Source organism: Scylla paramamosain, chromosome 3 (genome assembly GCF_035594125.1).
Source record: "Scylla paramamosain isolate STU-SP2022 chromosome 3, ASM3559412v1, whole genome shotgun sequence".
In the NCBI taxonomy this organism is placed as follows: domain Eukaryota; kingdom Metazoa; phylum Arthropoda; class Malacostraca; order Decapoda; family Portunidae; genus Scylla; species Scylla paramamosain.
Genome location: NC_087153.1, coordinates 20,051,895 through 20,196,073, shown reverse-complemented (window position 1 = coordinate 20,196,073; position 144,179 = coordinate 20,051,895). Strand labels below are relative to the sequence as shown.

Genomic DNA, 144,179 nt, shown 5'->3' with positions numbered 1-144,179 from the left:
TTTTTGAGTCTGTTACGTACATCATCTTAAAGATGCATGTAAAACACCCTGTATGAGGAAACGAAAGGACATTACGAGAAACGTGCATTATCAAAGTTTTGAGTCTCTTAGGTACCAAACACTAAACCGCCTGAATGAAAATTAAATATATTCTATATCTCTTAATAGAGAAACAGAACATCACCAAAAACATGTTTTTGAGTGTTTTTTTTTTCCTTTTTATGTACCAAAACGTCAAAATACATACGAAGCATCCTATATGGGGAAATGGAAAGACGTTTGGAGAAACAAGTTTTATTTGTGTTTCTGAGCTTCCTAAGTAAGCTTCCTAAGTACCAAAACGCTAAAAAGGATGAATAGCAGCCTATATAGAGAAAAAGAACAACATTATCTAAAATCTTTATTTTGAGCGTTTTTCACATTATGTAGCAAAACATCTTAATGCGGGCAGATCCCTATATGAAGAAGTAAAACGATATTACAGGAAACGTGTCTTTTGAGTGTTTACTTGAGTGTTAGGAATCAAAATCCTAAAAAGCATTGAAAGAACCCTATTTGGCAATATAAAATAACATTACCAAGAAAGTGTCTTTAGAGTGTTTTTCACCTTCTTACATCCGAAATCGATGAAAAGCATGCAAAACAACCTTTACGGAGAAACAAATTAACATTACCAAAAACTTGTATTTTGATTGTTTTTGTGCTTGTTAAGTATAAAAGTGCCAAATTACACGCAAAGCATCCTACATGGAAAAAAAAAAAAAACATTACGAGAAAAGCGTATTATCAGAGATTTTGAGCTTTTTAGGTACCCAGACTCAAAAACACATGATTAGAACTTTATATGGAAAAATAACTCTACCGAAAACTTTTACTTAAACTTTTTTTTTATATTGTTAAGTACCAAAAGACAAAATGCATTGGAAGCCCCCTTTATCGGGAAACGAAACGACATTATCATCAACGTGTTTTTTGAGTGTTTTTCAACGTGTTAGACACCAAAACACTGAAAAGTATGGAAAGCGCTCCATAAAGGAATACAAAATAATATTACTAAAAACCGGTTTTAAAGGTTCTTATGTACAGAAACGCTAAAACTCAAGCAAAACACCCTTTATAGAGAAGCGAAATAAATATTTCGTTGTTAAATTACATTCAGGACAGTTAGGGAATATCCCTTGCAGAAGAATAAGATCGCAGAAGAATGATCCTAAATGGATGACTGAGGTTAAAACATTACATAGGGCGAAAGAGAAGTATATATGAGATTAAAGACAGGGGAAGTGCCATAATATAATGAATTAGAAAAGTCAGGAGTTTAACAAGGAAAGCTAAAAATAGTTATGAATTAAAGGTAGCCAGCCAAGCGAAGATGGACCCCAAGGGATTTTATCATGCATATAAGACGAAGAATAGAGAAACAATAGTTCCTTAAAGACAGCAGAATGGGACCTGCTTAGTTGTTGGGAGGAGATTAGTAAAATTGTGAACGAGTATTTTTTAAATGTCTTTGCCCAGGAAAACTTGCAGGATTTGCCGAATAGTGACAAGATATTTAGAGTAGAAGAAAATGAGAAGCTGACAGATATTACCATAACTAAAGAGATAGTGGAACAGGAGATAGATAAGCTGAAAAGTTCAAGTCACCAGGACCAGATGAAATATATTCCACAGTATTTAAGAATTGGAAAAAGGTTATAAGTAATCTGGATAATGTCATGGCCAAGCGGCAGGCGACAGAGTGTTGTAATAAACGGCTCTAAATCCGAGTGGGGTCAAGTAATTAGTGGGGTGACAAAGGGATTATTAGTATTTGGGCCGATGTTGTTTGTAATATATGTCAATGACTTGGATAGTGGAATTAGTAGTGTTGTTAGTAAATTTGCGGATGACACGAGAGTATGTAGATTAATTAGGTCAGAATCGCATACCATCGCATTGCAGGCAGATTTGGATAGGATGAACGAATGGACAGACAGATGGCAAATGCAGTTTAATATCAACAAATGCAAAGCACTTAGCGTAAGTAGAAGAAACCCACACAGTAGTTACACAATGAACAACCAAATTCTGGCAGGTTCAGGGTTAGAAAAAGATTTGAGATTTAAAGTTAGCTCTGAACTCCGTCTAAGAAAGCAATGCAAAGAGGCCAGAAACAAAGCAAATAGTGTATTATGATTCATTTTCAGGATCTAAAAGTAAAATTCCCGAAGTAATATTAAAGTTACATTTAACGCTGGTCAGACTTCATCTAGACTACGCAGTCCTATTCTGGTCACCACATCACAGGAAGGATAAAGGTCTTTTAGAATCACTTCAAAGGAGAATGACTAAAAGGATACAGGGGATGAGGAGTATTCCTTACGAAGCGAGATTCAAGCTGTTAAATTTACATTCTTTTAGAGAGACGTAGGTTAAGAGTGGATCTGATAGAAGTCTTTAAGTGGTATATGGGTAGGGGAACATAAGGAGAATTCTTAGAATCTGTAACCATGATAGAACAAGAAAAATAGAACATCAAGTTTTCAGGCTTGAGCCTGAAAATTGATGTTCAAAAAGGAAACAGGAAGGAATTGGTTTTCAAATACAGTAGTAGATGATTGGAACGGACTTAGTAATCAAGCTGTTAGTGCTGAGGCATTTGGCAACTGTAAGAGAAAATTACACATTTATAGATGGGGATGATAGTGGAAATACGTAGGCATACTTCATACAAGTACTGCCACGTGTAGGCCTGATGCCTTCTTGCATATTTACTTATTTCTTATGTTCTTATGTTCTTATTACCAAAAGCGTGTATTTTCAGTGTTTTTCAGCTATTCCGTGAAAAATAAAATGCCAAAATGCATGCAAAGCACCCTAAATGACGAAAAAAAGGGACATTACGAGAAACGTGCATTATAAGTGTTTAAGAGATTCTTAGATTCCAAAACCTTGAAACTCATGAATAACACTCTTAATTGAGAAACAGAACAACCTTACCAAATGCGTGTATTTTGAGTGTTTTTCACATTCTTGGTTACCAAAACCCCAAATTGCATACGAAACTAGCTTTATGTGGAGAGAAAAAAAAATAGACATTTCCCGAAAAGTGTCTTTTGAGTGTTTTTGAGCATGTTAGGCACCAAAACAGTAAATAATATGGAAGTCACTCTATATGGGAATCCAAAACAAAATCACTTAACACTTGATATTTCAGTGTTTTACGTAGAAACACGCTAAAACGGATGCAAACAAACCAATATGAAGAAATTGCCAAAAAGGTATATTTTAAGTGTTTTTGAGCCGGTTACCTACAAAAAAACGCGAAAATGGATGCAAAGCACTCTATATTGGGAAACAAAAGGACATTACGAGAAACCTATATAATGAGTGTTTTATAGTTTTACAACAACCACAAGGCAAAAGTTTCTTAGATACCAAAATGCTGAAACTCATGAATAACACTTTTGATTGAGATACAACAACCTTACCAAATGCGTGTATTTTGAGTGTTTTTCACATTCTTAGTCACCAAAACACGAAATTGCATGCGAAACTAGGTTTATGTGAGGAAAAAATTATATTGCCAGAAAATGTCTTTTGAGTGTTTATGAGCGTGTTAGGCAATAAAGTACTTAAAAGAAGGGCAATCACATTACATGTGAATAAAACAAACTTTTACCAAGAACTTGCCGTTAAATATTTTTGAGCTCCTTACATACCAAAACGCTAAAACGAATGCAAAAAATCCTTTATGGAGAAACACAATAACATTAAAAAAAAACATGCATTTTGAGTGTTTTTGATCATGTTACCTATAAAAACGCTTAAATACATGCAAAGAATCCTATGTTTGGGAAACGAAAGGACATTACGAGAAACGTGTATTATAAGTGTTTTTTTAGTTACTTAAGTACCAAAAAGCTAAAACCCACAAATAACACTCTTTATGAAGAAACAAAAAAATAAATAAATAAAAATAAAAATAAATAAATGAAATAAAAGAAAATAATTTTTTTTTTTTTTTTTTTTTTGTTATTCATCTTCATAGGTACCGAGATGCCAAAATTCTGTTAAAATTCAGGGAAATTATGTGGATAAAAGAACATTATCGTAAAAGTTAATTTTAGTTTTTTTTTTTTCGGACTCTTATGTACCAAACCCTAAAGTGCATGCAAAGCCATCTATATGAGGAAATTAAACGACTTTACAAGAAAACTGTCTTTTGAGTGTTTTTCAGCATGTTAGGCACCAAACCGATAAATAATATGGAAGTCACTCAATATGGGAATCCAAAACAAAATTATTGAAAACGTGTCTTCTCAGTGTTTTACGTAAAAAAACGCTAAAACGGATGGATGCAAACAGACCGATATGAAGAAATAGAATATTACCAAAAAGGTATATTTTAAGTATTTTTGAGCTTGTAACCAACAAAAAAAAAAAACGCGAAAATGGATGCAAAGCACTCTATATTGGGAAATAAAAAGACATTACGAGAAACGTGTATAATCAGTATTTTATAGTTTCACAAGAACCACGATGCAAAAAACGCAAAAACTAGTGTATATGGAGAAGGTTCATAGATACCAAAATGCTGAAACTCCTGAATAACACTCTTAATTAAGAAACAGAATAACATTACTAAATGCGTGTATTTTGAGTGTTTTTTCACATTCTTAATTACTAGAACCCTAAATTGCATGGGAAAAAAAATATTACCAGAAAAGTGTCTTTTGAGGGTTTTTGAGAGAGTTAGGCAATAAAGCACTAAAAAGGAGAGCAATCACATTACATGGGAATAAAACCAACTTTTATCAACAACTTGCCTTTAAGTGTTTTTTAACTCCTTATATACCAAAACGCTAAAAGACATGCAAAACACCCTTTATGGAGAAACAGATTAACATTACCAAAAACATGTATTTTGAGTGTTTTTGATCATGTTACCTCTAAAAACGCTTAAATACATGCAAAGAATCTTATGTTTGGGAAACGAAAGGACATTTCGAGAAACGTGTATTATGAGTGTTTTTAAGTTCTTTAAGTACCAAAAAGCTAAAACCCACAAATAACACTCTTTATAAAGAAAAAAAATTAAAGAAAAAATAGGATTTTTTTTATTCATCTTCATAGGTACCGAGATGCCAAAATTCTGCCAAAATTCAGGGAAATTATGTGAAAAAAGAACATTATGAAAAAAGTTTTTAGCTTTTTTTCGGACTGTTATGTACCAAACCCTAAAGGCACCAAAACCATAAATAATATGGAAGTCACTCAATGTGAGAATCCATCACAAAATTACTGAAAAAGTGTCTTTTCAGTGTTTTACTTAGAAAAACGCTAAAACGGATGCAAACCAACGAATATGGAGAAATAGAATATTACCAAAAAGGTATATTTTAAGTGTTTTTGAGCTTCTTACCTTCAAAAAACGCGAAAATGGATGGAAAGCACTCTATATTGGAATACAAAAGGACATTACGAGAAACGTGTATCATGAGTGTTTTATAGTTTCACAACAACCACAAGGCAAAAATAGCAAAAACTCGGTGTATATGGAGAAGTTTCTTAGATACCAAAATGCTCAAACTCAGAAATAACACTCTTAATTAAGAATACAGAACAACCTTACCAAATGCATGTATTTTGAGTGCTTTTCACATTCTTCGTTACCAAAACCAAAAATTGCATCCGAAACTAGCTTTATGTGGGAAAAAAATTACAATACAAGAAAAGTGTCTTTTGAGTGTTTTTGAGCGTGATAGGCACTAAAGCACTAAAAAGGAAGGCAATCACATTATATGGGATTAAACCAACTTTTACCAAGAACATGCCTTTACGTGTTTTTGAGCTTCTTACATACCAAAACGCTAAAACGCATGCAAAACACCCTTTATGGAGAAACAGAATAACATTACCAGAAACATGTATTTTGAATATTTTTTATCATGTTACCTATAAAAACGCCTAAATACATGCAAAGAACCCTATGTTTGGAAAATAAAAGGGCATTACGAAAATCGTGTATTATTAGTGTTTTTAAGTTCCTTAAGTACCAAAAAGCTAAAACCCACAAATAACTCTTTAAAGAGAGAAAATTTTTTTTTTCTTTGTTATTCATCTTCATAGGTACCGAGATGCCAAAATTCTGGGAAAATTCAGGGCTATTATATGATAAAACAAAAATTATCAAAAAAGTTAATTTTAGTTTTTTTTTTCGGACTGTTATGTACCAAACCCTAAAGTGCATCCATCCTATATGAGGAAATTAAACGACCTTACCAGAAATCTGTTTTTTGAGATTTTTTCAGCATGTTAGGCACCAAAACGATAAATAATAAGGAACTCACTCTATATGAGAATCCAAAACAAAATTGCTGAAAACGTGTTTTTTCTTTGTTTTACGTAGAAAAACGCTAAAACGGATACAAACCTACCAATATCAAGAAATAGAAAAACATTACCAAAAAGGTATATTTTGAGAGTTTTTCAGCTTGTTACCTATAAAAAAACGCGAAAATTGATGCAAAGCACTCTATATTAGAAAACAAAAGGACTTTGCAAGAAAAGTGTTTAATGAGTTCTTTTTTTATAGTTCAAAAGAACCAAAAGGGAAAAAACACAAAAACTCGTGTATATGGAGAAGGTTCCAAGATACCAAAATGCTCAAACTCATGAATAACACGCTTAATTGAGAAACAGAACAACCTTACTAAATGCGTGTATTTTGAGTGCTTTTCACATTCTTAATTACCAAAATCCCAAATTGCATGCGAAACCACCTTTATGTGAGAAAAAAAATTACATTACCAGAAAAGTGTCTTTTAAGTGTTTTTGAGCGTGATAGGCAATAAAGCACTAAAAAGCAGGGTAATCATATTACATTGGAATAACACCAGTTTATACCAAAAACTTGCCTTTAAGTGTTTTTGAGCTCTTTATATACCAAACAGCTAAAACGCATGCAAAACAAACTTTATGGAGAAACAGAATAACATTACCAAAAACATGTATTTTGAGTGTTTTTGATCATTTTATCTATAAAAACGCTTAAATACATGCATAGAACATTATGTTTGGGAAACAAAAGGACATTACGAGAAACGTGTATTATGAGTGTTTTTCCTTAAGTACCAAAAGCTAAAACCCACAAATAACACTATTTAGAAAATAAAAAATTAAAAAATTAAAAAAATAGGAATTTTATTTATTTATTTATTTTTTTTTTTTTTTATTATTCATATTCATAGGTACCGAGATGCCAAAATTCTGTGAAAATTCAGGGCAATCATATGATAAAAGAATATTATCAAAAAAGTTAATTTCAGCTTTTTTTTCGGACTGTTATGTACCAAACCCTAAATTGCATGCAAAGACAAAATTAAACGACCTTACCAGAAATATGTGTATTGAGTGTTTTTTTTTAGCATGTTAGGCACAAAAACGATAAATAATAAGGAACTCATTCTATATGGAAATCCAAAAAAAAGTTGCAAAGCAACCAATATCAAGAAATAGAAAAACGTTACTAAAAAGGTATATTTTGAGTGTTTTTTAGCTTGTTACCTACAAAAAACGCGAAAATTTATGCAAAGCACTCTATATTGGTAAACAAAAGGACATTGCAAGAAAAGTGTATAATGAGTGTTTTATAGTTCAAAACAACCACAAGGCAAAAAACGAAAAATCTCGTCTATATGGAGAGGTTTCCTAGTTACAAAAATGCTAAAACTCATGTATAACACTCCTAATTGAGAAACAGAACAACCTTAATAAATGCGTGTATTTTGAGTGCTTTTCACATTCTTAGTTAACAAAACCCCAAATTGCATGCGAAAATAGATTTGTGGGAAAAAAAAAAGACTACCAGAAAAGTGTCTTTGGAGTGTTTTTGAGCGTGATAGAAAATAAAGCACTAAAAAGGAGGGCAATCACATTACATTGGAGGAAAACGAATTTTTGCCAAGAACTTGCTTTTAAGTGTTTTTGAGCTGCTTATATACCAAAACACTAAAACGCATGCAAAACACTTTATGGTGAAACAGAATAACATTACCAAAAACAGGTGTTTTAAGTGTTTTTGATCATGTTACCAATAAAAAAAGCTTAAATAAATGCAAAGAACACTCTTTTTGAGAAACGAAAAGAGATTACGAGAAACGTGTATTATGAGTGTTTTTAAGTTCATTAATTACCAAAAAGATAAAAGCCACAAATAACACTCTTTATTAAGAAACTATGAATAAATAAAAAAAATAAAATATTTTTTTCTTTCTTATTCATCTTCACAGGAACCGAAATGCCAAAATTCTACAAGCCAAAAAACGCAAAAACTCGTGTATATAGAGAAGTTTCTTACATTCCAAAATGCTGAAACTCTGGAACAACACTCTTCATATAGAAACAGAACAATCTTACTAAATGCGTGTATTTTGAGTGCTTTTCACATCCTTAGTTACCAAAACCCCAAATTGCATGCGAAACCAGCTTTATATGGGGAAAAAATGACATTACCAGAAAAATGTCTTTTGAGTGTTTTTGAGCGTGTTAGGCAATAAAGCACTAAAAAGCAAGGCAATCACATTACATTGGAATAAAACAAATTTTTAACAAGAACTTGCCTTTAAGTGTATTTGAGCTCCTTATATACCAAAACTCTAAAATGCATGCAAAATACACTTTATGGTGAAACAGAATAACAGTACCAAAAACATGTATTTTGAGTGTTTTTGATTATGTTAACAATAAAAACGCTTAAATACATGCAAAGAACCGTATTTTTGGGAAATGAAAGGACATTACGAGAAACGTGTATTATGAGTGTTTTTAAGTTCATTAAGTACGAAAAAGCTAAAAGCCTCAAATTACATTCTTTATTGAGAAAAAAAAAATAAATAAATAAAAAAATACGATTTTTTTTTCATTCTTATTCATCTTCACAGGTAACGATGTGCCAAAATTCGGGCAAAGTTCAGGAAATTATATGAAATAAGAACATTATCAAAAAAGTTAAATTTAGCTTTTTTTTCGGACTGTTATGTATCAAACCCCTAAAGTGCATGCAAAGCCACCTATATGGGGAAATTAAACGTCTTTGCCAGAAAACTGTCTTATGAGTGTTTTTCAGCATGTTAGGAACCAACACGATAAAACCCAAGGAAGTCAATCTATATGGGAATCCAAAAACAAAATTACTGAAAAGGTGTCTTTTCTATGTTTTACGTAGAAAACGCTAAAACGGATGCAAACCAACCAAAATGAAGAAATAGAATAACATTACCAAAAAGGTATATTTTGAGTGTTTTTGAAATTGTTACCTACAAAAAACGCGAAAATGGATGGAAAGCACTCTATATTGGGAAACAAAAGGCACCAAAAAGCATGTTAGGCACCAAAACGATATATAATATGAAAGTCACTCTATAAAATTAAAATAAAATTAAAACAAAATTACTGGAAACGTGTGTTTTAAAAGATTTACGTAGAAAAACGCTAAAACGGATGCAAACCAACCAATATGAAGAAATAGAATAACATTACCAAAAAAGTATATTTTGTGTGATTTTGAGCTTGTTACATAAAAAGAAACGCGAAAATGGATGCAAAGCACTCTATATAAGGAAAAAAAAGGACATAAAAAACGTGTATAATGAGTGTTTTATAGTTTCACCAGAATCACAAGGCAAAAAACACAAAAACTCGACTGTATGCAGAAGTTTCTAAGATACCAAAATACTGAAACTCATGAATAACACTCTTAATGAAGAAACATAACAACCTTACTAAATGCGTGTATTTTGAGTGTTCTTTACATTCTTAGTTACCAAAACCCCAAATTCCATGCGAAACTAGCTTTATGTGAGAAAAAAAAATGACATTACCAGAAAAGTGTCTTTGAGTGTTTTTGAGCGTGTTAGGCAATAAAGCACTAAAAAGCAGGGCAATCACATTACATGGGAATAAAACCAATTTTTACGAAGAACTTGCCTTTTAGGGTTTTTGACACGCATTTAGTAAGGTTGCTCTGTTTCTCAATTAAGAGTTTTATTCATGAGTTTCAGCATATACACGAGTTTTTGCGTTTTTTGCCTTGTGTTTTTTTTTTTTTTTTTTTTGAACTATAAAACATTCATTATACACTTTTCTCGCAATGTCCCTTTCTTTCCCAATATAGAGTGCTTTGTATCCATTTTCGCGTTTTTTTGTAACAAGCTCAAAAACACTCAAAATATACATTTTTGGTAATGTTTTTCTGCTTCTAGATATTGGTTGGTTTGTATCAGTTTTAGCGTTTTTTTCTACGTAAAACACTGAGAAGACACGTTTTCAGTAATTTTCTTTTGGATTCCCACATAGAGTGAGTTCCTTATTATTCATCGTTTTGGTGCCTAACATGCTGAAAAACACTTAAAAGACAGATTTCTGGTAAGGTCTTTAATTTCCTCATATGGGAGGCTTTTCATGTCTTTTCAGTGTTTTTGAGCGTGTTACACAATAAAGCACTAAATGCCAGGGCAATCACATTACATGGGAATAAAACCAAATTTTACCAAGAATTTGCCGTTAAGTGTTTTTGACCTTACATATCAAAACGCTAAAACGCATGCAAAATACATTTTATAGAGAAACAGAATAACATTACCAAATACATGTATTTTGAGTGTTTTTGATCATGTTATCTAAAAAAAACGCTTAAATACATGCAAAGAGCCTTATATTTGGGAAACGAAAGAACATTACGAGAAACGTGTATTATGAGTGATTTTTAAGTTCCTTCAGTACCAAAAAAGCTAAAACCCACAAATAACACTCTTTAGAGAAAAAAAATGATAAATAAAAAAATTTAAAAATGGGATTTTTTTTTTTTTTTTTTTTTGTTATTCATCTTCATAGGTACCGAGATGCCAAAATTCTGCCAAAATTCAGGGAATTTATGTGGAAAAAAGAACATTATCATAAAAGTTAATTATACCTTTTTATTTCGGATTGTTATGTACCAAACCCTAAAGTGCATGCAAAGCCACCTATATAGGGAAGTTAAACGACTTTACCAGAAACCTGTCTTTTCAGTGTTTTTCAGCATGTTAGGCACCAAAACGATAAATGATATGGAAGTCAGTCAATATGTGAATCCAAAAGAAAATTACTGAAAACGTGTCTTTTCAGTGTTTTACGTAGAAAAACGCTAAAGCGGATACAAACCATCCTATATGAAGAAATAGAATAACATTACCAAAAAGAAATATTTTGAGTGTTTTTGAGCTTGTTACCTACAAAAAATGCAAAAATGGATGTAAAACAAAAATGGATGTAAAGGACATTACGAGAAACGTGTATAATTAGTGTTTTATAGTTTTAAAAGAACCACAAGGCAATAAACGCAAAAACTCGTGTATATAGAGAAATTTCTTACATACCAAAATGAATAAATGCATGAATAACACTTTTAATCGATAAACAGAACTACCTTACCAAATTGTGTATTTTGAGTGTTTTTCACATTCTTAGTTACGAAAATGCCAAATTACATGCGAAACTATCTTCATGCGGGAAAAAAAAATGACATTAGAAAAATGTCTTTTGATTGTTTTTCAGCGTGATATGCAACAAAACACTAAAAAGCAGAACGATCACATTACATGGGAATAAAACCAACTTTTACGAAGAATTTGCCTTTAAGTATTTTTTAACCCCTTATATACCCAACCGCTAAAACGCATGCAAAACAAACTTTATGGAGAAACAGAATAACATTACCAAAAACATGTATTTTGAGTGTTTTTGATCATGTTATCTATAAAAACGCTTAAGTACATGCAAAGAACATTATGTTTGGGAAACAAAAGGACATTACGAGAAACGTGTATTATGAGTGTTTTTTTTTTTTTAAGTTCCTTAAGTACCAAAAAGCTGAAACCCACAAATAACACTCTTTATTTAGAAAATAAAAAAAAATAAAATAAATAAAAAATATGATTTTTTTTTTTTGTTATTCATCTTCATAGGTACCGAGATGCTAAAATTCTGGGAAAATTCAGGGCAATTATGTGATAAAAGAATATTATCAAAAAAGTTAATTTCAGCTCTTTTTTTTTCGGACTGTTATGTACCAAACCCTAAAGAGCATGGAAAGCCTCCAATATGAGGAAATTAAACGACCTTACCAGAAATCTGTGTTTTGAGTGTTTTTAGCATGTTAGGCACCAAAACGATAAATAATAAGGAATTCACTCTATATGGGAATCCAAAACAAAGTTACTGAAAACGTGTCTTCTCAGTGTTTTACGTAGAAAAACGTTTAAACAGATGGAAACCAACCAATATCAAGAAATATAAAAACGTTACCAAAAAGGTATATTTTGAGTGTTTTTGAGCTTTTTACCTACAAAAAAACTTGAAAATTGATGCAAAGCACTCTATATTGGGAAACAAAAGGACATTGCAAGAAAAGTGTATAATGAGTGTTTTATAGTTCAAAAGAACCACAAAGCAAAAAACGCAAAAAACTCGTGTATATGGAGAAATTTCCTAGATACCAAAATGCTGAAACTCATGAATAACACTCTTAATTGAGAAACAGAACAACCTTACTAAATGCGTGTATTTTGAGTGCTTTTCACATTCTTAGTTACCAAAACCCCAAATTGCATGCGAAACCACCTTTATGTGAGAAAAAAATGACATTACCAGAAAAGTGTCTTTTAAGTGTTTTTAAGCATGATAGGCAATAAAGCACTAAAAAGCAGGGAATCATATTACATTGGAATAACACCAATTTATACCAAAAACTTGCCTTTAAGTGTTTTTGAGCTCCTTATATACAAAACTGCTAAAACGCATGGAAAACACACTTTATGGAGAAAAAGAATAACATTACCAAAAACATGTATTTTCAGTGTTTTTCATCATGTTATCTATAAAAACGCTTAAATACATGCAAAGAACATTATGTTTGGGAAACAAAAGGACATAACGAGAAACGTGTATTATGAGTGTTTTTTAAGTTCCTTAAGTACCAAAAAGCTAAAACCCACAAATAACACTCTTTATTTAGAAAATATAAAAAAAAAAAAAATTAAAAATTAAAAAATAGGAATTTTCTTTTTTTTTTTTTTTTGTTATTCATCTTCATAGGTACCGAGATGCCAAAATTCTGGGGAAATTCAGGGCAATCATATGATAAAACAATATTATCAAAAAAGTTAATTTCAGCTTTTTTTCGGACTGTTATGTACCAAACCCTAAAGTGCATGCAAAGCCTCCTATATGAGGAAATTAAACGACCTTACCAGAAATCTGTTTTGAGTGTTTTTTAGCATGTTAGGCACCAAAACGATAAATAATAAGGAACTCACTCTATATGGGAATCTAAAACAAATTTACTGAAAACGTGTCTTCTCAGTGTTTTACATAGAAAAACGCTAAAACGGATGCAAAGCAACCAATATCAAGAAATAGAAAAACGTTACTAAAAAGCTATATTTTGAGTGTTTTTGAGCTTGTTACCTACAAAAAAACGCAAAAATTGATACAAAGCACTCTATATTTTAAAACAAAAGGACATTGCAAGAAAAGTGTATAATGAGTGTTTTATAGTTCAAAAGAACCACAAAGCAAAAAACGCAAAATCTCGTGTATATGGAGAGGTTTCCTAGATACCAAAATGCTAAAACTCATGTATAACACTCTTAATTGAGAAACAGAAAAACCTTACTAAATGCGTGTATTTTGAGTGCTTTTAACATTCTTAGTTACCAAAACCCCAAATTGCATGCGAAAATAGATTTGTGGGAAAAAAAAAATGATTTACCAGAAAAGTGTCTTTTGAGTGTTTTTGAGCGTGTTAGGCAATAAAGCACTAAAAACCAGGGCAAACACATTACACTGGAATAAAACCAATTTTTAACAAGAACTTGCCTTTAAGTGTTTTTGAGTTCCTTATATACCAAAACACTAAAACGCATGCAAAATACACTTCATGGTGAAACAGAAGAACATTACCAAAAACAAGTATTTTGAGTGTTTTTGATCATGTTACTAATGAAAACGCTTAAATACATGCAAAGAACACTATTTTTTGGGAAACGAAAGGACATTATGAGAAACGTGTATTATGAGTGTTTTTAAGTTCATTATGTACCAAAAAAGCTAAAACCCACAAATAACACTCTTTATAGAGAATAAAAAAAAGAAAAGAAAATATAATCTTTTTTTTTTTTTTTTTTATTTATCTTCATAGGTACTAGGATGCTTCTCCATAAAGGAGTTTTTTTTTTCATGCGTTTTAGCGTTTTGGTTTGTAAGGAGGTCAAAAACACTTCAAGGCAAGTTCTTGGTAAAAGTTGATTTTATTCCCATGTAATGTGATTGCCCTGTTTTTTTTCTGATTTATTGCCTAACACGCTCAAAAACACTCAAAAGACACTTCTAGTAATGTCATTTTTTTTCCAACATAGTTTCGCGTGCTATTTGGGGTTTTGCTAAGAATGTGAAAAACACTCAAAATATACGCATTTGGTAAGGTTGTTCTGTTTCTCAATTAATATTGTTATTCATGAGTTTCAGCATTTTGGTATCTCAGAAACTTGTTTATATACACGAGTTTTTGCGTTTTTTGCCTTGTGGTTCTTGTGAACCACAAGTTCTTTTCCTCAAAAATAATGGCACTCATTATACACCTTTCTCGTAATGTCTTTTTGTTTCCCAATAGGGAGTGCTTTGCATCTATTTTCGCGTTTTTTTGTAGGTAACAAGCTCAAAAACACTCAAAATATACCTTTTTGGTAATGTTATTTTATTTCTTCTTATTGGTTGGTTTGCATCCGTTTTAGCATTTTTCTACGTAAAACACCGAAAAGACACTTTTTCAGTAATTTTGTTTTAGATTCCCATATAGAGTGACTTGCATGTTATTTACCGTTAGGGTGCCTAACAAGCTGAAAAACACTCATAAGACAGTTTTCTGGCAAAGACGTTTAATTTCCCGATATAGGTGGCTTTGCATGCACTTTTAGGCATCTTGGTACCTATGAAGATAAATAAAGAAAAATAAAAAAACCTATTTTTTAATTTTTTATTTATTTATTTATTTTTTCTCAATAAAGAGCGTTATTTGTGGGATTTACCTTTTTGGTACTTAAGGAACTTAAAAACACTCATAATACACGTTTCTCGTAATGTCCTTTCGTTTCCCAAACATAAGGTTCTTTGCATGTATTTAAGCGTTTTTATAGATAACATGATCAAAAACACTCAAAATACAAGGTTTTGGTAATGTTATTCTGTTTCTCCATAAAGTGTGTTTTGCATGCGTTTTAGCAGTTTTGTATATAAGGAGCTCAAAAACACTTAAAGGCAAGTTCTTGGTAAAAAATGGTTTTATTCCAATGTAATGTGATTGTCCTGCTTTTGAGTGCTTTATTACCTATCACGTTGAAAAACACTCAAAAGACACTTTTCTGGTAAAGTCATTTTTTTTTCCCCACAAAGCTATTTTCGCATGTAATTTGGGGTTTTTGGTAACTAAGAATGTGAAAAGCACTCAAAATACACACATTTAGTAAGGTTGTTCTGTTTTTCAATTAAGAGTGTTATTCATGAGTTTCAGCATTTTGGTATCTAAGAAATCTCTCCATATACACGAGTTTTTGCGTTGTTTGCTTTGTGGTTCTTTTGAACTATAAAACACTCATTATACACTTTTCTTGCAATGTCCTTTTGTTTCCCAATATAGAGTGCTTTGCATCAAGATTTCGCGTTTTTGTAGGTAAAAAGCTCAAAAACACTCAAAATATACCTTTTTGGTAACGTTTTTCTATTTCTTGATATTGGTTGGTTTGCATCCGTTTTAACGTTTTTCTACGTAAAACACTGAGAAGACACGTTTTCAGTAACTTTGTTTTGGATTCCCATATAGAGTGAGTTCCTTATTATTTATCGTTTTGGTGCCTAACATGCTAAAAAACACACAAAACACAGGTTTCTGGTAAGGTCGTTTAATTTCCTCATATTGGAGGCTTTGCATGCACTTTAGGGTTTGGTACATAACAGTCCGAAAAAAAAAAGCTTAAATTAACTTTCCATATAGACGAGTTTTTGCGTTGTTTGCTTTGTGGTTCTTTTGAACTATAAAACACTCATTATACACTTTTCTTGCAATGTCCTTTTGTTTCCCAATATAGAGTGCTTTGCATCAATTTTCGCGTTTTTGTAGGTAAAAAGCTCAAAAACACTCAAAATATACCTTTTTGGTAACGTTTTTCTATTTCTTAATATTGGTTGGTTTGCATCCGTTTTAACGTTTTTCTACGTAAAACACTGAGAAGACACGTTTTCAGTAACTTTATTTTGGATTCCCATATAGAGTGAGTTCCTTATTATATATCGTTTTGGTGCCTAACATGCTTAAAAACACACAAAACACAGATTTCTGGTAAGGTCGTTTAATTTCCTCATATTGGAGGCTTTGCATGCACTTTAGCGTTTAGTACTTAACAGTCCGAAAAAAAAAAAAAGCTGAAATTAACTTTTTTGATAATATTCTCTTATCACATAATTGCCCTGAATTTTCCCAGAATTTTGGCATCTCGGTACCTATGAAGATGAATAACAAAAAAAAAAATCCTATTTATTTTATCTTTTTATTTCTTATTGTCTAAATAAAGAGTGTTATTTGTGGGTTTTAGCTTTTTGGTACTTAAGGAACTTATAAAAACACTCATAATACACGTTTCTCGTAATGTCCTTTTGTTTCCCAAACATAATGTTCTTTGCATGTACTTAAGCGTTTTTATAGATCACATGATCAAAAACACTCAAAATACATGTTTTTGGTAATGTTATTCTGTTTCTCCATAAAGTTTGTTTTGCATGCGTTTTAGCGGTTTGGTATACAAGGGGTTAAAAAATACTTAAAGGCAAGTTCTTCGTAAAAGTGATGAAATTATTCCTTTGAAAGTATTGATGGCTGATCTCTTTCTATAGGTGAGGGTTAGTGTTCTCTACTGTACCAAATACTGAACTATCTTTTTTACTATTTCTCCATCTGTATCCTACCCAGTAATGGTAATAGACTGAGGAACTCCCCACCTTTGTTAATTTTTACTAAGTATTGTCCTAGTGGTAATCAGCTGCAGCATTGATTTGTTTAGGAGTTGGATATCTGAGAATGAGTGGTTATTGGCACCAAGTGCAGCTCAGTTGTGGGTAACTCCAGTTGTTGGGAACATTCCATGGTACACAGATGGTGGGATAGTCTTGCCTTGGACTCTTGCAAATGTGTACTATGTCCCAGTGAGTTTTTTTTTTTTTTTGACATGAATCCCAAGTTTATTTAGGCATTTCAGGGACTTATTGTGGGTGATGGAGATCTCCACAGCACTCTTCTCTTGGTTGGTGGGTAGCTGTTGAAAAATTCATATAAATAGAGATGTCAGATGTAGGTAAAATAGAGAAATGTTGATTTGATTGTGAACTAAATCCCACAACTTATATTATCTTTGATAAGAAAGGTTTCGTTTAGACCATGAAAATTGGATAAATGAAGCTGAGCATTATTTTACTGCAACAAGAAGGCACACAAAGTGAAGGAGATCGCATACTTGACTTTAGTTTGTTGTTCCTTTGATGGGGAACTTGTATCATTGTTAAAAGCTTAAAACCTGTAAAATAGCATGGATCCATCTGAATCTTTATTCAGTCAAAAGTTTATATGATGTGTAGACTATTCAAGCTTGCCAGCCTGGAGCCTGGAGCCTGCTTGTTGTAGAGTTGTCCTATGTTCTGTAGATTTGCTTGATATTATAAACAATTATGATAAAATTTTTGTAAACAATTTTGTTCTTTATTTCTTTCAGTATCAGATTCAGTATTTTCTCCATCTTATGGCAGCATATATTTTCAACACAGAGTGAGGGCAGTGTCATTCCTCCTGTCCACTACCCCAACTTCTACTCCCAACACTACCACAACAATGAGCGGTCTGGTGTGGTGGCTGAGGATTCTTTTGAAGAGGACAATGCTTCTGCTTCATCTGAGCAGGTCAGAAGGTGGATAGCAGCAGTACTAGTAGCAGACTGGTGTTACCTTGATGCTACTGCTACATTGCATTATTTGCATAGTTTTTTCAGTTATCATGGACTTTGTGTAATATGTATAAAAGTATATGAAGCTCAAGAAACTTGTTGATAAGGTTTATGTTCAGCATACAAATTGTAGGATGCAAAGACAAGGATTGAAATATCATTGCCACAATTCCTGACAAAGCATTTGGTGCCACAGAATATTCAGCAATGTAATGTTTGTTTGGCAAACAAACCAGTTTCCCTGAATGATAGCTTTATTTCTGCAGGTTAATACAGTCTCTCTATGGGGGAGAGTTTGGAGACAAAGCCAAGCATATATATATATATATATATATATATATATATATATATATATATATATATATATATATATATATATATATATATATATATATATATATATATATATATATATATATATATATATATATATATATATATATATGTGGTTTGTGAGCCAAGCATACTGATCATTACACTATCATGTGTAGTTTTAATATGTAATTTAGATCAAGGACAGTGCAGTGATAGAGGAAAAATTATTCACTAGATTTTTTCAGAGAAGTTTTATGACATAAAGGATTAAATGAACGATCAGTATATATATTGGCTCACTAGCTGCATCTCTTTAACACAGAAAGCTTTCACTAATTATCTCGGCCCAATTCATTAAGTGCATCGCTGTTGTGGGAGGGAAGATATGCAGTGTTTCCCTGCCATCTGTGGGAGTTACATTCCAGAGCCTCCTGCAAATAATTAAAATCTGTGAATATGGGAAACCATTCTTATAAGGATCAGAACTACCTATATTTATAGTTTAAACCTTAAACTATGCATCTCACATTTACTAAGCAATTCACTTTAAGACAATAAAAAACAGTTATTATATGTATAGTACATGATATTTTAATTAAAATACAGTGCACTATATAATAAAAGGGGAATAAGTTGATATGTACAATAAACCCTTGATATAATGAACTTCTATTTACCAAATTTCAGGTATAACAACCTATTTAAGGCTGCTGTCTCCTACCTCTCTCTCTCTCTCTCTCTCTCTCTCTCTCTCTCTCTCTCTCTCTCTCTCTCTCTATACACATATATAGCAAATTTTCATCTCAAGTGACCCACTCTCCCCCCATATGTGTTCGTTATATCTTGGGTTACTGTAATTTATAACTGAAAGAATAATTTGGGCTCTTTGGACTGAAAGACTGAGCTGGTGGTGACACCTGGCAACTCTGAAAACTCCCCATTAGTTAGGTTAGGTTAGGGAAAACTCTGCAAATATGCAAAACCATGAATATGTGAGGGAACGCTGATATATGCTTTCTCTTATTTGTTGTAGATGTATTCCATTCTATTGGCATAGAACGATAGGAAAATGGCATCAAGGAAGTAGGGATGCCACCAAACTTTATGAGACTAGACATAACCTTGCACATAGAATTGCTGAACATAAAGGTATTTCTCCTTGAACTAATAATCAACCAGCTGTTCCATCATTTTCAGCAATAAGTCCCCATTCACATGAACATGATCATCCCTTTTTGTGACAAAGTTTTTAGAATACTACACAAGACAGAGTCCAATATGGATACAAAATTATTAGAGGCAATATATATTAAACACATAAATCCAGTACTGAATAATAACTTAACATCAAGTCAATCACATATTGTAAGATAATGTTTCGGAGGCCCGTTCCAATACCATTATCATAGTGTTAGGAACCCAACTTTTTCAGTCCCTCTCTCATTGCCATACAGGCAAGATGTGTGTGGATACTTATTGTTTTCTGTCAATCCAGTTTATAATCTTGGTGCTTGTAGTGTTTTGTTTTTTGTGTGTAGTGTCATATGATGTGAATTTTATACAACTTTTACATAGTATTTTATTGTTTTTTCTAGCTTGAAGCTGCCTGCAGAAATAGGCAAAACAGCAACTGACGAAAGAATAAAGTTGAAGGAAACTGGAGTTTCCCTGCAAAACAAGCTATCAAGAAGACCTATACAATGTGTGTGTATATATATATATATATATATATATATATATATATATATATATATATATATATATATATATATATATATATATATATATATATATATATATATATATATATATATATATATATATATATATATATATATATATATATATCCTTGTCTTCATAATGCTCTTCATTGGCACTTGAAGCATGCATCACACTTTTGTATGATTGATCGTATAATTTTTCCTGAGTGGCCCAATCACCCACACTATCACATTCACTATCCAAGTCCTTCCTTCAGCCTTGACACATGCACTGTAATGATGGAACAGTATTTTTCTGTATGTCACAACTAGATAAGTGTAATCAACTAGGTTAACACACACACACATACAGGTATTTTTGAGGGCTTCAAGGAAGAGGATCTCAATGTAACTCATACAAATACATGAATGTGGATAACTAAAGAAGAAAATGTGAAAATACAAGAAGCTTAACAGCGATGATAAAGGCATGGAAGGAAGAAACAGAAGTGGGTGGCGACAATGTAAAAAAGATATCCAATGATATAATAGAGATGGAAAGGGAAAAAGAAAACAAAGAACTGAGAAGAGGTGACAAAAATAGTGGACTTAAATAAGAAATACTGTGAAGAGATTAAGAAACTCAAGAAAGAGAATGAAGAATTAAAGAAAACTTTGCAAGAGAGGTTAGGGTTGGAGGAGTGAGAGTTAGTTACAGAGGAAGTCAAAGGTTGGAAAGAGAGAGAACAGCAAAAGGTGGACATGGAGGACATAACAAGGCAACAGCAACAGAAACAACAAGGATATGGAAAAGCAAGTGATTAAAATAATAAAGGAAAAAAGTAATCTTGTGAGAGACACAGTACAGAGAAAGATGTGTATGGTGGTATTTGGGGTCAAGGAAAAGAACCTACCCATGAAAACAGCTAGAGAGAAAGAAGTGAAAAGAACTAAGGAAATTATAGCAGAAGTGGCAGAGGAAGGAGAGGGGAGAGTCGAACAAATTGAAGAGGTTTACAGGATCGGAAAGTATGACAAAAATAGAACAAAGCCAATGTAAAACAAGAATCATGTCACAAACAGCAGCAGAACATGTCTTGCAAAGAACAGGAAAATTGGCAAAAGCAAAAGGATTGAAGGAAATATGGATAAAAAGAGACATGAACGAAGAATAGAGAAGTAAACTAAAAGTCAAAAAATTAATAGAGAACACAGGAAAGTTGTGGACATGAAAGTGAGGAAATGGTGGCACAAAGATGCCACACAAGACCACCAAACAGAAGTTTAAAGATTATGTATACTAATGTAGATGGTTTGGTGTCCAGCCTACTGGAACTTGAAGACTATTTAAAGAACAATAAACCAGATGTGGTATGTTTAACAGGAACCAAACTAGAAGAGGAAATAAAGTTGGGATTTGCAAAGGAAGGATACAGTACATGGAAGAGGGACAGAAAAGGAAAGGGAAGAGAAGTGATGATATTGGTAAGAAAAGGATATTGTTGTTGAGGAAGTGGAATATGGTGATGGAATGGTAGAAACAATGAGTGTTGTGATTAAGATCAAAAGATGTGAAAAAAGGAAAATCATTGTGAAATACATACCACCAAAAACTAATGCATGGTAGACTAATAAATTCAAAAGTATGCAACTAGAAACAAAAAAATAGTATGGAGGAAATGATAAGGAAAGGTAACAAAGTACTCTTAGTAGGTGACTTCAACACTAAAAGAATTAACTGAGAGGAGATGGAAGTAACAGAAAATGTTGGGTCATGGAGTGAAGAACTTATGCAAACCATGATGATGAATACAACGAGACAGTGGGTGAATGAGCCTATAAGATGTAGAAGAGAAGAAGAACCATCACAGCTGGATTTAATGTTTATGAAAACCCCAGAAAGTAGACCAAGTATACATTGTCTGAGTTCAATGGGAAGAAGTGATCATGTGACAATAGAGATACTACTACAGGAGGAAACAGTGTTGCACAGGAAAGAACAATACAGAAATTGGAGACAGAACTATGCTAAGGCAAACTTTGCAGAGCTTAGTAAGTTTTATTGAAAAATTAAATGGAAAGAGCAATTTGAAGGTAAAGTAGTGCAAGAAAAATATGAGATATTTTTGAGCAAGTATAGAGAGAGGATGCAACAGTTTGTACGGTTATAAAATGAAAATTGGGAAACAAGAACGGTATAATGGCAGGTGTGTAGAAGCAAATAAGAAAAAGGACAGGACATGGAAGAAAATGGCTATGGCCTGTTTTAAGACTATACAAGTGGAAATACCCTGGTCTGAGGCAATTTTCTCTCTCTCTCTCTCTCTCTCTCTCTCTCTCTCTCTCTCTCTCTCTCTCTCTCTCTCTCTCTCTCTCTCTCTCTCTCTCTCTCTCTCTCTCTCTCTCTCTCTCTCTCTCTCTCTCTCTCTCTCTCAAACAAAAAATAAAAAAGGTGGAGAAACAAGGGGAAAGGGAGATGAATGAACAGAAGGTAGCCAAAATCAAATTTGTACATTTGTGTGTGTTTGCATTTGTTTCTTATTTGTATTTTCACAGATTGACCCAAATCTAAATTACCATTTTTAATGAGAGAGAGAGAGAGAGAGAGAGAGAGAGAGAGAGAGAGAGAGAGAGAGAGAGAGAGAGAGAGAGAGAGAGAGAGAGAGAGAGAGAGAGAGAGAGAGAGAGAGAGAGAGAGAGAGAGAGAGAGAGAGAGAGAAATCACAAATACCTACTAACCTGGAAAGTGGAGTCCTTGATGATAAATTGGCTGGGATCAGCAGGGTGAACTGTGGCAGAAGTTTGGTGCATGGCAAATATGGCTTCAGGATGAGTAAATGGAGAGGCAGGAGGGAGTGATGGTTGTGGGGGAGATGATGAGTGAGCAGAAGGTGAGAAGGATGAGGAGAAAAAAGGTGATGGTGCAGAGAATGATGAGGAATGGACTAATGGGGAAGGGGAAATGTGAGATAATTTTGAGGACTCAAAGGCAGTAATAACAGGTGGTGTAGTGCTGAGGTGAGTATGGTCTGAGGCATGGCCAGGAGCTGCTGTATGACCAGATTTCTGAATTTCCAGTCAAAGTGTCTGGCTAAGAGTTGGAGATCTGGCAGAGAAGCTGTGGCCAGAGGAAGGAGGCTTGGCTGCTGCACCAGACCCATAGACCACATCTTTGGAGTGGCTTTGGCCTTGAGGTGCAGCCAGGTAGCTGTAGCTCACCACCTGCCAGAGAAAAGCTTTTTTAACCTCACTGCCTGCCAGGGAAGAGCTTTTTTAATTTCCATTTTAATCTTACATGATTAAGGTCATATGATTAATAGTTATACCATCTTCTGTATATCTAGCCTGGAGGTTGAGATGTGATGGAATGATTCCAAATGTGAATGTATACCATATTAAATCCTTGTCTCTACTTTCCTCCAAATGAGATCCATGGGCCTTGTAAAAAAAAGTTGGGAGTCCAATCTTTTAAAACTAGTAACTCTAATATTAGAGATTTGAGAGACAGAATGAAGCATAATTAAAGCTTTGATAAGCATTTATAAATCTGTACATTCTTTCAATTTTTTTTCACCATTTTTGAATGGCATATTGGAGTGATTTGAGTCAGAAATAACAATTTTGAACACTTTTGTTTCTATTTGTTGGTAATGTGTAATACCACTGATGAGAGACAAACTTTGTGCTTGGAAGGAAAGAACTGACACCCTTTCTCTATAAATTCTGCTTCACTGCATGCCACAAGTTTTATAATTTATATCAGAACTATTTCTAGACTAACCACTTCATAAGCATAATCATTTTGTCATCACAGTTTTCACTATGCTGCCTTATCACCATTGTGCTACAGTGATCTCAGATGCTTCTGATTTCATAATGAAAGTTAGGGTTCACTTTAAAACCAGTTGACAACTGATAGTCTAAATTCCAATCCAAGAAATGAATTTTGTATCATCAATGAATGAAAGTGCTTGATTGTTCTACAAGTTTGGTGAGGATTGAGGTTGCTGGTTAGTTCTGGGGAGTAGATTAGTAAAATTCTGAAGAAGTATTTTTTAACTGTCTTCACCCAGGAAAACATGCAGGAAATGCTGGATAGTGAAATTTTTAGAGCAGAAGAGAATGAGAAGCTGAAAGATATTACCATAATTAAGGAGATAGTGGAACAGGTGATAGATAGGCTAAGAAAGTTCAAGACACCAAGACCAGATGAAATATATCCCAGAGTAGTTGGGTTTAGGAAGGGGGATAAAAACCCAGGGAGGAGGTAGGATTCTTTTAATCTCTAACGTTTCAGCTGAATAGCCATCCTCAGAGAGACTGATTTACATGAGTGAAAACACATTATTTATAACAACAAACAAAATTTTCTCATATGACATTCGTACAGAGTATTGCCATCCTGGCGTGTACCTCACCTAATTTTATTTTCCTAGTCAGGTGGCATTATTCGCCTACGTGACGAGCCTTTACTGGGGATTTTCCTTGTACCTGACCTGAGGGCCAATCTGGCGGAATTACCCGCCCACCTGATAAAACCTTCTCTGTGGTTAATGACTTCCCTAGTTGTTATGAGGGCTGCCTCTATAGCTTTTCTCATTCTTTTCTTCAATCCAACTTTAATTTCTTTAGCCTCTTCCCATTTTGGTAGGTGATTACATTTTTCTATGTTCAATACAAGGGAGTTTGATGTGTTGTGTTTTAAAACATCTTTCCTATGCTCTGCTATTCTTGTTTTAAGTCCCCTGCCTGTTTCTCCTATGTACTGCTTTGTACAACCTTTGCATGGTATGCTGTACACTACGCTGTTATTATTAACAAGTCCGGTCTCTTTAGTCCTCGTTAGCTCACCAATTTTCTCTCCCGCTAATGTTGCTATTTTTAATCCTGTTCTAGACAAATATTTATTAATTATGGAAGCCTTGTCCGAATTTGGTACACATGTATAACTCTCTCTTTTGCTGGTTGTACAGAGATCTTTATTCTCTTTGTTTTCAGTTGTTATTTTCTTTGCCTTATTCTTAAGCCTAACAAGGAGCCCTTCAGGATAACCCAGCTTTTTGAAAGTTGATATGATATATCATATTTCTTGCTCTAGGAAGTTGTTGCTGCAAATTCTGAACGCTCTTAAGTAAAAACCAATAATCACATCAGATTTGACTCTCATGCTGTGGGCTGAAAGGTAGTGAATGAAATCGTCCTTATTGGACATTCATTCACTTGTTAATAATAACAGCGTAGTGTACAGCATACCATGCAAAGGTTGTACAAAGCAGTACATAGGAGAAACAGGCAGGGGACTTAAAACAAGAATAGCAGAGCATAGGAAAGATGTTTTAAAATGCAACACATCAAACTCCCTTGTATTGCACATAGAAAAATGTAAACACCTACCAAAATGGGAAGAGGCTAAGAAATTAAAGTTGGATTGAAGAAAAGAATAAGAAAAGCTATAGAGGCAGCCCTCATAACAACTAGGGGAGTCATTAACCACAGAGAAGGTTTTATCAGGTGGGCGGGTAATTCCGCCAGATTGGCCCTCAGGTCAGGTACAAGGAAAATCCCCAGTAAAGGCTCGTCACGTAGGCGGATAATGCCACCTGACTAGGAAAATAAAATTAGGTGAGGTACACGCCAGGATGGCAATACTCTGTACGAATGTCAAATGAGAAAATTTTGTATGTTGTTATAAATAGTGTGTTTTCACTCATGTAAATCAGTCTCTCTGAGGATGGCTATTCAGCCAAAATGTTAGAGATTAAAAGAATCCTAACTCCTCCCTGGGTTTTTATCCCCCTTCCTAAACCCAACTACTTGTCAACATGAACAGTTCATATCCCAGAGTACTTAAGGAATGCAAAGAAGTTATTAGTGAACTGTTAGTTTCTGCCTTTAGGAAATCACTTGAGATACCGGTAATGTGGAGGCAAGTTTAAGCTTTAAGAAAGGAGATTTAAGCTTAACTTCTGTTGTAGATAAAATAATGAAGTCTGTAATAGTAAAGAACATTAGGGAACATTTAGACAAACATAACTTGATAAATTGGTCACAGCATAGCTTCACAAAGGGGAAGTCTTACCTGACAAACTTGTCAAGATTTTACTGTAAAGTTTACATGGCAGGAGATAATGCTGATAGTTATGACATCCTATATCTGGACTTCAGTGAAGTGTTTGACAAGGTACCCCATCAGAGGCTCCTGAGAAAGGTTAGGGCACACGGAATAGATGGGAAGGTGTTAGGGTGGATAAGGTTGTGGCTAAGTGACAGGCGACAGAGTCGTAATAAACAGCTCTAAATCGGAGTGGGATTAAGTAATTAGTGGGGTGCCACAGGGATCAGTATAAGGGCCATTGATGTTTTTAATATACATCAGTGACTTGGATAGTGGAATTAGTTGTGACGTTAGTAAATTTGAGGATGACACGAAGATAGGTAGATTAATTAGATTAGAATTGGATGCCATTCCCTTGCAGGCAGATTTGGATAGGATGAACGAATGGACAGACAGATGGCAAATGCAGTTTAATATAAAAAAATGTAAAGTACTTAGCATAAGTAGAGGAAATCCACACAGAAGGTACACAATAAACAATGAACCTCTGGTAGGTTTAGGGTACAAAAAAGATTTAGAATTTATAGTTAGCTCTAAATTCCATATAAGAAAGCAATGCATAGAGGCCAGAAACAGGGCAAATAGGATATTAGGATTTATTTTTAAGAGTGTTAAAAGTAGAAGTCCCGAAGTAATATTAAAGTTATATTTGGTGCTGGTCAGACCTCATCTATATTATGCTGTGCAGTTCTGGTCCCCCATATTACAGGAAGTATATAGGTCTTTTAGAATCAATACAAAGGAGAATGGCTAAAAGGATACAAGGAGTGAGGAGTATTCCTTACAAAGAGAGATTGAAGCTGTTAAATTTACATTAAGAGAGATGTAGGTTAAGAGGGGACCTGATAGAAGTCTTTAAATGCTATAAGGGTTACAACACAGGGGATGTAAGCAAAATTCTTAGGATTAGTAACCAGGATAGAACAACAAATAACAGTTTTAAGCTTGAAAAATTTAGTTTAAAAAAGAGATAGGAAGGAATCAGTTCTCAAATAGAGTGGTAGATGAATGGAACGGACTCAGTAATCAGGTTGTTGGTGCTGGGTCATTAGGAAGCTTTAAGAGAAAATTAGAGATTTATGGATGGGGATTGATAGGTGGAAATAGGTAAGTATATTTCATACAGGAACTGCCACATGTATGCCTGATGGTTTCTTGCAGCTTCCATTTTTTATGTTCTTATATTCTTATGAGTATGTATCTTGAACCTGAGATATTATGCTTGTCTTATTATCACAGGGATATTGATCATAGAAAAGAAACACTCATCTTTTGTACTTACATTTTTTTTTTTTTTTTTTTGTGAATGTGAAAGAAAATGCCCTGACAGAATTAATTTTTCTTTTTAAGGAACATAATGAAAAAAGTTATATTTGCAATTGTCATGTTTGGGTTAACTATAATTAGCCTTAGTTTGTGTTGGCTACACACACTGGATCATGTGTGTTGCTGCTGTGATTATTAATGAGTGTAATTTCCAGAAATGTGATTTCAGTACTCTCCTAGCAAGTCAGTTAAACACACATGATTTATTCAAAGCAAAAGACTATTCAGTGTGTTTGAAGACTACTTGATATTGATAATAAAACCCATCTTAATGCTTACTTTCAGGTTTTTTTTCTGATTTTATTTTCAGACAAGGATATGTTCACATTGTTGTTGTTGTTGAGGAGAAACTGTTGTTCTTAGTGAGCTATGAAAGCCCTGACCCATTCATAGCTATGAATGTTCCATGGTTCTTAGTTGCGAATGATTTTGCTTTAAAAAATTACCAGCACTAAGATGTTCATAGCCCACTAAGATAAATCTTAGAAACATCTGGGAATGTGGCTTCTGGCTCCTCAGGGGTATGTTGTTGTCCGTCATAATAATGAAAGGCTTATGTGTTGTGTAAAAGTAAAATTAAGATAGCAGCCTGTTATTTATGGATAGCAAGCAGGCTGGAGGGAGGGAGAGTGTGAAGTGTGTGGGTGTCGTGGTGGGGAAGTGTCTCAGTGTGACACGTGAATCACTGCACGAGCTGTCATTGGCTGACTCTTCTCGTGCTGCTGTGGCGAGGGAGTTATTCTCTCTGGCCCCAGCAACTGATAGCTATCACTCAAGCGTGACAAAAAGGTTCTGTGGATAATTTCACTTGGATGGATTTTGACCCTAATGTGGGGTCCATTCTGATGTCTGCACTCTCTCTCGTCACGTTAGGAAGGTTGGGGATGACAATGCAATAAAATAGTAATTTTGACCACAAGGGCACTTAGATCACTCTGGCTCTGGGAACCTCATATAATATCTGATGCAATATGATCATAGGATAGTGCAATTAATTTTTTTTTTCCCCCTTCCCCCCTTTTTTCTTTTTTCTTTTTTTTTTTACCTAGGAGGGACACTGGCCATGGGCAACAAAAATCCAATAAAAAAAAAGCCCACTGTGATGCTAGTTCCAGAAAAGGGTCCAAACCGGTAGTCAAAAATTAAAGGATAAGTGTCTTGAAACCTCCTCCCTCTTGAAGGAATTCAAGTCATAAGAAGGTGGAAATACAGAAGCAGGTAGGAAGTTCCAGAATTTACCAGAGAAAGGGATGAATGATTGAGAATACCAGTTAACTCTTGCATTAGAGAGGTGGACAGAATAGGGGTGAGAGAATGAAGAAAGTCTTATGCAGCAAGGCTGCAGGAGGAGGAGAGGCATGCAGTTAGCAAGATCAGAAGAGCAGCTAGCTTGAAAACTGCAGTAGAAGATAGCTAGAGATGCAATATTGCAGCGATGAACAGAGGCTGAAGACAGTCAGCTGGAAGAGAGGAGTTGATGACACGAAAAGCTTTTGATTCCACCCTGTCTAGAAGAGCAGTAATAGTAGAACCTCCCAGACGTGTGAAGCATACTCCATACATGCACGGATAAGGCCCTTGTACAGAGTTAGCAGTGTGGGGGTGGGTGAGAAAAACTGGCAGAGATGTCTCAGAACACCTAACTTCATAGAAGCTGTTTTTAGCTAGAGATGAGATGTGAAGTTTCCAGTTCAGATTATAAGTAAAGGACAGACCGAGGATGTTCAGTGTAGAAGAGGGACAGTTGAGTGTCACTGAAGAAGAGGGGATAGTTGTCTGGAAGGTTGTGTCGAGTTGATGGATGGAGGAATTGAGTTTTGAGACAATAAACAATACCAAGTTTGCTCTGCCCCAATCAGAAATTTTAGAAAGATCAGAACTCAGGTGTTCTGTGGCTTCCCTGCGTGAAATGTTTACTTCTTGAAGGGTTGGATGTCTATAAAAAGATGTGGAGAAGTGCTGGATGGTATCATCAGTGTAGGAGTGGATAGGACAAGAAGTTTGGTTTAGAAGGTCATTGATGAATAATAAGAAGAGAGTGGGTGCCAGGACAGAATCCTGAGGAACACCACTGTTAATAGATTTAGGAAAAAACAGTGACCATCTACCACAGCAGCAACAGAATGGTCAGAAAGGAAACTTGAGATGAAGTTACAGAGAGAAGGACACAAGCCATAGGAAGGTAGTTTGGAAATCAAAGCTTTGTGCCACACTCTATCAAAAGCTTTTGATATATCCAAGGCAACAGCAAAAGGTTCACCAAAATCTCTAAAAGAGATGACTGAGACTCAGTAAGGAAACCCAGAAGATCACCAGTAGAGCGGCCTTGACAGAACCCATACGGTGATCAGATAGAAGGTTGTGAAGTGACAGATGTTTAAGAATCTTCCTCTTGAGGAAGATTGATTCAAAAACTTTAGATAGGCAGGAAATTAAAGCAATAGGACGGTAGTTTGAGGGATTAGAACAGTCTTCCTTTTTAGGAACAGGCTGAATGTAGGCAAACTTCCAGCAAGAAGGAAAGGTAGATGTTGACAGAGTTGAAAGAGTTTGACTAGGCAAGGTGCAAGCACGGAGGCACAGTTTTGGAGAACAATAGGAGGGATCCCATCAGGCAACCTTTCAAATCAATAATTAATTAGAAAGTTATTATAATATCTGTACCACTATTTCTTACCATAGATAGTATACATTTAGTTCAGATAATACTCCATTCTTGGCATCACACTTATTGAAACATCACACAACATCTCTATAATGGTCAGAAACAAGTCCATGTAGCCATGCACGGTGTGCACTGTGTTGTGTATTTACCTAGGTGTAATTTACAGGGCCCGAGCTACACTCAAGTGGTCCCATCTCCATACCTATACATGTCTAATTTTTCCTTTAGTTTGTGTACACTTGTTGCCAAAACTATACATATCTTCTTTTAGTCCATTCCAAACTTCAGTGTGTCTTTGTGGAAAACTATTCTTTGTGTTGTTCAGACATCTTCTTTTCCCTACTTATGTGAGTGTCCCATTCTACTGTCATGACTGCTTGTCTCTTTTAGTAATGGTTTTGTCATTACCAACTTCCATTTTGTTTGCCAACTTGTAGATAGTTATCAAATCTCTTTCTCTCCTTTGTTCCAGTATTGGTAAGTATATTTTTTCTAATCTTTCTTCATAACTTAATTCCTCAAATTCTGCCACCATTTTTGTTCCTATTGTTTGTATTCTTCCTAGCTTGTTTACATGCTTCTTACATAGAGACTACACAACTGCTGCATATTCCAATCTAGGTCTTATTATCATAGGGATTATTTTTCTCATCTTACTTTTGTTCATGAGGTGAGAAGCTGTACTATGTTTCATAGTAATCTGTAAATGTTCCTCATATTCTACCTATATGCTTCTCTGGTTGGAAGTTATCTGGCTTTACTACTCCTAGATCCTTTTCTTCCTGGATCCTTTTAATATATTTGTTTTCTACCTTGTATGTCCAATGTGGTCTTCTATTCACTTCTGCACATCTCCATCATATGACATTTGCTTACATCGAATTTAACTTCCCATTTTTTGCTCCATTCACAAATTTTATTGGTCATTTTGTAGATATTCACAGTCTTTGCAACTTTTTATTTCTTTCTGTAATTTAGCATTATCTGCAAATAGGCTGTTGTAGCTATCAATTTTTTCAAGAATATCATTTATATAAACAATGAACAATACCATATTGGTGATAGTACTGACCCTTGTGGCACACCACTCTTTACTGTTTTCCAAACCAACTTTTCATCATTAGCTACTGTTCTCATTTCTCATCATTTTAAGTAATTTTCCATCCACTTTATACTTGTCCCATGTAGTCTCTTAATATTTTCAAGTTTCCACATAAGTCTTTCATGGGGGAACCTTGTCAAAAGCTTTTTATCAGATCTAGTTATATACAGTCCACAAATGCTTCTCTTTCCTACATGATGTCATCACTCTTGAGCTGAAGCTTAATAGATTTGTTACACATGATTTTCTTTTCCTGGAGCCATATTGTTTGTCTGTTATTATTCCTTCTTTTATAAGAATTCTGCTGCCCATTGTGTGTGTGTGTGTGTGTGTGTGTGTGTGTGTGTGTGTGTGTGTGTGTGGGGAGGGGGACAGAATTTGATGACACTGACATTACAGTGTCCCTTCATAATGTGCAATTAGTGATTGGGTGCCAATTATACCAGAGACACTCTTCAGTGAATTCTTTCACTCATAATACCCCATAATCAATGATCTAGTGCCTCTAAATATTACAGTAATAAAATTATTTTGTAATCACCTTTCAACAAGCATTACCTACTCAGCTAGACTACCAGTATGCAGAAACTTCTGCTAGCCCCTAAGCAACGGGTTTTTTGTGCAGAAACCTCTTCTTGTAATGAGTTTTTAGAGAAAAATAACTCTTATTCCTAGTTATATCTCATTTAGTACAGATTCTAGAATAATGAAACTTACAGCATAAGAAGCACCTATCCTTCTCCATTCTAGTGGTACTTTTGTCTGACTCATTATTTTAGTTCAACAGGAAGTAAAGGTGTGTTCATTATGCTGGATATAGTACTGGCTACAGCTCACTTGCCCCACCTGCCCTCACTGCTTTCCCCACATATCAAAAGGAATGTTCTTCCACTGTGACTCCTTGTTTAACAGCACTTAATGGGAGTGGATGAGGTTAGCTTGCATTTGCACTTAGCCATTCATTAGGATGAGGGCAGATCACCTCCTTCCATGATACTTGCCTTGTATAGAATACCAGATGGCAAGTCACTAAAAGTGGTAGGGAGCAGCTTTGTAAATGTTGCTAAGTAATGTTCAAAATATCTCTCTCCCACTTTCATTTTGATTTAAGGATTGAAAATCATGAGGCACATACATTCATTACCCATCAGAGCCCTGAAATGCACACCACTGTGTTGCTTGTTGCTCAGGGGGTTAAAATTATTGATACCTGTGAGATGTTATTCTAAAAACTGGAAAAATAAATAACAGGCAGCTCTAAATAAATTATATACTGTCGACAAATAACAACAGTAGCTTATGTAAAAAGGAACATAAATGCTTGGTACACATTTTTAGACCTCAGCTAGGATGTGAAAACATGAGCTAAAGCTAAACTAGATGTGATGTACTTTATGATTATGTCAGCTAAAGGCTTGTCCTTTAAGCTTGTCAGATCTGGTTTCAATCCCTGGTCACATCCACTTCCCATGTTTATACATTTTTTTTTTCATAATTTTTAATTTTGTAATAGGAAATGTATTTCTTTGTTTAACTATGACATTGGCAACATGGTGGTGGGATGGTCTTAAAAGATTTCATATAGGGGAAAGAATAAAGCCTAGTATGAACTTATGATGGCATTGTTTTGTTGCGTCAAACAGGAAATGAGTGTCCCACCCAAAAAAGGGAGAAAACATGAATGGAGCAGGGGCTTCCTAGTGAATACTCTGGTAAACCTTGCAAGACCAGAACCACACTTCCCAGACACACACTTTGGATTGTTTGGATACTTATTGTACCACATTAAATTAATGAAACATCAGAAATTAACCTAGAAGGAAGAGCCATGTAATGCAGTGATAGGACACAAATATGAGCCAAAGCTAGATTAGCTGTGAGGTACCTCATGGTCCAGTTAGTTAAGGCTTGGTATTCTGGTATGTTCATTCCTGGTTCAGTCCCTGATCACATCTACCTCCCTTTTTTTTCTTTTTTTCCCCTTCATGTAGGAGTGGCACAGGCCAAGGGAAACAAAAATTCCAGCAAAAAAAAAAAAAAAAAAACAGCCACTGAGGTGCCAGTCCCCAAACAGTCAAAAATGTTAGTCAAAAATACAAGTTAAGTGTCTTGAAACCTCACTCTTGAAAGAGTTCAAGTCATAGGAAGGTGGAAATACAGAGGCAGGCAGGGAGTTCCAAGGTTTACTAGAGAAAGGGATGAATGATTGAGAATACTGGTTAACTTGCATTAGAGAAGTGGACAGAATAGGGATGAGAGAAAAAAGAAAGTCTTATGCAGCAAAACCAAGGGAGGAGGGGAGGCATGCACTTCACAAGATAAGAAGAGCAGTTGGCATGAAAATAGCAGTAGAAGATAGCAAGAGATGCAACATTGCAGCAATGAGAATGAGGCTGAAGACGGTCAGTTAGAGGAAAGGAGTTGATGAGATGGAAAACTTTTGATTACACCCTATCTAAAAGATAGCATACTACATACATGGACGGATAAGGAGGGGTGGGGGTGAGAAAAACTGGTGAAGAAGACTGATGCCTAACTTCACAGAAACTGTTTTAGCTAGAGATGAGATGTGAAGTTTCCAGTTTAGATTATGATTAAAGGACAGAGGACAGACTGAGGATGTTCAGTGTAGAGAAAGGGGACGGTTGAGTGTCACTGAAGAAGAGGGGATAGTTGTCTGGAAGGTTGTGTCGAGTTGATAGACGGAGGAATTGAATTCTTGGGACACTGAACAATACTAAGTTCACTCTCCCCCAGTCAGAAATTTTGGAGAGATCAGAAGTCAGGAATTCTGTGGCTTCCTTGTGTGAACTGTTTACTTCCTGAAGGGTTGGACGTCTACAAAAAGACGCGGAAAAGTGCAGGGTGGTATCATCAGCATAGGAATGGATAGGACAAAAGTTTGGTTTAGAAGGTCATTGATGAATAATAGGAAGAGAGTGGGTGACAGGACAAAACCCTGAGGAACACCATTGTCAATAGATTTAGGAGAAGAACAGTGACCATCTACCACAGTACCAATAGAATGGTCAGAAAAGAAACTCGAGATCAAGTTACCAAGAGAAGGATAGAGGCTGTAGGAGGGTAATTTGGAAATCAAAGCTTTGTGCCACTCTATCAAAAGCTTTTGATATGTCTAAGGCATCAGCAAAAGATTCACCAAAATCTCTAAAAGAGGATAATCAAGACTCAGTAAGGAAAGCCGGATCACCAGTAGAGTGGCATTGACGGAACCCATACTGTTGATCAGATAGAAGGTTGTGAAGTGATAGATGTTTAAGAATCTTCCTGTTGATGCATCAAAAACTTCAGATAAGCAGGAAATTACAGCAACAGGATGGTTATTTGAGGGATTAGAACGGTCACGCTTTTTAGGAATAGGCTGAATGTAGGCAAGCTTCCAGCAAGAAGAAAAGATAGATGTTGATAGACAAAGATGAAAGAGTTTGACTAGGCAAGGTGCAAGCACAGAGGAGCAGTTTTGGAGAACAATAGGAGGGACCCCATCAGGTCCATAAGCCTTCCGAGGGTTTAGGCCAGCAAGGGCATGGAAAACATCATTGTGAAGAATTTTAATAGGTAGCATGGAGGATGGAGGAGAGGGAGGAACAAGCCCTGAATTGTCCAAGGTAGAGTTTTTAGCAAAGGTTTGAGCAAAGAGTTCAGCTTTAGAGATAGATATGATAACAGTGGTACTATCTGGTTGAAATAAAGGAGGGAAAGAAGAAGCAAAGTTATTGGAGATGTTTTTGGCTAGGTGCCAGAGATCACGAGGGGAGTTAGATCTTGAAAGATTTTGACACTCTATTAATGAAGGAGTTTTGGCTAGTTGGAGAACAGACTTGGCATGGTTCCGGACAGAAATATAAAGTGCAAGAGATTCTAGTAATGGAAGGCTCAGGTACCTTTAGTGAGCTACCTCTCTATCATGAATAGCAGGAGAACAGGCTGTGTTAAACCAAGGTTTGGAAGGTTTAGGTATGGGCAGAAATATAAAGTGCAAGAGATTCTGGTAATGGAAGGCTCAAGTACCTTTTGTGAGCTACCTCTCTATCATGAATAACAGGAGAACAGGCTGTGTTAAACCAAGGTTTGGAAGGTTTAGGTCGAGAAAAAGAGTGAGGAATGTAGGGCCCGATGCCAGACACTATCACCTCCGTTATGCGCTCGGCACACAGTCTCTGGCACAGAAGCAGTAGTCATTCCAAGGAAATTCAGCAAAATACCTCCTCAGTTCCCCCCAACTAGCAGAGGCAAAACACCAGAGGCACCTCTCCTTAGGAGATCCTGAGGATGGATTGGAGCAATAGGACAAGATACAGATATGAGATTGTGATTGGAGGAGCCCAATGGAGAAGATAGGGTAACAGCATAAGCAGAAGGATTAGAGGTTAGGAAAAGGTCAAGAATATTGGGTGTATCACTTAAACACTTAAACACTTAAACACTTTATTATAGCCTAGGTTTATACATTTCATTATTGGATAGGTATACATTATTGGCCAGCCTATGTATAAGCTTGATGCTTTTCAGGCAAATGAAAAATTTAAAAGTACATTACTTAAAGTAAACACAATAGACAACTTAAAATCGAAAAATCTATCATGAAGATAAATAAAAACATAATATGATAAGGTTTATACAGAATAATATATATCTATATTGTTATAAAGTTGAGTATGAAGATGGATGGGATGACACATAGGGTTAGGTGATATAAATTGATACATATATGAGACTGAAATCATATAGATGTGTTTAAAAATAAAGTACAGGAAAGATGATAAAGTTTTGTAGGGTTAGTTTTGTAAGATCAGGGGGGAAGTAATATAAGGTATGAGTGTAGGAAGTGACTGATTAGTATGCATCTCTAAAACGGTCAAGGATATGAGCAGGGTGTTGCACCAATTGGAGGATAGCAAAGTTGAAGGCTAGTTCACCATGATGGTCAGTGAAGGGAGAGGAAACCCAAAGCTGGTGGTGAACATTGAAGTCTCCAAGAATGGAGGTCTCTGCAAAAGGGAAGTGAGTCAGAATGTGCTCCACTTTGGAGGTTAAGTAGTCAAAGAATTTCTTATAGTCTGAGGAGTTAGGTGAGAGGTATACAGCACAGATAAATTTAGTTTGAGAGTGACTCTGTAATAGTAGCCAGATGGTGAAAAACTCGGAATATTCAAGAGTGTGGGCACAACAGCAGGTTAAGTCATTGCGCACATAAACGCAACATTCAGCTTTGGATTGAAAATGAGAATAAAGAAAGTAGGAGGGAACAGAAAAGGGGCTATTGTAAGTTGCCTCAGACACCTATGTTTCAGTGAGGAAAAGAAGATAAGGTTTAGTAGAGGAGAGATTGTGTTCTAGAAATTGAAAACTAGATCTAAGACTGTGAATGTTGCAGAAATTAATGAAGAAAAAGTTGAGGGGGGGGTCTCAAGAGACTTAGGGTTGATACCAGAAGACACTAGCCTTGATGAGCATCATCAACAGGACCCATCAAGTAAATTTTAAGTTGGTTTTTACCTAATTATTTTTTATTATTTTATTCATAATACTGTACATGCATATCATAAATAAAGATGAGGTTTACTAGAGGAGAGGTGATGTTGTACAGATAGAAAATTATATCTAAGACAGCAAATGTTACACAATTTAATGAAGAAAAGTTATAATATACCAGTAAAATGCCTTGGAAGGCAATTAACGAGCAAAGATGTCAGTAATGCATCAGTGGAAGGGGTATTTCAAGAAGAGAGAGAGAGAGAGAGAGAGAGAGAGAGAGAGAGAGGCAACTTCAGGCACCCCACACTTGCCTAATATTCAAATCACTCTAGCTCAAAACTCTGCAAGAGCCCAGTGGTTGTGCTATATACCACTTGATAGGAAATTTCATTTTGTGTTCAGTGGTATCTATCCGCTCTCATTGAGACAAAAGAAAATTGGTGAAAATTGCAGAAAACTGATGGTCACTTTACAAAAAGTTTTGTATTGTATTTTGCATATGCACAGTAGTATTGCAAATTTCATATGATTTTTCATTATAACTTGTATTACTCTTATTACCAACAAAAATTTGAGCTTGATCAGTTAATTACTTAAAAAGTTGTAATTTTGACTTTGTGCATGTACAGTGCTACTTCAAAGTTGACGTAAGGAATTTTATTAAAATTATAACATGACACCTCTTAAGTTTCATTAAAACTGGTTGAGTAGTTTTTGAGAAATCCCATTTCTGACACCCTTCTACTTTTAGTAAGTTAACTTCACCCAATAGAAGAGATGAAAGCTATATCATATAAAATTGATAGAGGTGTGCTATCATATGATGCTAATTTTGTTACGATCAGCCACATAGTTCTGGAGATATTAGCGATTGAATAGGGTTATGGTCAGACTGAGCCAGGCCCCTCAAAACGAAACAACAACCTCCATAGTAAACTTTGTTTTGCTCATAATTAATTTCTCACTCTTTCATAAAAGAGAACATAGGTATCCATTTAATCATGATGAGTTTCCCTTCAATACAGGGACTGTAATATATATACCTCCCATATTTATAATATATGAATTTCTCACTCTTTCATAAAAGAGAACATAGTTATCCATTCAATCATGATGATTTCCCCTTCAATACAGGGACTGTAATATATATACCTCCCATATTTATAATATATGAATTTCTCACTCTTTCATAAAAGAGAACATAGTTATCCATTCAATCATGATGATTTCCCCTTCAATACAGGGACTGTAATATATATACCTCCCATATTTATAATATATGAATTTCTCACTCTTTCATAAAAGAGAACATAGTTATCCATTCAATCATGATGAGTTCCCCTTCAATACAGGGACTGTAATATATATACCTCCCATATTTATAATATATTAATTTCTCACTCTTTCATAAAGGAGAACATAGAGTTCTTTGTTTAATCATGATTAGTTCCTTTTCATTACATGGACTGTACTAAATACATATTTTTCTTAAGCTACTTTTTTAGAATACTTTTGGCTTAAGTTGAGAACTTGACCGCCCTGATTTGAGGAATGGTGAAGTGGAGCCACCAGGCACAATATCTACCAATTCACAAAACAGAGCAATGACTAAATTTTGACTTCTCTATTTCCTTAGTTTGGTGGCATTCCTACTTCCTTGATGCCATTTTCCTATCATTCTATGCCAATAGAATGGAATACATCTACAACAAATAAGAGATAGCATATATCAGCGTTCCCTCACATATTCATGGTTTTGCATATTTGCAGAGTTTTCCCTAACCTAACCTAACTAATGGGGAGTTTTTAGAGTTGCCAGGTGTCACCACCAGCTCAGTCTTTCAGCCCAAAGAGCCCAAATTATTCTTTCAGTTATAAATTACAGTAACCCAAGATATAACGAACACATATGGGGGGAGAGTGGGTCACTTGAGATGAAAATTTGCTATATATGTGTATAGAGAGAGAGAGAGAGAGAGAGAGAGAGAGAGAGAGAGAGAGAGAGAGAGAGAGAGAGAGAGAGAGAGAGAGAGAGAGAGAGAGAGAGAGAGAGAGAGAGAGAGAGAGAGAGAGAGAGAGAGAGAGGCAGCAGACAGCAGCCTTAAATAGGATGTTATACCTGAAATTTGGTAAATAGAAGTTCATTATATCAAGGGTTTATTGTACATATCAACTTATTCCCCTTTTATTTTATAGTGCACTGTATTTTTTAATTAAAATATCATGTACTATACATATAATAACTGTTTTTTATTGTCTTAAAGTGAATTGCTTAGTAAATGTGAGATGCATAGTTTAAGATTTAAACTATAAATATAGGTAGTTCTGATCCTTATAAGGATGGTTTCCCATATTCACAGATTTTAACTATTTGCAGGAGGTTCTGGAATGTAACTCCCACAGATGGCAGGGAAACACTGCATATCTTCCCTCCCACAACAGCGATGCACTTAATGAATTGGGCCAAGATAATTAGTGAAAGCTTTCTGTGTTAAAGAGATGCAGCTAGTGGGCCAATATATATACTGATCGTTCAATTAATCCTTTATGTCATAAAACTTCTCTGAAAAAATCTAGTGAATAATTTTTCCTCTCTCACTGCACTGTCCTTGATCTAAATTACATATTAAAACTACACATGATAGTGTAATGATCAGTATGCTTGGCTCACAAACCATATATACACATATATATATATATATATATATATATATATATATATATATATATATATATATATATATATATATATATATATATATATATATATATATATATATATATATATATATATATATATATATATATGCTTGGCTTTGTCTCCAAACTCTCCCCCATAGAGAGACTGTATTAACCTGCAGAAATAAAGCTATCATTCAGGGAAACTGGTTTGTTTGCCAAACAAACATTACATTGCTGAATATTCTGTGGCACCAAATGCTTTGTCAGGAATTGTGGCAATGATATTTCAATCCTTGTCTTTGCATCCTACAATTTGTATGCTGATCATAAACCTTATCAACAAGTTTCTTGAGCTTCATATACTTTTATACATATTACACAAAGTCCATGACAACTGAAAAAAACTATGCAAATAATGCAATGTAGCAGTAGCATCAAGGTAACACCAGTCTGCTACTAGTACTGCTGCTATCCACCTTCTGACCTGCTCAGATGAAGCAGAAGCATTGTCCTCTTCAAAAGAATCCTCAGCCACCACACCAGACCGCTCATTGCTGTGGTAGTGTTGGGAGTAGAAGTTGGGGTAGTGGACAGGAGGAATGACACTGCCCTCACTCTGTGTTGAAAATATATGCTGCCATAAGATGGAGAAAATACTGAATCTGATACTGACAGAAATAAAGAACAAAATTGTATACAAAAATTTTACCATAATTGTTTATAATATCAAGCAAATCTACAGAACATAGGACAACTCTACAACAAGCAGGCTCCAGGCTCCAGGCTGGCAAGCTTGAATAGTCTACACATCATATAAACTTTTGACTGAATAAAGATTCAGATGGATCCATGCTATTTTACAGGATTTAAGCTTTTAACAATGATACAAGTTCCCCATCAAAGGGACAACAAACTAAAGACAAGTATGCAATCTCCTTCACTTTGTGTGCCTTCTTGTTGCAGTAAAATAATGCTCAGCTTCATTTATCCAATTTTCATGGTTTAAACGAAACCTTTCTTATCAAAGATAATATAAGTTGTGGGATTTAGTTCACAATCAAATCAACATTTCTCTATTTTACCTACATCTGACATCTCTATTCATATGAATTTTTCAACAGGTACCCACCCACCAAGAGAAGAGTGCTGTGGAGATCTCCATCACCCACAATAAGTCCCTGAAATGCCTAAATAAACTTGGGATTCATGTCAAATAAAAACAAAACTCACTGGGACATAGTACACATTTGCAAGAGTCCAAGGCAAGACTATCCCACCATCTGTGTACCATGGAATGCTCCCAACAACTGGAGTTACCCACAACTGAGCTGCACTTGGTGCCAATAACCACTCATTCTCAGATACCCAACTCCTAAGCAAATCAATGCTGCATCTGATTACCACTAGGACAATACTTAGTAAAAATTAACAAAGGTGGGGAGTTCCTCAGTCTATTACCATTACTGGGTAGGATACAGATGGAGAAATAGTACAAAAGACAGTTCAGTATTTGGTACAGTAGAGAACACTTACCCTCACCTATAGAAAGAGATCAGCCATCAATACTTTCAAAGGAATAATTTCATCACTGTAATCAGTTTCAGGTCCCTTCAATAAACCTTGCATGTCACTAGGTCATGGACCATGCTTCTATGAAAAGGCACAGATCAATGCCTCTTATGAAAGAGCACAGAGTTGATCAGGAATGAAAAAAGAAAAACTTAACTGACTTTGGAATCAAATATCTAAACTACATCTCTGTAAAAAAGATAGGGAGACTGAAAGAAATTTAATTGGAAAACATTTTATACAACATGGACAACCAAGGTCATGTGACCTTCTTAACATAATTCCTCCTATCAAATCACAATCTAAAAGCTTAAACACCTGATACGTTGAGGCTCCTACACACATTATGAACAAATGGTTCCCAGCCTTTTTTAGGAGATTAGTACAATGCCATGTTAACCTTCACATTATCATCCAAACATCAATTTAAAAAGCTAAATACTTATCAAGTGAATTTACACATGCTTCAACACTCAAATGCAGAATCCTGCACACAAACTTGACATGCCTTTGACAACTTTTTTATTGTCATATAAGAGAAATAATAAATCACCACCTCATTTCCTTCCCTCTTATGTTGCTTAGTGTTTTGAGAACATGCTGCCATACATACATAGCACAACACAAGTACAAAAATTAAGAGTGAAACATTGTGAAAACAAGGAATAAATATGTTTCATGTGACAGCATAGGAAGTGAAGCACAAGAAGTACAAGTGGCTAGGTGTACAGGCCACACACCTACCTGGCTTGGTCTCAGGTTCAACACCCGGGCTTGGCGGGGCACGGCGGCCATGCCTGCTGCTAATGACCTGGCCTGTACCTGGTTGATTCGGGCTTCATCCTCAGCCGTCAAAAGCTTGTTGTTGATAATTCTGTGCCATCACCAGGGAATGGAACAGAAGGGAAGGGGAGGTGAAGAGAAAAAAGACAGTGGGTAAGGATATAAGAACTTCTGAAAATATGCAATAAAGGGAGAATGGAAAAAGGAAGATGAAAATGAAATTTAGGAGATTACAAGGAGGTTGGTGGGTTCCCCTTGTTACTAATACTGTACATACTGTATATGGATGAATAAAGCTACAAAATATCTTTTATCTTGCCTCCTTAAAAAAAAGTCAATACTGACCTTCATTAGCATCCTTAAAAATTTCATCAGATACAAAACAAAACTGCTGTTATAGTGACTTAAACACTCCATATCATCTGTCAGCCCCTGCAGGCTCCACACTGAATAAAAGGGTCACACCTGTCAGTACAGCAGTCATGTGAACCTTTATGACTTGTCTCACAGTACTTGCACACAACCAAAATATATAAATGACCACATATTTTACACTTCCCTCAGCTTGTTAAGTGTGGTTCAACAGCCCCCACAACAAATGATCTGTCTCATTGTAGCAACAGCATGTCTTTATCAACTGCACACACACACACACACACACACACACACACACACACACACACACTAGCTCTAATTTTGTATATCATTTTATGTAAATTATATGCTAAATGACCAAAGAAAATATATGTCTGTAAATGATGCTACAGTCATGAAGATAATCATGCAAAATGAAAAGTGGAGAATTATCAGAAAATTCTGAATATAATGGAGCCAATCTGATTATTAACATGAATATGACGGAGTCAAGATTGATAAATGGAGCTAAGAAATAGCATATGTTGGAAATGGGACAAGAGGATAAAGAAACAAAGATGGGTGGTCGTAGAATAAAGTGATAGAGTGAGAGAAACTTGGAAGTAGCACTAGAGAAATGAATATGATTACTTCAAGAACTAAATAAATGTTGATAAATTTGAAATTGGTGTATATATATATATATATATATATATATATATATATATATATATATATATATATATATATATATATATATATATATATATATATATATATATATATATATATATATATATATATATATATATATATATATATATATATATATATATATATATATATATATATATATATATATATATATATATATTATATATATATATATATATATATATATATATATATATATATATATATATATATATATATATATATATATATATATATATATATATATATATATATATATATATATATATATATATATATATATATATATATATATATATATATATATATATATATATATATATATATATATATATATATATATATATATATATATATATATATATATATATATATATATATATATATATATATATATATATATATATATATATATATATATATATATATATATATATATATATATATATATATATATATATATATATATATATATATATATATATATATATATATATATAGCTGGTTGTGATGACGAAAAAAATTGATCATGATAACTGATAAATCGGTAACAATAACCTTATCAGTGATGACTGATAATTGGCAATAAATTTATTGCCCAATAACCAATAACTGATAAATTTATAAATCTAAAATTCCTATACCACCGATAACAATGAGTGTTTTTGAGCTTGTTACCTATAAAAAACACGAAAATTGATGCAAAGCACTCTATAATGGGAAAGAAAAGGACATTGCAAGAAAAGTGTATAATGAGTGTTTTATAGTTCAAAAGAACCACAAGGCAAAAAATGCAAAAACTAGTGTATATGAAGAAGTTTCGTAGATACCAAAATGCTGAAACTCATGAACAACACTCTTAATTGAGAAACAGAACAATCTTACTAAATGTGTGTATTTTGAGTGCTTTTCACATTCTTAGTTACCAAAACCCCAAATTGCATGCGAAACCAGCTTAATGTGGGAAAAAAATGACATTACCAGAAAAAAAATGTCTTTTGAGTGTTTTTGAGCGTGTTAGACAATAAAGCACTAAAAAGGGGGGCAATCACATTACATTGGAATAAAACCAATTTTTAATAAGAACTTGCCTTTAAGTCTTTTTGAGCTCCTTATATACCAAAACACTAAAACGCATGCAAAATACACTTTATGGTGAAACAGAATAACATTACCAAAGACATGTGTTTTTAGTGTTTTTGATCATGTTACCAATAAAAACGCTTAAATGACATTATCAGAAAAACGTCTTTTAAGTGTTTTTGAGCGTGATATGCAACAAAGCACTAAAAACCAGAAAAATCACATAACTTGGGAATAAAACCAACTTTTACGAAGAACTTGCCTTTAAGTGTTTTTTTTAACTCCTTACATACCAAAACGCTAAAACGCATGTAAAACACCCTTTATGGAGAAACAGAATAACTACCAAAAATATGTATTTTGAGTGTTTTTGATCATGTTACTTATAAAAACGCTTAAATACATGTAAAGAACCCTATGTTCCTATAAGAAAAGGACATTAAGAAAATCGTGTATTATGAGTGTTTTTAAGTTCCTTAAGTACTAAAAAGCTAAAACACACAAATAACACTTTATAGAGAGAAAAAAAAAATTGTTATTCATCTTCATAGGTACCAAAATTCTGGAAAAATTCAGGGAAATTTTGTAAAAGAAATTCATTATAAAAAAATAATTTTAGCTTTCTTCCGGAGTTATGTACCAAACCCTGAACTGCATGCAAAGCCACCTATATGGAGAAATTACTCGACTTTACCAGAAACCTGTCTTTTGAGTGTTTGTTTTTTTCAGCAATTTCAACAATATTATTGAAAACGTGTCTTTTCAGTGATTTACGTAGAAAAACGCTAAAACGGATGCAAACCAACCAATATGAAGAAATAGAATAACATTACCAAAAAGATATATTTTGATGTGTTTTTGAGCTTGTCACCTACAAAAAAATGCGAAAATGGATGAAACGCACTCTATATTAGGAAAGAAAAGGACATTACGAGAAACGTGTATAATGAGTGTTTTATAGTTTCACAAGAACCACAAGGCAAAAAACTCAAAAACTCGTGTACATAAAGAAGTTTCTTACATACCAAAATGCTGAATCTCATGAATAACCCTTTTAATTAAGAAAGAGAACAACCTTACTAAATGCCTGTATTTTGAGTGTTTTTCACATTCTTAGTTACCAAAACCCCAAATTTCATGCGAAACTAGCTTTATGTGGGAAAAAAATATTACCAGAAAATGTCTTTCGAGTGTTTTTGAGCGTGTTAGGCAATAAACCACTAAAAAGCAGGGCAATCACATTACATGGGAATAAAACCAACTTTTACCAAGAACTTGCCTTTAGGTGTTTTTGAGCTCATTACATACCAAAAAGCTAAAACGCATGGAAAACACCTTTTATGGAGAAACAGAATAACATTACCAAAAATATGTATTTTGAGTGTTTTTGATCATGTTATCTATAAAAACGCTTAAATACATGCAAAGAACCTTATGTTTGGGAAACGAAAGGACATTACGAGAAATATGTATTATGAGTGTTTTTTTAGTTCCTTAAGTACCAAAAAGCTAAAACCCACAAATAACACTCATTATTTAGAAAAATAAATAAATAAAAATTAAAAAATAGGATTTTTTTTTTTTGTTATTCATCTTCATAGGTACCGAGATGCCAAAATTCTGGGAAAATTCCGGGCTATTATATGATAAAAGAAAATTATCAAAAAAGTTAATTTTAGCTTTTTTTTCGGACTGTTATATACCAAACCCTAAAGTGCATGCAAAGCCTCCTATAAGAGGAAATTAAACGACCTTAAAAGAAATCTGTCTTTTGAGTGTTTTTCAGAATGTTAGGCACCAAAACGATAAATAAATAAGGAACTCACTCTATATGGGAATCCAAACAAAACTACTAAAAACGTGTCTTCTCAGTGTTTTACGTAGAAAAAACAATAAACGGATGCAAACCAACCAATTAAAAAAAAATAGAAAAACATTACCAAAAAGGTATATTTTGAGTGTTTTTAAGCTTGTTACCTACAAAAAACGCGAAAATTGATGCAAAGCACTCTATATTAGGAAATAAAAGGACATTGCAAGAAAAGTGTATAATGAGTGTTTTATAGTTCAAAAGAACCAAAAGGCAAAAAACGCAAAAACTTGAGGATATGGAGAAGTTTCCTAGATACCAAAATGCTGAAACTCATGAATAACATTCCTAATTGAGAAACAGAACAACCTTACTAAATGCGTGTATTTTGAGAGCTTTTCACATACTTAGTTACCAAAACCTCAAATTGCATGCGAAACCAGCTTTATGTGAGAAAAAAATGACATTACCAGAAAAAAGTCTTTTGAGTGTTTTTGAGCCTGATAGGCAATAAAGCACTAAAAAGCAGGGCAATCGCATTACATTTGAATAAAACCAATTTTTAATAAGAACTTGCCTTTAAGTCTTTTTGAGCTCCTTATATACCAAAACACTAAAACGCATGCAAATTACACTTTATGGTGAAACAGAATAAAACTACCAAAAACATGTATTTTGAGTATTTTTGATCATGTTACCTATAAAAACGCTTAAATACATGCAAAGAACCTTATGTTTGGGAAACAAAAGGACATTACGAGAAGCGTATATTATGAGTGTTTTTAAGTTTAAGTACCAAAAACCTAAAACCCACTCTTTATTTAGAAAAATAAATAAATAAAAAAAAATAAAAAATAGGAATTTTTTTTTTTGTTATTCATCTTCATAGGTACGAAATGCCAAAATTCTGGGAAAATTCAAGGCAATTATATGATAAGAGAATATTATCAAAAAAGTTGATTTTAGCTGTTTTTTTCGGACTGTTATGTACCAAACCCTAAACTGCATGCAAAGCCTCCTATATAAGGAAATTAAACTACCTTACCAGAAATCTGTCTTTTGAGTGTTTTTCAGCATGTTAAGCACCGAAATGATAAATAATAAGGAACTCACTTTATATGGGAATCCAAAACAAAATTACTGAAAACGTGTGTTCCCAGTGTTTTACGTAGAAAAACGCTAAAATGGATGCAAACCAACCAATTTCAAGAAATAGAAAAAAAAAACATTACCAAAAAGGTATATTTTGAGTGTTTTTGAGCTTGTTACCTACAAAAAAAACGCTAAAATTGATACAAAGCACTCTATATTGGGAAACAAAGGGACATTGCTAGAAAAGTGTATAATGAGTGTATTATAGTTCAAAAGAACAGCAAGGCAAAAAACGCAAAAACTCGTGTATATGGAGGAGTTTCCTAGATACCAAAATGCTGAAACTCATGAATAACACTCTTAATTGAGAAGCAGAACAACCTTACCAAATTCGTGTATTTTGAGTGTTTTTCATATTCTTAGTTACCAAAAACTCAAATTTCATGCGAAACCAGATTTATGTGGGAAAACATGACATTTCCAGAAAAATGTCTTTTGAGTGTTTTTGAGCGTGATAGGCAATAAAGCACTAAAAAGCAGGGCAATCACTTTTCATTGGAATAAAACCAATTTTTACTAAGAACTTGCCTTTAAATGTTTTTGAGCTCCTTATATACCAAACCGCTAAAACTCATGCAAAACAAATTTATGGAGAAACAGAATAACATTACCAAAAACATGTAATTTGGGTGATTTTTATCATGTTATCTATAAAAACGCTTAAATACATGCAAAGAACACTATGTTTGGGAAACAAAAGGACATTACGAGAAACGTGTATTATGAGTGTTTTTTTTAAGTTCCTTAAGTACCAAAAAACTAAAACCCACAAATAACACTATTTAGAAAAAAAAAAAAAAAATAGGAATTTTTTTTCATCTTCATAGGTACCGAGATGCCAAAATTCTGGCAAAATTCAGGAAAATTATATGAACAAAAGAATATTATCAAAAAAGTTAATTTTAGCTTTTCTTTCGGACTGTTATGTACCAAACCCTAAAGTGCATGCAAAGCCTCCTATATGAGGAAATTAAACGAGCTTACCAGAAATCTGTCTTTTGAGTGTTTTTCAGCATGTTAGGCACCAAAACGATAAATAATAAAGAACTCACTCTATATGGGAATCCAAAACAAAATTACTGAAAATGTATCTTCTCAGTGTTTTACGTAGAAAATCGCAAAAACTCGTGTATATAAAGAAGTTTCTTAGATACCAAAATGCTGAAACTCATGAATAACAATCTTAATTGAGAAACAGAACAACCTTAGCAAATGCCTGTATTTTGAGTGTTTTTCATATTCCTAGTTAGCAATACCCAAAATAGCATAAGAAACTACCTTTATGAGGGAAAAAAATGACATCATCAGAAGTGTATTTTAATTGTTTTTGAGCGTGTTAGGCAATTAAGTACTAAAAAGCAGGGCAATCATATTACATGGGAATAAAACCAACTTTTACCAAGAACTTGCCAATATGTGTTTTTGAGCTCCATACATACCAAACCGCTAAAACGCATGGAAAAAAAAGCTTCATGGAGTAACAGAATAACATTACCAAAAACATGTATTTTGAGTGTTTTTGATAATGTTATCTATAAAAACGCTTAAATACATGCAAAGAACCTTATGTTTGTGAAACGTAAAGACATTACGAGAAACGTGTATTATGAGTGTTTTTAAGTTCCTTAACTACCTAAAGCTAAAACCCACAAATAACACTCGTTATTTAGAAAAAAATAAATAAATAAAGGGATTTTCTTTTTCTTTGTTGTTATTCACCTTCATAGGTACCGAGATGCCAAAATTCTGGGAAAAATTAGGGCAATTATATGATAAGAAATTTATATCAAAAAGTTGATATTAGCTTTTTTTTCGTGTACCAAACACTAAAGTGCATGCAGAGCCTTTTGAGGAAATTAAACGACCTTAAAAGAAATCTGTCTTTTGAGTGTTTTTTAGCATGTTAGGCACCAAAACGATAAATAATGAAGAACTCACTCTATATGGCAAACCAAAACAAAATTACTGAAAACTTGTCTTCTCAGTGTTTTACGTAGAAAAACGGTAAAACGGATGAAAACCAACCAATATCAAGAAGTAGAAAAACATTACCAAAAAGGTATATTTTGAGTGTTTTTGAGCTTGTTACCTAAAAAAAAAAAACGCAAAAATTGATACAAAGCACTCTATATTGGGAAACAAAGGGACATTTTGAGAAAAGTGTATAATGAATGTTTTATAGTTCAAAAGAACCACAAGCCAAAAAACGCAAAAACTCGTGTATATGGAGAAGTTTCCTAGATACCAAAATGCTGAAACTCATGAATAACACTCTTAATTGAGAAACAGAACAACTTTACTAAATGCGTGTATTTTGAGTGCTTTTCACATTCTTAGTTACCAAAATCCCAAATTGCATGTGAAACCAGCTTTATGTGGAAAAAAAATGACATTACCAGAAAAGTGTCTTTTCAGTGTTTTTGAGCGTGATAGGCAATAAAGCACTAAAAAGCAGGGGAATCACTTTACATGGAAATAAAATCAATTTTTACCAAGAACTTGCCTTTAAGTGTTTTGAGCTCCTTATATACTAAAACGCTAAAATGCATGCAAAACACACTTTATGGAGAAAGAGAATAACATTACCAAAAACATATATTTTGAGTGTTTTTGATCATGTTACCAATAAAAACGCTTAAATACATGCAAAGAACCCTATTTTTGGGAAACGAAAGGACATTACGAGAAACGTGTATTATCAGTGTTATTAAGATCTTTACCAAAAAGCTAAAAGCCACAAATAACACTCTTTATTGAGAAAAAAACGATATTTTTTTTCTTTTTCATCTTCACAGGTACCGAGATGCCAAAATTTGGGCAAAATTCAGGAAATTATGAGTCAATTATCAAAAAAGTTAATTTTAGCTTTTTTTTTTCGTACTGTTATGTACCAAACCCTAAAGTGCATACAAAGCCACCTATATGGGGAAATTAAACGTCTTTGCCAGAAAACTGTCTTATGAGTGTTTTTCAGCTTGTTAGGCACCCTAACGGTAAATAACATGCAAGTCAGTCTATATGGGAATCTAAAACAAAATTACTGAAAAAGTGTCTTTTCGGTGTTTTACGTAGAAAAACGCTAAAACGGATGCAAACCAACCAATAAGAAGAAATAAAATAACATTACCAAAAAGGTACATTTTGAGTGTTTTTGAGCTTGTTACTTACAAAAAACGCGAAAATGGATGCAAAGCACTCCCTATTGGGAAACAAAAAACATTACGAGAAACGTGTATAATGAGTGTTTTATTATTTTTGAGCAAAAGAACTTGTGGTTCACAAGAACCACAAGGCAAAAAACGCAAAAACTCGTGTATATAAAGATATTTCTTAGATACCATAATGATGAAACTCATGAATAACAATATTAATTGAGAAACAGAACAACCTTACCAAATGCGTATATTTTGAGTGTTTTTCACATTCTTAGCAAAACCCCAAATAGCACGCGAAACTATGTTGGAAAAAAAATGACATTACTAGAAGTGTCTTTTGAGTGTTTTTGAGCGTGTTAGGCAATAAATCAGAAAAAAAACAGGGCAATCACATTACATGGGAATAAAATCAACTTTTACCAGGAACTTGCCTTGAAGTGTTTTTGACCTCCTTACAAACCAAAACGCTAAAACGCATGCAAAAAAACTCCTTTATGGAGAAGCAGAATAACATTACTAAAAACATGTTTTTAAGTGTTTTTAAGTGTTTTTAAGTGTTCCTTAAGTACTAAAACGTTAAAACCCCAAAATAACACTCTTTATAGAGAGAAAAAAAAAAAAAAGCTTTTTTTTTATAATGATTTTCATAGATACCAAGATGCCAAAATTCTGCCAAAATTCAGGGAATTTATGTGGAAAAAATAACATTATCAAAAAAGTTAATTATAGCTCTTTTTTTCGGATTTTTATGTACCAAACTCTAAAGTGCATGCCAGTTATATAAGGAAGTTAAACGACTTTACCAGAAACCTGTCTTTTCAGTGTTTTTCAGCATGTTAGGCACCAAAACGATAAATAATGTGGAAGTCAGTCAATATGTGAATCCAAAAGAAAATTACTGAAAACGTGTCTTTTCAGTGTTTTACGTAGAAAAACGCTAAAACGGATGCAAACCAACAAATATGAAGAAATAGAATAACATTACCAAAAAGTGTTTTTGAGCTTTTTACCTACAAAAAACGCGCAAATGGATGGAAAGCACTCTATATTGGGAAGCAAAAGGACATTACGAGAAACGTGTATAATGAGTGTTTTATAGTTTCACAAGAACCACAAGGCAAAAAACGCAAAAACTCGTGTATATAGAGAAGTTTCTTACCAAAACGCTAAAACTCATGAATAACACTTTTAATTGAAAAACAGAACTACCTTACCAAATGTGTGTATTTTGAGTGTTTTTCACATTGTTAGTTACGAAAATCCCAAATTACATGCGAAACTAGCTTTATGTGGGAAAAAAATTACCAGAAAAGTGTCTTTTGAGTGTTTTTGAGCGTTATATGCAACAAAACACTAAAAAGCAGAACAATCACATTACACTGGAATAAAAGCAAATTTTAGGAAGAACTTGCCTTTAAGTGTTTTTTAACTCCTTACATACCAAAACGCTAAACGCATGCAAAACAACCTTTTATGGAGAAACAGAATAACATTATCAAAAACATGTATTTTGAGTGTTTTTGATCATGTTACCTATAAAATTGCTTAAATACATGCAAAGAACCCTATGTTTGTGAAACGAAAGGACATTACGAAAATCGTGTATTATGAGTATTTTTAAGTTCCTTAAGTACCAAAAATCTAAAACCCACAAATAACACTCTTTATAGAGAAAAAAATAATAAAAAAAATAGATTTTTTTTGTTAATCATCTTCATAGGTACCGAGTTGTCAAAATTCTGAAAAAATTCAGGGAAATTATGTGAAAAAAACATTAAAATTTTTTTTTAGCTTTTTTCGGAGTTATGTACGAAATCCGGAAGTGCATGCAAAGCCACCTATATGGGGAAATTACACGACTTTACAAGAAACGTGTCTATATTACTGAAAACGTGTCTTTTCAGTTTTAGCGTAGAACGCTAAAACGGATGCAAACCAACCAATATGAAGAAATAGAATAACATTACAAAAAAGTTGAGTGTTTTTGAGCTTGTTACCTACAAAAAACGCAAAAATGAATGCAAAGCAGTCTATATTGGGAAACAAAAGGATATTACAAAAAAACTGTATGATGAATGTTTTAATAGTTTTCAAGATCCATAAAGCAAAAAACGCAAAAACTCGTGTATGTGGAGATTTTTCTTAGATACCAAAATGCTGAAATTCATGAATAACGCTCTTAATTGAGAAACAGAACAACCTTACCAAATGCGTGTATTTTGAGTGTTTTTCACATTCTTAGTTACCAAAACCCGAAATTACATGCGAAACCAGCTTTATGTTGGAAATAAATGACATTACCAGAAAATAAAGTGTCTTTTGAGTGTTTTTGAGCGTGTTAGGCAATAAAGCACAAAAAAGCAGGGCAATGAAGGGGAATAAAACCAACATTTACCAAGAACTTGTCTTTAAGTGTCTTTCAGCTCCTTGCATACTAAAACGCTAAAATGCATGGAAAATACCCTTTATTGATAAATAAAATAACATTACGAAAAACATGAATTTTCAGTGTTTTTGATCTCTTACGTATAAAAACGCTTAAATACATGCAAAGAACCCTATGTTTGGGAAACGAAAGGACATTACGAGAAACGTGTATTATGAGTGTTTTTAAGTTCCATGAGTACGAAAAGAGTTAAAACCCACAAATAACACTCTTTATAGAGAAAATAAATAAATAAATTAAAATTATTTTTTTTTTTTTTTTGTTATTTATCTTCATAGGTACCGAGATGCCAAAATTCTGGCAAATATCAGGGAAATTATGTGAAAAAATAATATTATGAAAAAAGTTAATTTTAGATTTTTTTTTTTCGGACTGTTATGTACCAAACCCTAAAGTGTATGCAATGCCACCTACATGAGGAAATTAAACGACTTTACCAGATACATGTGTTTTGAGTGTTTTTCAGCAAGTTAGGCACCAAAACGATAAATAATATGGAAGTCACTCTTTATGGGAATCCAAAACAAAATTACTGAAAACGTGTTTTTTTAGTGTTTTACTTAGAAAAACATTAAAACGGATGCAAACCAACCAATATGAAGAAAACACCCTATAAGAAGAAACATAATAATATTACAAAAAATGTGTATTATGAGTGTTTTTACCAAAACGCTAAAGTGCATGCAAACTCCCAATAAGGCAAAAACAAATAACAATAACAAAAACGTGTCGTTTCAACGTTTTTCAGCTTCTTAGTACCAAAACGCGAAAACGCATACAAAACGTTGTTTATGGAGAAACAGAAGTACATAACCGAGGATTTGTCTTTTCATTGTTTTCCAAGTTGTTGGGTACCGAAACGTGAAAATGCATGCAAAGCACCCTATTTGGGTAGCGAATCGACATCACCAGAAACGTGTAATTTGTGTGATTTGAGCATATTAGGCACGAAAACGCTAGAAAGCAGAGGGAATCAAAGCAACATTATCAACAACGTGTCTTTTAAGAAATCTTAAGCTTCTTACGTACCAAAATGCTAAAACATGTAAAACACCCTTTAAGGTGAAACAAAACTATATTAAGAAAAACGTGTGTTTTGAGTGTTTTTGAGCTATTTAGGTAACAAACGCCAAAATGCATCCAAAGTATCCGTTACTGGGAAACAAAACGATATTAACAGAAACGTGTGTTATAAGTGTTTTTCAACATTATTGATACCAAAACACTAAATTACGTGAATCGCTCTCTATATGGAAAAATAGAACAACATTACCAAAAACGTGTATTATAAGTGTTTTCGCCATGTTATGTACTAAAACGTCAAATGTACACAAGCACCCTATATGACAAAAAAAAAAAAAAAAAAAGATTATTAAATTGGTGTATTATGAGTGTTATTAAGATTGTTAGGTACCAAAACGTCAAAATGCACGCAAATTACCCTATATGTGAAGAGCAAACAATAATACCAAAAACATCTTTTCAGTAGTTCCAGCTTATTAGATACCAACCCTCCAAAATATATACAAATCATCTTATCCGGGGTTAGAACACAACATTCCCAGAAACGTGTCAAAAGGGTGTTTTTTTGAGGATATTAGGCACCAAACGGTAAAAAGGAAGAAACACATTCATTATAAAATATCAAAACTGTGTATTTTGTGTTTTTTTTTTTTCTTTAAGCTTCTTACGTACCAAAACGCTAAAACACGTGTTAAATACCCTTTTACAGAGAAACTAAACAACATTACCAAAAATGTATGATCTGTGTGTTTTCCAGATTGTTAGGTTTAGGTATTAAAATGCCAAAATGAATGATTTGATTATGTCTAAAGGAAACGATATTAACAGAAACGTGTATTATGAGCGTTTTTTTTTTTTTTTAGCTTCTGATGTACCAAAACGCTAAAACACATGAATAGGAATCTATAAGGAGAAACAGAACAACATTATATAAAAAAAAAACAACAACATTTATTATGAGTGATTTTCTCTATGTTAAGTGCTAAAACGCCAAAATGCATACTAAACACCCTACATAAAGAAATCAGAACATTATCTAAAACGTGTATTATGAGTGTTTTGAGCTTGTTATTTACCAAAACGATAAAAGTGCATACAAAAAATCCTTCATGGAGAAAGAAAAAAATTGCAAAAAAAGACCATATTGAGTCTTCTTGAGCTTCTTAGCTATCGAAACTGCAAAATGAATGAATTCACCATTTTAGTAGCCGAAAGAGATTACGAAAAACAGCTCTTTTTGAGTGTTTTTGAAAATCTTATGTACCAGAAAGCTCTATATTGGAAAAGGAAATAACATAACCAAAAACATGTATTTTTAGTGTTTTTGAGCTTCTTACGTACCCTTTATAGAGAAACAGAAAAAAACATTGCATAAAACGTGTTTATTGAGTGTTTTGAGCTTCTTATCTACCATTACCGATTACCATTACCATACATTACAAAAAAAAAAAGTGTGATTTGAGCATTTTCCAGCTTGTTAGGAACCAAAACGAGAAATTCAATGAAAATATGACGATATTGGATAAAAAAAAAAAGGATAATGAATGAGTATTATGAGTATTTTCAGCTTCTTAGGTTAGAAAAAAAAAACGCTAAAAAACATCAATAGCACACTATATCTAGAAACAGAACGTCATTACTAAAAACGTCTTTTATATGTTTTTGAGCTTCTTAGGTGCTAAATCACCAAAGTGCATGCAAAGCACCATGTATGGAAATATATATATATATATATATATATATATATATATATATATATATATATATATATATATATATATATATATATATATATATATATATATATATATATATATATATATATATATATATATATATATATATATATATATATATATATATATATATATATATATTTTTTTTTTTTTTTTTTTTTTTTTTTTTTTTTTTCCAGCTTACGTACTAAAACGGTAAAACACATTGAAAACACTGTGGAGAAAAAAAGATACCAGCAATGTGTATTATCAGCGTAATTAGTAAAACGCCAAAATGCATGCAGAGCGCCCTATATGAAGTAACGAAACGACATTTCCAAAAACGTGTCATTTAGGTGTTTTTTTTTAGGGTATTAGGCACCAAAACGCTAGAAAAAAAAAAAAAAAACATGGAAAATACCCTATATGGGAAAACGAAACAACTTCAACAAAAACGTGTCCTTTGTGTGCTCTTGAGCCTCTTACGTACCAAAACGATAACAATTTACGAAAAAAACAACAACAATATTAGGAAAAAACGTGTGTTTGTGTTTTTGAGCTTGTTAGATAACTAATCGCCAAAATGCATGTAAAGTTTCGGATATGGGGAAAAGAAAAGATATTAACGCTGTTTTTCAGTTTATGTAACGAAACGCTAAAACACGTAAATAGCATTCTATATGAAGAAACAGAACATCATTACGAAAAACGTGTATTATGGGTGCTTTTCCCCATGTTAGGGACCAAAACGCCAAAATACATATAAAGCACCTTATGTGAAGAAACAGAACATGATCACAAACATGTATTATGAATATTTTTGAATTTGTTAGTTATCAAAACGCCAAAGTACATGCAAAGCATCCTATAGAAGAAGAGAAGAAGAAGAAGAAAACATTACCAAAAACATATCTTTTGAGTGTTTTTCAGCTTCGTACGCAACGAAACTCTAAAAGTGATGCAAAACGCACTTTACTGAGAAATAGAACATTAACAAAAACGTGTGTTTTAAGTGTTTTAGGTTAGTTAGGTACCAAAACGACAGAATGCATGTAGAATACCTTGTCTGGAGTAACTAAAAGATAGTACCTGCAACGTGCCATTTGGGAATTTTCGAGCAAATTAGGTAACAAAAAGCTAAAAAAACATGGAAATAGCTCTATATAAGAAAAGAAAACAACATTGTCAAAAACGTTTCTTTTTAGTGTTTTTGAGCGTACAAAACGCTAAAATGTGAGCAAAGAAACATTTATGGGAAACTTTAGCAAAAAATTATTATTTCAGTGTCTTTTAACTTGTTAGGTACTAGACCCCATATTGCATGCAAAAAACCCTATTTAAGGAAACGAAACGATATTAACAGAAACGCGTATTATGAGTGTTTTTATTTATTTTTTTTTTTATGTACCAAAACGCTAAAACACGTGAATACTACTCTATATGAGAGAGAGAAAAAAAAAACATTAACAAAACCAGTAGCAAAACCACCAGAAACTTGTCATTTAATTGTTTTGAGCGTACTAGGCAGCAAAACGCTAAAAAAGCAAGGAAAACACCCTATATGGGAAAACAAGATAACATTAACAAAATCGAGTGTTTTTGAGCTTCTTACGTACCAAAACGATAAAAGGCGTCCAAAACAATTTTAGCAAAAACGTATGTTCTGAGATTTTTTTTAGCTTGTTAGGTAACAAAATCCAAAATGTATGCAAATTACCCTATATAGGTAAAAGAAACGATATTAATATAAAGGTGTATTATGTCTTTTTCAGCTTCATAGATACCAAAAGTCTAAAACACGTGAATAATACTATATTTGCAGAAACAAAACAACATTACCAAAAGCGTACTTTATGATTTTTTTTCCCCATGATAGGTACCAAAACGCCTAAAAGCATAGTGAACACCATACATAAAAAAAAAAAAAAAAAACAGACCAACATTACGAAAAAACTTGTATGGTGAGTGTTTTTGAGCTTGTTAGATACAAAAACACCAAAGTGCATGCAAGACAACCTGTATAGGAAAAGCAATCAATATTATCAAAACCTTGTCTTTTGAGTGTTTTTCAGTTTCTTACGTACTAAAACACTAAAACGCATGAAAAACATCCTTTATGGTGAAAGAGGACATTACAATTAACGCGTGTTTTGAGAGTTTTCCTGATCATTAGCTACCAAAACGCCAAAATGCAGACAGCACACTATTTGATGTAAAGAAATTATATTACCGGAAACGTGTCATTTGAGTGTTTTGAGCATATTAGAAACCAGTCCCACAAAAGAAAAAAAAAAAAAAAGAAAACATGGAAAACACTTTATATAGGAAACAAAAAATATAACATCGAAAACGTGTCTTTTGAATGCTTTTGAGCTTCTTACGTACCAAATTTCTAAAAAGCGTGCAAAACATCCTTTATGGTGAAATATAACATTACCAAAAATGTGTGTTTTGACTGTTTTTGAGCTTGTTGGGTACGAAAACGCCAAAATGCACACAAATTAACGGACTTTGAGAAACGAAAAGTTATTGAGAAAAAATATTATTATGAGTGTTTTTCAACTTCTTATATACGAAAACACTAAAACACGTGAATATCACTCTATATGGAGAAAAAAAGCATTAACCAAACAAATGGGTTTTTTCCTCATGTTAGGTACGACAATCTATACAGAATACCATATATGAAAAACAGAACAACATTACCAAAAACGTATATTATAAGTGTTTTTGAGCTTCTTAGGTAATAAAATACTGAAACACGTGATTAGCACATCCATTTAGGCGTTTTGGTTTCTAAAAAGCTGGAAAACGCTTAAATTATACGTTTTTGGTAATATCTCCCGATAAAGGCTATTGTGCACGCGTTTTAGAATTTTGTAACGTAAGAAGCTCAAAAACACTCAAAAGACACCATTTTGATAATGTTGTTTTGATTTCTATATAGAGTGTCTTCCATGCTCTTTAGAGTTTTGGTACCTAACGCTGAAAAGCACCAAAATAACATTTTTTTTCCGGGAATGTCGTTTCTTTACCCTATAGAGGGTGAAATGGATGAATTTTTGCGTATTGGTACGTAATAAGCTGAAAAAAACATTCAAAATACACGTTTTTGGCAATATTATTCTGTTTCTCCATGATGTTTCTTTTCTATGCATTTTAGTGTTTTGGTACGTAAAAAGCTGAAAACACTCAAAAGACACGTTTTTGTTTGTTTCTCCAGTATAGCTTACTTTGCATGCACTTTGGCGTTTTCGAAAACACTATTAATACATGTTTTTGTACCCTATATGATGAAAGGAAACGCGATTCCCAGAAAAGTGCCTTTTGAATGTTTATTGGCGTGCTAGGCACCAAAACGCTAAAAAGCATGGAAAGCACCCTATAAAGGAAAACAAAACAACCAAAAACGTCTGTTTTCAGTGTTTTTGAGTTTCTTACCTACCGAAACGCTAAATCGCATGAAAAAAAAAAAAAACATAGAGAAATAATATCAAAAACAAATATTTCGAGTGTTTCTGAGTTAGTTAAGTAGAAAAACGCCAAAATGCATCTATAGTATCTTAAATGGCAAAATGAAAAGACGTTATTAAAATGTGTACTATTGGTGTTTTCTTTGTTACTTATTAGTTACAGAGTCGCTAAAATGCATGAATAACACTCTATATGAAATATCATTACTAAAAACGTATATTTTCAGTGATTTCACTTTGTTATGAATGAAAACGCCATAATGCATGTAAAGCCCCCTATTTGGGGAAAGGAAACGAGATTTCAGAAACATGTGTAAAATGTGTTCTTCAGCGTGTTAGGCACAAAAATGCTAAAAAGCATACAAATCACCTGATATGGGAATACAAAACAACATTAAGAAAACGTTTCTTTTGAGTGTCCTACGTACCAAAACGAAAAAAAAAAAAAACATAGAAAACATCCTTTATGGGGAAACAGAATAACATTACCAAAAACAAGTATTTTTAATGTTTTATAAGATTGTTACGTAAAAAACGCCTAAATGAATCGAAAATACCCTATATGGGAAAAATCAAAAGACATTACGAGAAACGTGTATTATAAGTGTTTTTGACCTTCTTATTATCAAAAGGGTAAAACGCATGAATAACACTCTATATGGAGAAACAGAACAATATTGCCAAAAAAAAAGGTGCATTTTGAGTGTTATGACATTGTTAGTTACCAAAAAGCCAAAATGCATGCAATGACCCATATATAAATATATGAAATGACATTAAAAACGCATGAAAATACCCTATATAGAGAAACAGAATACATTTACCAAAAACGTGTATTTTGAGTGTCTTTGAGCTTATTATGTACAAAATCGCCTATCATCAAACAAAACAGCCTGCATATGGAAATGAAAGGATATTACGAGATACTTTTTTTTATTTTTTTTTTTTTATTACTCTCTTAAGTACCAAATCAGTAAAAAGCTTCAATAGTGCTCTGAAGAAAAAGAACAACCTTACCAAAAACGTGTATTTTTTTTACACTGATTACCAAAATGCCAACATGCATGTAAAGCAACCTATATGAAGGAATGGAACGGAATGACTAGAAACTTGTCTTTTGTTATTTTTTGAGCGTGTTAGGCACCAAATCAGTAAAAAGCAATGAAATCACCCTATAGGGGAATACAAAACTACTAAAACGTGTGTTTAGAGTGTTTTTTAGGTTCTTACGAACTAAAATGTCAAAATACATGCGAACACCCTGTTAGGTACCAAAGCACCAAAAAGAGCCTATATAAGGAAATGAAAGGACATAACAAAAAAACGTGTATTATTAGTTTTTTTTTTTTTGAGCTTCTTAGGTACCAAAACGCTAAAATAAATGAGAAACACACTGTATGCAGAAAGAGAAAAACATTACCAAAATCGTGTAATTTGAATGTTTATTTTTCACATTGTAAGGTAGCAAAACAACATAATGCTTGCTCGCTATACGAGAAAATTAAAGAACAATGTAAGAAATGTGTTTTTATGTGTTTTCAGCGTGTTAGGCACGAAAACGCTAAATTGCATGGAAAGCACCTTATATAGAAATGCAAAATAACATTAGTAAAAGCATGTCTTTTAAGTGTTTTAAACTTTTTACGTTCCAAAACGCTAAAACACGTGCAACAAACACGAATAACCTTACCAAATAGAAAAACCTTACCAAAAACGTGTATTTTGAGTCTTTTTGAGTCTGTTACCTACATCAACTTAAAAATGCATGTAAAGCACCTTGTATGGGGAAACGATAGGACATTACGAGAAACGTGTATTATCAGTGTTTTGAGTCTCTTAGGTACCAAACAATAAACCGCCTGAATGAAAATTGAATATATCCTATATATCTTAAAGGAGAAACAGAACATCACCAAAAATGTTTTTTTGAGTGTTTTTTTTTTTTACCTTGTTATGTACCAAAATATCAAAAAACATACGAAGCATCGTATATGGGGAAATGGAAAGACATGGGGAGAAACAAGTTTTGTTAGTGTTTTTGAGCTTCCTAAATACCAAAACGCTAAAAAGCATGAATAGCACCCTATATAGAGATAAGGAACATAATTAGTTAAAACCTTTATTTTGAGCGTTTTTCACATTATGTAGCAAAACATCATAATGCATGGAGATCCCTATATGAAGAAGCAATACGATATTACAGGAAACGTGTCTTTTGAGTGTTTATTTGAGTGTTTGGAATCAAAATGCTAAAAAGCATCGGAAGCACCCTATTTGGCAATATAAAATAACATTACCAAGAAAGTATCTTTAGAGTGTTTTTGACCTTCTTACGTCCAAAATCGCTGAAAAGCATGCAAAACAACCTTTACGGAGAAACAGAATAACATTACGAAAAACTTGTATTTTGATTGTTTTTGTGCTTGTTAAGTATAAAAGTGCCAAATTACACGCAAAGCATCCTACATGGAGAAAACAAAGGACATTACGAGAAAAGTGTATTATGAGAGATTTTGAGCTTTTTAGGTACCAAGACTCAAAAACACATGATTAGCACTTTTAAATGGAAAAACAACTCTACCGAAAACTTTTACTTAAACTCTTTTTCATATTGTTAAGTACCAAAAGACAAAATGCATTGGAAGCCCCCTTTATCGGGAAACGAAACGACATTATCATCAACGTGTCTTTTGAGTGTTTTTCAACGTGTTAGACACCAAAGCGCTAAAAAGCTTGGAAAGCGCTCTATAAAGGAATACAAAACAACATTACTAAAAACGTGTTTTATAGGTTCTTATGTATAGAAACGCTAAATCCCATACAAAACATCCTTTATGGAGAAGCGAAATAAATATTTCGTTGAAAAAATTACATTCAGGACAGTTAGGAAACATCCCTTACAGAAGAAAAAGATCGCAGAAGAATGATCCTAAATGGATGACTGAGGTTAAAACACTACATAGGGCGAAAGAGAAGTATATATGAGATTAAAGACAGGGGAAGTGGTTTTAAGGCCATAATATAATGAATTAGAAAAATCAGAAGTTTAACAAGGAAAGCTAAAAATAGTTATGAATTAAAGGTAGCCAGCCAAGCGAAGATGGACCTCAAGGGATTTTATCAGACATATAAGACGAAGAATAGAGAAACAATAGTTCGTTAAAGACAGCAGAATGTTACCTGCTTAGTTGTTGAGAGGAGATTAGTAAAATTGTGAGCGAGTATTTTTTTTATTGTCTTTGCCCAGGAAAACATGCAGGATTTGCTGAATAGTGAGAAGATATTTAGAGTAGAAGAGGATGAGAAGCTGACAGATATTACCATAACTACAGAGATAGTGGAACAGGAGATAGATCAGTTGAAAAGTTCAAGTCACCAGGACCAGATGAAATATATTCCAGAGTATTTAAGGAATGGAAAAAGGTTATAAGTAATCTATTAGTTTCTGTCCTTAGGAAATCACTTTAGTCATGTAAGGTATCGGTAATTTGGAGGCAGGCGAATATAGTACCTACCTCTAAGAAAGGAGATAAAACTTTAACGTCTAATTATAGACCTGTCAGCTTAACTTCTGTTGAATGTAAAATAATGGAGTCAATAATAGCGAAGAACATTTAAGAGCATTTAGACAAACATAACTTGATAAATCAGTTACAGCATGGCTTCTGGAATGGGGAGTCTTACCTGAGAAACTTGGTCAAGTTTATACAGTAAGGTTTACAAGGCGGCAGATAATGGTGATAGTTATGGCATCCTATATCAGGACTTTAGTAAAACGTTTGACAAGGTACCCCATCAGAGGCTACTGAGAAATGTTAGGGCGCACGAGAGAGATGAGGTGTTTAGATTAGATACGAGTAAGGTCATAGCTAAGCGGCAGGCGACAGAGTGTTGTAATAAACGGCTCTAAATCCGAGAGGGGTCAAGTAATTAGTGAGATGACAAAGGGATTATTAGTATTAAGGCCGATGTTGTTTGTAATATATGTCAATGGCTTGGATAGTGGAATTAGTAGTGTTGTTAGTAAATTTGCGGATGACACGAGAATATGTAGATTAATTAGGTCAGAATCGCATACCATTGCCTTGCAGGTAGATTTGAATAGGATGAACGAATGGACAGACAGATGGGAAATACAGTTTAATATCAACAAATGCAAAGCTTTTAGCGTAAGTAGAAGAAACCCATACAGTAGTTACACAATGAACAACCAAGTTCTGGTAGGTTCAGGGTAAGTAAAAGATTTGAGATTTAAGGTTATATCTGAATTCCGTCTAAGAAAGCAATGCAAAGAGACCAGAAACAAAGCAAATAGTGTATTATGATTAATTTTCAGGAGTGCTAAAAGTAGAACTCCTGAAGTAATATTAAAGTTACATTTGGCGCTGGTCAGACTTCATCTAGACTACGTTGTCCAATTCTGGTCACCACATCACAGGAAGGATAAAGGTCTATTAGAATCAGTACAAAGGAGAATGACTAAAAGGATACAGGGGATGAGGAGCATTCCTTACGAAGCGATATTCAAGCTGTTAAATTTACATTCTTTAAAGAGACGTAGGTTAAGAGTGGACCTAATAGAAGTCTTTTAGTAGTATATGGGTTATAATAAAAGGAACATAAGGAAAATTCTTAGAACCTGTAACCATGATAGAACAAGTAAAACGGGTTCAAGCCTGAAAACTTGATGTTGAAAAAGGAGACAGGAAGGAATTGGTTCTCAAATAGAGTAGTAGATGATTGGAACGGACGTAGTAATCAAGCTGTTAGTGCTGAGGCATTTGGGAACAGTAAAAGAAAATTACACATTTATGGATGGGGATGATAGGTGGAAATAGGTAGGCTTATTTCATACAAGTACTGCCACGTGTAGGCCTGATGCCTTCTTGCATATTTACTTATTTCTTATGTTCTTATGTTCTTATTACCAAAAGCGTGTATTTTCAGTGTTTTTCAGCTATTACGTGAAAAAAATGCCAAAATGCATGCAAAACCACCCTATAAGAGGAAAAAGAGCGACATAACGAGAAACGTGCATTATGAGTGTTTTTGAGATTCTTAGGTACCAAAACGCTAAAACTCATGAATAACACTCTTAATTGATATACAGAACAACCTATAGGTTGTAACCTATATACGTGTATTTTGAGTGTTTTTCACATTCTTAATTACCAAAACCCCAAATTGCATGCGAAACTAGCTTTATGTGGAAAACAAAAACAAAAAATGACATTAGCAGAAAAGTGTCTTTTAAGTGTTTTTGAGCGTGTTAGGCAATAAACCACTAAAAAGCAGGGCAATCACATTACATGGGAATAAAACCAACTTTTACCAAGAACTTGCCTTTAAGTGCTTTTGAGCTCCTTACATACTGAAACGCTAAAACGCATGCAAAATACCCTTTATGGAGAAACTGAATAACATTACCAAAAACATGTATTTTGAGTGTTTTTGATCATGTTACCTATAAAAACGCTTAAATACATGCAAAGAACCCTATATTTGGGAAACGAAAAGACATTATGAGAAACGTGTATTACGAGTGTTTTTAAGTTCTTTAAGTACCAAAAAGCTAAAACCCACAAATAACACTGTTTATAGAGAAAAAAAAAATTAAATAAATAAATAAAAAAAATGCTATTTTTTTTTTTTTTTTGTTATTCATCTTCATAGGTACCGAGATGCCAAAATTCTGGCAAAAATTAAGGGAAATTATGTGGAAAAAAGAACATTATCAAAAAAGTTAATTTTAGCTTTTTTTTCGGACTGTTATGTACCTAACCCCAAAGTGCATGCAAAGCCACCTATATATGGAAATTAAACGAATTTACAAAAACCTGTCTTTTGAGTGTTTTTTTTAGCATGTTAGGCACCAAACCAATAAATGACATTGAAGTCACTCAATATGGGAATCCAAAACAAAATTACTGAAAACATGTCTTTTCAGTGTTTTACGTAGAAAAACGCTAAAACGGATGCAAACAAACCAATACGAAGAAATACAAAAACATTACCAAAAAGGTATATTTTGAGTGTTTTTGAACTTGTTACCTACAAAAAACGTGAAAATGCATGCAAAACACTCTACATTGGGAAACAAAAGCACATTACGAGCAACGTGTATAATGAGTGTTTCATAGTTTCACAAGATCCACAAAGCAAAAAACACAAAAACTCGTGTATATGTAGAAGTTTCTTAAATATCAAAATGCTGAAACTCATAACACTCTTAATTGAAAAACAGAACAACCTTACTAAATGCGTGTATTTTGAATGTTTTTTTCACATTCTTAGTTAACAAAACCCCAAATTCCATGCGAATATAGCTTTATGTGGGAAAAAAAAATGACATAACCAGAAAGGTGTCTTTTGAGTTTTTTTGAGAGTGTTAGGCAATAAAGCACTAAAAAGCAGGGCAATCACATTACATGGGAATAAAACCAACATTTACCAAGAACTTGCCTTTAAGTGTTTTCAGCTCCTTATATACGCTAAAACGCATGCAAAACACACTTTATATAAAAACAAAATAACATTACCAAAAACAGGTATTTTGAGTGTTTTTTAATCATGTTATCTATAAAAACGCTTAAATACATGCAAATAACCTTATGTTTAGAAAAGGAAAGGGCATTACGAGAAACGTGCATTATGAGTGTTATTACGTTCCTTAAGAACCAAAAAAGCTAAAATAAACAAATAACACTCTTTATTTAGAAAAAAAATAATATAAAATAAATAGAAAAATAGGATTTTTTTTTTTATTCATCTTCATAGGTATCGAGATGCCAAAATTCTAGCAAAATTCAGGGTAATTATGTGATAAAAGACCATTATCAAAAAAGTTAATTTTATCTTTTTTTCGGACTGTTATGTACCAAACCCTAAGTGCATGCAAAAGCCACTTATATGAGGAAATTAAACGACTTTGTGGCTTTGCATGCACTTTTAGGCATCTTGGTACCTATGAAGATAAATAAAGAAAAATAAAAAAACCTATTTTTTTATTTTTTATTTATTTATTTATTTTTCTCAATAAAGAGTGTTATTTGTGGGATTTACCTTTTTGGTACTTAAGGAACTTAAAAACACTCATAATACACGTTTCTTGTAATGTCCTTTCGTTTCCCAAACATAAGGTTCTTTGCATGTATTTAAGCGTTTTTATAGATAACATGATCAAAAACACTCAAAATACAAGGTTTTGGTAATGTTATTCTGTTTCTCCATAAAGTGTGTTTTGCATGCGTTTTAGCAGTTTTGTATATAAGGAGCTCAAAAACACTTAAAGGCAAGTTCTTGGTAAAAAATGGTTTTATTCCAATGTAATGTGATTGTCCTGCTTTTGAGTGCTTTATTACCTATCACGTTGAAAAACACTCAAAAGACACTTTTCTGGTAAAATCTTTTTTTTTTCCCCACAAAGCTATTTTCGCATGTAATTTGGGGTTTTTGGTAACTAAGAATGTGAAAAGCACTCAAATACACACATTTAGTAATGTTGTTCTGTTTTTCAATTAAGAACATTCATGAGTTTCAGCATTTTGGTATCTAAGAAATCTCTCCATATACACGAGTTTTTGTGTTGTTTGCTTTGTGGTTCTTTTGAACTATAAAACACTCATTATACACTTTTCTTGCAATGTCCTTTTCTTTCCCAATATAGAGTGCTTTGCATCAAGATTTCGCGTTTTTGTAGGTAAAAAGCTCAAAAACACTCAAAATATACCTTTTTGGTAATGTTTTTCTATTTCTTGATATTGGTTGGTTTGCATCCGTTTTAACGTTTTTCTACGTAAAACACTGAGAAGACACGTTTTCAGTAACTTTGTTTTGGATTCCCATATAGAGTGAGTTCCTTATTATTTATCGTTTTGGTGCCTAACATGCTAAAAAACACACAAAACACAGGTTTCTGGTAAGGTCGTTTAATTTCCTCATATTGGAGGCTTTGCATGCACTTTAGGGTTTGGTACATAACAGTCCGAAAAAAAAAAGCTTAAATTAACTTTCCATATAGACGAGTTTTTGCGTTGTTTGCTTTGTGGTTCTTTTGAACTATAAAACACTCATTATACACTTTTCTTGCAATGTCCTTTTGTTTCCCAATATAGAGTGCTTTGCATCAATTTTCGCGTTTTTGTAGGTAAAAAGCTCAAAAACACTCAAAATATACCTTTTTGGTAACGTTTTTCTATTTCTTAATATTGGTTGGTTTGCATCCGTTTTAACGTTTTTCTACGTAAAACAATGAGAAGACACGTTTTCAGTAATTTTATTTTGGATTCCCATATAGAGTGAGTTCCTTATTATATATCGTTTTGGTGCCTAACATGCTTAAAAACACACAAAACACAGATTTCTGGTAAGGTCGTTTAATTTCCTCATATTGGAGGCTTTGCATGCACTTTAGCGTTTAGTACTTAACAGTCCGAAAAAAAAAAAAGCTGAAATTAACTTTTTTGATAATATTCTCTTATCACATAATTGCCCTGAATTTTCCCAGAATTTTGGCATCTCGGTACCTATGAAGATGAATAACAAAAAAAAAAAAATCCTATTTATTTTATTTTTTTATTTCTTATTGTCTAAATAAAGAGTGTTATTTGTGGGTTTTAGCTTTTTGGTACTTAAGGAACTTATAAAAACACTCATAATACACGTTTCTCGTAATGTCCTTTTGTTTCCCAAACATAATGTTCTTTGCATGTACTTAAGCGTTTTTATAGATCACATGATCAAAAACACTCAAAATACATGTTTTTGGTAATGTTATTCTGTTTCTCCATAAAGTTTGTTTTGCATGCGTTTTAGCGGTTTGGTATACAAGGGGTTAAAAAATACTTAAAGGCAAGTTCTTCGTAAAAGTGATGAAATTATTCCTTTGAAAGTATTGATGGCTGATCTCTTTCTATAGGTGAGGGTTAGTGTTCTCTACTGTACCAAATACTGAACTATCTTTTTTACTATTTCTCCATTTGTATCCTACCCAGTAATGGTAATAGACTGAGGAACTCCCCACCTTTGTTAATTTTTACTAAGTATTGTCCTAGTGGTAATCAGCTGCAGCATTGATTTGTTTAGGAGTTGGATATCTGAGAATGAGTGGTTATTGGCACCAAGTGCAGCTCAGTTGTGGGTAACTCCAGTTGTTGGGAACACTCCATGGTACACAGATGGTGGGATAGTCTTGCCTTGGACTCTTGCAAATGTGTACTATGTCCCAGTGAGTTTTGTTTTTTTTTGACATGAATCCCAAGTTTATTTAGGCATTTCAGGGACTTATTGTGGGTGATGGAGATCTCCACAGCACTCTTCTCTTGGTTGGTGGGTAGCTGTTGAAAAATTCATATAAATAGAGATGTCAGATGTAGGTAAAATAGAGAAATGTTGATTTGATTGTGAACTAAATCCCACAACTTATATTATCTTTGATAAGAAAGGTTTCGTTTAGACCATGAAAATTGGATAAATGAAGCTGAGCATTATTTTACTGAAACAAGAAGGCACACAAAGTGAAGGAGATCGCATACTTGACTTTAGTTTGTTGTTCCTTTGATGGGGAACTTGTATCATTGTTAAAAGCTTAAAACCTGTAAAATAGCATGGATCCATCTGAATCTTTATTCAGTCAAAAGTTTATATGATGTGTAGACTATTCAAGCTTGCCAGCCTGGAGCCTGGAGCCTGCTTGTTGTAGAGTTGTCCTATGTTCTGTAGATTTGCTTGATATTATAAACAATTATGATAAAATTTTTGTAAACAATTTTGTTCTTTATTTCTTTCAGTATCAGATTCAGTATTTTCTCCATCTTATGGCAGCATATATTTTCAACACAGAGTGAGGGCAGTGTCATTCCTCCTGTCCACTACCCCAACTTCTACTCCCAACACTACCACAACAATGAGCGGTCTGGTGTGGTGGCTGAGGATTCTTTTGAAGAGGACAATGCTTCTGCTTCATCTGAGCAGGTCAGAAGGTGGATAGCAGCAGTACTAGTAGCAGACAGGTGTTACCTTGATGCTACTGCTACATTGCATTATTTGCATAGTTTTTTCAGTTATCATGGACTTTGTGTAATATGTATAAAAGTATATGAAGCTCAAGAAACTTGTTGATAAGGTTTATGTTCAGCATACAAATTGTAGGATGCAAAGACAAGGATTGAAATATCATTGCCACAATTCCTGACAAAGCATTTGGTGCCACAGAATATTCAGCAATGTAATGTTTGTTTGGCAAACAAACCAGTTTCCCTGAATGATAGCTTTATTTCTGCAGGTTAATACAGTCTCTCTATGGGGGAGAGTTTGGAGACAAAGCCAAGCATATATATATATATATATATATATATATATATATATATATATATATATATATATATATATATATATATATATATATATATATATATATATATATATATATATATATATATATATATATATATATATATATATATATATATATATATATATATATATATATATATATATGTGGTTTGTGAGCCAAGCATACTGATCATTACACTATCATGTGTAGTTTTAATATGTAATTTAGATCAAGGACAGTGCAGTGATAGAGGAAAAATTATTCACTAGATTTTTTCAGAGAAGTTTTATGACATAAAGGATTAAATGAATGATCAGTATATATATTGGCTCACTAGCTGCATCTCTTTAACACAGAAAGCTTTCACTAATTATCTCGGCCCAATTCATTAAGTGCATCGCTGTTGTGGGAGGGAAGATATGCAGTGTTTCCCTGCCATCTGTGGGAGTTACATTCCAGAGCCTCCTGCAAATAATTAAAATCTGTGAATATGGGAAACCATTCTTATAAGGATCAGAACTACCTATATTTATAGTTTAAACCTTAAACTATGCATCTCACATTTACTAAGCAATTCACTTTAAGACAATAAAAAACAGTTATTATATGTATAGTACATGATATTTTAATTAAAATACAGTGCACTATATAATAAAAGGGGAATAAGTTGATATGTACAATAAACCCTTGATATAATGAACTTCTATTTACCAAATTTCAGGTATAACAACCTATTTAAGGCTGCTGTCTCCTACCTCTCTCTCTCTCTCTCTCTCTCTCTCTCTCTCTCTCTCTCTCTCTCTCTCTCTCTCTCTCTCTCTCTCTCTCTCTCTCTCTCTCTCTCTCTCTCTCTCTCTATACACATATATAGCAAATTTTCATCTCAAGTGACCCACTCTCCCCCCATATGTGTTCGTTATATCTTGGGTTACTGTAATTTATAACTGAAAGAATAATTTGGGCTCTTTGGACTGAAAGACTGAGCTGGTGGTGACACCTGGCAACTCTGAAAACTCCCCATTAGTTAGGTTAGGTTAGGGAAAACTCTGCAAATATGCAAAACCATGAATATGTGAGGGAACGCTGATATATGCTTTCTCTTATTTGTTGTAGATGTATTCCATTCTATTGGCATAGAACGATACGAAAATGGCATCAAGGAAGTAGGGATGCCACCAAACTTTATGAGACTAGACATAACCTTGCACATAGAATTGCTGAACATAAAGGTATTTCTCCTTGAACTAATAATCAACCAGCTGTTCCATCATTTTCAGCAATAAGTCCCCATTCACATGAACATGATCATCCCTTTTTGTGACAAAGTTTTTAGAATACTACACAAGACAGAGTCCAATATGGATACAAAATTATTAGAGGCAATATATATTAAACACATAAATCCAGTACTGAATAATAACTTAACATCAAGTCAACCACATATTGTAAGATAATGTTTCGGAGGCCCGTTCCAATACCATTATCATAGTGTTAGGAACCCAACTTTTTCAGTCCCTCTCTCATTGCCATACAGGCAAGATGTGTGTGGATACTTATTGTTTTCTGTCAATCCAGTTTATAATCTTGGTGCTTGTAGTGTTTTGTTTTTTGTGTGTAGTGTCATATGATGTGAATTTTATACAACTTTTACATAGTATTTTATTGTTTTTTCTAGCTTGAAGCTGCCTGCAGAAATAGGCAAAACAGCAACTGACGAAAGAATAAAGTTGAAGGAAACTGGAGTTTCCCTGCAAAACAAGCTATCAAGAAGACCTATACAATGTGTGTGTACTCGTATATATATATATATATATATATATATATATATATATATATATATATATATATATATATATATATATATATATATATATATATATATATATATATATATATATATATATATATATATCCTTGTCTTCATAATGCTCTTCATTGGCACTTGAAGCATGCATCACACTTTTGTATGATTGATCGTATAATTTTTCCTGAGTGGCCCAATCACCCACACTATCACATTCACTATCCAAGTCCTTCCTTCAGCCTTGACACATGCACTGTAATGATGGAACAGTATTTTTCTGTATGTCACAACTAGATAAGTGTAATCAACTAGGTTAACACACACACACATACAGGTATTTTTGAGGGCTTCAAGGAAGAGGATCTCAATGTAACTCATACAAATACATGAATGTGGATAACTAAAGAAGAAAATGTGAAAATACAAGAAGCTTAACAGCGATGATAAAGGCATGGAAGGAAGAAACAGAAGTGGGTGGCGACAATGTAAAAAAGATATCCAATGATATAATAGAGATGGAAAGGGAAAAAGAAAACAAAGAACTGAGAAGAGGTGACAAAAATAGTGGACTTAAATAAGAAATACTGTGAAGAGATTAAGAAACTCAAGAAAGAGAATGAAGAATTAAAGAAAACTTTGCAAGAGAGGTTAGGGTTGGAGGAGTGAGAGTTAGTTACAGAGGAAGTCAAAGGTTGGAAAGAGAGAGAACAGCAAAAGGTGGACATGGAGGACATAACAAGGCAACAGCAACAGAAACAACAAGGATATGGAAAAGCAAGTGATTAAAATAATAAAGGAAAAAAGTAATCTTGTGAGAGACACAGTACAGAGAAAGATGTGTATGGTGGTATTTGGGGTCAAGGAAAAGAACCTACCCATGAAAACAGCTAGAGAGAAAGAAGTGAAAAGAACTAAGGAAATTATAGCAGAAGTGGCAGAGGAAGGAGAGGGGAGAGTCGAACAAATTGAAGAGGTTTACAGGATCGGAAAGTATGACAAAAATAGAACAAAGCCAATGTAAAACAAGAATCATGTCACAAACAGCAGCAGAACATGTCTTGCAAAGAACAGGAAAATTGGCAAAAGCAAAAGGATTGAAGGAAATATGGATAAAAAGAGACATGAACGAAGAATAGAGAAGTAAACTAAAAGTCAAAAAATTAATAGAGAACACAGGAAAGTTGTGGACATGAAAGTGAGGAAATGGTGGCACAAAGATGCCACACAAGACCACCAAACAGAAGTTTAAAGATTATGTATACTAATGTAGATGGTTTGGTGTCCAGCCTACTGGAACTTGAAGACTATTTAAAGAACAATAAACCAGATGTGGTATGTTTAACAGGAACCAAACTAGAAGAGGAAATAAAGTTGGGATTTGCAAAGGAAGGATACAGTACATGGAAGAGGGACAGAAAAGGAAAGGGAAGAGAAGTGATGATATTGGTAAGAAAAGGATATTGTTGTTGAGGAAGTGGAATATGGTGATGGAATGGTAGAAACAATGAGTGTTGTGATTAAGATCAAAAGATGTGAAAAAAGGAAAATCATTGTGAAATACATACCACCAAACACTAATGCATGGTAGACTAATACATTCAAAAGTATGCAACTAGAAACAAAAAAAATAGTATGGAGGAAATGATAAGGAAAGGTAACAAAGTACTCTTAGTAGGTGACTTCAACACTAAAAGAATTAACTGAGAGGAGATGGAAGTAACAGAAAATGTTGGGTCATGGAGTGAAGAACTTATGCAAACCATGATGATGAATACAACGAGACAGTGGGTGAATGAGCCTATAAGATGTAGAAGAGAAGAAGAACCATCACAGCTGGATTTAATGTTTATGAAAACCCCAGAAAGTAGACCAAGTATACATTGTCTGAGTTCAATGGGAAGAAGTGATCATGTGACAATAGAGATAGTACTACAGGAGGAAACAGTGTTGCACAGGAAAGAACAATACAGAAATTGGAGACAGAACTATGCTAAGTTAAACTTTGCAGAGCTTAGTAAGTTTTATTGAAAAATTAAATGGAAAGAGCAATTTGAAGGTAAAGTAGTGCAAGAAAAATATGAGATATTTTTGAGCAAGTATAGAGAGAGGATGCAACAGTTTGTACGGTTATAAAATGAAAATTGGGAAACAAGAACGGTATAATGGCAGGTGTGTAGAAGCAAATAAGAAAAAGGACAGGACATGGAAGAAAATGGCTATGGCCTGTTTTAAGACTATACAAGTGGAAATAACCTGGTCTGAGGCAATTTTTTCTCTCTCTCTCTCTCTCTCTCTCTCTCTCTCTCTCTCTCTCTCTCTCTCTCTCTCTCTCTCTCTCTCTCTCTCTCTCTCTCTCTCTCTCTCTCTCTCTCTCTCTCTCTCTCTCTCTCTCTCTCTCTCTCTCTCTCTCTCTCTCTCTCTCTCTCTCTCTCTCTCTCTCTCAAACAAAAAATAAAAAAGGTGGAGAAACAAGGGGAAAGGGAGATGAATGAACAGAAGGTAGCCAAAATCAAATTTGTACATTTGTGTGTGTTTGCATTTGTTTCTTATTTGTATTTTCACAGATTGACCCAAATCTAAATTACCAATTTTAATGAGAGAGAGAGAGAGAGAGAGAGAGAGAGAGAGAGAGAGAGAGAGAGAGAGAGAGAGAGAGAGAGAGAGAGAGAGAGAGAGAGAGAGAGAGAGAGAGAGAGAGAGAGAGAGAGAGAGAGAGAGAGAGAGAGAGAGAGAGAGAGAGAGAAATCACAAATACCTACTAACCTGGAAAGTGGAGTCCTTGATGATAAATTGGCTGGGATCAGCAGGGTGAACTGTGGCAGAAGTTTGGTGCATGGCAAATATGGCTTCAGGATGAGTAAATGGAGAGGCAGGAGGGAGTGATGGTTGTGGGGGAGATGATGAGTGAGCAGAAGGTGAGAAGGATGAGGAGAAAAAAGGTGATGGTGCAGAGAATGATGAGGAATGGACTAATGGGGAAGGGGAAATGTGAGATAATTTTGAGGACTCAAAGGCAGTAATAACAGGTGGTGTAGTGCTGAGGTGAGTATGGTCTGAGGCATGGCCAGGAGCTGCTGTATGACCAGATTTCTGAATTTCCAGTCAAAGTGTCTGGCTAAGAGTTGGAGATCTGGCAGAGAAGCTGTGGCCAGAGGAAGGAGGCTTGGCTGCTGCACCAGACCCATAGACCACATCTTTGGAGTGGCTTTGGCCTTGAGGTGCAGCCAGGTAGCTGTAGCTCACCACCTGCCAGAGAAAAGCTTTTTTAACCTCACTGCCTGCCAGGGAAGAGCTTTTTTAATTTCCATTTTAATCTTACATGATTAAGGTCATATGATTAATAGTTATACCATCTTCTGTATATCTAGCCTGGAGGTTGAGATGTGATGGAATGATTCCAAATGTGAATGTATACCATATTAAATCCTTGTCTCTACTTTCCTCCAAATGAGATCCATGGGCCTTGTAAAAAAAAGTTGGGAGTCCAATCTTTTAAAACTAGTAACTCTAATATTAGAGATTTGAGAGACAGAATGAAGCATAATTAAAGCTTTGATAAGCATTTATAAATCTGTACATTCTTTCAATTTTTTTCACCATTTTTGAATGGCATATTGGAGTGATTTGAGTCAGAAATAACAATTTTGAACACTTTTGTTTCTATTTGTTGGTAATGTGTAATACCACTGATGAGAGACAAACTTTGTGCTTGGAAGGAAAGAACTGACACCCTTTCTCTATAAATTCTGCTTCACTGCATGCCACAAGTTTTATAATTTATATCAGAACTATTTCTAGACTAACCACTTCATAAGCATAATCATTTTGTCATCACAGTTTTCACTATGCTGCCTTATCACCATTGTGCTACAGTGATCTCAGATGCTTCTGATTTCATAATGAAAGTTAGGGTTCACTTTAAAACCAGTTGACAACTGATAGTCTAAATTCCAATCCAAGAAATGAATTTTGTATCATCAATGAATGAAAGTGCTTGATTGTTCTACAAGTTTGGTGAGGATTGAGGTTGCTGGTTAGTTCTGGGGAGTAGATTAGTAAAATTCTGAAGAAGTATTTTTTAACTGTCTTCACCCAGGAAAACATGCAGGAAATCCTGGATAGTGAAATTTTTAGAGCAGAAGAGAATGAGAAGCTGAAAGATATTACCATAATTAAGGAGATAGTGGAACAGGTGATAGATAGGCTAAGAAAGTTCAAGACACCAAGACCAGATGAAATATATCCCAGAGTAGTTGGGTTTAGGAAGGGGGATAAAACCCAGGGAGGAGGTAGGATTCTTTTAATCTCTAACGTTTCAGCTGAATAGCCATCCTCAGAGAGACTGATTTACATGAGTGAAAACACATTATTTATAACAACAAACAAAATTTTCTCATATGACATTCGTACAGAGTATTGCCATCCTGGCGTGTACCTCACCTAATTTTATTTTCCTAGTCAGGTGGCATTATTCGCCTACGTGACGAGCCTTTACTGGGGATTTTCCTTGTACCTGACCTGAGGGCCAATCTGGCGGAATTACCCGCCCACCTGATAAAACCTTCTCTGTGGTTAATGACTTCCCTAGTTGTTATGAGGGCTGCCTCTATAGCTTTTCTCATTCTTTTCTTCAATCCAACTTTAATTTCTTTAGCCTCTTCCCATTTTGGTAGGTGATTACATTTTTCTATGTTCAATACAAGGGAGTTTGATGTGTTGTGTTTTAAAACATCTTTCCTATGCTCTGCTATTCTTGTTTTAAGTCCCCTGCCTGTTTCTCCTATGTACTGCTTTGTACAACCTTTGCATGGTATGCTGTACACTACGCTGTTATTATTAACAAGTCCGGTCTCTTTAGTCCTCGTTAGCTCACCAATTTTCTCTCCCGCTAATGTTGCTATTTTTAATCCTGTTCTAGACAAATATTTATTAATTATGGAAGCCTTGTCCGAATTTGGTACACATGTATAACTCTCTCTTTTGCTGGTTGTACAGAGATCTTTATTCTCTTTGTTTTCAGTTGTTATTTTCTTTGCCTTATTCTTAAGCCTAACAAGGAGCCCTTCAGGATAACCCAGCTTTTTGAAAGTTGATATGATATATCATATTTCTTGCTCTAGGAAGTTGTTGCTGCAAATTCTGAACGCTCTTAAGTAAAAACCAATAATCACATCAGATTTGACTCTCATGCTGTGGGCTGAAAGGTAGTGAATGAAATCGTCCTTATTGGACATTCATTCACTTGTTAATAATAACAGCGTAGTGTACAGCATACCATGCAAAGGTTGTACAAAGCAGTACATAGGAGAAACAGGCAGGGGACTTAAAACAAGAATAGCAGAGCATAGGAAAGATGTTTTAAAATGCAACACATCAAACTCCCTTGTATTGCACATAGAAAAATGTAAACACCTACCAAAATGGGAAGAGGCTAAGAAATTAAAGTTGGATTGAAGAAAAGAATAAGAAAAGCTATAGAGGCAGCCCTCATAACAACTAGGGGAGTCATTAACCACAGAGAAGGTTTTATCAGGTGGGCGGGTAATTCCGCCAGATTGGCCCTCAGGTCAGGTACAAGGAAAATCCCCAGTAAAGGCTCGTCACATAGGCGGATAATGCCACCTGACTAGGAAAATAAAATTAGGTGAGGTACACGCCAGGATGGCAATACTCTGTACGAATGTCAAATGAGAAAATTTTGTATGTTGTTATAAATAGTGTGTTTTCACTCATGTAAATCAGTCTCTCTGAGGATGGCTATTCAACCAAAATGTTAGAGATTAAAAGAATCCTAACTCCTCCCTGGGTTTTTATCCCCCTTCCTAAACCCAACTACTTGTCAACATGAACAGTTCATATCCCAGAGTACTTAAGGAATGCAAAGAAGTTATTAGTGAACTGCTAGTTTCTGCCTTTAGGAAATCACTTGAGATACCGGTAATGTGGAGGCAAGTTTAAGCTTTAAGAAAGGAGATTTAAGCTTAACTTCTGTTGTAGATAAAATAATGAAGTCTGTAATAGTAAAGAACATTAGGGAACATTTAGACAAACATAACTTGATAAATTGGTCACAGCATAGCTTCACAAAGGGGAAGTCTTACCTGACAAACTTGTCAAGATTTTACTGTAAAGTTTACATGGCAGGAGATAATGCTGATAGTTATGACATCCTATATCTGGACTTCAGTGAAGTGTTTGACAAGGTACCCCATCAGAGGCTCCTGAGAAAGGTTAGGGCACACGGAATAGATGGGAAGGTGTTAGGGTGGATAAGGTTGTGGCTAAGTGACAGGCGACAGAGTCATAATAAACAGCTCTAAATCGGAGTGGGATTAAGTAATTAGTGGGGTGCCACAGGGATCAGTATAAGGGCCACTGATGTTTTTAATATACATCAGTGACTTGGATAGTTGAATTAGTTGTGACGTTAGTAAATTTGAGGATGACACGAAGATAGGTAGATTAATTAGATTAGAATTGGATGCCATTCCCTTGCAGGCAGATTTGGATAGGATGAACGAATGGACAGACAGATGGCAAATGCAGTTTAATATAAAAAAATGTAAAGTACTTAGCATAAGTAGAGGAAATCCACACAGAAGGTACACAATAAACAATGAACCTCTGGTAGGTTTAGGGTACAAAAAAGATTTAGAATTTATAGTTAGCTCTAAATTCCATATAAGAAAGCAATGCATAGAGGCCAGAAACAGGGCAAATAGGATATTAGGATTTATTTTTAAGAGTGTTAAAAGTAGAAGTCCCGAAGTAATATTAAAGTTATATTTGGTGCTGGTCAGACCTCATCTATATTATGCTGTGCAGTTCTGGTCCCCCATATTACAGGAAGTATATAGGTCTTTTAGAATCAATACAAAGGAGAATGGCTAAAAGGATACAAGGAGTGAGGAGTATTCCTTACAAAGAGAGATTGAAGCTGTTAAATTTACATTAAGAGAGATGTAGGTTAAGAGGGGACCTGATAGAAGTCTTTAAATGCTATAAGGGTTACAACACAGGGGATGTAAGCAAAATTCTTAGGATTAGTAACCAGGATAGAACAACAAATAACAGTTTTAAGCTTGAAAAATTTAGTTTAAAAAAGAGATAGGAAGGAATCAGTTCTCAAATAGAGTGGTAGATGAATGGAACGGACTCAGTAATCAGGTTGTTGGTGCTGGGTCATTAGGAAGCTTTAAGAGAAAATTAGAGATTTATGGATGGGGATTGATAGGTGGAAATAGGTAAGTATATTTCATACAGGAACTGCCACATGTATGCCTGATGGTTTCTTGCAGCTTCCATTTTTTATGTTCTTATATTCTTATGAGTATGTATCTTGAACCTGAGATATTATGCTTGTCTTATTATCACAGGGATATTGATCATAGAAAAGAAACACTCATCTTTTGTACTTACATTTTTTTTTTTTTTTTTTGTGAATGTGAAAGAAAATGCCCTGACAGAATTAATTTTTCTTTTTAAGGAACATAATGAAAAAAGTTATATTTGCAATTGTCATGTTTGGGTTAACTATAATTAGCCTTAGTTTGTGTTGGCTACACACACTGGATCATGTGTGTTGCTGCTGTGATTATTAATGAGTGTAATTTCCAGAAATGTGATTTCAGTACTCTCCTAGCAAGTCAGTTAAACACACATGATTTATTCAAAGCAAAAGACTATTCAGTGTGTTTGAAGACTACTTGATATTGATAATAAAACCCATCTTAATGCTTACTTTCAGGTTTTTTTTCTGATTTTATTTTCAGACAAGGATATGTTCACATTGTTGTTGTTGTTGAGGAGAAACTGTTGTTCTTAGTGAGCTATGAAAGCCCTGACCCATTCATAGCTATGAATGTTCCATGGTTCTTAGTTGCGAATGATTTTGCTTTAAAAAATTACCAGCACTAAGATGTTCATAGCCCACTAAGATAAATCTTAGAAACATCTGGGAATGTGGCTTCTGGCTCCTCAGGGGTATGTTGTTGTCCGTCATAATAATGAAAGGCTTATGTGTTGTGTAAAAGTAAAATTAAGATAGCAGCCTGTTATTTATGGATAGCAAGCAGGCTGGAGGGAGGGAGAGTGTGAAGTGTGTGGGTGTCGTGGTGGGGAAGTGTCTCAGTGTGACACGTGAATCACTGCACGAGCTGTCATTGGCTGACTCTTCTCGTGCTGCTGTGGCGAGGGAGTTATTCTCTCTGGCCCCAGCAACTGATAGCTATCACTCAAGCGTGACAAAAAGGTTCTGTGGATAATTTCACTTGGATGGATTTTGACCCTAATGTGGGGTCCATTCTGATGTCTGCACTCTCTCTCGTCACGTTAGGAAGGTTGGGGATGACAATGCAATAAAATAGTAATTTTGACCACAAGGGCACTTAGATCACTCTGGCTCTGGGAACCTCATATAATATCTGATGCAATATGATCATAGGATAGTGCAATTAATTTTTTTTTTCCCCCTTCCCCCCTTTTTTCTTTTTTCTTTTTTTTTTTACCTAGGAGGGACACTGGCCATGGGCAACAAAAATCCAATAAAAAAAAAGCCCACTGTGATGCTAGTTCCAGAAAAGGGTCCAAACCGGTAGTCAAAAATTAAAGGATAAGTGTCTTGAAACCTCCTCCCTCTTGAAGGAATTCAAGTCATAAGAAGGTGGAAATACAGAAGCAGGTAGGAAGTTCCAGAATTTACCAGAGAAAGAGATGAATGATTGAGAATACCAGTTAACTCTTGCATTAGAGAGGTGGACAGAATAGGGGTGAGAGAATGAAGAAAGTCTTATGCAGCAAGGCTGCAGGAGGAGGAGAGGCATGCAGTTAGCAAGATCAGAAGAGCAGCTAGCTTGAAAACTGCAGTAGAAGATAGCTAGAGATGCAATATTGCAGCGATGAACAGAGGGTGAAGAAAGTCAGCTGGAAGAGAGGAGTTGATGACACGAAAAGCTTTTGATTCCACCCTGTCTAGAAGAGCAGTAATAGTAGAACCTCCCAGACGTGTGAAGCATACTCCATACATGCACGGATAAGGCCCTTGTACAGAGTTAGCAGTGTGGGGGTGGGTGAGAAAAACTGGCAGAGATGTCTCAGAACACCTAACTTCATAGAAGCTGTTTTTAGCTAGAGATGAGATGTGAAGTTTCCAGTTCAGATTATAAGTAAAGGACAGACCGAGGATGTTCAGTGTAGAAGAGGGACAGTTGAGTGTCACTGAAGAAGAGGGGATAGTTGTCTGGAAGGTTGTGTCGAGTTGATGGATGGAGGAATTGAGTTTTGAGACAACAAACAATACCAAGTTTGCTCTGCCCCAATCAGAAATTTTAGAAAGATCAGAACTCAGGTGTTCTGTGGCTTCCCTGCGTGAAATGTTTACTTCTTGAAGGGTTGGATGTCTATAAAAAGATGTGGAGAAGTGCTGGATGGTATCATCAGTGTAGGAGTGGATAGGACAAGAAGTTTGGTTTAGAAGGTCATTGATGAATAATAAGAAGAGAGTGGGTGCCAGGACAGAATCCTGAGGAACACCACTGTTAATAGATTTAGGAAAAAACAGTGACCATCTACCACAGCAGCAACAGAATGGTCAGAAAGGAAACTTGAGATGAAGTTACAGAGAGAAGGACACAAGCCATAGGAAGGTAGTTTGGAAATCAAAGCTTTGTGCCACACTCTATCAAAAGCTTTTGATATATCCAAGGCAACAGCAAAAGGTTCACCAAAATCTCTAAAAGAGATGACTGAGACTCAGTAAGGAAACCCAGAAGATCACCAGTAGAGCGGCCTTGACAGAACCCATACGGTGATCAGATAGAAGGTTGTGAAGTGACAGATGTTTAAGAATCTTCCTCTTGAGGAAGATTGATTCAAAAACTTTAGATAGGCAGGAAATTAAAGCAATAGGACGGTAGTTTGAGGGATTAGAACAGTCTTCCTTTTTAGGAACAGGCTGAATGTAGGCAAACTTCCAGCAAGAAGGAAAGGTAGATGTTGACAGAGTTGAAAGAGTTTGACTAGGCAAGGTGCAAGCACGGAGGCACAGTTTTGGAGAACAATAGGAGGGATCCCATCAGGCAACCTTTCAAATCAATAATTAATTAGAAAGTTATTATAATATCTGTACCACTATTTCTTACCATAGATAGTATACGTTTAGTTCAGATAATACTCCATTCTTGGCATCACACTTATTGAAACATCACACAACATCTCTATAATGGTCAGAAACAAGTCCATGTAGCCATGCACGGTGTGCACTGTGTTGTGTATTTACCTAGGTGTAATTTACAGGGCCCGAGCTACACTCAAGTGGTCCCATCTCCATACCTATACATGTCTAATTTTTCCTTTAGTTTGTGTACACTTGTTGCCAAAACTATACATATCTTCTTTTAGTCCATTCCAAACTTCAGTGTGTCTTTGTGGAAAACTATTCTTTGTGTTGTTCAGACATCTTCTTTTCCCTACTTATGTGAGTGTCCCATTCTACTGTCATGACTGCTTGTCTCTTTTAGTAATGGTTTTGTCATTACCAACTTCCATTTTGTTTGCCAACTTGTAGATAGTTATCAAATCTCTTTCTCTCCTTTGTTCCAGTATTGGTAAGTATATTTTTTCTAATCTTTCTTCATAACTTAATTCCTCAAATTCTGCCACCATTTTTGTTCCTATTGTTTGTATTCTTCCTAGCTTGTTTACATGCTTCTTACATAGAGACTACACAACTGCTGCATATTCCAATCTAGGTCTTATTATCATAGGGATTATTTTTCTCATCTTACTTTTGTTCATGAGGTGAGAAGCTGTACTATGTTTCATAGTAATCTGTAAATGTTCCTCATATTCTACCTATATGCTTCTCTGGTTGGAAGTTATCTGGCTTTACTACTCCTAGATCCTTTTCTTCCTGGATCCTTTTAATATATTTGTTTTCTACCTTAATTGTATGTCCAATGTGGTCTTCTATTCACTTCTGCACATCTCCATCATATGACATTTGCTTACATCGAATTTAACTTCCCATTTTTTGCTCCATTCACAAATTTTATTGGTCATTTTGTAGATATTCACAGTCTTTGCAACTTTTTATTTCTTTCTGTAATTTAGCATTATCTGCAAATAGGCTGTTGTAGCTATCAATTTTTTCAAGAATATCATTTATATAAACAATGAACAATACCATATTGGTGATAGTACTGACCCTTGTGGCACACCACTCTTTACTGTTTTCCAAACCAACTTTTCATCATTAGCTACTGTTCTCATTTCTCATCATTTTAAGTAATTTTCCATCCACTTTATACTTGTCCCATGTAGTCTCTTAATTTTTTCAAGTTTCCACATAAGTCTTTCATGGGGGAACCTTGTCAAAAGCTTTTAATCAGATCTAGTTATATACAGTCCACAAATGCTTCTCTTTCCTACATGATGTCATCACTCTTGAGCTGAAGCTTAATAGATTTGTTACACATGATTTTCTTTTCCTGGAGCCATATTGTTTGTCTGTTATTATTCCTTCTTTTATAAGAATTCTGCTGCCCATTGTGTGTGTGTGTGTGTGTGTGTGTGTGTGTGTGTGTGTGTGTGTGGGGGGGGAGGGGGACAGAATTTGATGACACTGACATTACAGTGTCCCTTCATAATGTGCAATTAGTGATTGGGTGCCAATTATACCAGAGACACTCTTCAGTGAATTCTTTCACTCATAATACCCCATAATCAATGATCTAGTGCCTCTAAATATTACAGTAATAAAATTATTTTGTAATCACCTTTCAACAAGCATTACCTACTCAGCTAGACTACCAGTATGCAGAAACTTCTGCTAGCCCCTAAGCAACGGGTTTTTTGTGCAGAAACCTCTTCTTGTAATGAGTTTTTAGAGAAAAATAACTCTTATTCCTAGTTATATCTCATTTAGTACAGATTCTAGAATAATGAAACTTACAGCATAAGAAGCACCTATCCTTCTCCATTCTAGTGGTACTTTTGTCTGACTCATTATTTTAGTTCAACAGGAAGTAAAGGTGTGTTCATTATGCTGGATATAGTACTGGCTACAGCTCACTTGCCCCACCTGCCCTCACTGCTTTCCCCACATATCAAAAGGAATGTTCTTCCACTGTGACTCCTTGTTTAACAGCACTTAATGGGAGTGGATGAGGTTAGCTTGCATTTGCACTTAGCCATTCATTAGGATGAGGGCAGATCACCTCCTTCCATGATACTTGCCTTGTATAGAATACCAGATGGCAAGTCACTAAAAGTGGTAGGGAGCAGCTTTGTAAATGTTGCTAAGTAATGTTCAAAATATCTCTCTCCCACTTTCATTTTGATTTAAGGATTGAAAATCATGACGCACATACATTCATTACCCATCAGAGCCCTGAAATGCACACCACTGTGTTGCTTGTTGCTCAGGGGGTTAAAATTATTGATACCTGTGAGATGTTATTCTAAAAACTGGAAAAAAAAAAAACAGGCAGCTCTAAATAAATTATATACTGTCGACAAATAACAACAGTAGCTTATGTAAAAAGGAACATAAATGCTTGGTACACATTTTTAGACCTCAGCTAGGATGTGAAAACATGAGCTAAAGCTAAACTAGATGTGATGTACTTTATGATTATGTCAGCTAAAGGCTTGTCCTTTAAGCTTGTCAGATCTGGTTTCAGTCCCTGGTCACATCCACTTCCCATGTTTATACATTTTTTTTTCATAATTTTTAATTTTGTAATAGGAAATGTATTTCTTTGTTTAACTATGACATTGGCAACATGGTGGTGGGATGGTCTTAAAAGATTTCATATAGGGGAAAGAATAAAGCCTAGTATGAACTTATGATGGCATTGTTTTGTTGCGTCAAACAGGAAATGAGTGTCCCACCCAAAAAAGGGAGAAAACATGAATGGAGCAGGGGCTTCCTAGTGAATACTCTGGTAAACCTTGCAAGACCAGAACCACACTTCCCAGACACACACTTTGGATTGTTTGGATTCTTATTGTACCACATTAAATTAATGAAACATCAGAAATTAACCTAGAAGGAAGAGCCATGTAATGCAGTGATAGGACACAAATATGAGCCAAAGCTAGATTAGCTGTGAGGTACCTCATGGTCCAGTTAGTTAAGGCTTGGTATTCTGGTATGTTCATTCCTGGTTCAGTCCCTGATCACATCTACCTCCCTTTTTTTTCTTTTTTTCCCCTTCATGTAGGAGTGGCACAGGCCAAGGGAAACAAAAATTCCAGCAAAAAAAAAAAAAAAAACAGCCACTGAGGTGCCAGTCCCCAAACAGTCAAAAATGTTAGTCAAAAATACAAGTTAAGTGTCTTGAAACCTCACTCTTGAAAGAGTTCAAGTCATAGGAAGGTGGAAATACAGAGGCAGGCAGGGAGTTCCAAGGTTTACTAGAGAAAGGGATGAATGATTGAGAATACTGGTTAACTTGCATTAGAGAAGTGGACAGAATAAGGATGAGAGAAAAAAGAAAGTCTTATGCAGCAAAACCAAGGGAGGAGGGGAGGCATGCACTTCACAAGATAAGAAGAGCAGTTGGCATGAAAATAGCAGTAGAAGATAGCAAGAGATGCAACATTGCAGCAATGAGAATGAGGCTGAAGACGGTCAGTTAGAGGAAAGGAGTTGATGAGATGGAAAACTTTTGATTACACCCTATCTAAAAGATAGCATACTACATACATGGACAGATAAGGAGGGGTGGGGGTGAGAAAAACTGGTGAAGAAGACTGATGCCTAACTTCACAGAAACTGTTTTAGCTAGAGATGAGATGTGAAGTTTCCAGTTTAGATTATGATTAAAGGACAGAGGACAGACTGAGGATGTTCAGTGTAGAGAAAGGGGACGGTTGAGTGTCACTGAAGAAGAGGGGATAGTTGTCTGGAAGGTTGTGTCGAGTTGATAGACGGAGGAATTGAATTCTTGGGACACTGAACAATACTAAGTTCACTCTCCCCCAGTCAGAAATTTTGGAGAGATCAGAAGTCAGGAATTCTGTGGCTTCCTTGTGTGAACTGTTTACTTCCTGAAGGGTTGGACGTCTACAAAAAGACGCGGAAAAGTGCAGGGTGGTATCATCAGCATAGGAATGGATAGGACAAAAGTTTGGTTTAGAAGGTCATTGATGAATAATAGGAAGAGAGTGGGTGACAGGACAAAACCCTGAGGAACACCATTGTCAATAGATTTAGGAGAAGAACAGTGACCATCTACCACAGTACCAATAGAATGGTCAGAAAAGAAACTCGAGATCAAGTTACCAAGAGAAGGATAGAGGCTGTAGGAGGGTAATTTGGAAATCAAAGCTTTGTGCCACTCTATCAAAAGCTTTTGATATGTCTAAGGCATCAGCAAAAGATTCACCAAAATCTCTAAAAGAGGATAATCAAGACTCAGTAAGGAAAGCCGGATCACCAGTAGAGTGGCATTGACGGAACCCATACTGTTGATCAGATAGAAGGTTGTGAAGTGATAGATGTTTAAGAATCTTCCTGTTGATGCATCAAAAACTTCAGATAAGCAGGAAATTACAGCAACAGGATGGTTATTTGAGGGATTAGAACGGTCACGCTTTTTAGGAACAGGCTGAATGTAGGCAAGCTTCCAGCAAGAAGAAAAGATAGATGTTGATAGACAAAGATGAAAGAGTTTGACTAGGCAAGGTGCAAGCACAGAGGAGCAGTTTTGGAGAACAATAGGAGGGACCCCATCAGGTCCATAAGCCTTCCGAGGGTTTAGGCCAGCAAGGGCATGGAAAACATCATTGTGAAGAATTTTAATAGGTAGCATGGAGGATGGAGGAGAGGGAGGAACAAGCCCTGAATTGTCCAAGGTAGAGTTTTTAGCAAAGGTTTGAGCAAAGAGTTCAGCTTTAGAGATAGATATGATAACAGTGGTACTATCTGGTTGAAATAAAGGAGGGAAAGAAGAAGCAAAGTTATTGGAGATGTTTTTGGCTAGGTGCCAGAGATCACGAGGGGAGTTAGATCTTGAAAGATTTTGACACTCTATTAATGAAGGAGTTTTGGCTAGTTGGAGAACAGACTTGGCATGGTTCCGGACAGAAATATAAAGTGCAAGAGATTCTAGTAATGGAAGGCTCAGGTACCTTTAGTGAGCTACCTCTCTATCATGAATAGCAGGAGAACAGGCTGTGTTAAACCAAGGTTTGGAAGGTTTAGGTATGGGCAGAAATATAAAGTGCAAGAGATTCTGGTAATGGAAGGCTCAAGTACCTTTTGTGAGCTACCTCTCTATCATGAATAACAGGAGAACAGGCTGTGTTAAACCAAGGTTTGGAAGGTTTAGGTCGAGAAAAAGAGTGAGGAATGTAGGGCCCGATGCCAGACACTATCACCTCCGTTATGCGCTCGGCACACAGTCTCTGGCACAGAAGCAGTAGTCATTCCAAGGAAATTCAGCAAAATACCTCCTCAGTTCCCCCCAACTAGCAGAGGCAAAACACCAGAGGCACCTCTCCTTAGGAGATCCTGAGGATGGATTGGAGCACTAGGACAAGATACAGATATGAGATTGTGATTGGAGGAGCCCAATGGAGAAGATAGGGTAACAGCATAAGCAGAAGGATTAGAGGTTAGGAAAAGGTCAAGAATATTGGGTGTATCACTTAAACACTTAAACACTTAAACACTTTATTATAGCCTAGGTTTATACATTTCATTATTGGATAGGTATACATTATTGGCCAGCCTATGTATAAGCTTGATGCTTTTCAGGCAAATGAAAAATTTAAAAGTACATTACTTAAAGTAAACACAATAGACAACTTAAAATCGAAAAATCTATCATGAAGATAAATAAAAACATAATATGATAAGGTTTATACAGAATAATATATATCTATATTGTTATAAAGTTGAGTATGAAGATGGATGGGATGACACATAGGGTTAGGTGATATAAATTGATACATACATGAGACTGAAATCATATAGATGTGTTTAAAAATAAAGTACAGGAAAGATGATAAAGTTTTGTAGGGTTAGTTTTGTAAGATCAGGGGGGAAGTAATATAAGGTATGAGTGTAGGAAGTGACTGATTAGTATGCATCTCTAAAACGGTCAAGGATATGAGCAGGGTGTTGCACCAATTGGAGGATAGCAAAGTTGAAGGCTAGTTCACCATGATGGTCAGTGAAGGGAGAGGAAACCCAAAGCTGGTGGTGAACATTGAAGTCTCCAAGAATGGAGGTCTCTGCAAAAGGGAAGTGAGTCAGAATGTGCTCCACTTTGGAGGTTAAGTAGTCAAAGAATTTCTTATAGTCTGAGGAGTTAGGTGAGAGGTATACAGCACAGATAAATTTAGTTTGAGAGTGACTCTGTAATAGTAGCCAGATGGTGAAAAACTCGGAATATTCAAGAGTGTGGGCACAACAGCAGGTTAAGTCATTGCGCACATAAATGCAACATTCAGCTTTGGATTGAAAATGAGAATAAAGAAAGTAGGAGGGAAGAGAAAAGGGGCTATTGTAAGTTGCCTCAGACACCTATGTTTCAGTGAGGAAAAGAAGATAAGGTTTAGTAGAGGAGAGATTGTGTTCTAGAAATTGAAAACTAGATCTAAGACTGTGAATGTTGCAGAAATTAATGAAGAAAAAGTTGAGGGGGGGGGTCTCAAGAGACTTAGGGTTGATACCAGAAGACACTAGCCTTGATGAGCATCATCAACAGGACCCATCAAGTAAATTTTAAGTTGGTTTTTACCTAATTATTTTTTATTATTTTATTCATAATACTGTACATGCATATCATAAATAAAGATGAGGTTTACTAGAGGAGAGGTGATGTTGAACAGATAGAAAATTATATCTAAGACAGCAAATGTTACACAATTTAATGAAGAAAAGTTATAATATACCAGTAAAATGTCTTGGAAGGCAATTAACGAGCAAAGATGTCAGTAATGCATCAGTGGAAGGGGTATTTCAAGAAGAGAGAGAGAGAGAGAGAGAGAGAGAGAGAGAGAGAGAGAGAGAGAGAGAGAGAGAGAGAGAGAGAGAGAGAGAGAGAGAGAGAGAGAGAGAGAGAGAGAGAGAGAGAGAGAGAGAGAGAGAGAGAGAGAGAGAGGCAACTTCAGGCACCCCACACTTGCCTAATATTCAAATCACTCTAGCTCAAAACTCTGCAAGAGCCCAGTGGTTGTGCTATATACCACTTGATAGGAAATTTCATTTTGTGTTCAGTGGTATCTATCCGCTCTCATTGAGACAAAATAAAATTGGTGAAAATTGCAGAAAACTGATGGTCACTTTACAAAAAGTTTTGTATTGTATTTTGCATATGCACAGTAGTATTGCAAATTTCATATGATTTTTCATTATAACTTGTATTACTCTTATTACCAACAAAAATTTGAGCTTGATTAGTTAATTACTTAAAAAGTTGTAATTTTGACTTTGTGCATGTACAGTGCTACTTCAAAGTTGACGTAAGGAATTTTATTAAAATTATAACATGACACCTCTTAAGTTTCATTAAAACTGGTTGAGTAGTTTTTGAGAAATCCCATTTCTGACACCCTTCTACTTTTAGTAAGTTAACTTCACCCAATAGAAGAGATGAAAGCTATATCATATAAAATTGATAGAGGTGTGCTATCATATGATGCTAATTTTGTTACGATCAGCCACATAGTTCTGGAGATATTAGCGATTGAATAGGGTTATGGTCAGACTGAGCCAGGCCCCTCAAAACGAAACAACAACCTCCATAGTAAACTTTGTTTTGCTCATAATTAATTTCTCACTCTTTCATAAAAGAGAACATAGGTATCCATTTAATCATGAGGAGTTTCCCTTCAATACAGGGACTGTAATATATATACCTCCCATATTTATAATATATGAATTTCTCACTCTTTCATAAAAGAGAACATAGTTATCCATTCAATCATGATGATTTCCCCTTCAATACAGGGACTGTAATATATATACCTCCCATATTTATAATATATGAATTTCTCACTCTTTCATAAAAGAGAACATAGTTATCCATTCAATCATGATGATTTCCCCTTCAATACAGGGACTGTAATATATATACCTCCCATATTTATAATATATGAATTTCTCACTCTTTCATAAAAGAGAACATAGTTATCCATTCAATCATGATGAGTTCCCCTTCAATACAGGGACTGTAATATATATACCTCCCATATTTATAATATATTAATTTCTCACTCTTTCATAAAGGAGAACATAGAGTTCTTTGTTTAATCATGATTAGTTCCTTTTCATTACATGGACTGTACTAAATACATATTTTTCTTAAGCTACTTTTTTAGAATACTTTTGGCTTAAGTTGAGAACTTGACCGCCCTGATTTGAGGAATGGTGAAGTGGAGCCACCAGGCACAATATCTACCAATTCACAAAACAGAGCAATGACTAAATTTTGACTTCTCTATTTCCTTAGTTTGGTGGCATTCCTACTTCCTTGATGCCATTTTCCTATCATTCTATGCCAATAGAATGGAATACATCTACAACAAATAAGAGATAGCATATATCAGCGTTCCCTCACATATTCATGGTTTTGCATATTTGCAGAGTTTTCCCTAACCTAACCTAACTAATGGGGAGTTTTTAGAGTTGCCAGGTGTCACCACCAGCTCAGTCTTTCAGCCCAAAGAGCCCAAATTATTCTTTCAGTTATAAATTACAGTAACCCAAGATATAACGAACACATATGGGGGGAGAGTGGGTCACTTGAGATGAAAATTTGCTATATATGTGTATAGAGAGAGAGAGAGAGAGAGAGAGAGAGAGAGAGAGAGAGAGAGAGAGAGAGAGAGAGAGAGAGAGAGAGAGAGAGAGAGAGAGAGAGAGAGAGAGAGAGGCAGCAGACAGCAGCCTTAAATAGGATGTTATACCTGAAATTTGGTAAATAGAAGTTCATTATATCAAGGGTTTATTGTACATATCAACTTATTCCCCTTTTATTTTATAGTGCACTGTATTTTTTAATTAAAATATCATGTACTATACATATAATAACTGTTTTTTATTGTCTTAAAGTGAATTGCTTAGTAAATGTGAGATGCATAGTTTAAGATTTAAACTATAAATATAGGTAGTTCTGATCCTTATAAGGATGGTTTCCCATATTCACAGATTTTAACTATTTGCAGGAGGTTCTGGAATGTAACTCCCACAGATGGCAGGGAAACACTGCATATCTTCCCTCCCACAACAGCGATGCACTTAATGAATTGGGCCAAGATAATTAGTGAAAGCTTTCTGTGTTAAAGAGATGCAGCTAGTGGGCCAATATATATACTGATGGTTCAATTAATCCTTTATGTCATAAAACTTCTCTGAAAAAATCTAGTGAATAATTTTTCCTCTCTCACTGCACTGTCCTTGATCTAAATTACATATTAAAACTACACATGATAGTGTAATGATCAGTATGCTTGGCTCACAAACCATATATATATATATATATATATATATATATATATATATATATATATATATATATATATATATATATATATATATATATATATATATATATATATATATATATATATATATATATATATGCTTGGCTTTGTCTCCAAACTCTCCCCCATAGAGAGACTGTATTAACCTGCAGAAATAAAGCTATCATTCAGGGAAACTGGTTTGTTTGCCAAACAAACATTACATTGCTGAATATTCTGTGGCACCAAATGCTTTGTCAGGAATTGTGGCAATGATATTTCAATCCTTGTCTTTGCATCCTACAATTTGTATGCTGAACATAAACCTTATCAACAAGTTTCTTGAGCTTCATATACTTTTATACATATTACACAAAGTCCATGACAACTGAAAAAACTATGCAAATAATGCAATGTAGCAGTAGCATCAAGGTAACACCAGTCTGCTACTAGTACTGCTGCTATCCACCTTCTGACCTGCTCAGATGAAGCAGAAGCATTGTCCTCTTCAAAAGAATCCTCAGCCACCACACCAGACCGCTCATTGCTGTGGTAGTGTTGGGAGTAGAAGTTGGGGTAGTGGACAGGAGGAATGACACTGCCCTTACTCTGTGTTGAAAATATATGCTACCATAAGATGGAGAAAATACTGAATCTGATACTGAAAGAAATAAAGAACAAAATTGTATACAAAAATTTTACCATAATTGTTTATAATATCAAGCAAATCTACAGAACATAGGACAACTCTACAACAAGCAGGCTCCAGGCTCCAGGCTGGCAAGCTTGAATAGTCTACACATCATATAAACTTTTGACTGAATAAAGATTCAGATGGATCCATGCTATTTTACAGGATTTAAGCTTTTAACAATGATACAAGTTCCCCATCAAAGGGACAACAAACTAAAGACAAGTATGCAATCTCCTTCACTTTGTGTGCCTTCTTGTTGCAGTAAAATAATGCTCAGCTTCATTTATCCAATTTTCATGGTTTAAACGAAACCTTTCTTATCAAAGATAATATAAGTTGTGGGATTTAGTTCACAATCAAATCAACATTTCTCTATTTTACCTACATCTGACATCTCTATTCATATGAATTTTTCAACAGCTACCCACCCACCAAGAGAAGAGTGCTGTGGAGATCTCCATCACCCACAATAAGTCCCTGAAATGCCTAAATAAACTTGGGATTCATGTCAAATAAAAACAAAACTCACTGGGACATAGTACACATTTGCAAGAGTCCAAGGCAAGACTATCCCACCATCTGTGTACCATGGAATGCTCCCAACAACTGGAGTTACCCACAACTGAGCTGCACTTGGTGCCAATAACCACTCATTCTCAGATACCCAACTCCTAAGCAAATCAATGCTGCATCTGATTACCACTAGGACAATACTTAGTAAAAATTAACAAAGGTGGGGAGTTCCTCAGTCTATTACCATTACTGGGTAGGATACAGATGGAGAAATAGTACAAAAGACAGTTCAGTATTTGGTACAGTAGAGAACACTAACCCTCACCTATAGAAAGAGATCAGCCATCAATACTTTCAAAGGAATAATTTCATCACTGTAATCAGTTTCAGGTCCCTTCAATAAACCTTGCATGTCACTAGGTCATGGACCATGCTTCTATGAAAAGGCACAGATCAATGCCTCTTATGAAAGAGCACAGAGTTGATCAGGAATGAAAAAAGAAAAACTTAACTGACTTTGGAATCAAATATCTAAACTACATCTCTGTAAAAAAGATAGGGAGACTGAAAGAAATTTAATTGGAAAACATTCTATACAACATGGACAACAAAGGTCATGTGACCTTCTTAACATAATTCCTCCTATCAAATCACAATCTAAAAGCTTAAACACCTGATACGTTGAGGCTCCTACACACATTATGAACAAATGGTTCCCAGCCTTTTTTAGGAGATTAGTACAATGCCATGTTAACCTTCACATTATCATCCAAACATCAATTTAAAAAGCTAAATACTTATCAAGTGAATTTACAGATGCTTCAACACTCAAATGCAGAATCCTGCACACAAACTTGACATGCCTTTGACAACTTTTTTATTGTCATATAAGAGAAATAATAAATCACCACCTCATTTCCTTCCCTCTTATGTTGCTTAGTGTTTTGAGAACATGCTGCCATACATACATAGCACAACACAAGTACAAAAATTAAGAGTGAAACATTGTGAAAACAAGGAATAAATATGTTTCATGTGACAGCATAGGAAGTGAAGCACAAGAAGTACAAGTGGCTAGGTGTACAGGCCACACACCTACCTGGCTTGGTCTCAGGTTCAACACCCGGGCTTGGCGGGGCACGGCGGCCATGCCTGCTGCTAATGACCTGGCCTGTACCTGGTTGATTCGGGCTTCATCCTCAGCCGTCAAAAGCTTGTTGTTGATAATTCTGTGCCATCACCAGGGAATGGAACAGAAGGGAAGGGGAGGTGAAGAGAAAAAAGACAGTGGGTAAGGATATAAGAACTTCTGAAAATATGCAATAAAGGGAGAATGGAAAAAGGAAGATGAAAATGAAATTTAGGAGATTACAAGGAGGTTGGTGGGTTCCCCTTGTTACTAATACTGTACATACTGTATATGGATGAATAAAGCTACAAAATATCTTTTATCTTGCCTCCTTAAAAAAAAGTCAATACTGACCTTCATTAGCATCCTTAAAAATTTCATCAGATACAAAACAAAACTGCTGTTATAGTGACTTAAACACTCCATATCATCTGTCAGCCCCTGCAGGCTCCACACTGAATAAAAGGGTCACACCTGTCAGTACAGCAGTCATGTGAACCTTTATGACTTGTCTCACAGTACTTGCACACAACCAAAATATATAAATGACCACATATTTTACACTTCCCTCAGCTTGTTAAGTGTGGTTCAACAGCCCCCACAACAAATGATCTGTCTCATTGTAGCAACAGCATGTCTTTATCAACTGCACACACACACACACACGCACACACACACACACACTAGCTCTAATTTTGTATATCATTTTATGTAAATTATATGCTAAATGACCAAAGAAAATATATGTCTGTAAATGATGCTACAGTCATGAAGATAATCATGCAAAATGAAAAGTGGAGAATTATCAGAAAATTCTGAATATAATGGAGCCAATCTGATTATTAACATGAATATGACGGAGTCAAGATTGATAAATGGAGCTAAGAAATAGCATATGTTGGAAATGGGACAAGAGGATAAAGAAACAAAGATGGGTGGTCGTAGAATAAAGTGATAGAGTGAGAGAAACTTGGAAGTAGCACTAGAGAAATGAATATGATTACTTCAAGAACTAAATAAATGTTGATAAATTTGAAAGTGGTGTATATATATATATATATATATATATATATATATATATATATATATATATATATATATATATATATATATATATATATATATATATATATATATATATATATATATATATATATATATATATATATATATATATATATATATATATATATATATATATATATATATATATATATATATATATATATATATATATATATATATATATATATATATATATATATATATATATATATATATATATATATATATATATATATATATATATATATATATATATATATATATATATATATATATATATATATATATATATATATATATATATATATATATATATATATATATATATATATATATATATATATATATATATATATATATATATATATATATATATATATATATATATATATATATATATATATATATATATATATATATAGCTGGTTGTGATGACGAAAAAAATTGATCATGATAACTGATAAATCGGTAACAATAACCTTATCAGTGATGACTGATAATTGGCAATAAATTTATTGCCCAATAACCAATAACTGATAAATTTATAAATCTAAAATTCCTATACCACCGATAACAATGAGTGTTTTTGAGCTTGTTACCTATAAAAAACACGAAAATTGATGCAAAGCACTCTATAATGGGAAAGAAAAGGACATTGCAAGAAAAGTGTATAATGAATGTTTTATAGTTCAAAAGAACCACAAGGCAAAAAATGCAAAAACTAGTGTATATGAAGAAGTTTCGTAGATACCAAAATGCTGAAACTCATGAACAACACTCTTAATTGAGAAACAGAACAATCTTACTAAATGTGTGTATTTTGAGTGCTTTTCACATTCTTAGTTACCAAAACCCCAAATTGCATGCGAAACCAGCTTAATGTGGGAAAAAAATGACATTACCAGAAAAAAAAATGTCTTTTGAGTGTTTTTGAGCGTGTTAGGCAATAAAGCACTAAAAAGGGGGGCAATCACATTACATTGGAATAAAACCAATTTTTAATAAGAACTTGCCTTTAAGTCTTTTTGAGCTCCTTATATACCAAAACACTAAAACGCATGCAAAATACACTTTATGGTGAAACAGAATAACATTACCAAAGACATGTGTTTTTAGTGTTTTTGATCATGTTACCAATAAAAACGCTTAAATGACATTATCAGAAAAACGTCTTTTAAGTGTTTTTGAGCGTGATATGCAACAAAGCACTAAAAACCAGAAAAATCACATAACTTGGGAATAAAACCAACTTTTACGAAGAACTTGCCTTTAAGTGTTTTTTTTTAACTCCTTACATACCAAAACGCTAAAACGCATGTAAAACACCCTTTATGGAGAAACAGAATAACTACCAAAAATATGTATTTTGAGTGTTTTTGATCATGTTACTTATAAAAACGCTTAAATACATGTAAAGAACCCTATGTTCCTATAAGAAAAGGACATTAAGAAAATCGTGTATTATGAGTGTTTTTAAGTTCCTTAAATACTAAAAAGCTAAAACACACAAATAACACTTTATAGAGAGAAAAAAAAATTGTTATTCATCTTCATAGGTACCAAAATTCTGGAAAAATTCAGGGAAATTTTGTAAAAGAAATTCATTATAAAAAAATAATTTTAGCTTTCTTCCGGAGTTATGTACCAAACCCTGAACTGCATGCAAAGCCACCTATATGGAGAAATTACTCGACTTTACCAGAAACCTGTCTTTTGAGTGTTTGTTTTTTTCAGCAATTTCAACAATATTATTGAAAACGTGTCTTTTCAGTGATTTACGTAGAAAAACGCTAAAACGGATGCAAACCAACCAATATGAAGAAATAGAATAACATTACCAAAAAGATATATTTTAATGTGTTTTTGAGCTTGTCACCTACAAAAAAATGCGAAAATGGATGAAACGCACTCTATATTAGGAAAGAAAAGGACATTACGAGAAACGTGTATAAAGAGTGTTTTATAGTTTCAAAAGAACCACAAGGCAAAAAACTCAAAAACTCGTGTACATAAAGAAGTTTCTTACATACCAAAATGCTGAATCTCATGAATAACCCTTTTAATTAAGAAACAGAACAACCTTACTAAATGCCTGTATTTTGAGTGTTTTTCACATTCTTAGTTACCAAAACCCCAAATTTCATGCGAAACTAGCTTTATGTGGGAAAAAAATATTACCAGAAAATGTCTTTCGAGTGTTTTTGAGCGTGTTAGGCAATAAACCACTAAAAAAGCAGGGCAATCACATTACATGGGAATAAAACCAACTTTTACCAAGAACTTGCCTTTAGGTGTTTTTGAGCTCATTACATACCAAAACGCTAAAACGCATGCAAAACACCTTTTATGGAGAAACAGAATAACATTACCAAAAATATGTATTTTGAGTGTTTTTGATCATGTTATCTATAAAAACGCTTAAATACATGCAAAGAACCTTATGTTTGGGAAACGAAAGGACATTACGAGAAATATGTATTATGAGTGTTTTTTTAGTTCCTTAAGTACTAAAAAGCTAAAACCCACAAATAACACTCATTATTTAGAAAAATAAATAAATAAAAATAAAAAAATAGGATTTTTTTTTTTTGTTATTCATCTTCATAGGTACCGAGATGCCAAAATTCTGGGAAAATTCCGGGCTATTATATGATAAAAGAAAATTATCAAAAAAGTTAATTTTAGCTTTTTTTTCGGACTGTTATATACCAAACCCTAAAGTGCATGCAAAGCCTCCTATATGAGGAAATTAAACGACCTTAAAAGAAATCTGTCTTTTGAGTGTTTTTCAGAATGTTAGGCACCAAAACGATAAATAAATAAGGAACTCACTCTATATGGGAATCCAAACAAAACTACTGAAAACGTGTCTTCTCAGTGTCTTACGTAGAAAAAACGATAAACGGATGCAAACCAACCAATTAAAAAAAAAAAAAATAGAAAAACATTACCTAAAAGGTATATTTTGAGTGTTTTTAACCTTGTTACCTACAAAAAACGCGAAAATTGATGCAAAGCACTCTATATTAGGAAATAAAAGGACATTGCAAGAAAAGTGTATAATGAGTGTTTTATAGTTCAAAAGAACCAAAAGGCAAAAAACGCAAAAACTTGAGGATATGGAGAAGTTTCCTAGATACCAAAATGCTGAAACTCATGAATAACATTCCTAATTGAGAAACAGAGCAACCTTACTAAATGCGTGTATTTTGAGAGCTTTTCACATACTTAGTTACCAAAAACTCAAATTGCATGCGAAACCAGCTTTATGTGAGAAAAAAATGACATTAACAGAAAAAAGTCTTTTGAGTGTTTTTGAGCCTGATAGGCAATAAAGCACTAAAAAGCAGGGCAATCGCATTACATTTGAATAAAACCAATTTTTAATAAGAACTTGCCTTTAAGTCTTTTTGAGCTCCTTATATACCAAAACACTAAAACGCATGCAAATTACACTTTATGGTGAAACAGAATAAAACTACCAAAAACATGTATTTTGAGTATTTTTGATCATGTTACCTATAAAAACGCTTAAATACATGCAAAGAACCTTATGTTTGGGAAACAAAAGGACATTACGAGAAGCGTATATTATGAGTGTTTTTAAGTTTAAGTACCAAAAACCTAAAACCCACTCTTTATTTAGAAAAAAAAATAAATAAAAAAAAATAAAAAATAGGATTTTTTTTTTGTTATTCATCTTCATAGGTACGAAATGCCAAAATTCTGGGAAAATTCAAGGCAATTATATGATAAGAGAATATTATCAAAAAAGTTGATTTTAGCTGTTTTTTTCGGACTGTTATGTACCAAACCCTAAACTGCATGCAAAGCCTCCTATATAAGGAAATTAAACTACCTTACCAGAAATCTGTCTTTTGAGTGTTTTTCAGCTTGTTAAGCACCGAAATGATAAATAATAAGGAACTCACTTTATATGGGAATCCAAAACAAAATTACTGAAAACGTGTGTTCCCAGTGTTTTACGTAGAAAAACGCTAAAATGGATGCAAACCAACCAATATCAAGAAATAGAAAAAAAAAAAACATTACCAAAAAGGTATATTTTGAGTGTTTTTGAGCTTGTTACCTACAAAAAAACGCTAAAATTGATACAAAGCACTCTATATTGGGAAACAAAGGGACATTGCTAGAAAAGTGTATAATGAGTGTATTATAGTTCAAAAGAACAGCAAGGCAAAAAACGCAAAAACTCGTGTATATGGAGGAGTTTCCTAGATACCAAAATGCTGAAACTCATGAATAACACTCTTAATTGAGAAGCAGAACAACCTTACCAAATTCGTGTATTTTGAGTGTTTTTCATATTCTTAGTTACCAAAAACCCAAATTTCATGCGAAACCAGATTTATGTGGGAAAACATGACATTTCCAGAAAAATGTCTTTTGAGTGTTTTTGAGCGTGATAGGCAATAAAGCACTAAAAAGCAGGGCAATCACTTTTCATTGGAATAAAACCAATTTTTACTAAGAACTTGCCTTTAAATGTTTTTGAGCTCCTTATATACCAAACCGCTAAAACTCATGCAAAACAAATTTATGGAGAAACAGAATAACATTACCAAAAACATGTAATTTGGGTGATTTTTATCATGTTATCTATAAAAACGCTTAAATACATGCAAAGAACACTATGTTTGGGAAACAAAAGGACATTACGAGAAACGTGTATTATGAGTGTTTTTTTTAAGTTCCTTAAGTACCAAAAAACTAAAACCCACAAATAACACTATTTAGAAAATAAAAACAAAAAATAGGAATTTTTTTTTCATCTTCATAGGTACCGAGATGCCAAAATTCTGGCAAAATTCAGGAAAATTATATGAACAAAAGAATATTATCAAAAAAGTTAATTTTAGCTTTTCTTTCGGACTGTTATGTACCAAACCCTAAAGTGCATGCAAAGCCTCCTATATGAGGAAATTAAACGAGCTTACCAGAAATCTGTCTTTTGAGAGTTTTTCAGCATGTTAGGCACCAAAACGATAAATAATAAGGAACTCACTCTATATGGGAATCCAAAACAAAATTACTGAAAATGTATCTTCTCAGTGTTTTACGTAGAAAATCGCAAAAACTCGTGTATATAAAGAAGTTTCTTAGATACCAAAATGCTGAAACTCATGAATAACAATCTTAATTGAGAAACAGAACAACCTTAGCAAATGCCTGTATTTTGAGTGTTTTTCATATTCCTAGTTAGCAATACCCAAAATAGCATAAGAAACTACCTTTATGAGGGAAAAAAATGACATCATCAGAAGTGTATTTTAATTGTTTTTGAGCGTGTTAGGCAATTAAGTACTAAAAAGCAGGGTAATCATATTACATGGGAATAAAACCAACTTTTACCAAGAACTTGCCAATATGTGTTTTTGAGCTCCATACATACCAAACCGCTAAAACGCATGGAAAAAAAAGCTTTATGGAGTAACAGAATAACATTACCAAAAACATGTATTTTGAGTGTTTTTGATAATGTTATCTATAAAAACGCTTAAATACATGCAAAGAACCTTATGTTTGTGAGCTTTTTTTTCGTACTGTTATGTACCAAACCCTAAAGTGCATGCAAAGCCACCTATATGGGGAAATTAAACGTCTTTGCCAGAAAACTGTCTTATGAGTGTTTTTCAGCTTGTTAGGCACCCTAACGGTAAATAACATGCAAGTCACTCTATTTGGGAATCTAAAACAAAATTATTGAAAAAGTGTCTTTTCGGTGTTTTACGTAGAAAAACGCTAAAACGGATGCAAACCAACCAATAAGAAGAAATAAAATAATATTACCAAAAAGGTACATTTTGAGTGTTTTTGAGCTTGTTACCTACAAAAAAACGCGAAAATGGATGCAAAGCATTCCCTATTGTAAAACAAAAAGACATTACGAGAAACGTGTATAATGAGTGTCTTATTATTTTTGAGCAAAAGAACATGTGGTTCACAAGAACCACAAGGCAAAAAATGCAAAAACTCGTGTATATAAAGAAGTTTCTTAGATACCAAAATGATGAAACTCATGAATAAGAATATTAATTGAGAAACAACAACCTTACCAAATGCGTATATTTTGAGTGTTTTTCACATTCTTAGCAAAATCCCAAATAGCACGCGAAACTATCTTGGAAAAAAAATGACATTACTAGAAGTGTCTTTTGAGTGTTTTTGAGCGTGTTAGGCAATAAATCACACACACAAAAAAAAAACAGGGCAATCACATTACATGGGAATAAAATTAACTTTTACCAAGAAATTGTCATGAAGTGTTTTTTGACCTCCTTACAAACCAAAACGCTAAAACGCATTTAAAAACTTCTTTTATGGAGAAGCAGAATAACATTATTAAAAACATGTGTTTTAAGTGTTTTTAAGTGTTTTTAAGTGTTCCTTAAGTACCAAAACGTTAAAACCCCAAAATAACACTCTTTATAGAGAAAAAAATAAATAAATAAAAAAATAGCTTTTTTTTTATATTCATTTTCATAGGTACCAAGATGCCAAAATCTTGCCGAAAAACCCAAATTACATGCGAAACTAGCTTTATGTGGGAAAAAAATGACATTTCCAGAAAAGTGTCTTTTGAGTGTTTTTGAGCGTTATATACAACAAAACACTAAAAAGCAGAACAATCACATTACACTGGAATAAAACCAAATTTTACGAAGAACTTACCTTTAAGTGTTTTTTAACTTCTTACATACCAAAACGCTAAACGCATGCAAAAACAACCTTTATGGAGAAACAGAATAACATTACCAAAAACATGTATTTTGAGTGTTTTTGATCATGTTACCTATAAAATGGCTTAAATACATGCAAAGAACCCTATGTTTGTGAAACGAAAGGACATTACGAAAATCGTGTATTATGAGTATTTTTAAGTTCCTTAAGTACCAAAAATCTAAAACCCACAAATAACACTCTTTTATAGAGAAAAAAAAAAAAATAAATAAAAAAAAATAGATTTTTTTTGTTAGTCATCTTCATAGGTACCGAGATGCCAAAATTCTGAGAAAATTCAGGGAAATTATGTGAAAAAAAACATAAAAAAAATAACATTAGCTTTTTCCGGAGTTATGTACGAAAGTGCATGCAAAGCCACCTATATGGGGAAATTACACGACTTTACAAGAAACGTGTCTTTGGGTGTTTTCAGCAATTTCAACAATATTACTGAAAACGTGTCTTTTCAGTTTTTAGCGTAGAACGCTAAAAGGGATGCAAACCAACCAATATGAAGAAATAGAATAACATTACAAAAAAGTTGAATGTTTTTGAGCTTGTTACCTAAAAAAAACGCAAAAATTAATGCAAAGCAGTCTATATTGGGAAACAAAAGAATATTACAAGAAAATTGTATAATGAATGTTTTAATAGTTTTCAAGAACCATAAGGCAAAAAACGCAAAAACTCGTGTATATGGAGATTTTTCTTAGATACCAAAATGCTGAAATTCATGAATAACACTCTTAATTGAGAAACAGAACAACCTTACCAAATGCGTGTATTTTGAATGTTGTTCACATTTTTAGTTACCAAAACCTGAAATTACATGCGAAACTAGCTTTATGTTGGAAATAAATGACATTACCAGAAAAAAAGTGTCTTTTGAGTGTTTTTGAGCGTGTTAGGCAATAAAGCACAAAAAAGCAGGGAAATGACATTACATGGGAATAAAACCAACATTTACCAAGAACTTGTCTTTAAGTGTTTTTCAGCTCCTTACATACTAAAACGCTAAAATGCATGCAAAACACCCTTTATTGAGAAACAAAATAACATTACGAAAAACATGAATTATCAGTGTTTTTGATCTCTTACGTAGAAAAACGCTTAAATACATGAAAAGAACCCTATGTTTGGAAAACGAAAGGACATTACGAGAAACGTGTATTATGAGTGTTTTTAAATTCCATGAGTACGAAAAGAGTTAAAACCCACAAATAACACTCTTTTTAGAGAAAATAAATGAATAAATTAAAACGGATTTTTTTTTTTTTGTTATTTATCTTCATAGGTAACGAGATGCCAAAATTCTGGCAAATTTCAGGGAAATTATGTGAAAAAAATAATATTATGAAAAAAGTTAATTTTAGCTTTATTTTTTCGGACTGTTATGTACCAAACCCTAAAGTGTATGCAAAGCCACCTACATGAGGAAATTAAACGACTTTACCAGATACCTGTCTTTTGAGTGTTTTTCAGCAAGTTAGGCACCAAAACGATAAATAATATGGAAGTCACTCTTTATGGGAATCCAAAACAAAATTACTGAAAACGTGTTTTTTTAGTGTTTTACTTAGAAAAAACATTAAAACGGATGCAAACCAACCAATATGAAGAAATTGAATATTATTACTAAAAAGTTATATTTTGAGTGTTTTTGAGCTTGTTACCTACAGAAAACGCGAAAATACTTGCAAAGCACTTTATATTGGGAAAGAAAAGGACATTACGAGAAACGTGTATAATGAGTGTTTTATAGTTTCACAACAACCACAAGGCAAAACACGCAAAAACTCGTGTATATGAATATGTTTCTTAGATACCAAAATGCTGAAATTCATGAAGAACACTCTTAATTGAGAAACAGAACAACCTTACCAAATGGGTGTATTTTGAATCTTTTTAAGATTCTTACTTACCAAAACCCCAAATTGCATGCGAAACTAGCTTTATGTGTGAAAAAAAAATATTACCAGAAAAGTGACGAATTTTTTTTGAGCGTGTTAGGCAATAAAGCACTAAAAAGCAGGGCAATCACATTACATGGGAATAAAACCAACTTTTAGCAGTAACTTCCCTTTAAGTGTTTTTAAGCTCCTTACATACGAAAACGCTAAAACGCATAGAAAAACAAGTATTTTGAGTCTTTTGTAAGATTGTTACGTAAAAAAAACGCCTATATGAATCGGAAATATCCTATATGGGAAAAATTAAAAGACATTACGAGAAACGTGTATTATGAGGGTTTTTGATTTTCTTGGTATCAAAAGGGTAAAACGCATAAAAAACACTCTATATGGAGAAATAGAACAATACTGCCAAAAAAAAAAAATAATAAAAACGTGCATTTTGAGTGTTATGACATTGTTAGTTACCAAAAAGCCAAAATTCATGCAAAGACCCATATATAGATATATGAAACGACTTTAAAAACGTATGAAAATACCATATATAGAGAAACAGAATACACTAACCAAAAACGTTTATTTTGTGTTTTTTTATATTTTTTTTAAGCTTATTTTGCACAAAATCGCCTGTCATCAAACAAATCACCCTGCATATGGAAATAAAAAGGACATTACGAGAAACGTTTGTTGTGTTTTTTTATTTTATTTTTTTTACTTTCTTAAGTACCAAATCAGTACTTCAATAGTGCTCTGAAGAAAAAGAACAAACTTACCAAAAACGGGTATTTTTTTACATTGATAATTACCAAAACGCCAACATGCATGTAAAGCAACCTATATGAAAAAACAAAACGAAATCACTGGAAACTTGTCTTTTGTTATTTTTTGGGCGTGTTAGGCACCAAATCAGTAAGAAGCAACGAAATCACCCCATAGGGGAATACAAAACAACTTTACTAAAACGTGTGTTTAGAGTGTTTTTTTTTAGGTTCTTACGAACTAAAATGTCAAAATACATGCAAACACCCTGTTAGGTACCAAAGCACCAAAAACAGCCTATATGAGGAAACGAAAGGACATGACAAAAAACGTGTATTATAAGTTTTTTTTTTTTTTTAGCTTCTCAGGTACCAAAACGCAAAAATCGAGAAAAAAAAAATTACCAAAATCGTGTAATTTGAATGTTTTTCACATTGTCAGGTAGCAAAACACCATAATGCTTGCTCGCTATACGAGAAAATTAAACAACAATGTAAGAAATGTGTTTTTATGTTTTTCAGCGTGTTAGGCACGAAAACGCTAAATAGCATGGAAAGCACCTTATATAGAAATGCAAAATAATAAGCATGTCTTTTAAGTGTTTTAAACTTTTTACGTTCCAAAACGCTAAAACGGGTACAACAAACACGAATAATCTTACCAAACCGAAAAAAAACCTTACCAAAAACGTGTATTTTGAGTCTTTTTGAGTCTGTTACGTACATCATCTTAAAAATGCATGTAAAGCACCCTGTATGAGGAAACGATAGAACATTACGAGAAACGTGCATTATCAGAGTTTTGAGTCTCTTAGGTACCAAACACTAAACCGCCTGAATGAAAAGTAAATATATTCTATATCTCTTAATAGAGAAACAGAACATCACCAAAAACGTGTTTTGAGTGTTTTTTGTTTTCCTTTTTATGTAACAAAACGTCAAAATACATACGAAGCATCCTATATGGGGAAATGGAAAGACGTTTGGAGAAACAAGTTTTATTTGTGTTTCTGAGCTTCCTAAGTAAGCTTCCTAAGTACCAAAACGCTAAAAAGGATGAATAGCACCCTATATAGAGAAAAAGAACAACATTACCTAAAATCTTTATTTTGCGCGTTTTTCACATTATGTAGCAAAACATCATAATGCATGCAGATCCCTATATGAAGAAGCAAAACGATATTACAGGAAACGTGTCTTTTGAGTGTTTACTTGAGTGTTAGGAATCAAAATGATAAAAAGCATTGAAAGCACCCTATTTCGCAATATAAAATAACATTACCAAGAAAGTGTCTTTAGAGTGTTTTTCCCCTTCTTAAATCCGAAATTGCTGAAAAGCATGCATAACAACATTTACGGAGAAACAAATTAACATTACCAAAACTTGTATTTTGATTGTTTTTGTGCTTGTTAAGTATAAAAGTGCCAAATTACACGCAAAAACTCCTACATGGAGAAAAGAAAGGACATTACGAGAAAAGTGTATTATGAGAGATTTTTAGCTTTTTAGGTACGCAGACTCAAAAACACATGATTACAACTTTATATGGAAAAATAACTCAACCGAAAACTTTTACTTAAATTTTTTTTTTATAGTGTTAAGTACCAAAAGACAAAATGCATTGGAAGCCCTTTTTATCGGGAAACGAAACGACATTATCATCAACGTGTCTTTTGAGTGTTTTTCAACGTGTTAGACATCAAAACGCTGAAAAGCATGGAAAGCGCTCCATAAAGGAATACAAAATAACATTACTAAAAACCTGTTTTAAAGGTTCTTATGTACAGAAACGCTAAAACTCAAGCAAAACACCCTTTATAGAGAAGCGAAATAAACACACAAAACACAGGTTTCTGGTAAGGTCGTTTAATTTCCTCATATTGGAAGCTTTGCATGCACTTTAGGGTTTGGTACATAACAGTCCGAAAAAAAAAAGCTTAAATTAACTTTCCATATAGACAAGTTTTTGCGTTGTTTGCTTTGTGGTTCTTTTGAACTATAAAACACTCATTATACACTTTTCTTGCAATGTCCTTTTCTTTCCCAATATAGAGTGCTTTGCATCAATTTTCGCGTTTTTGTAGGTAAAAAGCTCAAAAACACTCAAAATATACCTTTTTGGTAACGTTTTTCTATTTCTTAATATTGGTTGGTTTGCATCCGTTTTAACGTTTTTCTACGTAAAACACTGAGAAGACACGTTTTCAGTAACTTTATTTTGGATTCCCATATAGAGTGAGTTCCTTATTATATATCGTTTTGGTGCCTAACATGCTTAAAAACACACAAAACACAGATTTCTGGTAAGGTCGTTTAATTTCCTCATATTGGAGGCTTTGCATGCACTTTAGCGTTTAGTACTTAACAGTCCGAAAAAAAAAAAGCTGAAAATAACTTTTTTGATAATATTCTCTTATCACATAATTGCCCTGAATTTTCCCAGAATTTAGGCATCTCGGTACCTATGAAGATGAATAACAAAAAAAAAAATCCTATTTATTTTATCTTTTTATTTCTTATTGTCTAAATAAAGTGTTATTTGTGGGTTTTAGCTTTTTGGTACTTAAGGAACTTATAAAAACACTCATAATACACGTTTCTCGTAATGTCCTTTTGTTTCCCAAACATAATGTTCTTTGCATGTACTTAAGCGTTTTCATAGATCACATGATCAAAAACACTCAAAATACATGTTTTTGGTAATGTTATTCTGTTTCTCCATAAAGTTTGTTTTGCATGCGTTTTAGCGGTTTGGTATACAAGTGGTTAAAAAATACTTAAAGGCAAGTTCTTCGTAAAAGTGATGAAATTATTCCTTTGAAAGTATTGATGGCTGATCTCTTTCTATAGGTGAGGGTTAGTGTTCTCTACTGTACCAAATACTGAACTGTCTTTTTTACTATTTCTCCATCTGTATCCTACCCAGTAATGGTAATAGACTGAGGAATTCCCCACCTTTGTTAATTTTTACTAAGTTTTGTCCTAGTGGTAATCAGCTGCAGCATTGATTTGTTTAGGAGTTGGATATCTGAGAATGAGTGGTTATTGGCACCAAGTGCAGCTCAGTTGTGGGTAACTCCAGTTGTTGGGAACATTCCATGGTACACAGATGGTGGGATAGTCTTGCCTTGGACTCTTGCAAATGTGTACTATGTCCCAGTGAGTTTTGTTTTTTTTTGACATGAATCCCAAGTTTATTTAGGCATTTCAGGGACTTATTGTGGGTGATGGAGATCTCCACAGCACTCTTCTCTTGGTTGGTGGGTAGCTGTTGAAAAATTCATATAAATAGAGATGTCACATGTAGGTAAAATAGAGAAATGTTGATTTGATTGTGAACTAAATCCCACAACTTATATTATCTTTGATAAGAAAGGTTTCGTTTAGACCATGAAAATTGGATAAATGAAGCTGAGCATTATTTTACTGCAACAAGAAGGCACACAAAGTGAAGGAGATCGCATACTTGACTTTAGTTTGTTGTTCCTTTGATGGGGAACTTGTATCATTGTTAAAAGCTTAAAACCTGTAAAATAGCATGGATGCATCTGAATCTTTATTCAGTCAAAAGTTTATGTGATGTGTAGACTATTCAAGCTTGCCAGCCTGGAGCCTGGAGCCTGCTTGTTGTAGAGTTGTCCTATGTTCTGTAGATTTGCTTGATATTATAAACAATTATGATAAAATTTTTGTAAACAATTTTGTTCTTTATTTCTTTCAGTATCAGATTCAGTATTTTCTCCATCTTATGGCAGCATATATTTTCAACACAGAGTGAGGGCAGTGTCATTCCTCCTGTCCACTACCCCAACTTCTACTCCCAACACTACCACAACAATGAGCGGTCTGGTGTGGTGGCTGAGGATTCTTTTGAAGAGGACAATGCTTCTGCTTCATCTGAGCAGGTCAGAAGGTGGATAGCAGCAGTACTAGTAGCAGACTGGTGTTACCTTGATGCTACTGCTACATTGCATTATTTGCATAGTTTTTTTCAGTTATCATGGACTTTGTGTAATATGTATAAAAGTATATGAAGCTCAAGAAACTTGTTGATAAGGTTTATGTTCAGCATACAAATTGTAGGATGCAAAGACAAGGATTGAAATATCATTGCCACAATTCCTGACAAAGCATTTGGTGCCACAGAATATTCAGCAATGTAATGTTTGTTTGGCAAACAAACCAGTTTCCCTGAATGATAGCTTTATTTCTGCAGGTTAATACAGTCTCTCTATGGGGGAGAGTTTGGAGACAAAGCCAAGCATATATATATATATATATATATATATATATATATATATATATATATATATATATATATATATATATATATATATATATATATATATATATATATATATATATATATATATATATATATATATATATATATATATATGTGGTTTGTGAGCCAAGCATACTGATCATTACACTATCATGTGTAGTTTTAATATGTAATTTAGATCAAGGACAGTGCAGTGATAGAAGAAAAATTATTCACTAGATTTTTTCAGAGAAGTTTTATGACATAAAGGATTAAATGAATGATCAGTATATATATTGGCTCACTAGCTGCATCTCTTTAACACAGAAAGCTTTCACTAATTATCTCGGCCCAATTCATTAAGTGCATCGCTGTTGTGGGAGGGAAGATATGCAGTGTTTCCCTGCCATCTGTGGGAGTTACATTCCAGAGTCTCCTGCAAATAATTAAAATCTGTGAATATGGGAAACCATTCTTATAAGGATCAGAACTACCTATATTTATAGTTTAAACCTTAAACTATGCATCTCACATTTACTAAGCAATTCACTTTAAGACAATAAAAAACAGTTATTATATGTATAGTACATGATATTTTAATTAAAATACAGTGCACTATATAATAAAAGGGGAATAAGTTGATATGTACAATAAACCCTTGATATAATGAACTTCTATTTACCAAATTTCAGGTATAACAACCTATTTAAGGCTGCTGTCTCCTACCTCTCTCTCTCTCTCTCTCTCTCTCTCTCTCTCTCTCTCTCTCTCTCTCTCTCTCTCTCTCTCTCTCTCTCTCTCTCTATACACATATATAGCAAATTTTCATCTCAAGTGACCCACTTTCCCCCCATATGTGTTCGTTATATCTTGGGTTACTGTAATTTATAACTGAAAGAATAATTTGGGCTCTTTGGACTGAAAGACTGAGCTGGTGGTGACACCTGGCAACTCTGAAAACTCCCCATTAGTTAGGTTAGGTTAGGGAAAACTCTGCAAATATGCAAAACCATGAATATGTGAGGGAACGCTGATATATGCTTTCTCTTATTTGTTGTAGATGTATTCCATTCTATTGGCATAGAACGATAGGAAAATGGCATCAAGGAAGTAGGGATGCCACCAAACTTTATGAGACTAGACATAACCTTGCACATAGAATTGCTGAACATAAAGGTATTTCTCCTTGAACTAATAATCAACCAGCTGTTCCATCATTTTCAGCAATAAGTCCCCATTCACATGAACATGATCATCCCTTTTTGTGACAAAGTTTTTAGAATACTACACAAGACAGAGTCCAATATGGATACAAAATTATTAGAGGCAATATATATTAAACACATAAATCCAGTACTGAATAATAACTTAACATCAAGTCAATCACATATTGTAAGATAATGTTTCGGAGGCCCGTTCCAATACCATTATCATAGTGTTAGGAACCCAACTTTTTCAGTCCCTCTCTCATTGCCATACAGGCAAGATGTGTGTGGATACTTATTGTTTTCTGTCAATCCAGTTTATAATCTTGGTGCTTGTAGTGTTTTGTTTTTTGTGTGTAGTGTCATATGATGTGAATTTTATACAACTTTTACATAGTATTTCATTGTTTTTTCTAGCTTGAAGCTGCCTGCAGAAATAGGCAAAACAGCAACTGACGAAAGAATAAAGTTGAAGGAAACTGGAGTTTCCCTGCAAAACAAGCTATCAAGAAGACCTATACAATGTGTGTGTATATATATATATATATATATATATATATATATATATATATATATATATATATATATATATATATATATATATATATATATATATATATATATATATATATATATATATATATATATATATATATATATATATATATATATATATATATATATATCCTTGTCTTCATAATGCTCTTCATTGGCACTTGAAGCATGCATCACACTTTTGTATGATTGATCGTATAATTTTTCCTGAGTGGCCCAATCACCCACACTATCACATTCACTATCCAAGTCCTTCCTTCAGCCTTTACACATGCACTGTAATGATGGAACAGTATTTTTCTGTATGTCACAACTAGATAAGTGTAATCAACTAGGTTAACACACACACACATACAGGTATTTTTGAGGGCTTCAAGGAAGAGGATCTCAATGTAACTCATACAAATACATGAATGTGGATAACTAAAGAAGAAAATGTGAAAATACAAGAAGCTTAACAGCGATGATAAAGGCATGGAAGGAAGAAACAGAAGTGGGTGGCGACAATGTAAAAAAGATATCCAATGATATAATAGAGATGGAAAGGGAAAAAGAAAACAAAGAACTGAGAAGAGGTGACAAAAATAGTGGACTTAAATAAGAAATACTGTGAAGAGATTAAGAAACTCAAGAAAGAGAATGAAGAATTAAAGAAAACTTTGCAAGAGAGGTTAGGGTTGGAGGAGTGAGAGTTAGTTACAGAGGAAGTCAAAGGTTGGAAAGAGAGAGAACAGCAAAAGGTGGACATGGAGGACATAACAAGGCAACAGCAACAGAAACAACAAGGATATGGAAAAGCAAGTGATTAAAATAATAAAGGAAAAAAGTAATCTTGTGAGAGACACAGTACAGAGAAAGATGTGTATGGTGGTATTTGGGGTCAAGGAAAAGAACCTACCCATGAAAACAGCTAGAGAGAAAGAAGTGAAAAGAACTAAGGAAATTATAGCAGAAGTGGCAGAGGAAGGAGAGGGGAGAGTCGAACAAATTGAAGAGGTTTACAGGATCGGAAAGTATGACAAAAATAGAACAAAGCCAATGTAAAACAAGAATCATGTCACAAACAGCAGCAGAACATGTCTTGCAAAGAACAGGAAAATTGGCAAAAGCAAAAGGATTGAAGGAAATATGGATAAAAAGAGACATGAACGAAGAATAGAGAAGTAAACTAAAAGTCAAAAAATTAATAGAGAACACAGGAAAGTTGTGGACATGAAAATGAGGAAATGGTGGCACAAAGATGCCACACAAGACCACCAAACAGAAGTTTAAAGATTATGTATACTAATGTAGATGGTTTGGTGTCCAGCCTACTGGAACTTGAAGACTATTTAAAGAACAATAAACCAGATGTGGTATGTTTAACAGGAACCAAACTAGAAGAGGAAATAAAGTTGGGATTTGCAAAGGAAGGATACAGTACATGGAAGAGGGACAGAAAAGGAAAAGGAAGAGAAGTGATGATATTGGTAAGAAAAGGATATTGTTGTTGAGGAAGTGGAATATGGTGATGGAATGGTAGAAACAATGAGTGTTGTGATTAAGATCAAAAGATGTGAAAAAAGGAAAATCATTGTGAAATACATACCACCAAAAACTAATGCATGGTAGACTAATAAATTCAAAAGTATGCAGCTAGAAACAAAAAAATAGTATGGAGGAAATGATAAGGAAAGGTAACAAAGTACTCTTAGTAGGTGACTTCAACACTAAAAGAATTAACTGAGAGGAGATGGAAGTAACAGAAAATGTTGGGTCATGGAGTGAAGAACTTATGCAAACCATGATGATGAATACAACGAGACAGTGGGTGAATGAGCCTATAAGATGTAGAAGAGAAGAAGAACCATCACAGCTGGATTTAATGTTTATGAAAACCCCAGAAAGTAGCCCAAGTATACATTGTCTGAGTTCAATGGGAAGAAGTGATCATGTGACAATAGAGATAGTACTACAGGAGGAAACAGTGTTGCACAGGAAAGAACAATACAGAAATTGGAGACAGAACTATGCTAAGGCAAACTTTGCAGAGCTTAGTAAGTTTTATTGAAAAATTAAATGGAAAGAGCAATTTGAAGGTAAAGTAGTGCAAGAAAAATATGAGATATTTTTGAGCAAGTATAGAGAGAGGATGCAACAGTTTGTACGGTTATAAAATGAAAATTGGGAAACAAGAACGGTATAATGGCAGGTGTGTAGAAGCAAATAAGAAAAAGGACAGGACATGGAAGAAAATGGCTATGGCCTGTTTTAAGACTATACTCGTACAAGTGGAAATACCCTGGTCTGAGGCAATTTTCTCTCTCTCTCTCTCTCTCTCTCTCTCTCTCTCTCTCTCTCTCTCTCTCTCTCTCTCTCTCTCTCTCTCTCTCTCTCTCTCTCTCTCTCTCTCTCTCTCTCTCTCTCTCTCAAACAAAAAATAAAAAAGGTGGAGAAACAAGGGGAAAGGGAGATGAATGAACAGAAGGTAGCCAAAATCAAATTTGTACATTTGTGTGTGTTTGCATTTGTTTCTTATTTGTATTTTCACAGATTGACCCAAATCTAAATTACCATTTTTAATGAGAGAGAGAGAGAGAGAGAGAGAGAGAGAGAGAGAGAGAGAGAGAGAGAGAGAGAGAGAGAGAGAGAGAGAGAGAGAGAGAGAGAGAGAGAGAGAGAGAGAGAGAGAGAGAGAGAGAGAGAGAGAGAGAGAAATCACAAATACCTACTAACCTGGAAAGTGGAGTCCTTGATGATAAATTGGCTGGGATCAGCAGGGTGAACTGTGGCAGAAGTTTGGTGCATGGCAAATATGGCTTCAGGATGAGTAAATGGAGAGGCAGGAGGGAGTGATGGTTGTGGGGGAGATGATGAGTGAGCAGAAGGTGAGAAGGATGAGGAGAAAAAAGGTGATGGTGCAGAGAATGATGAGGAATGGACTAATGGGGAAGGGGAAATGTGAGATAATTTTGAGGACTCAAAGGCAGTAATAACAGGTGGTGTAGTGCTGAGGTGAGTATGGTCTGAGGCATGGCCAGGAGCTGCTGTATGACCAGATTTCTGAATTTCCAGTCAAAGTGTCTGGCTAAGAGTTGGAGATCTGGCAGAGAAGCTGTGGCCAGAGGAAGGAGGCTTGGCTGCTGCACCAGACCCATAGACCACATCTTTGGAGTGGCTTTGGCCTTGAGGTGCAGCCAGGTAGCTGTAGCTCACCACCTGCCAGAGAAAAGCTTTTTTAACCTCACTGCCTGCCAGGGAAGAGCTTTTTTAATTTCTATTTTAATCTTACATGATTAAGGTCATATGATTAATAGTTATACCATCTTCTGTATATCTAGCCTGGAGGTTGAGATGTGATGGAATGATTCCAAATGTGAATGTATACCATATTAAATCCTTGTCTCTACTTTCCTCCAAATGAGATCCATGGGCCTTGTAAAAAAAAGTTGGGAGTCCAATCTTTTAAAACTAGTAACTCTAATATTAGAGATTTGAGAGACAGAATGAAGCATAATTAAAGCTTTGATAAGCATTTATAAATCTGTACATTCTTTCAATTTTTTTTCACCATTTTTGAATGGCATATTGGAGTGATTTGAGTCAGAAATAACAATTTTGAACACTTTTCTTTCTATTTGTTGGTAATGTGTAATACCACTGATGAGAGACAAACTTTGTGCTTGGAAGGAAAGAACTGACACCCTTTCTCTATAAATTCTGCTTCACTGCATGCCACAAGTTTTATAATTTATATCAGAACTATTTCTAGACTAACCACTTCATAAGCATAATCATTTTGTCATCACAGTTTTCACTATGCTGCCTTATCACCATTATGCTACAGTGATCTCAGATGCTTCTGATTTCATAATGAAAGTTAGGGTTCACTTTAAAACCAGTTGACAACTGATAGTCTAAATTCCAATCCAAGAAATGAATTTTGTATCATCAATGAATGAAAGTGCTTGATTGTTCTACAAGTTTGGTGAGGATTGAGGTTGCTGGTTAGTTCTGGGGAGTAGATTAGTAAAATTCTGAAGAAGTATTTTTTAACTGTCTTCACCCAGGAAAACATGCAGGAAATGCTGGATAGTGAAATTTTTAGAGCAGAAGAGAATGAGAAGCTGAAAGATATTACCATGATTAAGGAGATAGTGGAACAGGTGATAGATAGGCTAAGAAAGTTCAAGACACCAAGACCAGATGAAATATATCCCAGAGTAGTTGGGTTTAGGAAGGGGGATAAAACCCAGGGAGGAGGTAGGATTCTTTTAATCTCTAACGTTTCAGCTGAATAGCCATCCTCAGAGAGACTGATTTACATGAGTGAAAACACATTATTTATAACAACAAACAAAATTTTCTCATATGACATTTGTACAGAGTATTGCCATCCTGGCGTGTACCTCACCTAATTTTATTTTCCTAGTCAGGTGGCATTATTCGCCTACGTGACGAGCCTTTACTGGGGATTTTCCTTGTACCTGACCTGAGGGCCAATCTGGCGGAATTACCCGCCCACCTGATAAAACCTTCTCTGTGGTTAATGACTTCCCTAGTTGTTATGAGGGCTGCCTCTATAGCTTTTCTCATTCTTTTCTTCAATCCAACTTTAATTTCTTTAGCCTCTTCCCATTTTGGTAGGTGATTACATTTTTCTATGTTCAATACAAGGGAGTTTGATGTGTTGTGTTTTAAAACATCTTTCCTATGCTCTGCTATTCTTGTTTTAAGTCCCCTGCCTGTTTCTCCTATGTACTGCTTTGTACAACCTTTGCATGGTATGCTGTACACTACGCTGTTATTATTAACAAGTCCGGTCTCTTTAGTCCTCGTTAGCTCACCAATTTTCTCTCCCGCTAATGTTGCTATTTTTAATCCTGTTCTAGACAAATATTTATTAATTATGGAAGCCTTGTCCGAATTTGGTACACATGTATAACTCTCTCTTTTGCTGGTTGTACAGAGATCTTTATTCTCTTTGTTTTCAGTTGTTATTTTCTTTGCCTTATTCTTAAGCCTAACAAGGAGCCCTTCAGGATAACCCAGCTTTTTGAAAGTTGATATGATATATCATATTTCTTGCTCTAGGAAGTTGTTGCTGCAAATTCTGAACGCTCTTAAGTAAAAACCAATAATCACATCAGATTTGACTCTCATGCTGTGGGCTGAAAGGTAGTGAATGAAATCGTCCTTATTGGACATTCATTCACTTGTTAATAATGACAGCGTAGTGTACAGCATACCATGCAAAGGTTGTACAAAGCAGTACATAGGAGAAACAGGCAGGGGACTTAAAACAAGAATAGCAGAGCATAGGAAAGATGTTTTAAAATGCAACACATCAAACTCCCTTGTATTGCACATAGAAAAATGTAAACACCTACCAAAATGGGAAGAGGCTAAGAAATTAAAGTTGGATTGAAGAAAAGAATAAGAAAAGCTATAGAGGCAGCCCTCATAACAACTAGGGGAGTCATTAACCACAGAGAAGGTTTTATCAGGTGGGCGGGTAATTCCGCCAGATTGGCCCTCAGGTCAGGTACAAGGAAAATCCCCAGTAAAGGCTCGTCACGTAGGCGGATAATGCCACCTGACTAGGAAAATAAAATTAGGTGAGGTACACGCCAGGATGGCAATACTCTGTACGAATGTCAAATGAGAAAATTTTGTATGTTGTTATAAATAGTGTGTTTTCACTCATGTAAATCAGTCTCTCTGAGGATGGCTATTCAGCCAAAATGTTAGAGATTAAAAGAATCCTAACTCCTCCCTGGGTTTTTATCCCCCTTCCTAAACCCAACTACTTGTCAACATGAACAGTTCATATCCCAGAGTACTTAAGGAATGCAAAGAAGTTATTAGTGAACTGTTAGTTTCTGCCTTTAGGAAATCACTTGAGATACCGGTAATGTGGAGGCAAGTTTAAGCTTTAAGAAAGGAGATTTAAGCTTAACTTCTGTTGTAGATAAAATAATGAAGTCTGTAATAGTAAAGAACATTAGGGAACATTTAGAGAAACATAACTTGATAAATTGGTCACAGCATAGCTTCACAAAGGGGAAGTCTTACCTGACAAACTTGTCAAGATTTTACTGTAAAGTTTACATGGCAGGAGATAATGCTGATAGTTATGACATCCTATATCTGGACTTCAGTGAAGTGTTTGACAAGGTACCCCATCAGAGGCTCCTGAGAAAGGTTAGGGCACACGGAATAGATGGGAAGGTGTTAGGGTGGATAAGGTTGTGGCTAAGTGACAGGCGACAGAGTCATAATAAACAGCTCTAAATCGGAGTGGGATTAAGTAATTAGTGGGGTGCCACAGGGATCAGTATAAGGGCCATTGATGTTTTTAATATACATCAGTGACTTGGATAGTTGAATTAGTTGTGACGTTAGTAAATTTGAGGATGACACGAAGATAGGTAGATTAATTAGATTAGAATTGGATGCCATTCCCTTGCAGGCAGATTTGGATAGGATGAACGAATGGACAGACAGATGGCAAATGCAGTTTAATATAAAAAAATGTAAAGTACTTAGCATAAGTAGAGGAAATCCACACAGAAGGTACACAATAAACAATGAACCTCTGGTAGGTTTAGGGTACAAAAAAGATTTAGAATTTATAGTTAGCTCTAAATTCCATATAAGAAAGCAATGCATAGAGGCCAGAAACAGGGCAAATAGGATATTAGGATTTATTTTTAAGAGTGTTAAAAGTAGAAGTCCCGAAGTAATATTAAAGTTATATTAGGTGCTGGTCAGACCTCATCTATATTATGCTGTGCAGTTCTGGTCCCCCATATTACAGGAAGTATATAGGTCTTTTAGAATCAATACAAAGGAGAATGGCTAAAAGGATACAAGGAGTGAGGAGTATTCCTTACAAAGAGAGATTGAAGCTGTTAAATTTACATTAAGAGAGATGTAGGTTAAGAGGGGACCTGATAGAAGTCTTTAAATGCTATAAGGGTTACAACACAGGGGATGTAAGCAAAATTCTTAGGATTAGTAACCAGGATAGAACAACAAATAACAGTTTTAAGCTTGAAAAATTTAGTTTAAAAAAGAGATAGGAAGGAATCAGTTCTCAAATAGAGTGGTAGATGAATGGAACGGACTCAGTAATCAGGTTGTTGGTGCTGGGTCATTAGGAAGCTTTAAGAGAAAATTAGAGATTTATGGATGGGGATTGATAGGTGGAAATAGGTAAGTATATTTCATACAGGAACTGCCACATGTATGCCTGATGGTTTCTTGCAGCTTCCATTTTTTATGTTCTTATATTCTTATGAGTATGTATCTTGAACCTGAGATATTATGCTTGTCTTATTATCACAGGGATATTGATCATAGAAAAGAAACACTCATCTTTTGTACTTACATTTTTTTTTTTTTTTGTGAATGTGAAAGAAAATGCCCTGACAGAATTAATTTTTCTTTTTAAGGAACATAATGAAAAAAGTTATATTTGCAATTGTCATGTTTGGGTTAACTATAATTAGCCTTAGTTTGTGTTGGCTACACACACTGGATCATGTGTGTTGCTGCTGTGATTATTAATGAGTGTAATTTCCAGAAATGTGATTTCAGTACTCTCGTAGCAAGTCAGTTAAACACACATGATTTATTCAAAGCAAAAGACTATTCAGTGTGTTTGAAGACTACTTGATATTGATAATAAAACCCATCTTAATGCTTACTTTCAGGTTTTTTTTCTGATTTTATTTTCAGACAAGGATATGTTCACATTGTTGTTGTTGTTGAGGAGAAACTGTTGTTCTTAGTGAGCTATGAAAGCCCTGACCCATTCATAGCTATGAATGTTCCATGGTTCTTAGTTGCGAATGATTTTGCTTTAAAAAATTACCAGCACTAAGATGTTCATAGCCCACTAAGATAAATCTTAGAAACATCTGGGAATGTGGCTTCTGGCTCCTCAGGGGTATGTTGTTGTCCGTCATAATAATGAAAGGCTTATGTGTTGTATAAAAGTAAAATTAAGATAGCAGCCTGTTATTTATGGATAGCAAGCAGGCTGGAGGGAGGGAGAGTGTGAAGTGTGTGGGTGTCGTGGTGGGGAAGTGTCTCAGTGTGACACGTGAATCACTGCACGAGCTGTCATTGGCTGACTCTTCTCGTGCTGCTGTGGCGAGGGAGTTATTCTCTCTGGCCCCAGCAACTGATAGCTTTATTGTCTATCACGCTCAAAAACACTTAAAAGATACTTTTCTGGTAATTTCATTTTTTCCTCACATAAAGGTGGTTTCGCATGGAATTTGGGGTTTTGGTAACTAAGAATGTGAAAAGCACTCAAAATACACGCATTTATTAAGGTTGTTCTGTTTCTCAATTAAGAGTGTTTAAGATTTGTAATTAAGAGTTTCAGCATTTTGGTATCTAGGAACCTTCTCCATATACACGAGTTTTTGTGTTTTTTGCCTTTTGGTTCTTTTGAACTATAAAAAACTCATTATACACTTTTCTTGCAAAGTCGTTTTGTTTTCAAATATAGAGTGCGTTGCATCAATTTTCGCGTTTTTTTTTCTAGATAAGAAGCTCAAAAACACACAAAATATACCTTTTTGGTAATGTTTTTCTATTTCTTGATATTGGTAGGTTTGTATCCGTTTTGGCGTTTTTCTAAGTAAAACAAAGAAAAACACGTTTTCAGCAATTTTGTTTTGGATTCTCATATAGAGTGAGTTCCTTATTATTAATTGTTTTGGTACCTAACATGCTGAAAAACACTCAAAAAACAGATTTCTGGTAAGGTCGTTTAATTTCCTCATGTAGGAGTCTTTAGATGCACTTTAGGGTTTGGTATATAACAGTCCGAAAAAAAAGCTAAAATTTACTTTTTTGATCATTTTTGTTTTATGATATAATAGCCCTGAATTTTCCCAGAATTTTGGCATTTCGGTATCTATGAAGATTGATAACAAAAAAAAATCCAATTTTCTTATTTTCCTCCTTTTTTTCTTGTAAATAAAGAGCGTTATTTGTGGGTTTTAGCTTTTTGGTACTTAAGGAACTTAAAAACACTGATAATACACGTTTCTCGTAATGTCCTTTCGTTTCGCAAACATAAGGTTTTTTGCATTTATTTAAGCGTTTTTATAGATAACATGATCAAAAACACTTAAAATATATGTTTTTGGTAATTTTATTCTGTTTCTCCATAAATGGTGTTTTGCATGCGTTTTAGCGTTTTGGTATGTAATGAGTTCAAAAACACTTAAAGGCAAGTTCTTGGTAAAAGTTGTTTTAATTCCCATGTAGTATGATTGTCCTGCTTTTTAGTGCTTTATTGCCTACCACGCTCAAAAACACTCAAAAGACACTTTTTTGGAAATGTCATTTTTTTTCCCACATAAAGCTAGTTTTGCATGGAATTTGAGGTTTTGGTAACTAAGAATGTGAAAAAAACTCAAAACACAGGCAATTAGTAAGGTTGTTCTATTTCTTAATTAAAAGTGTTATTCATGAGTTTCAGCATTTTGGTATGTAAGAAACTTTTCTAATACACACATTTGGTTAGGTATTTCTGTTTCAAAATTAAGTGTTATTCATGAGTTTCAGCTTTTTGGTATGTAAGAAACTTCTTTATGTACACGAGTTTTTGAGTATTTTACCTTGTGGTTCTTGTTATACTATAAAACACTCATACTCGTTTCTCGTAATGTCCTCTTCTTTGCCAATATAAAGTGCTTTCTATCCATTTTTGCATTTTTAGTAGGTAACAAGCTCAAAAACTCATCAAAATATATTTTTTTGGTAATGTTATTCTATTTCTTCATATTGGTTGGTTTGCATCCGTTTTTTGCGTTTTTCTACGTAAATCACTGAAAAGACACGTTTTAAGTAATATTGTTGAAATTGCTGAAAAACACTCAAAAGACAGGTTTCTAATAAAGTTGTGCAATTTCCCCGTATAGGTGGATCTGCATGCACTTTAGAGTTTGTACATAACTCCGGAAAAAACCTAAAATTATTTTTTTTATAATGATTTTTTTTTACAAAATTTCCATGAATTTTGCCAGAATTTTGGCATCTCGGTAGCAATGAAGAAAAAAAAAATTTCTCTCTATAAAGAGTTATTTGTGGGTTTTAGTTTTTTGGTAGTTAAGGAACTTAAAAACACTCATAATACACGATTTTCGTAATGTCCTTTCATTTTCCAATCATAGAGTTCTTTGCATGTATTTAGACATTTTTATGGGTACCATGATCAACAACTCTCAAAATACATGTTTCTTGTAATGTTATTCTGTTTCTCCATAAAGGGTGTTTCGCATGCGTTTTAGCGTTTTGGTATGTAAGAAGCTCAAAAACACGTAAAGGCAGGTTCTTGGTAAAAGTTGTTTTTATTCCCATATAATGTGATTGCCGTCTTTTTTAGTGCTTTAGTGCCTATCACGTTCAAAAACACTCAAAAGACACTTTTCTGGTAATGTCATTCTTTTCCCACATAAAGCTAGTTTCGCATGCAATTTTTGGTTTTGGTAACTAAGAATGTAAAAAGCACTTAAAATACATGCATTTGGTATGGTTGTTCTGTTTCTCAATTAAGAGTGTTATTCATGAGTTTCAGCATATTGGTATCTAAGAAATCTCTCCATATACACGAGTTTTTGCGTTGTTTGCTTTGTGGTTCTTTTGAACTATAAAACACTCAGTATACACTTTTCTTGCAATGTCCTTTTGTTTCCCAATATAGAGTGCTTTGCATCAATTTTCGCGTTTTTTGTAGGTAAAAAGCTCATAAAACACTCAAAATATACATTTTTGGTAACGTTTTTCTATTTCTTGATATTGGTTAGTTTCCATCCGTTTTAACGTTTTTCTACGTAAAACACTGAGAAGACACGTTTTTAGTAACTTTGTTTTGGATTCCCATATAGAGTGAGATCCTTATTATTTATCGTTTTGGTGCCTAACATGCTAAAAAAAACACACAAAACATAGATTTCTGGTAAGGTCGTTTAATTTCCTCATATTGGAGGCTTTGCATGCACTTTAGGGTTTGGTACATAAAAGTCCGAAAAAAAAGCTGAAATTAACTCTCCATATACACGAGTTTTTGCGTTGTTTGCTTTGTGGTTCTTTTGAACTATAAAACAATCATTTTACACTTTCCTTGCAATGTCCTTTTGTTTCCCAATATAGAGTGCTTTGCATCAATTTTCGAGTTTTTGTAGGTAAAAAGCTTAAAAACACTCAAAATATACATTTTTGGTAACGTTTTTCTATTTCTTGATATTGGTTAGTTTCCATCCGTTTTAACGTTTTTCTACGTAAAACACTGAGAAGACACGTTTTTAGTAACTTTGTTTTGGATTCCCATATAGAGTGAGATCCTTATTATTTATCGTTTTGGTGCCTAACATGCTAAAAAAAACACACAAAACAGATTTCTGGTAAGGCCGTTTAATTTCCTCATATTGGAGGCTTTGCATGCACTTTAGGGTTTGGTACATAAAAGTCCGAAAAAAAAAGCTGAAATTAACTCTCCATATACACGAGTTTTTGCGTTGTTTGCTTTGTGGTTCTTTTGAACTATGAAACAATCATTTTACACTTTCCTTGCAATATCCTTTTGTTTCCCAATATAGAGTGCTTTGCATCAATTTTCGAGTTTTTGTAGGTAAAAAGCTTAAAAACACTCAAAATATACCTTTTTGGTAACGTTTTTCTATTTCTTGATATTGGTTGGTTTGCATCCGTTTTAACGTTTTTCTACGTAAAATACTGAGAAGACACGTTTTGAGTAACTTTGTTTTGGATTCCCATATAGAGTGAGTTCCTTATTATTTATCGTTTTGGTACCTAACATGCTGAAAAACACAGAAAACACAGATTTCTGGTAAGGTCGTTTAATTTCCTTATATTGGAGGCTTTGCATGCACTTTAGGGTTTGGTACATAAGTCCGAAAAAAAAAAAGCTGAAATTAACTTTTTTGATAATATTCTTTTATCACATAATTGCCCTGAATTTTCCCAGAATTTTGGCATCTCGGTAGCTATGAAGATGAATAACAAAAAAAAATATCCAATTTATTTTATTTTTTTATTTTTCATTTTCTAAATAAAGAGTGTTTTTTGTGAGTTTTAGCTTTTTGGTACTGAAGGAACTTATAAAAACACTCATAATACACGTTTCTCGTAATGTCCTTTTGTTTCCCAAACATAATGTTCTTTGCATGTACTTAAGCGTTTTCATAGATAGCATGATCAAAAACACTCAAAATATACGTTTTTGGTAATGTTATTCTGTTTCTCCATAAAGTTTTTTTTTTTTTTATGCGTTTTAGCGGTTTGGTATATAAGGGGTTAAAAACACTTAAAGGCAAATTCTTCGTACAATTTGGTTTTATTCTCATGTAATGTGATTGTTCTGCTTTTTAGTGCTTTGTTACATATCACGCTCAAAAACACTCAAAAGACATTTTTCTGCTAAAGTCATTTTTTTTCCCTTATGAAGCTAGTTTCGCATGTAATTTAACATTTTTGTAAACTAAGAATGTGAAAAACACTTAAAATACACAATTTGGTAAGGTAGTTCTGTTTATCGATTAAAAGTGTTATTCATGCATTTCTTCATTTTGGTATGTAAAAATTTCTTTATATACATGAGTTTTTGCATTTATTGCTTTGTGGTTCTTTTAAAACTATAAAACACTCATTATACACGTTTCTCGTAATGTCCTTTTGTTTCCTAATATAGAGTGCTTTACATCCATTTTTGCATTTTTTGTAGGTAACAAGCTGATAAACACTCAAAATATATCTTTTTGGTAATGTTATTCTATTTCTTAATATAGGATGCTTTGTATCCGCTTAAGCGGTTTTCTACGTAAAACACTGAAAAAGACACGTTTTTAGTAATTTTGTTTTGGATTCACATATTGACTGATTTTCATATTATTTATCGTATTGGTGCCTGACATGCTGAAAAACATTGAAAAGACAGGTTTCTGGTAAAGTCGTTTAACTTCCCTATATAGGTGGCTTTGCATGCACTTTAGGTTTTGGTACATAACAATCAGAAAAAAAAGCTATAAATAACATTTATGATAATGTTCTTTTTTTCACATAAATTCCCTGAATTTTGGCAGAATTTTGGCAATTCGGTACCTATGAAGATGAAAAACAAAAAAAAAACAAAAATTCCCATTTTTTAATTTTATTTATTTATTTATTTTTTTTCTAAAGAGTGTTATTTATGGGTTTTACCTTTTTTGGTACTGAAGGAACTTGAAAATCACTCATAATACACGTTTCTCGTAATGTCCTTTCGTTTCCCAAACATAAGGTTCTTTGCATGTATTTAAGCGTTTTTTTTAGATAACATGATCAAATGGTAATGTTATTCTGTTTCTCCATAAAATGTATTATGCATGCGTTTTAGCGTTTTGGTATGTAAGGAGCTCAAAAACACTTAAAGGCCAGTTCTTGGTAAAATTTGGTTTTATTCCCATGTAATGTGATTGCCCCGGCTTTTAGTGCTTTATTGCGTAACACTCTCAAAAACACTGAAAAGACATGCAAAGCCTCTCATATGAGGAAATTAAAGACGTTACCAGAAATCTGTCTTTTAAGTGTTTTTCAGCATGTTAGGCACCAAAACGATAAATAATAAGGAACTCACTCTATGTGGGAATCCAAAAGAAAATTACTGAAAACGTGTTTTCTCTGTGTTTTACGTAGAAAACATTTCGAGAAAAATGTATAATGAATGTTTTATACTTCAAAAAATTCACAAGGCAAAAAACGCAAAAACTCGTGTAAATGCTGAAACTCTTGAATAACACTCTTAATAGAGAAACAGAGCAACCTTACTAAGTGCATGTCAAAAACACTAAAAGGCAAGTTCTTCGTAAAAGTTGGTTTTATTCCCATGTAATGTGATTGCCCTGCTTTTTAGTGCTTTATTGCCTAACACGCTCAAAAACACTCAAAGACACTTTTCTGGTAATGTCATTTTTTTCCACATAAAGCTAGTTTCGCATGGAATTTGGGGTTTGGTAACTAAGAATGTAAAAAAAAACACTCAAAATACACGCATTTAGTAAGGTTGTTCTGTTTCTTGATTAAGAGTGTTATTCATGGGTTTCAGTATTTTGGTATCTTAGAAACTTCTCCATACAGTCGAGTTTTTGCGTTTTTTGCCTTGTGATTCTGGTGAACTATAAAACACTCATTATACACGTTTCTCATTATGTTCTTTTTTTTCTTTATATAGAGTGCTTTGCATCCATTTTCGATTTTCTTTTTATGTAACAAGCTCAAAAACACACAAAATATACTTTTTTGGTAATGTTATTCTATTCCTTCATATTGGTTGCTTTGCCTCCGTTTTAGCGTTTTTCTACGTAAATCTTTTGAAAGACACGTTTCCTGTTATTTTGTTTTGGATTTCCATATAGAGTAAATTTCATATTATTTATCGTTTTGGTGCCTAACATGCTTTTTGGTGCCTTTTGCTTCCCAATATACAGTGCTTTCCATCCATTTTCGCGTTTTTTGTACGTAACAATTTCAAAAACACTCAAAATATACCTTTTCGGTAATGTTATTCAATTTCTTAATTTTGGTTAGTTTGCATCCGTTTTAGCGTTTTGTACGTAAAACACCGAAAAGACATGTTTTCAGTAATTTTGTTTTGGATTCCCATATAGATTGACTTCCTTGGGTTTTATCATGTTGGTTTCGAACATGCTGAAAAACACTCATAAGACAGTTTTCTGGCAAAGACGTTTAATTTTCCCATATAGGTGGCTTTTCATGCACTTTAGGGGTTTGGTACATAACAGTCCGAAAAAAAAACTAAATTTTACTTTTTTGATAATTTTCTTATTTCATATAATTTCCTGAACTTTGCCCGAATTTTGGCATCTCGTTACCTGTGAAGATGAATAAGAATGATAAAAAAATTCTTATTTTTTTATTTATTTTTTTTCTCAATAAAGAGTGTAATTTGTGGCTTTTAGCTTTTTCGTACTTAATAAACTTAAAAACACTCTTAATACACGTTTCTCGTAATGTCCTTTCATTTCCCAAAAATACGGTTCTTTGCATGTATTTAAGAGTTTTTATTAATAACATGATCAAAAACACTCAAAATACATGTTTTTGGTAATATTATTCTGTTTCACCATCAAGTGTATTTTGCATGCATTTTAGTGTTTTGGTATATAAGGAGCTCAAATACACTTAAAGGCAAGTTATTGTTAAAAATTGGTTTTATTCCAATGTAATGTGATTGACCTGCTTTTTACTGCTTTATTGCCTAACACGCTAAAAAACACTCAAAAGACATTTTTCTGGTAATGTCATTTTTTTCCCACAAAAAGCTGGTTTCGCATGCAATTTGGGTTTTGGTAACTAAGGATGTGAAAAGCACTCAAAATACACGCATTTAGTCAGATTGTTCTGTTTCTCAATTAAGAGTGTTGTTCCAGAGTTTTAGCATTTTGGAATGTAAGAAACTTCTCTATATACACGAGTTTTTGCGTTTTTTGCCTTGTAGTTCTTGTGAAACTATAAATTACTCATTATACGTGTTTCTTGTAATGTCCTTTTGCTTCCCAATATTGAGTGCTTTCCATCCCTTTTTGCGTTTTTTGCAGGTAACAATTTCAAAAACACTTTAAATATACCTTTTTGGTAATGTTATTTTATTTCTTCATATTAGTTGGTTTACATCCGTTTTAGCGTTTTTCTACGTAAAACAACGAAAAGACACGTTTTTAGTAATTTTGTTTTGGATTCCCATATAGATTGACTTGCATTTTATTTATCGTGTTGGTTCCTAACATGCTGAAAAACACTTATATGACCGTTTTCTGGCAAAGACGTTTAATTTCCCCCTATAGGTGGCTTTGCATGCACTTTAGGGGTTTGATACATAACAGTTCGAAAAAAAAGCAAAATTGAACTTTTTTTGATAATGTTCTTATTTCACATAATTTCCTGAAATTTGCCCTAATTTTGGCATTTCGGTACCTATGAAGATGAATAAGAAAGAAAAAAAAATATTGTATTTTTTTTTATTTATTTATTGTTTCTCAATAAAGAGTGTTATATGTGTCTTTTAGCTTTTTGGTAATTATTGAACTTAAAAACACTCATTATACTCGTTCCTCGTAATTGCCCTCTTTTTTAGTGCTTTATTTTTTTTTTTTTATCACGCTCAAAAACACTCAAAAGACACTTTTCTGGTAAAGTCTTTTTTTCCCACAAATCTATTTTTGCATGCAATTTGGGGATTTGCCAACTAAGAATGTGAAAAGCACTCAAAATACACGCATTTATTAAGGCTGATCTCTTTCTCAATTAGGAGTGTTATATATGAGTTTTAGCATTTTTGTATCTAGGAAACCTCTCCATATACACGAGATTTTGCGTTTTTTGCCTTGTGGTTCTTTTGAACTATAAAACACTCATTATACACTTTTCTTGCAATGTCCTTTTGTTTCCTAATATAGATGCTTTGCATCAATTTTCGCGTTTTTTGTAGGTAACATGCTCAAAAACACTCAAAATATACGTTTTTGGTAACGTTTTTCTATTTCTTGATATTGGTTGGTTTACATCCGTTTTAGCGTTTTTCTACGTAAAACACTGAGAAGACACGTTTTCAGTAACTTTTTTTTGGATTCCCATATAGAGTGAGTTCCTTATTATTTATCGTTTTGGTGCCTAACATAATAAAAAAAACACTCAAAACACAGATTTCTGGTAAGGTCGTTTAATTTCCTTATATAGGAAATGCACCTTTAAGGTTTGGTACATAACAGTACGAAAAAAAAAAAAAACGGAAACTAACTTTTATGATAATATTCTTTTATCATATGATTGCCCTGAATTTTCCCAGAATTCTTTAAATGCACTTTAAGGTTTGGTACATAACAGTACGAAAAAAAAAAACGGAAACTAACTTTTATGATAATATTCTTTTATCATATGATTGCCCTGAATTTTCCCAGAATTCTTGCATCTCGTACCTATGACTATGAATAACAAAAATTTTTATTTTTTATTTTCTAAATAAATAGTGTTATTTGTGGGTTTTAGCTTTTTGGTACTTAAGGAACTTAAAAAAAACACTCATAATACACGTTTCTCGTAATGTCCTTTTGTTTCCCAAACATAATGTTCTTTGCATGTAATTAAGCGTTTTTATAGATAACATGATCAAAAACACTTAAAATACATGTTTTTGGTAATTTTATTCTGTTTCTCCATAAAGTTTGTTTTAGCGGTTTGGTATATAAGGACCTCAAAAACACTTAAAGGCAAGTTTTTGGTATAAATTGGTGTTATTCCAATGTAATATGATTGCCTTGCTTTTAGTGCTTTATTGCTTATTACGCTCAAAAACACTTAAAAGACACTTTTCTGGTAATGTCATTTTTTTCTCACAAAAGGTTGTTTCGCATGCAATTTGGGGTTTTGTTAACTAAGAATGTGAAAAGCACTGAAAATACACGCATTTAGTAAGGTTGTTTTGTTTCTCAATTAAGAGTGTTATTCATAAGTTTCAGCATTTTGGTATCTAGGAACCTTCTCCATATACACGAGTTTTTGTGTTTTTATCATTTGGTTCTTTTGAACTATAAAAAAAAAAAAACTCATTATACACTTTTCTTGCAAAATCCTTTTGTTTTCTAATATAGAGTGCTTTGCATCAATTTTCGCGTTTTTTGTAGGTAACAAACTCAAAAACATTCCAAATATATCTTTTTTGGTAATGTTTTTTCTATTTCTTGATATTGGTAGGTTTGCATCCGTTTTAGCGTTTTTCTACGTAAAAGAAAGAAAAAACACGTTTTCAGCAATTTTGTTTTGGATTCTATAGAGTGAGTTCCTTATTATTTCTCGTTTTGGTGCCTAACATGCTGAAAAACACTCAAAAAACAGATTTCTGGTAAGGTCGTTTAATTTCCTCATATAGGAGTCTTTGAATGCCCTTTAGGGTTTGGTACAAAACAGTCCAAAAAAAAACAAAAAATTTACTTTTTTGATAATTTTTGTTTTAACATATAATAGCCCTGAATTTTCCCAGAATTTTGGGATCTCGGTACCTATGAAGATGAATAACAAAAAAAAAAAAATCCTATTTTTTTATTTTCTTACTTTTTTTTTCTAAATAAAGAGTGTTATTTGTGGGTTTTAGCTTCTTGGTACTTAAGGAACTTAAAAACACTTATAATACACATTTCTCGTAATGTCCTTTCGTTTTTTAAACATAATTTTTTTTTTGCATGTATTTAAGCGTTTTTATAGATACATGATCAAAAGCACTCAAAATATATGTTTTTGGTAATTTTATTCTCTTTCTCCATAAAAGGTGTTTTGCATGCGTTTTAGCGTTTTGGTATGTAATTACCTCAAAAACACTTAAAGGCAAGTTCTTAGTAAAAGTTTTTTTTATTCCCATGTAATCTGATTCCTCTGCTTTTTAGTGCTTTATTGCCTAACACGCTCAAAAACACTCAAAAGACACTTTCCTGGTAATATCTTTTTTTTTTTTTTTTCCCAAGTGAAGCTAGTTTTGCATGGAATATGGGGTTTTGGTAACTTAATTAAAAGTGTTATTCATGAGTTTCAGCATTTTGGTATGTAAGAAACTATTCTAATACACACATTTGTAAAGTATTTCTGTTTCAAAATTAAAAGTGTTATTAATGAGTTTCAGATTTTTGGTATGTAAGAAACTTCTTTATGTATACGAGTTTTTGAGTATTTTAGCTTGTGGTTCTTGTCAAACTGTAAAACACTCATGCACGTTTCTCGTAATGTCCTCTTCTTTGCCAATATACAGTGCTTTCCATCCATTTTTCCATTTTTTGTAGGTAACAAGCTCAAAAACACATCAAAATATATCTTTTTAGTAATGTTATTCTATTTCTTCATATTGGTTGGTTTGCATCCGTTTTAGCGTTTTTCTACGAAAATCACTGAAAAGACACGTTTTAAATAATATTGTTGAGATTGCAGAAAAACACTCAAAAGACAGGTTTCTGGTAAAGTCGTGTAATTTCCCCATTGAGGTGGATTTGCATGCACTTCAGAGTTTGTACATAACTCTGGAAAAAAGTTAAAATTATTTTTTTATAATGATTTTTTTTTTTTACAATTAATTTTGACAGAATTTTGGCATCTTGGTACCTCTGAAGATGAATAACAATTTTTTTTTCTCTCTATAAAGAGTTATTTGTGGGTTTTAGCTTTTTGGTACTTAAGGAACTTAAAAACACTCATAATACACGATTTTCGTAATGTCCTTTCATTTTCCAAACATAGGGTTCTTTGCATGTATTTAGGCATTTTTATAGGTAACACGATCAAAAACACTTAAAATACATGTTTCTTTAATGTTATTGTTTCTCCATAAAGGGTGTTTTGCATGCGTTTTAGCGTTTTGGTATGTAAGAAGCTGAAAAACAAGTAAAGGCAGGTTCTTGGTAAAAGCTGGTTTTATTCCCATATAATGTGATTGCCCTCCTTTTTAGTGCTTTAGTGCCTATCAAGCTCAAAAACACTCAAAAGACACTTTTTTGGTAATGTCATTTTTTTCCCACACAAAGCTAGTTTCGCATGCAATTTTTGGTTTTGGTAACTAAGAATGTGAAAAGCACTCAAAATACATGCATTTGGTAAGGTTGTTCTGTATTCTTAATTAAGAATGTTATTTCTGAGTTTGAGCATTTTGGTATCTAAGAAACTTCTCCATATACACCGAGTTTTGCGATTTTTGCCTTGTGGTTGTTGTGAAACTATAAAACACTCATTATACACGTTTCTCGTAATGTCCTTTTGTATCCCAATATAGAGTGCTTTCCATCCATTTTCGCTTTTTTTGAAGGTAATAAGGTCAAAAACACTCAAAATATACATTTTGGTAATGTTATTCTATTTCTCCATATTCGTTGGTTTGCATCCGATTTAGCGTTTTTCTACATAAAACACTGAAAAGACACTTTTTTTCAGTATTTTTGTGATGGATTCCCACATTTAGTGACTTTCATATTATTTATCATTTTGGTGCCTAACATGCTGAAAAAAAAACACAAAAGACAGGTTTCTGGTAAGGTCGTTTAATTTCCCCATATAGGTAGCTTTGCATGCACTTTAGGGTTTTGTACATAACAGTCCTAGAAAAAAGCTAAAATTAACTTTTTCGTAATGTTCTTTTTTCACATAATTTTTTTGAATTTTGGCAGAATTTTAGCATCTTGGTACCTATGAAGATAAAAAAAAAATCTTTTTGTTTTTATTTTATTTTTCTCTTTAAAGAGTGTTATTTGTGGGTTTTAGCTATTTGGTACTTAAAGAACTTAAAAACACTCATAATACACGTTTCTCGAAATGTCCTTTTGTTTCCCAAAGATAAGATTCCTTGCATGTATTTAAGCGTTTTTATAGGTACCATGATCAAAAACACTCAAAATACATGTTTTTGGTAATGTTATTCTGTTTCTAAATAAAGGGTGTTTTGCATGCGTTTTAGCGTTTTGGTATATAAGGAGCTCAAAACACTTAGAAAAAACACTTGGTAAAAGTTAATTTTATTCCCATGTAATGTGATTGCCCAGCTTTTTAGTGCTTTATTGCCTATCATGCTAAAAAAAAAAAAAAACACTTAAAAGACACTTTTTTGGTAATGTCATTTTTTTTTCCACGTAAAGCTACTTTCACATGCAATTTGGGGTTTTGGTAACTAAGAATGTGAAAAACACTCAAAATACACGCATTTGGTAAGGCTGTTCTGTTTCTCAATTAAGAGTGTTATTCAGGAGTTTCACCATTTTGGTATCTAAGAAACTTCTCGATATATACGAGTTTTTGCGTTTTTTGGCTTGTGCTTCTTGAGAATCTATAAAACACTCATTATACACGTTTCTCGTAATGTCCTTTTGTTAACCAATATAGAGAGCTTTCCATCCATTTTCGCGTTTTTTTTTTTTTTTGTAAAAAGCTCAAAAATACTCAAAATATACCTTTTTGGTAATCTTATTCTTTTTTTTTTATGTTGTTTTTATGTTGTTTTAGCATTTTTCTACTTAAAACACGGAAAAGACACGTTTTCAGTATTTTGTTTTGGATTCCCAAATAGAATGAATTCCATATTGTTAATTATTTTGGTGACTAACATGCTGAAAAACACTAGAAACATAGGTTTCTTGTAAAGTCGTTTAATTTCCCCTTATAGTTGGCTTTGCATGCACTTTAGGGTTTTGTGCATAATAGTCCGAAAAAAAAGCTAAAATTAACTTTTTTGATAATGTTCTTTTTTCATATAATCCCTGAATTTTGCCAGAATTTTGTGATCTCGGTAGCTATGAAGAAGAATAACAAAAAAAAAAAAAATCCTATTTATTTATTTACTTGTTTTTTCTCTTTAAAGAGGTTTTAGCTTTTTGGTACATATAGAACTTAAAAACACTCATAATACACGTTTCTCCTAATGTCCTTTCGTTTCCCAGACATAGGGTTTTTTGCATGTATTAGAGCGTTATTAGTGGTAACATGATCAAAAACTCTCAAAATACATGTTTTTGGTAATGTTAATCTGTTTCTCCATAAAGGGTGTTTTGCATGCGTTTTAGCGTTTTGGTATATAAGGAGCTCAAAAACACTTAAAGGCAAGTTCTTGGTAAAAGATGGTTTTATTCCCATGTAATGCTTTATTGCCTAACACGCTCAAAAACACTCAAAAGACACTTTTCTGGTAATGTCATTTTTTTTACCACATAAAGCTAGTTTTGCATGCAATTTAGGGTTTTGGTAAGTAAGAATGTGAAAAACAGTCAAAATACACGCATATCGTAAGGTTGTTCTGTATTCTCAATTAAGAGTGCTATTTCTCAGTTTCAGCATTTTGGTATGTAAGAAACTTATCCATATACACGAGTTTTTCCGTTTTTTTCCTTGTGGTTCTTGTGAAACTATAAAACACTCATTTAACAAGTTTCTCATAATGTCCTTTTGTAACTCAATATAGAGTGCTTTCTATCCATTTTCGCGTTTTTTGTAGATAGGAAGCTCAAAAACACTGAAAATATACCTTTTTTGCTAATGTTATTCTATTTCTTCATATTCGTTGGTTTGCATCCGTTTTAGCGTTTTTCTACGTAAAACACTGAAAAGACACTTTTTCAGTAATTTTGTGATAGATTCTCATATTGAGTGACTTCCATATTATATATCGTTTTGGTGCCTAACATGCTGAAAAACACTCAAAAGACAGGTTTCTGGTAAAGTCGTTTAATTTCCTCATATAGGTGGCTTTGCGTGCACTTTAGAGTTTGGTACATAACAGTCCGAAAAAAAAAGCTAAAATTAAATTTTTTTCATAATTTTCTTTTTTCACAAAATTTTCCTGAATTTTGCCAGAATTTTGGCATCTTGGTACCTATGAAGATGAATAACAAAAAAATAAATAAATTCCTATCTTTTTATTCATTTATTTATTTATTTTTTTATAACAGTGTTATCTATGGGTTTTAGCTAAATGATACTTAAAGAACTTAAAAACACTCGTAATGCATGTTTCTGGAAATGCCCTTTAATTTCCCAAACATAAGGTTCTTTGCATGTATTTAAGAGTTTTTATAGGTAACATGATCAAAAACACTCAAAATACATGTTTTTGGAAATGTTATTCTGTTTCTCCATAAAGGGTGTTTTGCATTCGTTTTAGCGATTTGGTATGTAAGGAGCTCAAAAACACTTAAAGGCAAGTTGTTAGTAAAAGTTAGTTTTAATCCCATGTAATGTGATTGCCCTGCTTTTTAGTGCTTTATTGCCTATCATGCTAAAAAAAAAAAAAAAAAACACTTAAAAGACACTTTCCTGGTAATGTCATTTTTTTTCCCACATAAAGCTACTTTCACATAAAATTTGTGGTTTTGGTAACTAAGAATGTGAAAAACACTCAAAATACACGCATTTAGTAATGTTGTTCTGTTTCTCAATTTAGAGTGTTATTCAGGAGTTTCAGCATTTTAGTATCTAAGAAACTTCTCCATATATATGAGTTTTTGCGTTTTTTGCCTTGTGATTCTTGAGAATCTATAAAACACTCATTATACACGTTTCTCGTAATGTCCTTTTGTTAACCAATAGAGAGAGCTTTGCATCCATTTTCGCGTTTTTTGTAAGTAAAAAGCTGAAAAAACACTCAAATTATACCTTTTTGGTAATCTTATTCTATTTCTTCATATTGGTTGGTTTGCATCCGTTTTAGCGTTTTTCTACGTAAAACACGAAAAAGACACGTTTAAAGTAATTTTGTTTTGGATTCCCACATAGAATAACTTCAATATTATTTATTGTTTTGGTGACTAACATGCTCAAAGACACTAGAAACACAGGTTTCTCGTAAAGTCGTTTAATTTCCCCATATAGTTGGCTTTGCATGCACTTCATGGTTTGGTACATAACAGTCCGAAAAAAAAGCTAAAATTAACTTTTTCGATAATATTCTTTTTACACATAATTTCCCTGAATTTTGCCAGAATTTTGGCATCTCAGTACCTATGAAGAAGAATAAAAAAAAAAAAATCCTATTTTTTTATTATTTCTTTATTTTATTTCTCTATAAAAAGGCTTTAGCTGTTTGGTACTTATGGAACTTAAAAACACACATAATACACGTTTCTTATAATGTCCTTTCGTTTCCCAGACATAGGGTTCTTTGCATGTATTTAAGCGTTTTTAGAAGTAATATGATCAAAAACACTCAAAATAAATGTTTTTGGTAATGTTAATCTGTTTCTCCATAGAGGGTGTTTTGCATGTGTTTTAGCGTTTTTATATATAAGGAGTTAAAAAACACTTAAAAGTTGGTTTTATTCCCATGTAATGTGATTGCCCTCCTTTTTAGTGCTTTATTGCCTAACTCTCAAAAACCATCAAAAGAAACTTTTCTGGTAATGTCAATTTTTTTTTTTTCCCACATAAAGCTAGTTTCGCATGCAATTTGGGGTTGTAGTAAGTAAGAATGTGAAAAGCACTCAAAATACACGCATTTAGTAATGTTATTCTGTTTCTTAATTAAGAGTGTTATTTAGGAGTTTCAGCATTTTGGTATCTAAGAAACTTCTCCATATACACTAGTTTTTTGCGTTTTTTGCTTCGTGGTTCTCGTAAAAGTATAAAATACTCATTAAACACGTTTCTCGTAGTCTTTTTATTTCCCAATATAGAGTGCTTTGTATCCAGTTTCACGTTTTTTTTTTTTTGTTGGTCACAAACTCAAAAATACTTAAAATATACCTTTTTGATAATGTTATTCTATTTCTTTATATTGGTCTGTTTGAAAAGACACGTTTTAAGTAATTTTGTTTTGGATTCCCAAGTAGAGTGACTTTCATATTATTTATCGTTTTGGTACCTAACATGCTGAAAAACACTCAAAAGACAGTTTGTAAAGTCGTTTAATTTCCCCATATAGATGGCTTTGCATGCACTTTAGGGTTTGGTACATAACAGTCCGAAAAAAATAAGCTAAAATTAACTTTTTCGATAATGTTCTTTCATCCACATAATTTCCCTGAATTTTAACGGAATTTTGGCATCTCGGTACCTATGAAGATGAATAAAAAAAAAATATTATTTTCTTTTATTTCATTTATCTATTTTTATTTTTTATTTTTTAGTTTCTTCATAAAGTGTTATTTGTGGGTTTTAGCTTTTTGGTAATTAAGTAACTTAAAAACACTTATAATACACGTTTCTCGTAATGTCCTTTCGTTTCCCAAACATAGGATTCTCTGCATGTATTTAAGCGTTTTTATAGGTATCATGATCAAAAAGACTCAAAATACATGTTTTTTGTAATGTTATTGTGTTTTTCCATAAAGGATTTTTTGCATTCGTTTTAGCGTTTTCGTATGTAAGGAGCTCAAAAATATTTAATGGCAAGTTTTTGGTAATTTTTTTTTATTCACATGTAATGTGATTGCCCTTCTTTTAAGTACTTTATTGCCTAACACGCTCACCTAACACCTAACACGCCTAACACTGAAAAAACATTTTCTGGCAATATAATTTTTTCCCCACATAAACCTAGTTTCGCATGCAATTTCGTGTTTTGGTAACTAAGAATGTGAAAAAACACTCAAAATACACGCATTTGGTAAGGTTATTCTGTATCTCAATCAAGAGTGTTATTGATGAGTTTCAGCATTTTGGTAACTAAGAAACTTTTGCCTTGTGGTTGTTGTGAAACTATAAAACACTCATTATACAGGTTTCTCGTAATGTCCTTTTGTTTCCAAATATAGAGTGCTTTGCATCCATTTTCGCTTTTTTTGAAGGTAACAGGCTCAAAAACACTCAAAATATACCTTTTTAGCAAAGTTATTCTATTTTTTCATATTGGTTTGTTTGCATCCATTTTATCGTGTTTCTACGTAAAACACTTAAGAGACAAGTGTTAAGTGATTTTGTTTTGGATTCCCATATAGAGTCTCTTCCATATTATTTATTGTTTTGGAGCCTAACATGCTTAAAAACACTCAAAAGACAGGTTTCTGGTAAAATCATTTAATTTCCCTATAGAGGTGGCTTTGCATGCAATTTAGGTTTTGGTACATAACTGTCCGAAAAAAAAGCTAAAATTAACTTTTTTTTTTATAATGTTCTTTTTTCCACATAATTTCCCTGAATTTTGCCAGAATTTTGGCATCTCGGTACCTATAAAGAAGAATAACAAAAAAAAAGGAAAATTCTCTATTTTCTCTATAAAGAGTGTTATTTGTGGATTTTAGCTTTTTGGTGCTTAAGGAATTTAATAACATTCATAATACACGTTTCTCGTAAAGTCCTTTCGTTTCCCAAACATAGGGTTCTTTGCATGGATTTAAGCGTTTTTATAGGTAACATGATCAAAAACACTCAAAATACATGATTTTGGTAATATTATTCTGTTTCTTTATAAAGGGTGTTTTGCATGCGTTTTAGTGTTTTGGTATGTTAGGAGCTCAAAAACACTTTATTGCCTAACACGCTCAAAAACACTCAAAAGACACTTTTCTGGAAATGTCTTTTTTTTTTCTTTCCACATAAAGCTAGTTTCGTATGCAATTTGGGGTTTTGGTAACCAAGAATGTAAAAAACACTGAAAATACACGCATTTCGTAAGGTTGTTCTGTTTCTCAATTAAGAGTGTTATTCATGAGTTTCAGGGTTTTGGTATCTAAGAATCTCAAAAACACTTATAATGCACGTTTCTCGTAATGTCCCTTTTTTTCCTCATTTAGGGTACTTTGCATGCATTTTGGCATTTTATTTTTCACGGAATAGCTGAAAAACACCGAAAATACACGCTTTTGGTAATAAGAACATAAGAACATAGGAAATAAATAAATATGCAAGAAGGCATCAGGCCTACACGTGGCAGTACTTGTATAAAATATGCCTACGTATTTCCACCTATCATCCCCATCTATAAATGTCTAATTTTCTCTTACAGTTGCCAAATGCCTCAGCACTAACAGCTTGATTACTAAGTCCGTTCCAATCATCTACTACTGTGCTTGAAAACCAATTCCTTCCTGTTTCCTTTTTGAACATCAAGTTTTCAGGCTCAAGCCTGAAAACTTGATGTTCTATTTTTCTTGTTCTATCATGGTTACAGATTCTAAGAATTTTCCTTATGTTCCCCTTGTTATAACCCATATACCACTTAAAGACTTCTATCAGGTCCACTCTGAATCTACGTCTCTTTAAAGAATGTAAAATTAATTTAACAGCTTGAATCTCGCTTCGTAAGGAATACTCCTCATCCCCTGTATCCTTTTAGTCATTCTCCTTTGAAGTGATTCTAATAGACCTTTATTCTTCCAGTGATGTGGTGACCAGAATAAGACAGCGTAGTCTAGATGAAGTCTGACCAGCGCTAAATGTAACTTTAATATTACTTCGGGAGTTTTACTTTTAGCACTCCTGAAAATGAATCATAATACACTATTTGCTTTGTTTCTGGCCTCTTTGCATTGCTTTCTTAGACGGAGTTCAGAGCTAACTTTAAATCTCAAATCTTTTTCTTACCCTGAACCTACCAGAACTTGGTTGTTCATTGTGTAACTACTGTGTGGGTTTCTTCTACTTACGCTAAGTGCTTTGCATTTGTTGATATTAAACTGCATTTGCCATCTGTCTGTCCATTCGTTCATCCTATCCAAATCTGCCTGCAAGGCGATGGTATGCGATTCTGACCTAATTAATCTACATACTCTCGTGTCATCCGCAAATTTACTAACAACACTACTAATTCCACTATCCAAGTCATTGACATATATTACAAACAACATCGGCCCTAATACTAATAATCCCTTTGTCACCCCGCTAATTACTTGACCCCACTCATATTTAGAGCCGTTTATTACAACACTCTGTCGCCTGCCGCTTGGCCATGACCTTATCCAGATTACTTATAACCTTTTTCCAATTCTTATATACTGTGGAATATATTTCATCTGGTCCTGGTGACTTGAACTTTTCAGTTTATCTATCTCCTGTTCCACTATCTCTTTAGTTATTTAATATCTGTCAGCTTCTCATTTTCTTCTACTCTAAATATCTTGTCACTATTCGGCAAATACTGCATGTTTTCCTGGGCAAAGACAGTTAAAAAATACTCGTTCACAATTTACTAATCTCCTCCCAACAACTAAGCAGGTTCCATTCTGCTGTCTTTAAGGAACTATTGTTTCTCTATTCTTCGTCTTATATGCCTGATAAAATCCCTTGGGGTCCATCTTCGCTTGGCTGGCTACCTTTAATTCATAACTATTTTCAGCTTTCCTTGTTAAACTCCTGACTTTTCTAATTCATTATATTATGGCCTTAAAACAACTTCCCCTGTCTTGAATCTCATATATACTTCTCTTTTGCCCTATATAATGTTTTAACCTCTGTCATCCATTTAGGATAATTTTTCTGCGATCTTATTCTTCTGTAAGGGATGTTCCCTAACTGTCCTGAATGTAATTTATCAACGAAATATTTATTTCGCTTCTCTATAAAGGGTGTTTTCCTTGAGTTTTAGCGTTTCTGTACATAAGAACCTTTAAAACACGTTTTTAGTAATGTTATTTTGTATTCCTTTATGGAGCGCTTTCCATGCTTTTCAGCGTTTTGATGTCTAACACGTTGAAAAACACTCAAAAGACACGTTGATGATAATGTCGTTTCGTTTCCCGATAAAAAGGGCTTCCAATGCATTTTGTCTTTTGGTACTTAACACTATAAAAAAAAAAAATTTAAGTAAAAGTTTTCGGTTGAGTTATTTTTCCATATAAAGTTGTAATCATGTGTTTTTGAGTCTGGGTACCTAAAAAGCTAAAAATCTCTCATAATACACTTTTCTCGTAATGTCCTTTCTTTTCTCCATGTAGGAGTCTTTGCGTGTAATTTGGCACTTTTATACTTAACAAGCACAAAAACAATCAAAATACAAGTTTTGGTAATGTTAATTTGTTTCTCCGTAAATGTTGTTATGCATGCTTTTCAGCAATTTCGGATTTAAGAAGGGGAAAAACACTCTAAAGACACTTTCTTGGTAATGTTATTTTATATTGCGAAATAGGGTGCTTTCAATGCTTTTTATCATTTTGATTCCTAACACTCAAGTAAACACTCAAAAGACACGTTTCCTGTAATATCGTTTTGCTTCTTCATATAGGGATCTGCATGCATTATGATGTTTTGCTACATAATGTGAAAAACGCTCAAAATAAAGATTTTAGGTAATGTTGTTCTTTTTCTCTATATAGGGTGCTATTCATCCTTTTTAGCGTTTTGGTACTTAGGAAGCTTACTTAGGAAGCTCAGAAACACAAATAAAACTTGTTTCTCCAAACGTCTTTCCATTTCCCCATATAGGATGCTTCGTATGTATTTTGACGTTTTGTTACATAAAAAGGAAAAAAAAAAAACACTCAAAACACGTTTTTGGTGATGTTCTGTTTCTCTATTAAGAGATATAGAATATATTTACTTTTCATTCAGGCGGTTTAGTGTTTGGTACCTAAGAGACTCAAAACTCTGATAATGCACGTTTCTCGTAATGTCCTATCGTTTCCTCATACAGGGTGCTTTACATGCATTTTTAAGATGATGTTTTTTTTTCTGTTTGGTAAGATTATTCGTGTTTGTTGCACGCGTTTTAGCGTTTTGGAACGTAAAAAGTTTAAAACACTTAAAAGACATGCTTATTATTTTGCATTTCTATATAAGGTGCTTTCCATGCTATTTAGCGTTTTCGTGCCTAACACGCTGAAAAACATAAAAACACATTTCTTACATTGTTGTTTAATTTTCTCGTATAGCGAGCAAGCATTATGGTGTTTTGCTACCTGACAATGTGAAAAACATTCAAATTACACGATTTTGGTAATGTTTTTTTTTTCTCGATTTTTGCGTTTTGGTACCTGAGAAGCTAAAAAAAAAAAAAAAACTTATAATACACGTTTTTTGTCATGTCCTTTCGTTTCCTCATATAGGCTGTTTTTGGTGCTTTGGTACCTAACAGGGTGTTTGCATGTATTTTGACATTTTAGTTCGTAAGAACCTAAAAAAAAAACACTCTAAAGACACGTTTTAGTAAAGTTGTTTTGTATTCCCCTATGGGGTGATTTCGTTGCTTCTTACTGATTTGGTGCCTAACACGCCCAAAAAATAACAAAAGACAAGTTTCCAGTGATTTCGTTTTGTTTCTTCATATAGGTTGCTTTACATGCATGTTGGCGTTTTGGTAATTATCAATGTAAAAAAATACCCGTTTTTGGTAAGTTTGTTCTTTTTCTTCAGAGCACTATTGAAGTACTGATTTGGTACTTAAGAAAGTAATTAAAAAAAAAAAAAACACAACAAACGTTTCTCGTAATGTCCTTTTTATTTCCATATGCAGGGTGATTTGTTTGATGACAGGCGATTTTGTACAAAATAAGCTTAAAAAAAAAAAAAAAAAAACACAAAATAAACGTTTTTGGTTAGTGTATTCTGTTTCTCTATATATGGTATTTTCATACGTTTTTAAAGTCGTTTCATATATCTATATATGGGTCTTTGCATGAATTTTGGCTTTTTGGTAACTAACAATGTCATAACACTCAAAATGCACTTTTTTATTATTTTTTTTGGCAGTATTGTTCTATTTCTCCATATAGAGTGTTTTTTATGCGTTTTACCCTTTTGATACCAAGAAAATCAAAAACCCTCATAATACACGTTCTTCGTAATGTCTTTTAATTTTTCCCATATAGATATAGGATATTTCCGATTCATATAGGCGTTTTTTTTACGTAACAATCTTACAAACGACTCAAAATACTTGTTTTTCTATGCGTTTTAGCGTTTTCGTATGTAAGGAGCTTAAAAACACTTAAAGGGAAGTTACTGGTAAAAGTTGATTTTATTCCCATGTAATGTGATTGCCCTGCTTTTTAGTGCTTTATTGCCTAACACGCTCAAAAAAAATTCGTCACTTTTCTGGTAATATATTTTTTTCACACATAAAGCTAGTTTCGCATACAATTTGGGGTTTTGGTAATTAAGAATCTTAAAAAGATTCAAAATACACCCATTTGGTAAGGTTGTTCTGTTTCTCAATTAAGAGTGTTCTTCATGAATTTCAGCATTTTGGTATCTAAGAAACATATTCATATACACGAGTTTTTGCGTGTTTTGCCTTGTGGTTGTTGTGAAACTATAAAACACTCATTATACACGTTTCTCGTAATGTCCTTTTCTTTCCCAATATAAAGTGCTTTGCAAGTATTTTCGCGTTTTCTGTAGGTAACAAGCTCAAAAACACTCAAAATATAACTTTTTAGTAATATTATTCTATTTCTTCATATTGGTTGGTTTGCATCCGTTTTAATGTTTTTTCTAAGTAAAACACTAAAAAAACACGTTTTCAGTCATTTTGTTTTGGATTCCCATAAAGAGTGACTTCCATATTATTTATCGTTTTGGTGCCTAACTTGCTGAAAAACACTCAAAAGACAGGTATCTGGTAAAGTCGTTTAATTTCCTCATGTAGGTGGCTTTGCATACACTTTAGGGTTTGGTACATAACAGTCCGAAAAAAAAAAAGCTAAAATTAACTTTTTTCATAATATTATTTTTTTCACATAATTTCCCTGAAATTTGCCAGAATTTTGGCATCTCGTTACCTATGAAGATAAATAACAAAAAAAAAAAACCGTTTTAATTTATTCATTTATTTTCTCTAAAAAGAGTGTTATTTGTGGGTTTTAACTCTTTTCGTACTCATGGAATTTAAAAACACTCATAATACACGTTTCTCGTAATGTCCTTTCGTTTCCCAAACATAGGGTTCTTTTCATGTATTTAAGCGTTTTTCTACGTAAGAGATCAAAAACACTGATAATTCATGTTTTTCGTAATGTTATTTTGTTTCTCAATAAAGGGTGTTTTGCATGCATTTTAGCGTTTTAGTATGTAAGGAGCTGAAAAACACTTAAAGACAAGTTCTTGGTAAATATTGGTTTTATTCCCATGTAATGTCATTTTCCTGCTTTTTTGTGCTTTATTGCCTAACACGCTCAAAAACACTCAAAAGACACTTTTTTTTCTGGTAATGTCATTTATTTCCAACATAAAGCTAGTTTCGCATGTAATTTCGGGTTTTGGTAACTAAAAATGTGAACAACATTCAAAATACACGCATTTGGTAAGGTTGTTCTGTTTCTCAATTAAGAGTGTTATTCATGAATTTCAGCATTTTGGTATCTAAGAAAAATCTCCATATACACGAGTTTTTGTGTGTTTTGCCTTATGGTTCTTGAAAACTATTAAAACATTCATTATACAATTTTCTTGTAATATTCTTTTGTTTCCCAATATAGACTGCTTTGCATTAATTTTTGCGTTTTTTTTAGGTAACAAGCTCAAAAACATTCAACTTCTTTGTAATGTTATTCTATTTCTTCATATTGGTTGGTTTGCATCCCTTTTAGTGTCTACGCTAAAAACTGAAAAGACACGTTTTCAGTAATATTGTTGAAATTGCTGAAAACACCCAAAGACACGTTTCTTGTAAAGTCGTGTAATTTCCCCATATAGGTGGCTTTGCATGCACTTCCGGATTTCGTACATAACTCCGGAAAAAGCTAATGTTATTTTTTTTATGTTTTTTTTTCACATAATTTCCCTGAATTTTCTCAGAATTTTGGCATCTTGGTACCTATGAAGATAAATAACAAAAAAAATCTATTTTTTTTAATTTTTTTTTTCTCTTTAAAAGAGTGTTATTTGTGGGTTTTAGATTTTTGGTACTTAAGGAACTTAAAAATACTCATAATACACGATTTTCGTAATGTCCTTTCGTTTCACAAACATAGGGTTCTTTGCATGTATTTAAGCCATTTTATAGGTAACATGATCAAAAACACTCAAAATACATGTTTTTGGTAATGTTATTCTGTTTCTCCATAAAGGTTGTTTTGCATGCGTTTAGCGTTTTGGTATGCAAGAAGTTAAAAAACACTTAAAGGCAAGTTCTTCGTAAAATTTGGTTTTCTTCCAGTGTAATGTGATTGTTCTGCTTTTTAGTGTTTTGTTGCATATAACGCTCAAAAACACTCAAAAGACACTTTTCTGGAAATGTAATTTTTTTCCCACATAAAGCTAGTTTCGCATGTAATTTGGGTTTTTCGGCAAGATTTTGGCATCTTGGTACCTATGAAAATGAATATAAAAAAAAGCTATTTTTTTATTTATTTATTTTTTTTCTTTATATAGAGTGTTATTTTGGGGTTTTAACGTTTTGGTACTTAAGGAACACTTAAAAACACTTAAAAACACTTAAAACACATGTTTTTAATAATGTTATTCTGCTTCTCCATAAAAGAAGTTTTTGCATGCGTTTTAGCGTTTTGGTTTGTAAGGAGGTAAAAAAACACTTCATGGCAATTTCTTGGTAAAAGTTGATTTTATTCCCATGTAATGTGATTGCCCTGTTTTTTTTTTTTTTTGTGATTTATTGCCTAACACGCTCAAAAACACTCAAAAGACACTTCTAGTAATGTCATTTTTTTTTCCAAGATAGTTTCGCGTGCTATTTGGGATTTTGCTAAGAATGTGAAAAACACTTAAAATATACGCATTTGGTAAGGTTGTTGTTTCTCAATTAATATTCTTATTCATGAGTTTCATCATTTTGGTATCTAAGAAACTTCTTTATATACACGAGTTTTTGCATTTTTTGCCTTGTGGTTCTTGTGAACCACAAGTTCTTTTGCTCAAAAATAATAAGACACTCATTATACACGTTTCTCGTAATGTCTTTTTGTTTCACAATAGGGAATGCTTTGCATCCATTTTCGCGTTTTTTGTAGATAACAAGCTCAAAAACACTCAAAATGTACCTTTTTGGTAATATTATTTTATTTCTTCTTATTGGTTGGTTTGCATCCGTTTTAGCGTTTTTCTACGTAAAACACCGAAAAGACACTTTTTCAGTAATTTTGTTTTAGATTCCCAAATAGAGTGACTTGCATGTTATTTACCGTTAGGGTGCCTAACAAGCTGAAAAACACTCATAAGACAGTTTTCTGGCAAAGACGTTTAATTTCCCCATATAGGCTTTGCATGCACTTTAGGGTTTGGTACATAACAGTACGAAAAAAAAGCTAAAATTAACTTTTTTGATAATTGACTCATAATTTCCTGAATTTTACCCAAATTTTGGCATCTCGGTACCTGTGAAGATGAAAAAGAAAGAAAAAAATACCGTATTTTTTATTTTTTATTTTTTCTCAATAAAGAGTGTTATTTGTGGCTTTTAGCTTTTTGGTAAAGATCTTAATAACACTGATAATACACGTTTCTCGTAATGTCCTTTCGTTTCCCAAAAATAGGGTTCTTTGCATGTATTTAAGCGTTTTTATTGGTAACATGATCAAAAACACTCAAAATATATGTTTTTGGTAATGTTATTCTCTTTCTCCATAAAGTGTGTTTTGCATGCGTTTTAGCGTTTTGGTATATAAGAAGCTCAAAACACTTAAAGGCAAGTTCTTGGTAAAAATTGATTTTATTTCCATGTAAAGTGATTCCCCTGCTTTTTAGTGCTTGATATCCTTTAACGCTCAAAAACACTCAAAAGAGACTTTTCTGGTAATGTCATTTTTTTCCCACATAAAGCTGGTTTCACATGCAATTTGGGATTTTGGTAACTAAGAATGTGAAAAGCACTCAAAATACACGTATTTAGTAAAGTTGTTCTGTATCTCAATTAAGAGTGTTATTCATGAGTTTCAGCATTTTGGTATCTAGGAAACTTCTCCATATACACGAGTTTTTGCGTTTTTTGGCTTGTGGTTCTTTTGAACTATAAAACATTCATTATACACTTTTCTCGCAATGTCCCTTTGTTTCCCAACATAGAGTGCTTTGTATCAATTTTCGCGTTTTTTTTTGTAGGTAACAAGCTCAAAAACACTCAAAATATACCTTTTTGGTAATGTTTTTCTACTTCTTGATAATGGTTGGTTTGCATCCGTTTTAGCGTTTTTCTACGTAAAACACTGAGAAGACACGTTTTCAGTAATTTTGTTTTGGTTTGCCATATAGAGTGAGTTCTTCATTATTTATCGTTTTTGGTGCCTAACATGCTGAAAAACACTCAAAACACAGATTTCTGGTTAGGTCGTTTAATTTCCTCACATGGGAGGCCTTGCATGCACTTTAGTGTTTTGTACAGAACAGTCCGAAAAAAAAGCTAATATCAACTTTTTGATATAAATTTCTTATCCTATAATTGCCCTCTTTTTTCCCAGAATTTTGGCATCTCGGTACCTATGATGGTGAATAACAACAACAAAAAAAATCCTTTTATTTTTTATTTATTTATTTATTTTTTCTAAATAACGAGTGTTATTTGTGGGTTTTAGCTTTTTGGTAGTTAAGGAACACGTTTCTCGTAATGTCCTTACGTTTCCCA

At 33.6% G+C, this 144,179-nt stretch overlaps 1 protein-coding gene and 5 long non-coding RNA genes across 11 annotated transcripts; 3 read left to right on the top strand and 3 right to left on the bottom strand.

Annotated features, from left to right (window-relative positions):
- Nucleotides 1-17,858: 17,858 nt before the first annotated feature.
- On the top strand, nucleotides 17,859-23,634 carry LOC135092630 (uncharacterized). Of its 2 annotated transcripts, none has more exons than XR_010262947.1 (3): nucleotides 17,859-18,024; nucleotides 19,979-20,091; nucleotides 23,163-23,634. It is a non-coding gene; the product is annotated as an uncharacterized LOC135092630 (long non-coding RNA). The 2 variants fall into 2 exon arrangements; XR_010262946.1 differs by having other exon boundaries at nucleotides 17,861-18,024; nucleotides 19,979-20,085.
- LOC135092648 (uncharacterized) lies at nucleotides 18,164-23,163 on the bottom strand. The gene is made up of 2 exons (XR_010262949.1): nucleotides 22,824-23,163; nucleotides 18,164-18,814 (listed from the first exon to the last, which is right to left on the bottom strand). It is a non-coding gene; the product is annotated as an uncharacterized LOC135092648 (long non-coding RNA).
- Nucleotides 23,635-35,728: 12,094 nt separating the features above from the next.
- Nucleotides 35,729-90,962, bottom strand: LOC135092608 (uncharacterized). The gene is made up of 4 exons (XM_063991217.1): nucleotides 90,841-90,962; nucleotides 41,787-41,916; nucleotides 39,958-40,089; nucleotides 35,729-36,304 (listed from the first exon to the last, which is right to left on the bottom strand). The coding sequence occupies exons 1-4, from the start codon at nucleotides 90,906-90,908 to the stop codon at nucleotides 36,224-36,226; spliced, it is 411 nt and encodes a 136-aa protein (XP_063847287.1). The 5' UTR covers nucleotides 90,909-90,962; the 3' UTR covers nucleotides 35,729-36,223.
- Nucleotides 68,547-90,701, top strand: LOC135092617 (uncharacterized). 4 transcript variants are annotated; one of them, XR_010262944.1, is made up of 3 exons: nucleotides 68,547-68,722; nucleotides 70,759-70,871; nucleotides 90,067-90,701. It is a non-coding gene; the product is annotated as an uncharacterized LOC135092617 (long non-coding RNA). The 4 variants fall into 4 exon arrangements; XR_010262945.1 differs by lacking the exon at nucleotides 90,067-90,701 and adding an exon at nucleotides 73,990-74,461 and having other exon boundaries at nucleotides 68,548-68,722; XR_010262942.1 differs by having other exon boundaries at nucleotides 68,556-68,722; nucleotides 70,759-70,865.
- Nucleotides 68,862-73,990, bottom strand: LOC135092640 (uncharacterized). The gene is made up of 2 exons (XR_010262948.1): nucleotides 73,651-73,990; nucleotides 68,862-69,548 (listed from the first exon to the last, which is right to left on the bottom strand). It is a non-coding gene; the product is annotated as an uncharacterized LOC135092640 (long non-coding RNA).
- A 15,955-nt stretch (nucleotides 90,963-106,917) lies between the features above and the next one.
- Nucleotides 106,918-112,727, top strand: LOC135092655 (uncharacterized). 2 transcript variants are annotated; one of them, XR_010262959.1, is made up of 3 exons: nucleotides 106,918-107,082; nucleotides 109,064-109,176; nucleotides 112,256-112,727. It is a non-coding gene; the product is annotated as an uncharacterized LOC135092655 (long non-coding RNA). The 2 variants fall into 2 exon arrangements; XR_010262951.1 differs by having other exon boundaries at nucleotides 106,923-107,082; nucleotides 109,064-109,170.
- Nucleotides 112,728-144,179: the final 31,452 nt, after the last annotated feature.

Excerpts from the sequence above, each read along its gene's own strand:
- LOC135092608 (XM_063991217.1), bottom strand. The coding sequence starts at position 90,908 with ATGAGCGGTCTGGTGTGGTGGCTGAGGATTCTTTTGAAGAGGACAATG. Across the intron at positions 40,090-41,786 it reads TGAACCTGAGACCAAGCCAG|AGTGAGGGCAGTGTCATTCC; the intron begins GTAGGTGTGTGG and ends TTTTCAACACAG. Across the intron at positions 36,305-39,957 it reads CTTCTGCTTCATCTGAGCAG|AGACCTCCATTCTTGGAGAC; the intron begins GTCAGAAGGTGG and ends TCCCTTTTGCAG.